This window comes from Polypterus senegalus, chromosome 8 (assembly GCF_016835505.1).
Source record: "Polypterus senegalus isolate Bchr_013 chromosome 8, ASM1683550v1, whole genome shotgun sequence".
Taxonomy (NCBI): domain Eukaryota; kingdom Metazoa; phylum Chordata; class Cladistia; order Polypteriformes; family Polypteridae; genus Polypterus; species Polypterus senegalus.
The window spans coordinates 60,644,428-60,760,553 of NC_053161.1; the positions used below are offsets into that span (position 1 = coordinate 60,644,428).

Here is a 116,126-nt window from a genome sequence, read left to right on the forward strand (position 1 = left end):
CTGGAGTATTATTTATTGCTTCACAAAGCAACAACATTATAACCACTTGCCTAATACAGTATTGTGTAGGTCCACCTCATGCTGCCAAAACAGCTCTGACCCATTAAGGCATGGACTCCACAAGACCTTCCGAGGTGTCCAGTGTTACCTGGCGCCAAAACATGGGCAGCAAATCCTTTTAGTCCTGTAAGCTAAGAAGTGGGGCCTCCATGATTTGAACATGTCTTTCCAGCACATCTCACAGATGCTCCAACAAAATGTTGAAACAAAACAAACACCTTTGAAAATGTTTTGCAGTGTGGCAGGGCGCATTATCCTGTCAAAACAGGCAACTGCCAACAGAGGATACCATAGGCATGAAGGGTTGTACGTGGTCAGCAACAATCATTAGGTAGGTGGTACATGTCAAAGTAATATCCACATGAAGACCAGTGGACAGAGACCAGCACGGGTGCTCTGACCAGTCTGTGGCTACACAGTCCAATATACAGCAAGCTACAATGCACTGTGTGTTCTGACAGTTTTCTCTCGTGACAAGCATTATGTTTTTCGGCAATTTGTGCTACAGTAGGGCTTGCCAATACTCCCCATGTGAATCAATGAGCCTTGGATGTCCCATGACCCTGTCGTCAGTACACCAGTTTTCCTCCCTTGGTCCACTTTTGGTAGGTACTAACCACTGCATACCAGGAACACTCCACAAGATGTGTTGTTTTGGAGATGCTCTGACCCAATCGTCTATCCATCACAAGTCACTGAGATCCTTACACTTGCCAATTTTCCTGCTTCAGACACATTATAAACCGGCAGGTAACAAGATAATTAATGTTATTTACTTTACCTGTTAGTGGCTTTAATGTTGTGGCTGATTGGTGTATGTTCACTGTTCATTGCAATTAGCACTACTAGATATTTCATGGAAGCAACAGGTAGATAGCCTAAAGGGAGATAAGGTACTAATTGGAAGCACTGGAGTAGAATATCACAACATAAAACAGGCATCTGTAAGTGTTTAGCTTTAGTACTTGGGTGTTGTACCATGTTAGCCATTATGAATGTAGTGAGAAGTCAAGCAAAATGACATCTTTTATTGGCTAACTAAAAAGATTACAATATGCAAGCTTTCGAGGCAACTCAGGCCCCCTTCTTCAGGCATGATGTAGCTGAAAAAAGTACATGCCAGAGATATAATTAAACGAAAAAACAGAATGTCTGCTTCTATCCACCTCCTTTCAGTAATCTTTAAAGCTACTACTTGTATAACCTAGACAGGAAATGTGAAGCATCGTGTTCAGCAATGTCCCACAGCCACCAACAAACTCAATTAGCAAATGTCCTCTACAGAATGTGGTCCGTCTGTTCTTCCAAATTCAACATTGGAAAATTATCACCGTCAATAACACAAATCAGCATTGCACAACAAGACAAAGTCTTATAACCAGATTAAGTTTTCCAGCAATGGTAATAATAATTCTCTGCAGCAAAGACATCCATCCTAAGTAGACATCATTTGAATATTTGCACATAAAATGCTGTAAAAATTGAAAGATGTTACTGAACCTAATCATACTGTGTAACTGTAGGCTCTAAATATTCCAATCTTTGTTTCTCCAATTTTTTCTCTCATTTTCAACATCTTTATGGCTCATTATCCTTAAAACAAATTCACCAGAAAAAGGCCTGAATGCGTTAATCGCACTCCATTCATGAAAATAGCTACAAACATCCCAGGATACAGACCAAAATGGTAAAGGGGGCATTTGAAATGGCACGGGCAGCCTAATGGAGATGTGGATTTTTATTGTAATTTATAAATAATGCTTAACTTAAAAACAGGAATTTGTTTAGCTAATGACTGTATGCCATAACTGAAAAAACAACTTCAAAGATACCAAGTGTAGATGCCCCAGACGATGGTTGTCCCGCCCAGATCGGAGGTGAAATCCTTACTCGGCCGGCATACCATAATGGAAGGATGGACTAAATCCGGGATAATACCTGGCCAAGATCCCTGATGCTTTCCATACTGATTAGGATGCCTGAAGAATACAAGAGCTTGCAGTAGAGGATGCAGGGAGCAATTCATCCCCCATTTTAATAGGTGGCAGTGTCCCTTATATAGAGTGCCAGTTTAGACACCTGCAGGGCTGCATAGGAGTTGGAGTCTGGAGGAGCAGTCCTCTAGGGGTCACTGGCAAACAATAGAGGATGCTGCCAGGGAAAGGCCTCTCTGGCTTTCTTATGACCCGGAAGTGCTTCCACCTGACCATGTCATGCCAATGAAAGTACTCCTGGGTCCACAATAAAAGAGACTGCCAGGCAAGTCAGAGCTAGGAGGAATGAAGGCAACCGTTGACTGGAGAAGAGCAATGCAGTGGGAAAAGAGAGGGTGTGAGTCTGATATAGAAAGAGAAGGAAACAACCTGTTTATTGTGTACAAGGTATTCTTATAATAAGGAATCCTTTACTGAACCTGGGGCTGGAACCTGGGATCAGCTTTCACAAAAGCTTTTAACATAATATTCATATTGAGTATGACACAAATAAAATGGGGATTGGAACATTAAAGTTGAGAGAAGTATTGATCTTGCAGAACACTAATTATTGGAAATAAATTGTACATGGTGCCATATGAATGATAACTTTCAATAAGTAAGGACAGAGAGACAGACAGATAGATAGATAGATAGATAGATAGATAGATAGATAGATAGATAGATAGATAGATGAAGCTTTTACAGAAATTTAATACAGAAATATTACATTTATTACAGAAAGAATGAATTGCAAAAAATGAACAAAAGTCTGATTTGGTTGATGATAAGAGCTCAGTCAGAATGAGGCATTATAAGGGTGTAATGCAATAGTGTTTATTGACACTCCAAGTTGGTGTGTCAGATAGAAGACGTGCAGTGTGTCACACACGTGAACATGGGAAAAAGCTAAAGGGATTATTAATAATAGTAATTCTACACCAGACCAGGGGGTGGCGGAGTGTGCTAACTGTCTCTCTCAGTCTCTTGCAGACCATTCTCAGGAAATCCCATTTGGTTCTGTTGATGATATCACTTACGGTTCCAGCGCTGCTGATGTCATTTTCTGTCCTATCTGTTAAAACCGCCATCTTTTCCCAGTGCAAGTCAGTTCCGTTTTGGACTTTGTTCTGTGAACTTTAGTCATTTAAAATCAACTTTTGCAGCTGGAAAAACAATATATGGGTGGCTGCCCCAAATCTTCATGATGTCTGTGACTCGTTTGTTTGACAAGAGTTTTTCATAATGGCACTCAGCTATCTTCATTCCCTATGCCACTGCTACCTCAAGGTGGTTGCGATTGCTTCCAGCCTGCCTTACTAATCCACTTGTTGATTTTGTAGGCCTTGCTTCAAGTGATGTTACAAGCCCAGTACACTATGGTATAGAAATCACTCTGGCTTTTACTGGGTCATAAAACATGTAAAGGTTTTCACATTAAAGGAGATCATGTAAGAAGTCTATGGCGAAGTGCGATTTTTAAATAAATAATCTGGTCCCAGAATGGATTTGAGTGTGCATATTACGCCACTGCTCTGGGGTTGGATGGAGTGCTTTGCTGATTCACATGTAAATGCAAGCAGATGAGTCAGGTGCCTCATTCAAACCTCCAAGTAGGTGGAGGACTGCACCTGCACCCATTCTGGTTGTATATAGGGAGCCTGCATGAAGAATCAAGAGAAAATGAGAGTATGACATCCACGAGAGAAAGAGAATGGAAGTTACAGGAAGAGAAGTGAGACAGCACGGTGTGAAGAATTTAGGCAAGTTACCAGGATTATGCCCTGGGAACACGAGTGGCAGTGCCCTGCTTGAATGTGGAGCTGGCAAAGGGGTGCACTGACTGAACAGAATGAGGAGCAGGAGCAGTCCCATTGTTCAGCGTCTCCTTTTAGATGCCGTTGAACTGGTTCAGGGAGACATGAGTGGGGTTCGGTGCAGAGTGAGTATATATCCTTATTTGCCTGGCTCATCTCGGTTAAGGACTATCGACAGTTATGGGTTTAAGCAACCAGGGAGCATGTAGCAGATCTGGACCGTCACATACCAGTCTTGATCACAAAGCGATATTCTATTTTTTTTTTTTTTCAGACATTCAAATCCCAGCTAAGGGGCGGCACGGTGGCGCAGTGGTAGCACTGCTGCCTCGCAGTAAGGAGACCTGGGTTCGTTTCCCGGGTCCTCCCTGCGTGGAGTTTGCATGTTCTCCCTGTGTCTGCGTGGGTTTCCTCCGGGCGCTCCGGTTTCCTCCCACAATCCAAAGACATGCAGGTTAGGTGGATTGGCAATTCTAAATTGGCCCTAGTGTGTGGTGGGTGTGTTTGTGTGTGTCCTGCGGTGGGTTGGCACCCTGCCCAGGATTGTTTCCTGCCTTGTGCCCTGTGTTGGCTGGGATTGGCTCCAGCAGACCCCCATGACCCTATTCGGATTCAGTGGGTTAGATTATGGATGGATGGAAATCCCAGCTAATTGTGGTGAAGTTCATCCTTCATGTTAGCCATGACTCTTTCACGGTAACAGACTGGTAAACTGAATAAATTTAAAATTGTCATTCTGTATAAAGTGCTGCCCACTTCTAGCCCAACTGTGACTAAGAAAATTGCAGATCCTTACTCCAGGCTACCAGTTAAACTACAGGGTGGTCCAGATCTAATTATACAGATCCAGATCGTCTGGATGACTTTGATTTATGCGGGGACGATTCCAGTTTGGCGCAAAGATGATTCTTCATGTTGTCAGTTCGCACAATTCTCAATGGTTTGGGATTTTTCGGGTGATTTTCTATGTACAGTAATAAACTTAATAAGTTATAGCGTAATGAAAATTATATAATTAGATCTGGACCACCCTATATAAAAGATTTTCTGTATCCTGGGCAACAGGTTTAGTTGTGTTTTTGGAGCTGGGTAACACTAATAGACTATTAATATGGTTGAGAATATGACCTACTTATACCCACCAAAAATGTGTAGTCCATGGATTGAAGTCTATATCACTGTAGTTTATTTCTCTATTGTCCTTGCACCAAGGCCAAGAGAGGAGACTTACTACACAAGATAGGCAGGAAGTATGCATTTACACAGGCAAAGTGAACATTCAATGAAGTGTTAATGCGGAACTAATTAGCTCACAACAAAGGACTGTTTCCACACTGTGACCAATTAATTCTTAAATCCTAATGAATGGGCCACTGCCAAACAGATTAATTAAAAATGATGCCTGTTCTCTCACACAAAGGAAACACTAGTTTTTTTGGATCAGTTGCACATGCTCTGACATTATATTTAGAAATGGATCTGAATCAAAGGTTGAATCAAAGGTTGAATCAAAATAATTCAAATGGATCTGAATCAAAGGTTGAATCAAAATAATTCAAAGACTTTAGCAATACCTTGCACGCTGTTGTATCACTTCATTATAACCACCATCTACAGTATTAATACCTTTTTAAATCTAATTAATGGGGTTTAAAGAAAGATAATCATGAGAAAGTTCACCAGAATTTGTTAAAGGAGTACAGGAAGAGGCACATTGAAAATGTAAGTGAGTGACAGCCTGAGCTCACAAACCCACAGGAACAGTGCCAGTCTAATCTCTAAGGAAGATGTACTGCTTGATTTTAGACAGTGTAGTCCCATTAAGCTTTTTTAGGAGGACTTCAGCCTAAAGTACCAACCCACAACATTCAAGAAGTGTCTTTTTTTTAAGATAATAGGTGAGTGCAGTGTGGGTGACTACAAAGGAAGAAGAAACCTCTCTAAATGTATCAGAAACCTAAATCCGTAGTAACCAAGAGCACTTATCCAGGTTAAATTAAATTTATTTGATAGATGATTACTTATATTTTATTGTAAAGCCAGAAACTGAACACATTTACTGAATGCAAAAATAGTGTGTGTACACCTGTATGAATAAACAAAAAAAATGAAGTCTGAATTAATTCATAATGCTAGGTTGGTGGTCTGAATTAACAGAACTGGTTGTAATTTCTTGATATCAACCTCGGGTCAATGCCATAGTCAACAGCTGGTTAGAAATCTGTAGAACTGTAAGATTCTCTTTGCAATGGTATAAAAATATTTTATGAGATTTTCATGTAAGGAAGGAAGACATTTTGAGGAAAAATAGCTATACTTACGACTAATAATGATACCAGAGAATGGCAATATGTTGCATGTTAATTTCACTTAATTCTGCACATGTGGCTGTATTTCTAGATCCTTGGACTTGATCTTACAGAATAACATGAATGCCCACCTAAGGAGTAACACTATCAAGTTTCTCAGTATTTTAGGGTAAAATTGAAGTTTGTATTGACAACAACTAAAACAGTACCTTCCTCCTTGATTTTTCCCCTTCAGGAGTCTGTGAGATTCATAAGACAGAAAGAAAGCCTTCAGATATATACACATCATAAAGCGTACCTACTGGCATCAGACTGGAATAACGTTTCAAACAGATAAGACAGAGAGCTTTAACAGCTAAGTGGGTGAAACCAAATGTCATGATTTTCCATTAAGGGGTGTGCTAAAAGCAAGAATTTTCCATTCTCATGATAAGAGGGGGGTCAATGGGTCTGTACAAACAAGTTTAGAAGTGCATAGGGTTATTTTTTGTCAAATAAAATTCTTACTTGTCTGTGCTAATCAATTTCCAACACATTGTCATGCTCCAGCTCTGGGCTTAGTGAGTAGATCTACTTTTCCATGAAGCTTCGGTTTTCCTTAATTGAAAAAAAAAAACTCAAAACATATTTTTCATTAACAGAGCAACCCAATTAAGATATATACTGTGTATTATACAGAGTATGTAAGAGTGTAGTTCTCTTTCATTTTAAGTTATTTTTGACAGTCACACCCACTTTGTAAACCAGTTATACTGTATTAGAAATCAGCGTATCCTACCATATATAAATGAATGTCTTGACTTTTTCTATGACCTGATTAGATTACACATCTATCTAAGTGTTTGGTTTATGGTCTAATTCTAGAACCAGCCAAAGATGAATGCCAGATAGCTTAAATATATAAAATTAAGGCATTTTCGTTACACAAATAAAACATTTACTTTCATCTCGGTGCACTCTTGTTCTTCTGGCCCATGCTTTGTTGTTTTAGGGAACTTCTAGCTCTACTACATTCTCTGTGTTTAGTATGACCCTTAAACCTATTGTGCTGAGAATTTCATTCTAGTTACCAGTCTGGGGCTACTTACACCCGCTGCTCTCCATTTCTAGTTTTTTTTTTTCTTTTCATTTTCTTATTCTTTAAGGGTCAGGGATGCCTGGTCTTCAGACATTGTGTCTTCTGTCAGTCTGTGAAGCACATCATTGCCTTAAGAAGATCTTCAAGGCCTCTGTTACAAGTTCACTCCTCTAGGCTACTACTTCCCGCTAGTTGGAGATTTGTATTTATTGTGTCATGTAACAATACCACTTGGGCATCTCCATTTCTTAGACTACAAACTTTCATTTCCTCCCTTTCTCCCTATTTGTTTCCTTTGCTTTCCAACATAAATCCAATTACCCAGCATTAGTCTTGGAATCCAATAGGACACGGCTATTATACTAGACTAGACAGTAATGGCGCACTAGACAATAACATGCAGTGAATACACTTGACTTGACCATACTCCATTGACCCTTGTGCTTCTTTGACCATATATGTGTACAATGATATGAAGAGGTATGGATGAGAACGACGCCTGTACGCATGTGCCGCAGGGCTGCCCTGCTGGCCGCTGCCAAGTGTTGATTCTACAATAGAATAAAATAAAAATAAAAAGAGTAATAATTTCATAACTCTTCGCTTTTAGTATAAAGCTGTAGTGCAGAGTTTCAGCGTAGTTTATGTGTACCAAATTTACAGGCTACAGGTTATTTGATTTTTGACCTTGACCTTCATGGGCTGACCTTTGACCTTGGAGGTCACTCATCACCCCGGAAGAGGATAGTAGATGTAACGTAGTATATGTGTACCAAATTTCAGGTCAATAGTTCAAACAGTTTGTGAGCTACAGGTGATTTAAAATCCTGGACAGACAAACAAACAGCCACGGAAGCGTATAATATAAGATTACAGAACATATTAATAACAAGATCAAACAAAGTTAAACCAACTTTATAAATATGGTTTAACAATTTATTTGTTGGATAGCCCAAAAATCACACAAGGGATGCTTCAATGGTCTTTAACAGACCCCATTTTTTGACAGCCCCCCAGCCTTGACTCCCCCACCTTGCAAAAAAAAAACCTTGCTAGGAAAAATAAAAATGGAAGAAATCTTAGGAAAGGCAATTCAGAGAGAGACCCCTTCCAGGTAGGTTGGGCGTGCAATGGGTGTCAAAAAATGAGGTCAATACAATACAATACAATTCACAAAACAGAACAAAAGTAATCCTCTTCACAGATCTAGATAGCCAGTCTCTCATTGCCAGCTCAATAATACAATACATTCGTAGAAATGACTTTATTCTTACACTGTGCTCCTCACCCACTGCAAAAGCTCTCAAGGCAAATGCAAGAATATAGATTATGCCACTCACTTATTACACAACTATCACATATAAGGATAAGGATTTGTTACAATACATCAAAAAAAAAGTATAAACTAATTAACATAAAAGAAAAACAACCATATCTGTACATCAGCTAATTGTAGAACCACAGCCAGATTGTAGAAAAGGATTCAGAGACAAGCCAGATGCAGTCAGAAGCCCATGAAGACCAACTACTAGTCGCATTCCCCCCTACTGGCCATCCTACTGCTGAGTCATTGCTGGGCAGGCCAATCTGATGAAAAGACCCTTCTACCCCAGTACTCCTTCATCAGAGCTGACTTTTCCATGGCAGGCAAAAAACTTGGCAGTGCTACGTGAGGATACCAAGAAGAGAAAAGCACGCCTCACCAGGGCCACCAGAAGTCCAAGGAGCCCAATCATGGTGAAGGAGAGAAAGACAACCTTTGAAGTTTCACCCCTTACAATCAGCAGCAAATGCAAATGACATTAAATTAAATTAAAATGAAATGGTGCTATTAAATGAAACAACTGAGAAGTTGTTCTGTGTGCTTTGAGAGGAGGAAATCACAATCGACCTTTAGAGACGGAATAAAACCTCCACCAAAGACACTTTCATCATAGGACATGCGACTTTTCCTTGGTATCCAGTTTAGAGATTACAGTATTATTTTATATGTTTGTGGGGTCCTCGTCAGATATTTAGAGCACAGTGACATTCTGCAGCATGTCATCACTCTGCTTCACTATGATTAATGAAATAACCTTACTTGAAACCTTATGTCTTGCTTACCTGAAAAATCCAATGCAAAGTAAACCTAACAAAACATCATAAAAAAATGAAGTCGAAAATGATAGCTCTGTGCTCAGTTTGCGAGTACCGGATTGAAATGTTCCCTTGCAAGACCTGCGTGTGTCTTTGCTGACAATTATCAGTAACATAAATCGGGGCAAACTGGGGAGATGGGCATGAGTATGACGTAGATGGGTACACATTACTTAGGGCAAAACTGAAAGGAAGGGGCAGTTGCCATTTATGTAAAACAGAATTAGAATGCAAGTTTTCTTCAATTAGATTGTGAGCCACAGCTTAGTGAGAATGTTTAGGACTGCATTGAATATTCGAGGATGAAGCTACATAAGTACACTTATGTTAGGTAACATGCCCAGTGGAGGCTGTACAGTCTTTTGGCCTTGGAATTTCTCCATTTTTTGTTTTTTTCCTTCAGCATCTTGCCAGTTGGGAGGTTTTCATATTTTCAGTCTTCTTTGGCTATCTGACCTTCGCAACATACTTATCATTATAATCACCACAGATTTCAAAACTAATCCAAATTGAAGGACTCTCCTTTATCTGCTACTTGTATATCTGTATTTTTTAAGTGTGTACTGTATTTATTTGTTCTTATTTACTGTTTTTGGTATTTCATTTATTGATCCATATATTTTAATTTTAAAATTTTAAAAGTAATAAGAAATTAAAGAGAAATCTGCAGTGAATAAACAAGGTAAAAAAGAAGCTGCAAAAGTAAAGGATGAATATGAGGCATGTAGGACTACTAACTCCAGTGATAACCATAGGGCTTATGAGAGCAACTGTTACAAAGGATATTAGGAAAGCTGAAAGGCAGTTACTAATAAATATTATGGAAAAGGTGAAAGATGACTAAAAACTGATTCTTTCAGTTTTGTACTAGTACAGAAGGAAGTGAAGTGCATTAGGAACACAAAGATCAAACTAAAGTGTACAGACAGTGAAATAGAAACTTGCATTTTTCTGAGGTAACCTCCCAGCAGTTAAAGGAACTACCAAAGGAGGTACTTTCTTAAATTAAATAGGCTGAAATAAAAAAAGGACATCACCTGGAACTCCAGGAATAGGAAGCGGTTGAGAGCATCCACCTACCCACTAGCAGGTGACAGCTCAGCATCACACTAGTTCAAATGAAATGCAACAGAGTGAAGCTTTTTACAGTGGATGGAGTGGTAGACCAACCACCAAACCCCAAGTTTTCCCTGTACAATTAGAAGACCTGCTTGCAGGGCTGGATGCAGGTTAACGCCGTACCCAGGAAGGAACAATTGCTAGTTAAGGGCCTTGCTTCAAGGACTCAGTGGAGTAGAACCACTTTTGGCATTTACAGGATTCGAAGCGGCAACCTTCCAATTGCTGGCTCAAAGCCCTAGAGAGCCACCACTCCACTTTTTATATATCTATAAAAAATGAAATATACTATTTTATGTGTTTCCCTACTGGTACGGTGGTGATTCTAAAAGGAAGAAAGAATCAGTGGACCTTTAGGAAGTATATACTGTACTTAACGTCTGTTTAATGTCAGCTTAACATTCCCAATAATATAACAGTCAAAGGAGAGCCACAGGTAAAAGTGTGAAGCACTTGGGGGTTCCTTCAGTCAACTCTTGTCCAACTTCAAGAGTGCGGGAAGGCATTTTGTCCTAGGTACGGGCAGGAATGATGTCTTCCAACCATCTGTATGTAATCTCTGAGGTTCAGTACAGTTATCAGAGCTTTTTATGCCTTCTCCATGGCTCAAGGTTCCCAAGCATGCAACTTCCAAACATGGGTACAGTCTTTTGCTGGCATAACATGGATAGAAAATAGCACACCATTACTGCTGACCATTAGAACACTGGGCACATCTACTCTCCATTAATATCATGCATGAGCTGTTCCCACTTGTCCCTTTCTATCTCTTTTTCAGGTTGCTTGTATGGCAGTATCAGGTTGGAAAACCTCTAAATAGATGACTGTAGCCCTTGGACATATATTGATCATCACCAAACTGGTCACATCAGTACTTGCCTGCCTTAGTCATCTTCCACTTGTTTCTTCTCATCTCCCTGTCAGCTGATTTTATTTCAACCTTAAATTTCAAATAATTCAAACTATCTGGCAGTAGAGATGTTCCTGTAGGAGCTCACTCCAGCAGCAATGGACACTGCGAGAAGGACTTTAAAGTCACAGTGCTTATGGGCAACTGCAAGACAGTTATGGGCAAGTTAGACTGATGCTAAAATTGAAAACATTAAAACAGACAATAGTTTTATGACCAGATATGAAGACTATTTACATCGATCTGGCTGACCCAAATGATTTAATTACAGATCCACATTGTAAGGAAAACTTATCAGACACTTGAAAAGACTTGGTTGGGCAGTTTACCTTATCAAAAGGTCTTGACTATACAGTACATTGTTCTCTTCTCATGCTAAATGAATCTTAGGATGGAGAGGTCTGTTAGCTTTTTAAATTGATGATGGCCCACTTAAGGGGTTTCTTTTTTTCCTAGTGTCTATATAAACACAGGGAACTCCAGTTTCTTTACTACAACTTTGCCTGAGGGAGGGGTCTGAGTTGCCTCGAAACCTTGCATATTGTAATCTGTTCACTTAGACAATAGAAGGTGTCATTTTGCTTCACTTTTGATTACATCTATAATGACTAACACAGTACATCGCACTACTACTATAAATAATTGAAATTAAAGGAACACGAAAAAAACTGAAATCATAAAAATTAAGCAGATGTTAGGAAGGGTGTTTTATAATTAAAAAACACTAAACGATTCCCGTGTGTTAGCATATTAAGGTGCAGCGATGGGACCAACTATGCAGACAGGAACAATCTACTGTACAAAGAGGGGCTTGGAGCAAACTTTGCATGAAGATGATGTGAAAAAAAAAATAACAAGTGAATCGTTAGTCCAGGGGGATTCACCAGGCATGCCATTTACAACCCAATTGGGCAACCTTGATAGCAGGTGTCCTACGAGCAACTGGCTGAGCTATGTTTGCTGAAAGCGTAGAAATGCTTCTGAAAGGACGAATGAACTTCCAAAGCATTCAGCTAGGGCACAATGTGATCTGGCTGAAGGGACTGAGAAAATGAACAACATCACCTTTGGCTTTATACTGTATGGAATAGTACATTTCAGAAAATTAAAGTAAATGTTGATGAATTTAGCTAAAGAAGAGATAAGGATCTGATTTTTTGTACTATTATGAATTATGTTTCCTCTTCTCAGTGTTGAAGATGGGGTAACTCAAATTGACAACCCATGGTGTTTGTCTTTATGAAGTCAGGTAGAGCTTAAATTTTATCCTGTAAGAGGGGGATGTACAGGCTCAGCTTCTTCATGATGCGTATGTTTTATGATGATCATTCATTCACATTTTACACTAGTGTCTGCCCTTAATTTGTATTAAGCTTTGCTGCCAAGCAACATAGTTGCTAGGAATTTGCCATGGTGTTACAGACAGAGATACAGCATAGCAAAGGTAAAATACATTAAACACTACAATGTGCTCTATTACATTATCACAATGGTGTATATATATATACACTATACTATAGCGTACAAAAATACAGTAAGCACACAAAACAATGTGACAAATTATACTGTATAACTCCATTCATACCCCATTCAAAACAATACTTTAAAAATTAACATAATTTAAGTTGGACAAAGGTGTTTTTGAAATCTGGGATCTCATTCTGGATTTCCCAGTGTGTGTTTACTTTAAATAACGGACACTCAGATTTCAGTTTGGCTGCTGAAGTTTCACGTTTCCTTCTTTCTGCCTGGGGCTCCCTGTTTACAGTTTGATTAATTATACTCTAATACATTTTGAAAGAAATTCATTGAAGTTTTATTTTGGGATCACATTTTATGGAACTAACATAATTCTGGGCGGTCAATCCATTTTTTGAATATTGAAATTTGTTTACAGGCTTGCCCTTTATAGATAAATGTTTTTGGAAAAAACAGTTTATTGAATTTTGAATCGTTAGAGACTTAGCCAATAAGCTTGGCAACTGTGCCACAATAAACAATCATTTACATTTTTTTGATATGGGGAAAACAAGGTTTTCCAGCTTGTCAAGTTTCTCAGTTTCCTGAAATTGTCAAGGTGTTTGAATATTTTTTTTCTTTGTAGTCATTCAAGTCATTGATCAATTAAGAAATTCTGTTAGTTCTTTAAGAGAACGTGAACTTAAGATTTTGTCACTGTCATTTCCCTTCTTTCAACTCGAAACATAACACCCAGGTGAATGCCAGCTTTAAATTTCCTGCTCTCTTTCTATTAGGACATGTATAATAGAGTCCAGCGCGCCATTCTGCTGCCCACACACCACAATTCAGCTGTGAAAGAGCAGATGTGCTTCCAGATTAGACCTTTAGAAAGACGGTGAAATTATTTCAAAATAAATATTCTTAAACATGTCACTAAGTTTTTTTGTGAAAGTACTGCCAGTATCATTCACTCTAAAGAACCGAACAGCATTCTGCAGCAGTTGCATCTCTCCTCATTTAAAACCATTTTCAGATGGACCAAATTTTGTCCAAGATGATGTGCTACAGAATATGCAGCAGGGCTTGAGTCAGCAGATCAGATCATTTGTGTGGCCCTTAAGACAAACCTGATTTTCCAGATAGAATAAAAAACTTTGAAGTGGCTAGTATTTAAAAGGTGCTATCTAACAGAAATTATATTTTATTATCTAAACAATGCTTGATTTCATGATTAAATTTTACATCAAAAAGTGGCCTCTGTAAAATACCATTGTACTCTTTCACCAATTACAGGGAGAAACTTCCTCTTTTCACAATTAAAATGGCCATACATGGAATGCTATGCACTCCCTTTACTTTAATTTCTTTGTTGGTTACTTTGGCAGATACTTGCTGACTGAAAGCTTTACAGAATTTCAGAAAAACAAACAAAGAAATATGTGGTGATGACACTTTTAACTGCTATAAAACAAGGTAGATTTAAGTTTCACAAAATTCACAGATTTTCACCAGTACATCACCTGGATAATATTTAAAGATTGCTCCTTGTCTAAAACAAAATGTGTCTGTAGATGGGACTTGAGCTAAGCAACAGACAACATGAAGGAAGAGTGTAGCTACTGATAAAGTAGGAGAAGCAAAAAGAGAAATGAGAGTGTGCAGCTGGAGCAAAGTGAAGAAAACAAGCCATAGGTAAAACAGGAGCGTCTTTATAGAGAAACTTCTAGAGGCAAATGTTTTACTTTGTTTTAGCCAATCCCTGCCTTGTGTGCAGTTTGCTAAATTAACACTAGGGGGTACTCTGGAGTGAACTTTGAATGGATACATTTTTTGAATTACTTTACAGAAAGGTACAAGAGATGCTGCTCTTGGCTACAGTGCTGGCATAGAGTCCAGTTGCAAAGTTAGTACAGTACAATGATATGACTAAAAGTGGGTTTTCTTTTCTTTTTTCCAATGTCCATACATCATGATTAACCTACATCTCAACAATGTTTCCATCTATCTGCTAACCCACACAGTGGCTCTATTGGCTTTCATATCATCCTTTCTTTATGTACAGTTTTGGCTTTGGAATTCATACCTGTTGTCCAGTGTAATCATTTGAATATTTTATCTTCGTTATCCTAAACAGTTATTTTCCACACTTTAACTCTGGTATAAATACAAACACACGTGTAACACTCAACCTTCCTTTTTGACTTTAAACACTGAAACCATTTAATCTTCCATTGGTTATCCACATCCACAGTCCAATAATAAAGAAAAATAAAAAAATGCACAGATATTGTAATAACACTAGATAATTCTGAGAAGTTGTATACTTTAATAAAAAGGCACAATTAGAAATAGAGAATCAGATACCTGTAATAGATGATTGTGTACGTAAAAAGACTCAAAAATACATAATACATTTAAAAAATAAAATACAAGGCAAATGTAACACTTTACATTTGATATTATGAAACTGCGCTGGCTCCTGGTACAGCATTCAAAACGTTTGCTACATTTGCATCTTTTGCAGAAGAGGAAACCTTGGAATCTAAATCTGTTAAATTCTGTGTCATTGATGTAATCCTGGAAAAATATTTCTTTGCCAAAATGTGCCTCTGCTTGATCTTACGTATGAACACTACACCATAAGCCTGCAAAAAATGAGAAAAAAATAAAATAACTAAAATGTGTTAATAATTAGAGAAATACTATGATTTCACTGGTGTCATATACAAGCTTTCTATAGTAAACAGATTTTGCATGAGCAGTATTGCAAAATTCATTAACCAGCTGCTCTTTATCTTGTCATTGACAATCAACAGTCTAAACTCAGGACAGAAAAAGATGAAAACTGTGTATTTTGCGCAGTATAACACCTGGCATACTAACATGGCTTAACTTTATTATTTCATTAATGGGAAAGCAGCATTATGATACAGATGACTGCCTTACAGCTGACAGTCACAGGTTTACATTCTAGCCTGGTCACTGTCTGTGTGAAGTTTATAAGGGTTTATTTTTCACTTCTACATGGGTTCTTCTCTGGATACTCCAGTTTTCTCTCTCAAGCATATTAGGTTATCTGGTTAATCTTTACTGATCTTGTACAAGTTAGCCTGGTTGTGTGAGAGTGTACCCAGAAACTAGAACTCTATCCGGGGTTGGTTCCTGTCTTGTGTACTAGTAGGATAGACTCTTCTTCCAGAAGCCTTGAAGAAAATTAAGTGGGTTTGATAAAGGCAGCTGAAAAAAGGCTGAAATGTTATGTCAATTTTTTTTATAACTTATAAAGATGCGTAAATATACTAATTCATCTATTTCAGCAGTTTATTAGATCCAGAGCCTAACAACAGCAAATGCTTTGGCATTGTTGGTCAATGGTCACACTTTTAGAATAAGTGATTAACGTGACATGTACAACTTTGACATGTTACTGAACATTAGCGTACCAGCATAACCACAAGACTGACACACAAACTCTGTACAGTGGCTGAGTTTGAAGTTGAACCCATTTCCATGCAGGCATCAGGATTCACCAGTACACCCCATTACAGTTGTTTAAAATACAACATTATGTGTGCTGCTAGGCTTAGAGTAATTAATTTTAAGGAATGCCTGTTATTGTTTTCTTTTATGTATGGAACAAGCACAACCTCAAAATCTAATTGACTTTCACAAATCAAACAAACAATAATAAATAAGAAAAGAAATTGCTTGCACTCTGTTAGCCAGCAAGTGCTGTGTATTTCAAAGGCATTTCTTTAGTGATGCATAAAATATGACTGGATTTGATCATTTAAAGTGTTTACATTGCAAAGGACTCAACTTCAATTAATATTCAATGACTGTACTTGACATAATTGAAACTCCTCACATTATAATATTTCTCCTGCATGAAGCAGGATCAAAAGAACAATTTTGTATTTCTCTTACCTCGTCAACATTATCAATCTTTAAATGTGCAGCTGCCTCCTCCTTGGTTAAAAGAACACAATTCCATGGAGACCATTCAAAATATCTGTCCCAGCGTACCATCATCAAGTCAGCAAGGTCGTCTGCAGCACTCAGTGCAGACTGGGCACCCCAGATAGTCTCAATAAGGTATTGCAAATCTTCTTCCTAGAATAAAAATGACATATTGAATCTGCTGCTTTTCGGCTGTAAAGTGTAAAAAGAATATTTTCACTATAGAATATGAAATTAGATTTTACACATATTTCAGCTGTCATTTCATTTTTAGTTTGGTTTTATGAACTTTTCACAATACATGGTTGAATTTTTACTTTTGTGACTTTCCTTGATCACTGTGTATTTTGAGAGAATTATCAGATTTTCTTTTTTTTTTTTTACAAAATTGATACTCAATGAAGATCAACATGGATCTACACAGTAAAGCATTAACAAATGTTTGCCCATAAGAATCACCTGTTTTGGCTCCAGCCATCTATACGAAAATATTTTCGGGAACATTTTGTAAAAAGTGTGTCAATCACGTATTATGCAGTATCCATCTGTTCATGAAGCAGGCTGTTTACTTTGGCAGCACTAGGCATTTTAAACTTCAGATCAAGTACTTCACAGTACCTTATAAAGGCAGTTAATTCACACAATCTGTTATATATTTAGTAAATAGCTATGCTGGTGTACTTTATCTTTTTTTGTGTTCATTTAACTGAGGTGACTAGACAGCTGCTTTTTGTGTAGACAATTTTAAACTTTGTTAACTGACATGGCCTAGTCTTGTAGGCTTATGTTTTTTCAGCATGCCATGGTGCCCAACCTCTTTGCAGTCTTCTCAATGAAAGCAGTTTAAGAGAATATGTCAGTTTACTTTTCTTTAAATGAATTCCTCAAACCAGAGCATGGTGTCCATCAATTACACACAAGGTCTTGTTACTATTAGTGTGATGCTCAAAGTATTTTCTCACAGGGCCTTCACATTTGTGGTGAATTCTTTACTGTGCATCCAGGTTCAAAAACATATTCTGCCAAAGTAGCTAACTGCAGTCATGCTCATTGGGCTACATAGCCTGGTAGTGTATAGCTATTTTGTTGAAAAGGAGAGGCAGTCAATACCAATACAGTAATCCCTCCTCGATCGCGGGGGTTGCGTTCCAGACCCCCCCGCGATAGGTGAAAATCCGCGAAGTAGAAACCATATGTTTGTATGGTTATTTTTATATATTTTAAGCCCTTATAAACTCTCCCACACTGTTAACATTATTAGAGCCCTCTAGACATGAAATAACAACCTTTAGTCAAACGTTTAAACTGTGCTCCATTACAAGACAGAGATGACAGTTCTTTCTCACAATTAAAAGAAAGCAAATATATCTTATCTTTAAAGGAGCCCCGTCAGGAGCAGAAAATGTCAGAGAGAGCGCTCGCAAAAAAAAGCAAACAATCAAAAAATAAATACATGCTTTTAAGTATACAGAAGCACCGAGATAAAGCGGCATTTTGTAGAAGAGCGTCCGTGTCCTCTGTGCAAACAGCCCCTCTGCTCACACCCCCTCCGTCAGGCAGAGAGAGTGAGAAAAATAGAGAGAAGCAAACAAGCGCCACGGGGAAGCCTATCTTATAGCATTGAGGAGTTTTAGTTAATATGTAATACATGCTCTGATTGGGCAGCTTTTAAGCCAACCGCCAATAGCATACCTTGTATGAAATCAACTGGGCAATCAAACTGAGGAAGCATGTAACCTAAATTAAAAGACCCATTGTCCGCAGAAAGCGGCGAACCAGCGAAAAATCCATGATATATATTTAGATATGCTTACATTTAAAATCCGCGATAGAGTGAAACCGTGAAAGTCAAAGCGCGATATAGCGAGGGATTACTGTATTTACTCTAAGGACAAGTTGGATTTAGGTAGCATTACCCTGTGTCTTGTACTTACTATTATGTAATATGAATATCTATTTAGATGTTGGTCAGTCATTTTCTAACCTGCTTAGCCCTGAACAGCTTTTCCTAACTAGTGTAGTGGATGGCCGGCTTCATATTCTGGCCCTCACTCCCAGGCCGCCAGAAGGTGCTCTCCCGAGAGCATGGACGGGCCCCGACTTCCAGCAGGGCCTCATGGACTATGTAGTTTTTATGCGCAGCCCTGCTGGATACCTTGGAGACCACTGGGAGTCACTGTCGAGAGACCAGTGGACTCATCTGTGCACTATGACCCGGAAGTTCGTCACAGGAAGAGCGACGGGCTTCTGGGGTGAAGAAAAGTACTTTTTACCTGACCCGAAAGTGATACAAGATCACATGGACTGGGGATTGGGAACACTTCCGGGTCAGGGAATATAAAAGGACTGAGGGAGCTCTCAGACGGTGAGCTGAACTGGGTGGTAGGAGGGCAACGCATCTGGGAGTCGGAGGATTGGTTTATTGATTATTTAGTATTGTTTATTGAGAAGAGTGGAGTGGTGGTGCTTTGTGCACTTGATTATTATAATAAATAATAATTCTTGCACTTTTACCTGGTGTTTTGGCGTGGTACCTGAGGGTTCAGGGGAGTGATAGCGCCCCCTACTGCTACACTAGCAAAGGGTGTAACACAAGAAGAAACCCTGGGTATTGCACTAATATTAAATTGTCATGTTTATTTACTGTATATTATTCAGGCACAAACTATAATTATTAATTTATTCAAAATGATGAATGGAATTACTAAATGTCGCTCAGTAGCAGAAGTTGAACTAGTCAATTAAACTGCATGCCATTTTTAATAGTGTATTACAAACAACTAAATTATTAAAAGGGATTCAAATTTGATTTTAAATTTCTACAAATCACAATTCAGCATTTGTGTCAAAGTTTAAAATCAGAAATATATTTTGGAGTTGCAAAGATAACTTCTTGCCAGAAACGCTTTTCATTCTTTTACAAATAATGTGTCCATCCATCCATTCATAAATTAATCTGCTTAATCCACCAGAGCCTAATTTGACAGTATTAGATGCAAAGCACAAAGTAAAACCAGACACATAAAAATCAGTCCTCTGAGAAGACAAAGATAAAAAATTTTGAAAAAAGAAAAAAAAAACTATACTGTACCACAGTCATAAGCTATTAGCCATGACAGACAGCAAGAAGCAAGAAAATATTTAGGAATACCATAAACAAAATCTGATGGGGGTACTGAGCACCCCACAGTCCATGTTCACCAACACATTTTGCACTATTATGTATTTATATTTTCATATTTTACAGGTGTTTTTTTACTGCTTTGCTGTCTTCAGACCAGTTACACTTCACATAGCACTGCAAATAAAAACAATATGATTTATCAGACTGTTCTGTTACAAATTCTGTCGAATTGTTGGTAGACCTAATGATCCTACCTAAACTGCCATCTCTTGGGCTCTTTTCTGATTTGATGGCTTAATCTTAGATCAGAAGTCAGGACTTTCTTCTTCAAATCTAGGTTATTTATTGAAATATTTGGTCATCAAGCTTTGCTTTACTGTTTCACAAACAGAGAATAACTTCCAAATTATGAATAAATAACATTTACGATAGGTGAGATTAAGACAAATTAACTGACCCACTTTAATACCAATTTTCAAAGGACATTTTAGTGACTAATTACTGTATCAGGTGGAGGGCCATTGTATTCTCCCACTTATGTAAACTTTCAACAGGCGTATTTTCTGATTCTCATCTTTGTGTACTCCTAGAAGATATGTGTATAAACTTAAAATGCGTACACCTCAGAAAAAAACAACATAGGCTACCAACAATTGGCTTATTTAAAAAAAATCAGAAACAAAATAATTTCATTTCCACACATTTTAAAAATGTTTCAGTTTGTCAAGTATTTGAATTTAAGTACTGTTTAATTTTTGCTTTTCACTCGGCTTTCAGTTTAGTTTTCAGTTTGTTTAACAAAAAGCTCTTTCAGTCATTTTAAATATAGTTTTTGTTAATGTTAATTTACACTGTATTCATATATTGTGTAATGAAAACATGTCATGACAATTCAAAATATTATGAAGAATATTGCTCATTTCTGATTATGCTAGTTCTAATAAAGACATCTGGGGGTAATTAGTCGTCTCAAAAAAGTATGTTTTTTTACAGTAGAAATTTCAGTTAGTTCTAACTGCTGTCCAGATTTAGTAACTGCATTGCAACCATACACTTAGCTTAAGTGAATTAAGGAAATAAATGGACATTTTAGAGTGTTATTAGCAATGATTATGTATCTCCTGCTTCTAAAAATGTAAAATGTTCTTTGACTTAAAACATTATTGTAGCTTCAAGTACTGATGAATTATATAACAAGGGTGAAATAATCAGGCAATTTGTTAGGTGTTTAAAAAGGATTACAGAATTTAATACTCAGCTAGCAGGAAGACTGTAAACAATGAGCTGTGTTTCCTTTTCCCTTTACAATTTATTACTGACATGTATTTAAATTAGAGACCATACTGTAAATATCAAGCAGTGAATCTCCAATGTGAGACACATTTCCTCATGGAGAATACTCATAAATCATCTGCAGTTGGCAGTTTTTTTTCTGTTTTGTACAACTGCACTGTGATGAACTTACTTCCCTCTCAAAATGTAATCAAAAAATATGAAAAAGGTTTTAAGATATATGTCTCAAACCCCCACAGTCAATTTCCGAGTAATTGGCCAAGGGTGTCTTTTCGCCATTCTGTCATAAAATAAGCATTGAATGCTTTTCTGTCAATTATTTCCAGCTACTGTATAGTCATATCACTTACAGCACAGACTGGACCTGAAATCCAAATAGTGTTAGCTTCATATTACTTAATATCACTTACAGTAACAGAAAGAACCATTGAGTAAATAGCACTGCCAATAATGTTTGTATTACATGAATATGATTTTCAAAACAATTTAGTTATTTTTGCAAAGTGGACAGATGATACATACTCACAAGCTTCCTCTACATTGTTTGCTGGGTGTTATTTTAAGTACTGGCACATTTCTGTTACTAATTCAATTATTGGTAAATGTTTCAGTAAATAGAACATAGAATTACCTGAACCAAGAAGGCTATCTTTCCTTTTCTGGAATATTCAGTCTCTGCTTTTCTAAGATATTTCAGCATATTTTTGTATTTTGAAAAGTCTTCCCTCCGCCGGGCTTCATTGTCCAGCTGATTGCAACGTCGGCAACGACCAATTGTATGTGATTTTGTTGTCATTGAGAATTCAGTGGAGGGCAGATAGCTTCTACATCCAAGGCAAAAGTAAATATTTTTACGCAATTTTGTAGGATCCTGAGGAACCTTCAAGAAGATAAAAAGGAAACATTTAAAATAAATACATAGATAGATCAATAATCTATTTTCTTTCAAAGAGTAATTGTCCTTTATTCACCTTTACTGCACATAATGCCTGTCATGATAAACTCAATATACACTTTCACTCCACAAATTCACATATCAGTCTGGATGTTTTTTTTTTTTTTTTTAATTCATCTCTGACCAAAATTTAATTTTTCTGTTTTTGTTAGGAGTCTGACACAGAGATGCAACAGTAGGTAATAGATTAAAATGATCAACAACAGGGAAAGAGTACCAAAAAGCATCATCTCAGAAAGCTAAACCAAGATCCAAAAACACAGCTTTGTTCTCTTTCAGACTGTATTTTAAAAACATTTTAGGCTTTTGCCAAAATGTCATTATTCCCCTTCAGATCTCAAACATTCAGTGCTTTTGTACTATACATTTCATATCATCATAAAATAGCAGAGATCTATTGTCTAATACTTAAAAAAAGCAATTCATAACAGACTGAAAATGTAAATGGCAAAATAATACACTAAATTAATATTAATGTACAACCTAAAAAAATACATCACACTCTGTTAGGTTTTGAGACATATATACTTGTAATCATGGTTTGAAGTCTTTTGTGCTGAAAAGCCATGAATTGTGTGTACTTTAAAATCACATTAGCAAGTAACACAACAACACAGTATATACAGTACTTGCTTCAGCATGGTATCCACAGCTAGAGGCATCTAGTTTCTAACAGCCACCTCTCCATATTCCAACCACACTGGCTACAAGGTAAGATCTAGACATCAAGAAGAGCATTAGCCATTGCAGGGGACAGTCTTTCACACACACACACCCACCCACACATAAACACATGCTTATTTCAGGATAATTTAGAGTCTTCCAATAACCTAAACAACACATTGGAGATGTACAAAATAAGACTATTTTAAATTGAAAGCACCTTATGACAAAATGAGAAGATGCAAGAATTATACAAATATTCAGAAGGCTGGGGATCAAGCCACAGTTTATGTACTTGCAGCAGCATTAAACAGTGCAGTAACATGACACAAGTGCTGTTATCCAGAGTATGTAAAATAAAAATATAAATAATTATCAAATTGACATCCCATGCTGTTCAATTTATGCATTAAATATGTTAATAATAATAATAATTCTTTACATTCATATAGTGCTTTTCTCACTACTCAAAGTGCCCTCCATGATGGGAGGACCTGGGAAGCGCACCCACAACCTCCTTACTGCAAAGAAGCAGTGTTAAGAAAAATCCTAGTTAACATTTTCAAAATATATACTGTATGTATACTATGTAATTCATAAAATATATGCATTCCACTTCATTCATTTTTTTTTCTAAAGCCAATTATTTTGCTACAGAGTTGGAGGAGGATAAGACCTAATTTTGCAGTACAAAGTGCAAGTATGGAACCAGTTCTTGACAGGACACAGGTATGCACACAGAGTAAACCACTCACGAATACTGTGCCATTTGAGAATTGTTAATTCTGGAAGTTTGATTAATTCAGAATACCAGAAGAAAATCCAGGCAGAAGATGAGAAGAATGGATCAAGGATACTGGGGGCACTAAACACAACACAACAGTGCTTAATGATCCTGCTATGAGGTAAAATTACATGCTCTAAACAGTACCAAAGTATACATAATATTGAACAGAAATGGGATTTGGTGTTTATTTGTCAGGCAGAAACTTTACTACCTATGAAGTAAATAATATGAAAATAAGACTACATGAGTACAATTTTATTGACCGTAAACAATTTGAAGCTACAACACAAAGTGCAACATAAGAAGTGTAGCTTAAGTTACTGAGACCTGTCTATGATAATTGTAGATGCAATCCCGCAACATCCTCTTTTCAATTCTTTAACAGATTAATCATTTTTCCTTTCATGTTTCCTTCTTCTAAAAATATTTTTTCACTTATATGTTTGTTCAGAAAGGCTCTGTATCGTTCACAGTCAGATTGATAGGGTTCCACATTTACTTTATTGTTCAAGTGTTCAATCCCCTAACAACACGCCACAACATCAACCTGTAAAGACTCTTAACCTGCCAGTATGAAAGCTGAAAAAATACAGTATGTATTTTTCTTAGGGTGAAAAACATCTTTAATGCCTCTTCATTGCAAAATATACATAAATATGCTTTGTTTCGGCAAGCTTATTAAGGAAATGATTAATGGGAAGAGACGAGTTGCCAGGTTTTGCATATATGTACCTTGAGTAATTGAGTGACTTCTGGATTGAATGTTGGTGTCTTGATATACTGAAGAAACAAAGTTGAAATTCTTTTCCTAAGCCCCTCAAGGCTGGACTCCTTTATTCCTCGCATTAACAGGTCTGCCTCTCTGTCGATCAACTCCACAATTTCTCGAGTCAGTTTACAGTCATGCTCCTTAAAGAAATTAGAAAGAAACACATTTAATCAGAATGAAAATTTAATTTGTCAGCATTGGTTTAATTATATTTATCATCAGGGTTTCTTTATATTTATTATATACAACTAGCTGATTACCCAGTGGCTTCACTCACTGAGTGCAAGGGAAAAAAATAAAATGTAGTATATAAATTATTAAACAGTAAAATATTAACATGTAAGAAGTAAAGATACTTTGAGCAGTACTGGAGTGCTTTCGGGTAAACTACACTTTAAAGGCGCTATAACACAACAGGTAAGTAGCACTAACAGCAGCTTAAATGTATTTGGATCATCTCTCGGTAGCAGATCCCTTGTGAAAGGCGCTACATGACTGCTGTGGTATAGAAATTACATTTTCTATGCAATCCTGCAAATTTCTGCCTGACAACCTTGCACTACGTGCCTGTGATTTAATAGAAAATTTATTCTGAGAAATGTGGACGTTGCCCTTCCGTGCTTAACGGGCAGAAGGTCCAAACAATTCCCAAGTCCAAAACTTAACATGAAGAGGTCGGTACATCTTCTTAGATGTAAACCCTCCATCTTCTTAAAAGAATTCATCACAAAAGCAACCTTGAATGTTGCGGGGTTTTAGTGACCTGAACTCACCTTAAGGGACAGTAAGTAGTCGTGCAGCGGAATTTACAAAGAGAGTTTTGCTTCGATGGCGCCGATCACACTCATTCGGAAAGATTTCCACTCTCCCAGGAGCGGAGGGGGACTCGAAGTGTCACAAACAGTGCGAGAAGAGAGGATGCTGCCTGAAAATGCGAAGCTCTTGACCCGGCAGAGCAGCCCGACATTCCATACCTCCCAGGGTCCACTTTGTTATCACGACCCCTTGCCGCTGAAGGCGGTGTCGTCTTCACATTGTTTACAGCTTGGCGCAGTTAAAAAGTACAAAGACACAAAGCTGTTTTCCTCATCTCTTCTACTATCAAGTACTGCCAATTAAAAAAAAGCTATAATGTGGCAGTTTCCGCGACAGTCACGTGGACGAATAAATAAAACTTCTCTGTCAGAACGCGCCTGGCTGCGGACGGGTCAGCACTGGAGTCCTGAGTGGAGGGCTTCCCACTTCTATGGGATAGATCGGCGTGTTTGTGTTTACTTCTTTTCAATATCAGTAAAATAACTCTCAGACAAATAATAACAATTTGTAAAGACGATATAAAAATGGCGTCCACAAACAAAGTGATTAGTTCCTGTATTATAATATGTTCTGTGGTCATACGTAATTTCCGTTTTGCGTGGTCATACGTAATTTCCGTTTCAAACGCGAAAAGAATTTTATAGACAGTGATCCTTTGCTATATCGTGCTTCGACTTTCGCGGCTTCACTCCATTGCGGATTTTAAATGTAAGCATATCTAAATATATATCATGGATTTTTCGCTGGTTCGCGGATTTCTGCGGACAATGGGTCTTTTAATTTATGGTACATGCTTCCTCAGTTTGTTTGCCCAGTTCATTTCATACAAGGGACGCTATTGGCAGATGGCTGAGAAGCTACCCAATCAGAGCATGTATTACATATTAAATAAAACTCCTCAAGGGTGGCACGGTGGCGCAGTGGTAGCGCTGCTGCCTCGCAGTTAGGAGACCCGGGTTCACTTCCGGGTCCTCCCTGCGTGGAGTTTGCATGTTCTTCCCGTGTCTGCATGGGTTTCCTCCGGGCACTCCGGTTTCCTCCCACAGTCCAAAGACATGCCGGTTAGGTGGATTGGCGATTCTAAATTGGCCCTAGTGTGTTTGTGTGTGTCCTGTGGTGGGTTGGCACCCTGCCCAGGATTGGTTCCTGCCCTGTGTTGGCTGGGATTGGCTCCAGCAGAACCCCATGACCCTGTGTTTGGATTCAGTGGGTTGGAAAATGGATGGATGGATAAAACTCCTCAATGATATAAGATATGCTTCGCACACTTCAAAGCTCTAACAGCCCGTATTGATTTTTGATTGTTTGCTTTTCTCTGTCTCTCTCACTCTCTCTGACATTCTCTGCTCCTGACGGGGGTGTGAGCAGAGGGGCTGTTTCCAGAGTGGCTGTTTGCTTAGATGATACGGACGCACCTCTAAAGAATGCTGAAAGACTACCTTCACATTGATCCCTTCATTGCGGTCGCTTTATCACGGTGCTTCCCATACTTAAAAGCCCAACAGCCCTATTGATTTTTGCTTGTTTACTTTTCTCTCTCTCTCTGACATTCTCTGCTCCTGACACGTGCACTCCTTTGAAGAGGAAGATATGTTTGCATTCTTTTAATTGTGAGAAAGAACTGTTATCTCTGTCTTGTCATGGAGCACAGTTTAAACTTTTGACTAAAGGGTGTTATTTCATGTCTAGAGGGCTCTAATAATGTTAAAAAATGTATTTAGAAGGTCGTAAACAGGTTTTCTATGCTCTAACTGCGAAAATATTAGATTTATAAATAAAGAATCCTACTTCGTGGAAATTCATTTATCTGTCTAGAGCGGAATAACCGCGATAAATGAGGGTTTACTGTATAACTGTGCAGAGAATATTTATAAACAGTATGGAAGAGTTTCTAAGGGCTTAAAATATATTAAAATAACCATACAAACATATGGTTTCTACTTCGCGGATTTTCACCTATCGCGGGGGGTTCTGGAACTGGAAAGATTACTGTATATACAGTAGATAGATAGATAGATAACTTCATCATGATAGTCTGCAATGAACTACAGGATGAGATTATACCTGCTGCTTAAATTAAATGGGTCAGTTTCACATCTCAAAACAGTATTGGAAAATTATGAATACAACTTATATAATTTATTAACAAAGATTGTTAGATAAATTATTTCACATATATTTAAGCGTTGTGTATGATGTAATTTCAGAATTCACCAGTCAAACTGACATTACAGATGCTTTTAACTTGGTTAAATGTCAGGCACTGACACTACCAACATTGATATGTTGCGAACATTTTATGAAACATGATGTTATTGAAAAATCTAAACAAATACCTTTACTGTATGTTTCAAAGTTAGCAGTACATCCAATCTTTCATCCTGGGTTAGATATTTCATATTTACACTAGTATAAATATCTCTTAGCTCTCTTGCTCTGATTGTGTACTGTGTGTCCATTTCAACCATTTTACCATCAAATGACTTCCATTTCTTTGATTCTGCACACTGTAAAAGAAAGAACAATTATATTTATATTGTTAACAAGTACTTTTAAAAATTTTGTATTGTTGTATGTATGTCAAACAACAATAGCATGATGTACACAGAATGTATAACTAAGCTACTAAACAAATACAGATAAAATAAAAAAATGTATACAGTATGCAAATTATGGGATACTAAACATATTTTTTGAATATATGAACTAAAACTCTGAATATACTACCTGAATATATAAAGTCAGACTTTAAACATATAAAGTTAGTTATGAAAACATAAAGTCAGTTCTGAATATATAATGTTAGTGTCTAAATCATATATAATAATTGTCTGAAAATATAAAATCAAATTCTGAACATATAAAGTGAAACCTAAAAATGTGGAACTTGAAATAAAAAGTGAAGAAGGCATTTACATTTACATAGATAGATAGATAGATAGATAGATAGATACTGCTAAAAACGATATTACAACATATTGCTTAGAAAAATACAAAAAATAGTGTTCGGCTAATGTTATGTATGTACCCATTTTTTCTGTAGACCAAAGTTATTGATTTATTTTTTACATGGGGACAATATTAGGCATGCATTTGTTAAGACAAATTCATTGTACATAAAACATGTATCATGTACATTTGAGATATTATCTTGACTATAAAATCACATTTAAAAAACAGCAGTTTGCCCTTCAGGTTTTGTTAAGCATGTTGCAGGCTTACTTTCTTTAGCAAGTATATCTCAACTGGCCCATTAAGGGAGCATTAAGATCTGTATGTGTCCATAGTTCTTACACATCCAATTTGTTAATGCCAAAAGCATGCAAAGTAACTTTACATCTCACGGTTTTAACAAGGCAGGTTGTAGTGACATTATTCACACATTTTTTTTTGTTAGGCTGCTTTATCCATTTTAAGTTGGGTCAAGGAGTGGGGTATAGTAACTTGGAAGGCACAGGAGAAACTAACCAAGGGCAGAAAGCCATCCCTGCTCTGGGCACACTCACTTAAGTCACATTGGTACAGTTTAAAGTCACTGCTCTGGGTAAATGGCATGTCTTTTAATTGCAGGAGACAAATGTAAATGGCACCCACTTGTTTTTACTGGCTACATTAAGGAGTCTAAAATGTCCTCTCATTAAAAAACCTTGTGTGGGAGGTTAATTTTAATTTCCATTTTTTTAGTTTCCTAAATACAACATAAAAAACAGTATTTGTAGCTCATGCAAAAAAGTAAAATACAATTGTATTAAAAGAAAGTTATAGGTAGCTTTAAAAAAACAACCTGAAAAGGTCATGACCATCATATTTAAAAATAAATGTCATTATGAATGGCAGAATGTTTTATAATGATATGTAGAATGATAACAAGCCTTTCTCTTGTCTTGACTCTCCACTTAAATTATCTATGTGAATACAATATTCTTCGATCCAGCTAGCTTATTAAATGTAATATTTTAATACTGCTGAATGTAGGTTAATTACTTTTGATTCTGATCTTTGCTTATACAACCTTAAAACCGGTAAAGATTAAATGTCACCCTGAACACATTTTACTTTACATTTGTTTTAAGATTCCCTGGAAACAAGTTAAAGCAAAATCAGTGTTTTCCAAAAGAGTGGCTCAGACAAATATTGATGCATATTTGAAACAAATATGAGAACCATAAGATACTTACTCCATGGTTCACATAATTCTTATGATCTCTCTAATAATGTGTAGTGGGCTATGACAGGCAAATACTTTTTCTAACCTTGTCCAAAAATGCTTGCACTGACTTCTTATTATTTTCCTCATCTGCATTCAACTTGTGCCGTCCAATTGATGCAATAAGCTGTGCCTCTTGGTCCAGCAGAGCACACAATGCAGCCTTCCTTTCTGCACCAGTAAGAGTTGCATTGATACGGTCTGTTTCTTCTTTTCTCCATTCTAAGAAAATAGTATTTTTTAGACTTATGAACCTCATTTCACACAAAAAACATTTTTCAAAAGTAACAAAATAGGTCTAGAAGAAATATATCCAAGGAATCCTTAATTCTGCTTTATTTAAGCAGATACTGTACATGTAATGCTAACAAAGCCAGGAAGCAAAACAAAATCCTGATTAGGTGGCCATGCAATGAAAGTGTAGGCACATATTGAACTATACATTTGTTCTGTCACTAAGATGTAAGTTAAATCTTTTTTTGTAGTTTTTTTTTTTAATTTTTTTTTCCATTCAAATTTTGAGTGATGAAAAACATTTAAAAGATTTATTTAGTACAGAGAACTTTGCATTTGGCAAGATGACAATGTAGTCTTATAAATTATGCTATCAAAATGACCCACTTATGTTATGCAATGTGTATTACAAAAATGTTGTTAAAGGAAGTGGGTGAGTAAAAGGCTTTCTCCCAGGTCATTATGTTCACCTGAAGGAATGATCACACTTGCCCTTCCATTTACAGTTCAAGATTTGTAAAACCCACTGTTAGAAAGTTGATTGTTATCCTTCATACAGACAACCAACCCAGACCCCAACTTGCAACTGGCAATTTATATTCTGTTTGTACTCTGCACCAAAAAATTAGACTGCCAACTTAAAGAACAAATGATTGCTTTCTCAGAGTATGTGTATGCCTTATACCAACTGCTACCAGTTCATTGACTATAGTCCATCCCTAACAAACAAAAATATATGAACAGATGTATGAATGGTTAAGCTATTGTTAAAAAAATATAAACAAAACAGGTATAGAGGAGGATACATCTAATCACATTTGACATACTGTACAGTATGTCTTAAGCCAACGTCACATCACATGACTTCTAGTCATAGGGTATGTCAGACTTAATGGTTGATCTTACTGATCTTGCTGCTAGACCATGTTAGATTATATGACTAGAAATTGCTGAGTACGTCAAATTAGATGACTCAGTGATGAATGCCCAGCATAGTTTCAGATTTCCAAACTAACACGAGTCCCTTTCTCTGACAGCCAATAACCTGCCGCCTTGTGAAGCTAGTTTCTCTGTGAAAGTCTACAGATATGACAAATTCAGTCGCAATCTCTGCTCTTTTTTTTTAGCAGCCAAATGTGGTAAATAAACATGAGACATCAGACAAATGAGTCCCTATAAAACACCTGTATTCCTTATTTCTCATAGCTGAATTATATGCATTATACTTTTAGGTAAACCCTTATTGGCTGCCAGTTCTCATGCAAACAGAGTCCATCCCTATGACTTAAGAAAAAAAATCAATCCGGTATGATTTTGTCAAAGCAAGTCGCAGACTGGTCTGACTGAGTCATTGAGGACATCAGAATATGCGATTGACAGTTACAGGAGTGTGTCGCAACTGCCCCTGAGTTATTGAGATAATATAAATGAAGTCTACAACTGAAAATCGCTGGAAAAGTCATGTAATATGACATGGCCTTTACTGACATGGAGATTTCTCATTGTAATGTAATTTTTTAAAATTAATTAAACACATAAACTCAGAAGTATCAAAAAAATCCAGGACACAAGCTTTATCTAGTATGTTTAAGACAAAAAACATGTTTCCAGACAAAAAAGTGCAAGTCTATCTCCTTAATCCATTTTGAAACAGTATCAGTGTACTGTTTAAATTTACTAATTTTCTTTACCTTGTTCAGGGGCCATTGCTAAATGTAACAACATACAAGTCAGACATCAAACTCAGTTGCAGGAGCTGTGAAGCATGAACACTAACCACTAACTACAGAGAACACTATATAAAAGCAAACAATCTGTTTTATGCAGGTGAGCAATATTATTCACAAAGTACATCACTAATAAATATTACACAAATTATATCACTGCTTGGGATAGATTGAGCTTATTTTTGGAACAAGATATTAGGCCATCCACTTTTAATAAAAGCAGTTTCCCAAATTAATTTGCAAGAGAAACAAATTATCCTAGCAGCAGCAGTTGGTGAAAGGCAAAAAAACCTGTGAAGTGAGAATTGATAATCTGCTAGCTGCATGCCTTTTGAAATTGGGAAGAAACCCGAGACCCAAAAGAAAATACATATAAATACAGTGAGAATGTAAGAGAAGATCTGTGATATGGTTTGCACATTTGTAGCTAGTAATCCACAAAGGGAGAAAATGAATTATGTATCTTAAAATAGCTTTTTTTATTCCTAAGCTTTCAACAACCTACCAGGTGTCATCATCAGAGGAAAATTATTAGACATACAGGAATCAAAGGCAATATATGGCAAATGAGGGTGTGGAGGTGCAGGGGGAATCAAAAAGGTGTTTGACATAATCTTCATGTAGATAGAATCTCATCCCAAAGTCAATTTACAATCCATGTGAAATACTAATACTATGGCTGTGCCATCTTTATATATATACAAAGCCTTAAAATAAAGAAAAAAAATTACACATTCTGGAATATAAGAATAGAGCTTGTCATTTTTAGTTGACACTTAAGAATGACTGACAGTATTTACAATTAGACAAAAAATCCCAGTCTTATAATATCCATGCATAGTGGATCCAGAAAGCTTTCATACCTCTTCACTGAATACCCGTGTCAATGTAACATTTCAGTTTTTTTATTTTCAGAAATTTGATAAATTGTCTAAAATCCTGTTTTCGTTTTCTCATTCTAGGTTGTTGTGTTCTGCGTGGTGTTGGGGAAAATGAATTTAAAATATTTAAGCATAAGTCTGCAACATAGCAAAATGTGAAGAAAGCAAAGGGGTCTGAATACTTTCTGAATCTACTATATGTTTTAAAACCTAGAGAACCTACTGCAAAACCATTTATTCATAAGTGATATATATGGTATTTCTGTTGGCACTTACTCTCCAATGCAGTGTACAGAAGTGCAAAATCTTCTTTTGTTTTTGCATTGACCCTCCTCTCATATTCCCTTTTCAGACGGTTTTCTTTCTCAAGCTTTTTTCTCACAGCTTCCTGCTCTTCCCACTCCAGCCACAACATTTTCTGTCGTCTTAGCTCCTCTACATATCTGGTAGCCAGCCATCGGCGTGTATATGTTTGTATGATAATTGCCTAAATTTTTTTTAAAATAAACATTATACAAAAAGTAGCTAATGAAGGAACACATTCCAGTATATTTGTGTAAGCGTAATTCATATCCAACAATAGATGGCATAAGGACAAAGGTAGTTTCAGATGAAAACCAAAAGTAGGAGGAACAACATTAATAATGAAAATATTTTGTTTTGAGCTAAGGAAATTAATTTATGCACACTTTTTACATAAAAACACCTACTGCATTTGTTCTTTTCGTATTGTATTCTTCGGATGTTACATATTTTCCTGGTGACACAAGTTTGTCTGTCATGTTTGATACATAGCATCCAATCTTGGTCATCTGTGTAGATGTTGTGTTGGTTGTCTGTTGATACTGAGTCTTCTCTTTAACAGTCTAAAGAATTAAAGAAAATACATTTTTACCCATCAGCCCATCAATTGTGTCCTTGCATTTCTTATATCAGGCACTATAACTAATTAAAACACTACAATATATAAACTTCAATAATTTTACCATTATAACTCTTAAATCTCATTTTACAATCCCCTTACATCAGACCAATGTTAATTACTTGTGAAAATTTGCAAAATGATAAAGCAAATCAGAAAACATAACACCACATAATTCCAGATTCTTGTTTAAAACTACAACATTAAAAACTCATGACCAGATAATTAGAAATTGAGAGCAATTTTCATTAAAAAAATAAATGAGAAACACGGACATATTGAATAACATGTTAAATGAAACATGACTATACCTGAGTATCTCTGCAAAATTTTTCAATGCCATTGTCAGGCCTTCTTTTTGGGACTGTTTGCACTGCAGCATGATGAAATTCAACTCCAGTAATTTTATGGCGATATCCACCCAAAAATGGTTTGCGATGTGTGAATCTTTCAATTTCAACAACTACATCCTGATAAGTTTCAGTAGCTAGATGAAGCAGTTAAATAGTCATTATGATAATTTCTCTATAATATACAAAAATTCACATTACAAAACAGAAAAAATTATTATACTTACACATTTGAACACGGACGGTTATTACATCAGGCATACTGTCTTGCTGCTGATTTTTAAGTGGTTTAATTGGGAAGTTTTCCGGATCAGTAGAGGACATTTGGAGCTCGATGGTACCAAGGGGTCTTACCCCAAGGTCCATTAGAGTTTCTGAGTCTTGAACTATACTTCCTGTCCATACAAAAAAGAACAAAAAACTAAGACTATATTATATATATTTTACTGTAATCTCACTGTGTGATTTGTAAAGAATATTAATTAATAGATTATAATAATCAGTTTATCCACTTCTCTCTTGAAACCATCTTTTTTAGTTCAGGATTATGGGTACAATCCAAATATCCTATTAAAATAATTAACTGCAGCAAAATCTGCCTTTGAATTAGAAAATTCAAAAGACATAATTTCAAAGTTTTGAACAAATTCAGCCAAGTAATGATTTTCACTGTAAACATTAACATCAACACAGTGAGTTTTCAGTTTACTAAAAAAGGTTTTAAATTTGAAAGGTGTATTGAATATTACTTTGACTTTGCTGATACTCAGCAATATTTCAAATCTGCAAAACCCGTCTTGATTAAGTACTAGGCATGACTGAGTTATAAATGGTAATCAGCAGTTAATTGTTAGTTCCATCTAAACTTGAAGTCAATATACCAGTAAGATGATACAAATCCAGTTACCATGGAAAGTAGATATGACTGGGCCAAAATATACCTGAGGACATCTGTAGGCAGGTATATTGAACTAAACAGTAAATGACCTGATAAAAACAATGATAAAGCTCATCTTACACTGAAATATTTGCAAGCTTCTGAGTGCTAAAGAAAAAACATAAGAATATCACAGAAAGATCTGAATTCCACTGGTTTTTTGCTTAATACAAACAAATCCCTTTCAGATTTCATTAACACAACAATCTACTGTAAAATAAAACAAGCAAACAACGTGACAGATGCCTGAAGATTTCTGGTAGGCATTCGGTGTCTCTACTTACATACCAAGGTACCAAGGTATAATCTGGAACCGTGGGATTACTTTCCAGGCACAAGAAAGCTATTTACTGTAGGAGAGAGAGATAAGATGTCTAGGGCCTGGCCTTAGTGGAGTGGAAGGCCTTGGCAGCTGGCCCTAGAACATCCTAGGATCAGGATTGTAATTGTCTTTCAGAGGTCAGGGTGATGTTTTATATTAACCGCAAGAGTTTTGGTTTGAACCCAAATTACAGATGTAATTCAAGAGCTGAAGAACATAGCTACCAAATGAAGAAGAATAAGTACATAGATAATATACAAATAATAAAAAGTAAGTAACTGTTTTCTATCTGCAGAAAAATGTGAGATTCAGAGAGGTGGGATAGCTCATGGTTTATATTGCTGTTAAGTAAAACTGAAATGGGGCATTGCCTTGCAGAAAGAACACTTTTCTAATATCAATCGTTTTACATAATGAATGTAAATTAGCAAAGCTGCTGTAAAGAAAATTACATCATTAATACATATTATATGTAACTAGTTAATGCAAACAGATGTGACAGATGACACATAAACAAGATGCAAAGCATCACATATGACACTCTTTCTTCTAATGCCCTGCAAAAGATTATTGTAGTTAAAAAAAAACTAACACCTGCAAGAAAACTGTGAACAGATGATTAAATCCAGATTTAAAAGGTGCTGGAAAAAGATGAGTCAGCTTCTGATACAAAATTAAGGTCTTACCATTGGACATGATTTGTATCACACTGGAAGGTATCTTCAGTTCAGTGGCAAAATGCTCCTTTAGACTTAGAACAGAAAGTCCAGTTGTAAAAGCCATTGTCATGACCTGCTCGTCTGGCATCAGCAGTATCTTAACTAAATGGGAGCAAAAATACATAAAGGTGCAATAAGACTTAGGTTGATGTGACTGTCTCATATGGAATATTAAGAAACAATGTGTAAGCACAGGTAACATAGTTCATCTGAGTGTGTTGCACAAAATATTAAACCTAATTAACAGCAAACTGATATGTGAAGAAAGCAGGACAGATGGTGCTCAGGCACCTGCTCCTTTATCTCAAAGTAAAAACATATCCCCATAAACTTGTTATACTGAAGGACTTAAATTAAAAGGGATGCTGCCCAGCACAACACAGCGTAGAAAATCGCACTGGCTATCACAGAGTTATAGAAGATGTGAAGGATGCCACTTCCCATATTAAAGGAACACAGTTTCCTAAGGAAAATGAGTTTGCTCTGCCCTTTCTTATACTGTATACTGTAGTTCCTCTGTGTTCCGATACCAGTCCAATCCATCATTAATATGGACCCCCAAGTACCTCTACACGCACTCCTTGAATACTGACAGGACATAGAGGCTCTTTGATGTGGCGAAAGTCAATAACTAGTTCCTTGGTTTTGCTGATGTTAAGATGTAGACAAAACTCTTTGCGTGCAGAAACATTTTTCCTCCTGACTTATATACTCTGTTTCATCCCCTTTATCAATACCCCCATAAATGCAGAATCATCCACCTCCATATCTCTACTTTAGCCATTAACAGGGATGGCTGCCAGCTTTGTCCAGGTAAGAATAAGCCTTGTGGAGCAGATACAGTACATACTTGCATGCACCACTCCAACCTATGTCTGACAGGCAAACTGCATTGGATCCAGGTGGTCTCCCATAAGAAGACTCATATACCAAAGGGCCAACCTCTCAAAGGTCTTCATGATGTGAGATGTAAGTGCCACTGGTCTGTAGTCAATCGGTGAAGAAGTGGCTGCCTACTTTGGAACAGGAACAATGCAGGATTTTTTTCCATAGCAGCAGCACTTTGTGGAGCCTAAGGTATAGACTGAACAATTCACAAAGGACACCGCAAAGTTGGTCAGCATGGGCCTTAAGAACTCAAGGACTGACTCCATATGGTTCCACAGCTTTCACGTGTATAGTATCCTCAGTTGTCTCCTTACTTAGTCTTCAGTTATAGATAGTCCACACTGATTGCCAGAGGTGGACTTGTTACAGTAATGGCAAGTGATCATGCTAACTGTTAGTGCAATTTCAGTGCACAGTTTGCTGTGAATCACACTCTGTCCACCTTATATATGCAGCTACTCCTGATTTGCCTTTTATGGACACCTAGCTTATTTATGTGAAGTTGCCCAGGTAAAGTAAATACAAATTACACATTACCTTTATTACCCTTAAGCATGTTGTGTTTAGTACATAGCCATGATTAGTGGTGGAAAATGTATTTGTATATTTATTACACTTGTTTTTTTTCTTCTTGTGCAAAGAACCAAAAAAATTCAAAAAATAACTCCAGACACAAAACAGCAAATTTGGCCATGACAAAAACAGTTTGGGAAGTGCTTGATTAAAGTCAAAGATAAAGTTGTGATAAGGAATCAGTTTTAAATATCTCAGTTTAAACACAAGCCTACTAACCATCACAGGACAGTTACACTATGTCAGGGGTGGTTTCTCTGTCGATAGATCACGCTGTAGTTTTTCATACCATTCACTGTTTTGGAAATTTAGCTCTATTCCCCAGCTATGCTTAGGTGTTATTTCCAAACTTTGCAATAAATTTAAAATGGGAAAATGATTATATTAAAATAAAATTGATGATCCCACTTTTGTTAAGAAATTTGACCATTGAATCTTGTCCAGGGCGGCACGGTGGCGCTGTGGTAGCGCTGCTGCCTCGCAGTTAGGAGACCTGGGTTCATTTCCCGGGTCCTCCCTGCGTGGAGTTTGCATGTTCTCCCCATGTCTGTGTGGGTTTCCTCCGGGCGCTCCGGTTTCCTCCCACAATCCAAAGACATGCAGGTTAGGTGGATTGGCGATTCTAAATTGGCCCTAGTGTGTGGGTGTGTTTGTGTGTGTTCTGCGGTGGGTTGGCACCCTGCCCAGGATTGGTTCCTGCCTTGTGCCCTGTGTTGGCTGGGATTGGCTCCAGCAGACCCCCGTGACCCTGTATTCGGATTCAGCGGGTTAGAAAATGGATGGATGGATCTTGTCCCTAACGTAGGGCAAGGCAAAAAGTTACATGTACATTATACAACTTCAAAAATGACAAAAACAGCACTGGACAAGTTGCAGCAGTGGTGTAATGGTGTGAGACTAGATTTTTGACTTCAAACTGCAAGAAATATCTCTAAAGAAAATAATGTCTGCAACTTTTGTGGTTTGGAGCAATAACATAACAATTAAAGGAAATGCTTGATTAAAGAAAAAGTCAAGTGTAATGTTTGAGAATCAACCCTGATATTTTGATTGCAAGGAGATTATGTTAAAAATCACATCATGAGTGGTGATGTTTTTTTGTCGATCACATTGTACAGTGTCTTGCCGTCCACTCCAACCCTGAGCCGTCCCCACTGCCTCCTGGGGGTGCAAGGCTGAAAGACATGTTAAACCCTGACTTATGGTAAGAAGTACCTGTGCACCAAACTTGTGGCCAGAAAAATATCCACAAGAAAAACATCAACTTACAATATTCCGAAGAATACCTACAACCGTTAACACCACCCGGTCTTCCACCAGCGGATTACTGTTGAAAGAAGGATATATCCAAGAAAGGTAATGTAGTACATCTCCCGCAAATAACATTACACAACAAAGGAGATCTTGATAAGCCATTCATATTAAAACATTAACAGTGTCCTGTTAAAAAAAGCTTTTGCAAAGACAATTAACAAATCACAGAGACAAACATTCGAAAAAGTCGGTTTATTTATCAGAGAAATAAACAAAATTCACTCATGGGCAGTTATATGTTGTGTTGTCATGATGAAAGTCCAAATACAGAATCAAAATTCAATGTGATATTGATGAAAATTTAACTAAAAAAATTGTTTTTACTTAAGTTTTACAGTAAATGTGTAAGTATAAAAAGCATCCATCCATCCATTTTCCAACCCGCTGAATCCTAACTACAGGGTCACAGGGGTCTGCTGGAGCCAATCCCAGGCACAAGGCAGGAACAGGCAGGGTGCCAACCCACTGCAGGACACACACACAAACACACCAAGCACACACTAGGGTCAATTTAGAATTGCCAGTCCACCTAACCTGCATGTCTTTGGACTCTGGGAGGAAACCGGAGAGCCCAACGCAGACATGGGGAGAACATGCAAACTCTACGCAGGGAGGACCCGGGAAGCGAACCCGGGTCTCCTAACTGCGAGGCAGCAGCGCTACCCACCACGCCACCGTGCCGCCCTATAAAAAGCATTTGTGTGTTAATTTCAAATCCAAACAGAATGAAACCGTATACAGTGATCCCTCGCTATATCGCGCTTCGACTTTCGTGGCTTCACTCTATCACGGATTTTAAATGTAAACATATCTAAATATATATCACAGATTTTTCGCTGGTTCGCGGATTTCTGCAGACAATGGGTCTTTTAATTTAAAGTACATGCTTCCTCAGTTTGTTTGCCCAGTTGATTTCATACAAGGGACGCTATTGGAAGATGGCTGAGAAGCTACCCAATCAGAGCATGTATTACATATTAAATAAAACTCCTCAATGATATACGATGTGCTTCCCACGCGGTGCTTGATTGTTTGCTTTTCACGTTCTCTCTCACTCTCTCTGCCTGACGGAGGGGGTGTGAGCAGAGGGGCTGTTTGCACAGAGGATATGGACGCTCCTCTACAAAATGCAGCTTTATCGCGGTACTTCGGCATACTTAAAAGCACAAAAGCACGTATTGATTTTTTGATTGTTTGCTTTACTCTCTCTCTCTCTCTCTGACATTCTCTGCTCCTGACACGTGCACTCCTTTGAAGAGGAAGATATGTTTGCATTCTTTTAATTGTAAGAAAGAACTGTCATATCTGTCTTGTCATGGAGCACAGTTTAAACTTTTGACTAAAGGGTGTTATTTCATGTCTAGAGGGCTCTAATAATGTTAACAGTGTTGGGAGAGTTTATAAGGGTATAAAATATATAAAAATAACCATACAAACATATGGTTTCTACTTTGCAGATTTTCATCTATCACGGGGGGTTCTGGAACGCAACCCCCGCGATCGAGAAGGGATTACTGTAATGCAACGAATAACTCTAATGCAACATGAAACATAATTTACTTTCAAATTATTACATTTTACTCTTTTTTAATATGATTAATTACTTGTTGTAATATAAAGTAGTTAGTTCTATTATGCATATGTAACAATTCCCATGAAAATAACAATCTGTTTAAATTGTACATCCACATCCCCATACATGAGCAGCTGAACCGCAGTGGCTAGCACGTAACGCTGGCCTGGGGGTTGGTGAGCGAAACGAGCAGGGGGCAAAGCACCCTAGTTTGATAAACGTCTGTCTAACTGATATTAGCTGTTAGGATTTTATTGTCTACGAATTGTAACTCACTTGCATTTTTGTTCTAAGCCCTTCACTTGAGATGAACAACTTTGTACCATGACCCCTGGTTTCAGAACATCAGGATCCTCTGCAGTTTGTCTATCAGACACACATAGTTGTGGAGGATGCTCCCATCTACATGCTCCACAGAGCCTACTTCCACTTGGACAAAGCAGGTACCACAGCCAGGATAATGTTCTTTGACTTCAGTGCTTTTAACACCATTTTGCCTCATCAACTGGGGAAAAAGCTGAAGGAATGGAATCTTGAAGCTTCCACAGTCTTCTGCATTAGGCTGACCACTTTTTGTAAGTTACTTTGGATAAACGCATCTGCTTAGCAAATAAATGTATTGTAAACGTAAAACAAAAAAACAAAACAAAAACTGACATTTTATTTCTGATCGCTTGCTTGTGATTAAAGGAGTGAGGTTTTGATCTACAAAAGACAAGCTTAAATGACACACCGACGCACGCAACTGCTTAGATAGAAACGGAAATGAGTTTACACGCCTATGAGGTTAATTGGCAAGTCAAAACCATTATGCGGATATGGGAATTTGAAAATGGGCGAACTGATGGAGAAATTAAAATAATGAACCTTCTTCTATTATTTACTTCGTTTTCTTCATAAAATGATCAAACAATAATATTAAACTAAATCAGAATCAAGAGGAGATTCTAATTTTACTGGCCTTAAAACTATTAATATTTAATAATATTACATGTGCGTGCAGTCGACACTAACGTAATATGTCAAACTTTATATAGAGAAATCTCCGTAATGTCGCTCGCTTTGAATAGCGGTAATAATCATTAATTGGTAAATATTGTGTGAAAGCTCGCCTGACATCCAAAAGTAATATATGCTAATGACATATTCCAATCACTTAATTGTTTTTTTAACTTATGCAAACCTGGTATGGTGTTAAACAGCCCTGACCTGTCATCAACCGGCGTCCCGTCCACCGCTACTTGGACAACTGCAGCGTGACGCAATCCTGAACGCAAGAATGGCTGTCGTATACTTCACTTTATATCAGTGAATACTCCCGCTTTTAATACATTCAGTGCACTTACATTAGAAGGTACTTTAACCTGCTTGTACTTCAGATGCACGGACAGAAATACGTGAAACTGACGCTGTACTCAATACTCATTCCTTTTAGAGGTAAGATTTAAACAGAGCTACACATTACATATTTTTGTAAACTCACGGCGTGCGCGCTTTGCTGTGCGTCCGAGCTACAAAGTCGTTTTACCTGTCACCGTGGCTTGCTGCACATCTGCCAATGCAGCGTTCCTCTCTCCGCCTTCCGAATCCTCCACCTCCGAAACACCTCGGCTGCCATGCTCGGAGACTTTAAAAACTTCGGACAGACCTTCGAGGTTTTCGTTCCCGGCAGATTTTTCCTCAAGCTGCACCGGCGAAGTGGGCGCTGTTTGTGCACGAGCAGCAGTAGTAGGAGAATCTCGAGGCTGCGCACCCTCGGGATCGCGCTCATTCGCGGGTTCGTGCTTTCTAAGTACAGGCTCTTCGCTGAGTGGCTCGAGGTGGCGGTTTTTACTCGTTGGCTCTTGGTCAGTTGTTGTGTAATCAGTATTATCAGACAATTCGGCACCTTGCTCGGATGAGGATTTATTTTCTAGTTTAGTTTCGGCTGTAGGCAGCGTTTCACCTTCTGGTAGTACTGAGGCTACATCAGTAATTTGGACTTCCCCTTCAACGTCAGCGTGGGAAGAGGTGTAGTTATTTCCAGCTGGTTCTTCACTGAGATCAGATGCTAAATTGTCTTCTGTTACTATTTCATCTGCTCCTTGTGTTTCATTTTGTTCCGGATGTGAAATAACCTGCCGTTCGAAATCAGAAACTTGGACTTCTTCGGGCTCATTGGTGTCATCCGAAGCCTTATATTCATTTGGTGCTGCACCCTTCAATGATTGCAAGTTGTGTTCTGTAGCAATTTCGGTTGTCGTTAATGTTTCATCTTCTTTGGGTACTCTAACTTCTAAATCAGGAGCCGCTTCAGAAGTCTGGGTCTCCTGATCGGACATGGTTTATACTGAAAAAAATCAAAGTATTACTATAAGTAACTGACGACAATGGAAAAAAGCAGCAGTGTTATAATACCTTGCTCTAAAGCTCTTTTTTGATTACAGCACATCGTCTCGTCTTTATATGAAACCGGACGTAACATGAATAACTAGTATTTACTGCACATGCAAAATTCCAGTAAACTATAAAACAGACTTTTAAGCAGGTAATTAATTGCAACACCACACTCCCAAAATATTAAAGAAATATGAATAAAATATTAGGTCATATGCTGTACTTTTTTCCAGACGAGTTCGCCTTCTTGGCCTGGGTTGCCTTCCTCGGCGCAGTTGTTGTCAACGGTCTCATAGCAACCGACATGTGATCGCCCTCTCAGGGGCTGGGTGCTGCTGAAATTCAAGATGATCTGCCACTAAGGTAGTGTGCTATTGAGAAATCACTGCGCACGCTGATCGAATTTAATAACGTGTTATTAACTGAACTGAAAAAGGGCACAATCAATAATAATGCATTTTATCATTCACTCAAAGTAACTGACAAAACGTGGGGTATTGCAAAACTAAATCTCAGATAAATGTTCTGCTAAAATCATTTCTCCCATTGTCAAGTTTACTTAACTTTGTTCAGTGTGTGTAAGAAGCTCGATAATTTACTTGAAACGCAGCAACGTTTATACAATGACATTGATGACCAAGTTATTAATTTATTAAAAACAACACACCGTACATGGGAATACATTGTTCACAATTCCATATTTTGTGTTCAACATTTTTATCACCATCATCATTTCTGTCTGTCCACACGAAACAACCCGATTTCATCGACATCTGGTACACTTGTTCTTCAAGAAAATATTTAGTAGAACATCTATTTTTGTTTAGATATTTGAAATAGAGCGCACGGTACATATGTTTTACGTTTCAGATACTCCCACTTAGAAGCACTGGCGAATGTTCGAGATCGTTCGTCTTAAAAACAAAGAAACACAATGTAGGTCCACAATTACCGAGCATATTACTGTTTCAAACTTACATTGAGAGAGGTTAGTTATTTCAACTTGTAAGTTTTCCTAGTTCACAAGTAAGATAGCCGCTGCCGACGGTTAAACAAATCAGAAATGAATACTCGTCAGGGAAACATGGATGCCCTTCAACGTTGATTAAGTTCACTGCTTATCTTTCAAAAAGAAGCAACATAATCTATGTAATTTGACACACTTCAGTTTGAGTTTGGAAACTATCTCAGCCACTAAAAGCACATTTTGGCTCGATTTTAAAATACATAAAAACCCACAGTATACTAATACTTATAATTACATTATCCCTGTTTTTATTTCTACTTCTCGGTGGCTCAAAGTACGGTTCCATAACATAACATGTTTTTTTTTAAACAGTAATAAAAAAAAAATGATAGCTCCTGAATGATACGACATGTATAAAATCTCTGCTTTTTTGGAGCATCCAAGAATCAGACATTTTTTTAAGCCGCGTATCCAGAGTAGTATAGCGGGGTAGGTGGGGCCAATCAGACAATAATCGGGCACCGGGAAGGATGGAATTAAGACTGGCCGAAGAAACGCCTGGGTAATGGTGTTGAAAAGTGGCCAGGTTCGATTATGGAACTGTTATACCTTACGTCCCGGTGCAGTAGTACTAAGTGCTGCGCCGCCAGGCTGCACCTAAAATGTTACTCAATTCATTAAGAAAACGAACACTCAGCATGAACTTCATACGTTATTGACGTGCTGTGCGGTAGCTGTAGTAGCTCCATTATAAATATTACTATAAAATAACCATGCATACCTGCATTGTCTCCGTAATATAGTTTATACAGTACATACAGCAACATTACATGTGTTTTTTTATTTACACCAATTCTCTTCTCTCTTGCATACTATAGTGCTGGGGCAGTTAAAAAAAAGAACATTGTTGTCGTTTTGTTAGCGTATAGAATATGTCATATAACTTCAAGTGGGCCCAAAGTGATTTTCACTTTTAAATTTGTCATTTTACAAAAACCTAATGGACAATATTGTGAATCTTTTAGGAGGAAATGTTCTTTATTACCCCGATTAACTCTAAATCTAACTTCTGCCAACTGTGTATTCAAAGGTTATTAAGATTGTAGCCTACCCAAGTTCCACATTTGTAGTGCATGCTAAGCTTACTTTTCTGAACTTGTAGCTGTAACATAACCCTTGGGTGCTCTTTTCATATACTGTACTTTGTAACAAGCATGATTATTTTTTATAAAAATTGCAGTACAGTATTGCGTAAAAGGAAAGAGAAAGTGTAAACACAAAAAAGTATGATTTCAATGCACTACAGTTATAGAAGAGAATAACATAAATCAGTAAACCACAATGCCACAAAGTGCAAAACTCTGATTCAAGACCCAGTGAATGCTTGCTGCTCCTTATGATTCAGCCCAAAGGTAACAGATGCCACTGTTCTACATTTTGGAAAGGTGCTTGGCCCATTCCTTGGGACTGACTGAACCATGCTCACTGCCAGCCATTTAAAACCCTGCTCAGCCCTGAAAACACTCCTTAGGATATTTGCTTCTAGCACCAAGATGTGTACCTGTGTGCAGCATGTCTTTGGAAACCACTTACTAGTCATGACATTTCCCTTGTGGCAATCACTACCTGACCTCCAGTGTCATCTATTTTCAAGGGTGCTTGATTCCACAGGTGTGCTCTTGCACACTTCTAAAGTCACTAATTTATTTGTCATCATCCTGTTGCCCATATCTTCCAGCACCTTCTTTGTAGTCATGCCAGTCAACACAGGATACCTCAGTTTTCTGTGTTGATGAAAACCAATTGCCCAAAGAGGACAGCAACCTTCAGACATCACTGATGTTAACCGCTAGTGAAGGATATTTATAGTCTTCCCACTAAACATGAAATGAATCACTGATAATCCAGTACACCTTAAATGAAAATTTGAAAATATTTTACTTAGGAAGTCAAGTAAGAAAATGCAGATTCAAAACAGATTAATTAGTGTCATGAGGGGAAAGTCAAATGAATTGTGATCACCCAGCAGAAGTGCTGTCAAGTTGATGAAAATACATTTTAATTACCTGGTCTGCAAAGAAAGGATTAGCACATAAAAGACTGTGCCATTTAGCTAATGAAAAGTTTACCATATCAATTACACATTAGGATTAATTCCAAACCAGTCAAATGCCAATTTTCTTATTCAGAGCAAATTCCCTTTCAGTTTGGGTAGTTGCAAATGTCATAAGCCAAGGCACACTGATAGTTGGTAATGTTATCTATTTTGTTACTGAACAATTTCTACCTCTAATAATGCCTATTGGTATTCACTCATGTTTCTGAATGTATTTCATTCATAGTCGAGATGTCAATGCTAAGGTAAAAGGTATAGTGTGTCTACACATCAGAGTGAACACGTTAAGTACTCTACACATTTTATCTTAAAACTGTCTACTTCAAAAAAAAAAGTTTACTTCAACTTCTAGCAATTCATGTAAAAGTTCCACCCTAACATACAAAGTAGATACAAAACTTGGTAAATGTTAAAAGTAAAGCAATTTCACAATAACTAAAACAAATCCTTTGCTGCACAAAAAAGAAAGAAACAAAGTAAACAACACTATCAATAGAACTTAAACTGGTGTAAAAATGACTTTTATTAGTGAAGATAAACCAAAACTTTTCAGCTGGACTGAAATATATGCACATCTTTAAAAATCAATTTAAACATATTGTTGCTCACTATAAAATATAACTATTCACATTCACCTCATATGAAAATGAGCTGGGCAACTATTAAGCTGTTCTGAATCCTGTCATTACACTGGCCAAGTACCATAATGTGCCAGTACCAGAAAATCCAGTGTTAGTCCATAAAAAGTTTTCAATGTCAGAAATACAGCATATTTGCTACGTAGGCTATCTACTGCTTTATGAAATTGAATGTTTAATCTATCTGTTGGTTACACTGCCTTGTAACTTATTATTTGTTTGGTTTTGTACCTTTTACATCCACTTGTATAAACTAAGTGCATCATTTGTTAAAATGTCATCTTTAAATGTTTTACAATTCAAGTTCTGTAACTATTATAGGTGCTAAAAAGTAGAAAGAATTACTGGACTCGCACATTAACACTGAAAAATATTCACATTTTTTTATTAATTTTGCATACTGCAGTAAGAAATTTTATTTCACATAAATATTTTTAACAGTGTTTGCAATTACACAATGAAGTACAGGTAAAGAATGATACTGTTTTTTTAAATCTAGATAGACTTCTGTTTTTAAACTGGCCACTTCCACTGGTTTGCTGGTGCTTCTTCAATTAAAGGTTCCCAAGGTTTCCATTCAGCCATCTTTCTGGATAAAGAGAGTTCATTTTCAGCCTAAGGAAAATATATGACATTGCAGAAAAAGTTATTGTGGTTATCAATGTCAAATTTACCTTTGCTATTCATTTAGCTGATTTCACTGCATTTCCCTACTTGATCAAGGTTATTGTTCCTCACTTTCTCTGAAATATTGTGTATGAAGGGGTCAGCGCTGCCATTCATATAATCAAGTTCTCCTATCAAGTTTTCTTTATCAAACCCTGACTTTTGAGTGATATTATATTAAAATTGATGAAACATTATTTATTATATAGTTACCAGTTAACACATATTGATAAGTTTTGTTTATGGGACATTAAAATACTCCAAGGAGATTATTTAAATTAATTTTTCTGCATATTCTCCTTGTATGGCTTAAAAATAAATATTCTTTTAATTTAAATTACCTGAATGGAATTAGATTTTCTTTTGGGCAATAAGTGAAAATATTCCTCTTATCATTTATGTAATAGTAGTTTCAGACTTTCATAACCTTCATAATTCTACAATATTAGTACAAATACAATTCAAACAAAAATCAAAGCTTATTTGTAATTGAATAATAAAATTATCACCTGTTGAATAACTTCTTCTATTTGACCACAGTTGATCTTTTTTTCCAAGTTCTCAATGTTAAGTTCCTGAGAATAAAATTACAGATTACTATTGCATTTAAAAGGATAGAAAATAACCTTTTCATGCCATGCTTCTTCCAAGACAAACAAAATGGAGATATGGCCCATAGATTCATAAAGCCCGGGTATTAGACAAGTTTTGCCAAAAATGTCAAGTAGCATATTATTTAAAATGTGCAGAAATATATGTAAGTAACAGTTAATTCTTGAGGATATTACATGCATATGATTGAGGGGTATGTTTGGTACTTTTGTAGTTCAAATAATTTTTTTCACAGTCAAGGAATGCAATATTTACCCTAAAAACCTATTTTTCAAGCCAAAGGTCAAAATAATGAGATATATTAAATTGCCAACTGAAACTACTATCTAAAATGAAGCATTTTTTTTTTAAATAACCTGTGTATTCTTGCAGTTTACAAAAGAGCTGTACGGTACTGGAGTTAAAACGTATCCTTAAAACGTACCTAATGCATCCACTTCAAATCGTCAAAGACTTATGCTTTTATAAGGCCTCCTTGTGATAACAGAAGGAAAGACATTCAGGGATTCATGTAAAGATACATTTCTTGCTTGTTTGTCTGTTTGCAGCGGCCATTATGAGTGCAGTTATGGCAACCCAATGCCAAACAAATTCCACTGCATTCTGTGTTGTTATTTTTACAAAGTCTATTGGAGCGAGATGCGTGCCAGCTGGGAGCTTAGTGAAAAAAGCACTTTGAAGTTTCATTGTATTTTGTACACACAACAATAAATCTGAACTGAACTTGTTACACTGAGTTGTATTTTGAATAAAAGCCTTAGATTTTTGAAAAAACAAAGTCATTTTTTCTGGGGGTTGGTTTGGGTATCACCCTTGGTGGTCATGTGGTGAGCAACCATTTACAACAGGTACTACACCACTGAAACACAAAAATGCAGGTGCGGTGTATGTTGCCCCAATTCAAGCCCTGGCTACATTCCTACTCAATATTCCCTCTCACTGAAACACATACAAGCTTTAACATTCCAGCAGCAGGAGGCAGTATCTTTCTGAAGTAAAGAAAAAAGCTTCTATGAAGTGAAAAGAATATAAACCATCATGTGACTTTTTTTTTTTAAACTTATAATTGTCTAGAATAGATGTCTGCAGAACTGAGCAATTCACACCTGGGCATCAACATTAAACGTCAATAATATCGGTTGGTGATGACATTACAAGGTGAATCCAAGCCCCTGGGGCTCAAGGGGTATTGTAAAGGAAGATGAACTTAGCAAAGTGCAGTGCATAGCTATTCTCCTTTTAAAAATGGCTGAATCCCACAACAATCATTTGTTATTTTTTTCTGCTTTTTTCCTTCTTAAATCAACAAGGATACACTGTTTTGTGATAGAAATGCATATGCAATAATATTTCTGGCTTGAAAAATCAACATATTCTGTAAGTTTTAATCATACTGGGATCCTGACACCCATTAGCTTTATTATAAAACAAAGGGTGGGCTAGATATTTTTTAAAAGCAAGCAATTTAATGTGGCAAACAAATATATGCCACGATGAACAAATAACTTTGACTGGGAAAAATACCAAACTTACCCTTTAACCCTTTAAGTGAAGCATTAATTATAAACAGGGGTTATCAAATAGATTTGACCAGGGCCCAAATTCTCACAGAGCAATACTGTTTAGACTAAGCATGGCCAGGTACCAACACACAGTTCACACTCCCTTATACATGCCTGGACACTCGCTGATTATTTAATCACTGATATTTTCTATTTATTAAACAAAAAAAAATGCTGTTTAAAATCAATACTAAATTTCAAAATAATAAAACATTATAATATCAGCACTGTATAAAGTGGCGAATACCAAGATATTTCAGGATATTTTCATTTACAAAAATTCTTTTAAGCTGCTTTTGTAACAACACATTTTTCAAATCAGGTTTGTCAGAAACTCACCTTTAATTTGTGACATTTGTTGTAAGATTTATGATTGCATCAGTTTACGGAAGAAACATTAGTTGGGTAGTAACACTTACTGAAGGGTAATATTTAATAGGGCAATTCAAGTAAAATTTTAAATATCATAAAATCTTGATGCTTTAATGTTACAAATGTCTCCCTTTTTTGATTTCACATTTGTTCTGTCTTTAAGGCTATTTATATAAGATCAATATTCTTCAGTTAAAGAATTCATGTAAAACAGCCTTGGTTGTGTTGTTTACAAGGTGCTATACATAAGTAATAAGACCTTGGTATTGCTTAGCCAGTGTATTAAACCACTGGCTTGATCATCCGTCCATCCATTATCCAACCCGCTATATCGTAATGCTTGGAGAAATTACACCTTACTGTAGATGGCATACCAGTTTCTCCTGTAATAATCAAATATGTTCATCACATTTAATTTTTACCTTAGTGAACATTACCTTGGCTTCAAAAACCCAACCCAAATTCTACGTCTGATGATTGAAGTATGCTGTTTAAACAGCGGTGGTAACTGCACATCTCAGTGAAAATGCACTTCCATTAATGCAATCAAAAGCACATCTTCACAGTGGTCTGCCTTGTGCTTCAAAGTGTTTATTAACTAAGCCACATGAATGCCTGGTCAATATGGATGCTCTGAAACACTAACTAATCAATTTTTACATGGGAATGAACATAAGGAGCAGCTCATATCATCACTTGTGTAGAATAGTCACAGGCACAGATAAACCAGTTAGAAAATGGATGGATAGCTAAACAAACAAATGTAGCCATGGCCATTATGTTCAGGTTTTTTTAACCTGGGCTATGTATAATGCTGCATTAAAAAAAAAAAAAAACGATGTTGATATCATTTGTGACTCACTTTTTCTTTTTTCTTTATTTTTATTGATTTTAATTAGAAGCAGATAACATTCCACAGAAAACTTAACACGCTTTTTCAAATTCATGACGCAAGTTAAAGCAATTACAGCTCACAGCTGACTGGTAAAAAACTGACATCATCTCTATCTTAAAGCAAGCACAAATTATGTATTTTTATTTCTGAAATAATTTAAAATTAGATAAATAAATTAAAATTTAAAATAAGGTTATATAGAATTGCTAAGCAGCACAATTTCATTTTATTAAGTTAAACCATATGGTAAGTGCAATACATGCAATCCTGTGCTGAAATTCGAGCACTCTATTATCAAAGCTGTTAGCTGTTATCAAACATGGAATGGATTTAAGTCCATTATGAATTCTTTCACATGCTTTGTGAGTTTTTTTTAACCTGAATAGACTACCTGACCGTTTCAAATTTTCTGTATGTGCCTGATTTTATAGATTCCTGACATTTAAAGATTGTACATAACTTTAATACAACTGATGAAAATGTATTAGAATAGGGCAACTGGAGGGCCAGAGAAAAACTGCATGCAGGCCAGATTTTGTTTGCAGGCTGCCAATTGATGATTCTGGATTTATAAAGCTGAAAAAAAGATGTATCTCCATCTGCATCTTAAAATCATGGCCAATGGGGCAGCAATAGTAATGTAAAACAAAACACTTAAAACTTACAGAATAGGTCCAAATCAAAGCCAGAAACATCTTGTCACACACGTGCGCATGGGAGGCAGCTAAAGGGCTCGGGTAAGGACAGTTCTGAGACATACCAGGATGTGGAAGAGTGCACTGACTCTTTTTCTTCCTTGCCTGCAGGCCATTCCCAGAGGATTCCGCCTGGCTCTCCTGACGTCACTTCCGAGACCGAGCCTATCGAAGGAGACCTTGCCGGCTCCGGTCCCTGTGATGTCACGTCTGGGCTCGAACCAATGGCTGAAGACCTCAATGAGCCTGACCCCTATGATCTCACTTTCTGTCTTCCCCTTTAAAAACCTCCTCCTTTTCCCTATGCCCTCAGTTCTGTATTGGACTCGGTTTTGTGCACAGCAGTGCTATCATTTGAAAAGACAATATGCAGCCAGGAAAACAAATTATACGGGTGGCTGCCCCAAACCTTGCTTTGTCTCATCGTGGCTTTTGTGACAATCTCTAAGTACTTACTCACATCTTGGAAGCACACATATTGGAAAAATGTGCATTCACATTGTTTTTCATCGACCTTTCCATATATTTTCTAAACCCTCTTAAACTAATTATTCATTATAAAGATATTCATGCTTGGCTTCAAATTTAATAGTGAGTTTTAAAAAAATGCACATCTAAGGCTTATTTCTCCACAACGTTTTCATCTCCTGCACCTTTCAGAAGCAAGCAGTACATTTTCCAACATTAGAACAACTACTAGTGCAAAAGCAAGTCAATTCTTTTTTAAACTGCACCACTCTGCCCATGGAAAGGTGTTAAAGAAGTATAAGGAGTCTTCTTACATGACCCATATCACAAATAAACAGAAGACTGGAAGAATGCTTGACTAGGTTCATGCAATTAAAATCACACAAAACATTGGAATTATGAAATTAAAGTTAAATATGTGTGTTGCTCTATACTAATGAATTAATTTTCATTAGAAGTATATTTGTAAATCAAGTAATGTTTAATTTTTGAAAACTTTAAAACTGACAGAATTATAAACTACAATATTTAACACTATAGAAACAACAAAACATACTTATAAGGCAAAATCAATGTTGTAAGTACATCTTACCGATTTAACCATATCAAGACGATCGTTTACTATCTGCTCTGTGTATTTTCGATAGGCTGCATCTTTAGGAATAACCTGTAGTGATGCCAAGATTTTGGTATAAAGTACCTTCAGACGCTATAGGAAAACAAACAAAAGTATGACATAAAGAGAAATAACACATGGCATATTCTTGAATACAAAACCATCAAAACAACTAAATAAATTCCTAAGAAAATCAGAATTAATAAAACCTTAATGTATCTCACTTTAGGAAATATTATAATTAAAACATATGCCATCAAAACATCCTCATATGACTAAATAAAATTAATTGCATTACATTTGATTCATGTTAAATTTCTAGTGATCTTTTTGTCACTGCTGTCACCTGCACCACATACTCAAAGTCAAAAAACGTTCATCTTTTTTTTTTTCAAGATAACTTGTTATACTGTACTGCAACATTGCAACATAAACACAATCTTAGAAGATATATTTGTATCTGCTATTTGTATAAATGGTAAAAGATTTACTTGAAAAATATTTATTCTTATGTATTATTATTATATATATGGTGACATTTAATTTTAAAACTAAACATTATAACACAATAGAAATGCAATAAACCTACCTCATGGGGATTTTGGGAAACTGCAAGACCTACCAAGCCAGTTGTCTGTATATAAAAAAAATAAAATTCAGAGTGTTTCAATTATGTTTCTTGCAAAAAGCAGCATCAAAGGGAAAACTACAATAAACCTTCCAATACGCTGATCAAATAAAAGTGTTATTACATTTCTCTTACATTTTAGGCCAATTAACATGCTGTATTCCATATTAAAGATTTACAGTTTATAGCGGTTGCTAAAGACAAGATAGTCTGCAAATTTTACAAAAATGTCTCTTTCCTTCAAAATATAAACAAGTGTCAGAAGAAAGGCCTTATTTATTGGTCATGATTCCTGTCTTAAATTCAAGAGACTGTTCTCAATGGAACACGTTTTCCTGTCACACGAGACAATTTTTCAGAAATGGCTTATTTAACAACAGTTTAACATAAAACAAATTTGTCTGGGAAAAATGTGAGCAAATGACTAGGCAACAGACATTTAAATACCTGAGGTGGGGTTTCTGTTCAGAGTTTCTGGGGTTATTCTAAATGACAGTGTAAGGAACCTGACAACAGAAGCCATTTAAGGTGGCTTGGGGAAAGAGACAGGATGACTACTGGATATTAAGCATGGTCTACTGGAAGAAGAGTGAGGAGCACACTCACAACACATTTTAGGGATTGTAATTCTTGTCCTGTGAACATCTGGATTCCCTTTAAGGAACTGGAAGAATACACTGGAAATCAGTATGCTTGGTCATCTTAACTCAACAAATTGACAAGGACTCCCTCATCAAGATGAGTAGAAAGCAAATTACTATGTTGATGATAAAACAGAACATGTACTGCAGAACCCATAGGTATAAAGACAGTTGTATACTGTATTACACAAAAGAAAAACAAGAAAAAATAAAACTACCAAGGTAGAAAAAGGTATTTATTGAATTAGGACACAAAACAAACACAAGACTTGAGGGTATTTCACACAATAAGCTTAAAAGAGTAATCCTTACTTAATGCACAACATACTTTTAACATCTACACTATACTTTATATACTGCATACTTATCTTCTACCTCAAAACTGCAACTTTATCCCTTCTAATCGTTACTATATTATGGTGCATATTGTTGTGGTGTGTACTTTAAATATTTATCCAATTTCTAAAATGTTATATAATCATAACATTATGAAAACCAATCAATCCAAATCAGGACTGTAGGGGGTAGGAGCCAATCCAGACAATATCAGGTGTAAGACAGGGTCAAACCCTGAAAACAGCACACAAACTCAAGACCCACTCAAGTACACATCCATATGCAGCACTAAACCCTGCATCACAGTGGATTTCGTCTCACATGCCATAATATGTGTCAATTATTTTTAAATGAGAGCTATAAACTGACATCAAGGTTTGTGAACTGCAATGCCCCAGCACCCTTTCCAGGGTTGCTTCCTGCCTTGCTTCCAATACTGCCAAGATAGGTTCTGGCCTCCTCGTCACGCTGAAATAAGAGGGCTTGCAAATGTACGTATTCATGCAGATACTTAAGTTGCATAACTTAAGACAGGTTTTGTCTCCTTGAATCTATCATTAACAAGAAAGAATCCAGTAGCCAGATAATACGATACACACTGGCACTATTTATAATGTGGATGAAAGACTTGGAAAATATCTTAAAATATAATGATGTGTCCATAACGACAAAGATCAGAACTGTACAGGCTTTTGAGACTACGATGTATAGCGAGGGAAAAAAACAAATGGAGCCTTGATCAAATCAAACCTGAGCTTCCACTTGAAGCCCAAATGTGCAAACTGAAGTGATCTTATTTTGGACATAATCAACCCTTCTAGTTAATTATGTCTTGTTGTTTATGTTTGGCAAAGATAAAGGGAGAAGAGGAAGAGGTCAATCATCTGCAAGATAACTTGAATCAGTCACAGCAATAATAAGTAGGCCTCAGAGTAGCCTGAAGATCCAAACAGAAGACAAGTTTTGAATAGGCTGGAGCTGTGATATAAGATTAAAAGGGGTACCTGCCAGTAGGGAATTTCAATAATCAATGTGGGATGTGATAAAAGCATAGATAAGTTTCTCAGCATTAGAAAAGAAACACGTGATATGTTAAGGAGGTGCAAGTAAGCAGCTGCATTACAATATACTGTAGATATGTTTAATAATGTATTATTACTGTATTTCAGTAATTATTAACTTATTTGAAGTATGTATCATCCTAATGTTAGATTATGTCAGGTCAAGTGTATACTTGATGCATTATCTTAGAAAAAATGACACAAAGGTACATCCCTGCAAGCTGCTGTTCATGGAATGCTGTGATGCAGATGCAGTGACTAGTATCCAAAGTCAACCCAACCAAAATTACATCTCACACAGAGGCATATCCCTGTGTGCTGCTGGCAACTGACTATGCTTTTGCCATGCGCTCCACACAGAATGCAGCGCCTTGTATCCAAAGTCAGTGCAGCGAAAATGACATCAGACACAGAGGGATGTCCCCTGGCCCCTTAACATAAGTCAACGCGTTTAATGATGAAATCACTTAAAAATGCACTGGTCAGAATCATATCCTGTCATTAAGCAAGCCCTGACCGTACAGTGTTAAGCCCAAACATCCCCCTGGAAAAAGGGGTAGGCAATGTCAGTCTCGGAGGCTGCAGGTTTTTGTTCTAACCCAGCTTCTTAACGAGAAGTCAATTATTGTTAATGAAGCAATTATTACTGAAGTGAAATTTTGATGCTTCATTTTAGTGCTCTAGCTTGTTAAGGTTTCCTTTCATAATTGGTTATTTCAGGCTTTAACAGCTGCACTCCATGTTTTAATGGCTCCTTATTAGCAATAAGAAGCAAATGACAAAGGAGCCTGCAGTTCCCCATCTAACTTGTTTCCATTTACACCTGTATGGATTCATTATGCACTATTTGGTTTAATAAAACACTTATTAGAAAAATATGACAGACTGAAAATTATACGTTTAAGACTTCTAATTGTTTGGATGATATCTTTGGAAAGGAAAAAAAATCTACAATATAAGAACCTAAAATTGCAGACTAACAATCCAAAAACTTAAATAAGGTTTGAGATTGGCAAGGACTTGTTTTTAATTAAGCAGTTGGAATGGAAAGGTAACCAGCAGCCACCACGGCCCTCCAGGACCGACACCGTTCACCTCAGCTATAGTATTCTGCTGCCATCTAGTGGATAAAATTATATGATGCTGCAAAAAACTCATCATCATTTCTACGCATTTGGCCCCTGTCGATATTCACGAGTGGTGTTAAGCCTTCAACCAAAACACACAATGGTTTGTAAATGAGAAATTCTAAAGCTATTTTTAGAACAAACTGTCACTGAACCACCAGTTGAATCAAGCAATAGTGATGACAATGTGACATTGACACAGATAGTGAAACTGATGTATATGGCAACCTTCAGTGTGGCAAAAAAGGCAAAATGATTGCAATCAAATTGAATGACAAGAAAGAGGTTAGCCCCCTAAACACTGTTCACAATGCAGCAACTTGATCAAGGGCCCAATGCAGCACAGTCACTGCTGGCATTTATGGGATGCAAACCAGTAACCTTCCGATTGCCGGTGCAGGTCCCTAGTCTCAGAGCCATCTCTTTGTCCAAAGGCTATACTTTTAATACAAAAATGTTTATTTAATCAAGATGCTCAAGGGACTGATCACTAAAAAACTATATACAAAGTACCTCAAGAAACAAATCCTAGCTGTTACAGCTGCTGCTGCTTCATTCTACAGGTTTAAGCCTGTCCATTAGGTGCTAGTGTCAAAGGAATTGTGGAAGTCATTAAGCTTTATGATATAGCAGCCTACAACAACACAAAAGACATTCTACCTTCTCATGTGTAAGCAACAGAAGAAACATAAGAAAAGTGGGCAAAGAAACACACTTCTACAGTCCCGATTGTGACATTTGGCTATGCATTAGTGACTGTTTCCAACAATATCACATGAAGGATGTGTACCAAACTTGCATTAGTAAAGCAGTGAACACCAAACATACTTTTACTACCATACTTATGTTGACATTTTGGTATTAACATGTTTCTGTTACATATAATATTTCTTGTTAGAAACAAAAATCATCGTTTTTGCCTTGACTTGTTATACAGTGGGATGCAAAAGTTTGGGCAACCTTGTTAATAGTCATTATTTTCCTGTATAAATCGTTGGTTGTTACGATAAAAAATGTCATTTAAATATATCATATAGGAGACACACACAGTGATATTTGAGAAGTGAAATGAAGTTTATTGGATTTACAGAAAGTGTGCAATAATTGTTCAAACAAAATCAGGCAGGTGCATAAATTTGGGCACCGTTGTCATTTTATTGATTCCAAAACTTTTAGAACTAATTATTGGAACTCAAATTGGCTTGGTAAGCTCAGTGACCCCTGACCTACATACACAGGTGAATCCTATAATGAGAAAGAGTATTTAAGGGGGTCAATTGTAAGTTTCCCTCCTCCTTTAATTTTCTCTGAAGAGTAGCAACATGGGGGTCACAAAACAACTCTCAAATGACCTGAAGACAAAGATTGTTCACCATCATGGTTTAGGGGAAGGATACAGAAAGCTGTCCCAGAGATTTAAGCTGTCTGTTTCCACAGTTAGGAACATATTGAGGAAATGGAAGACCACAGGCTCAGTTCAAGTTAAGGCTCGAAGTGGCAGACCAAGAAAGAATTTGGATAGACAGAAGCGGCGAATGGTGAGAACAGTCAGAGTCAACCCACAGACCAGCACCAAAGACCTACAACATCATCTTGCAGCAGATGGAGTCACTGTGCATCGTTCAACCATTCGGCGCACTTTACACAAGGAGATGCTGTATGCGAGAGTGATGCAGAGGAAGCCTTTTCTCTGCCCACAGCACAAACAGAGCCGCTTGAGGTATGCTCAAGCACATTTGGACAAGCCAGCTTCATTTTGGAATAAGGTGCTGTGGACTGATGAAACTAAAATTGAGTTATTTGGGCATAACAAGGGGCGTTATGCATGGAGGAAAAAGAACACAGCATTCCAAGAAAAACACCTGCTACCTACAGTAAAATATGGTGGTGGTTCCATCATGCTGTGGGGCTGTGTGGCCAGTGCAGGGACTGGGAATCTTGTCAAAGTTGAGGGACGCATGGATTCCACTCAGTATCAGCAGATTCTGGAGACCAATGTCCAGGAATCAGTGACAAAGCTGAAGCTGCGCCGGGGCTGGATCTTTCAACAAGACAACGACCGAAACACTGCTCAAAATCCACTAAGGCATTCATGCAGAGGAACAAGTACAACGTTCTGGAATGGCCATCTCAGTCCCCAGACCTGAATATAATTGAAAATCTGTGGTGTGAGTTAAAGAGAGCTGTCCATGCTCGGAAGCCATCAAACCTGAATGAACTAGAGATGTTTTGTAAAGAGGAATGGTCCAAAATACCTTCAACCACAATCCAGACTCTCATTGGAACCTACAGGAAGCGTTTAGAGGCTGTAATTTCTGCAAAAGGCAGATCTACTAAATATTGATTTCACTTCTTTTTTGTGGTGCCCAAATTTATGCACCTGCCTGATTTTGTTTGAACAATTATTGCACACTTTCTGTAAATCCAATAAACTTCATTTCACTTCTCAAATATCACTGGGTGTGTCTCCTACATGATATATTTAACTGACATTTTTTATCATAACAACCAACGATTTATACAGGAAAATAATGACTATTAACAAGGTTGTCCAAACTTTTGCATCCCACTGTAAGTAAACATAGATTAAGCACTGAATGAACAACAAAAGAAAAAAATGACCTGACTCTGAATCTGTTGAGAGTGTAACTGTCTCAGCCTCGCTACACTACTTGTGCTATGACACTTTAATCTAATCACAGTATTAGAGTGACACACAGGCTTGGCAGTTGAAGTTTGTTTTTCTATGTACTTTGTTAAGTGCATCTATTTAAAGGCAGGTGTTACTGACAGATCACAAAAGGTTGAAACTGACAAGCTGAGACCCATGGTTTTGATGCAATTACAGTATAAAATATAAAATCTGTCAGTTTTAATAAAACTGGACACATTTTTCACAACCAAAAATAACATAATCTGCCCAAAAGCCCATGTCGCTCATGTAAACAAGTGTTGGCCAAAGATGTTGATCTTTGAACTGTTATTTGTTTAATTTCAAGTGACCTCAAAAATGTATCTTATATAAAGTAATATAGAAGTGTAAAAAAAATTAAACCTATAGGGTTAAAATGTACATCATCAACTGTCTTGCTTTTCCATCATCTTTAAGAAAACTACTCCAAAAAGAATTGTAGACGCATTACGTTTAAAACAAAATAAACCTGTTGAACTGCTTAAATTCTGCAGATTGAACATGAAAGCACAACAGCAAATTGGTATATTTATTTATTGTAGCACTTGCTTTATTGGCAGTTTATTACAGCTAAGAAGAAATAATCCGACAAGATTTTTGCTCACGAGACTAACAACGAGCATTCAAAAAGAGTGATTTCCACATTAATCTGGAGACATCTTTTAAGATTAGCGAAGTAATTTCTTATACAGTATTAGTAAATTAAAGCACATACACACTTAGAGGACGGTGTTATAAGGATAAGGTATGCACAGATTAACGTCTATTTCTTTTTTAGTCATGCTTCGCAGTACTGTCACGCGTAGTTTAAAATGATAGTTTGCAGACACAGAAGAAACTCAAACAAGCTGCTGTCACTTTATAAAAGCATCCTATAGGTGAAATAAATCGAAAACTACTGTGTTGACATTGGTTATGAAACCTCTAAAGCTGAAATGAGTGAAATTATAAAAATATAATAACAAATTTAACATATATTATTGTTCTACTGTTTCACTGGACTCTCTGGACATTCTCTAAATACAAACAACAACGTTCCTTTAATTTCCTCGAACCGGTTGGCACAATGACCTCTCCTGGCTTACCTTCTTTAATACCCCCGCCATGTTAGTCCGCACAGAATTGTGGAACGCCAGGGAAAGCAGCAGATTGTCGAGCAGTCGAGCGCAAGACCGCAAGGCCGAGTGCCGGTACAGTAACAGACGATGACGTGATAAGCTGCCTGCCGATGAAAACCAGGAAGCAAGTCCAAAAGGTAGCAGCAGGTTGTAAGATGCTCTTGGTGAATGTTTCTGAGCAATAACTTTAAAAGTATGATATTCAGTAGGTTAACACATTAGTATCAAAGATAGTCTGACAGACTCGTGGATTTGTGCAGTCCAAAACTCTTTTTAATGGCAATAACTGCTTGAAGTAACTGATTTTGAATTTATTATTAACACATGATTGCAAAAACCCATTTTTCAGCAGTCATTCCTTCAGTGTCATAATGATAAACGCACTCATCTCATCCTTAATTAATCATGTTTAAATGGTAAGTCATCAGCAACATTGAAAAGATGAGTCCAGGATGATAATCATAATGCACTTTTCCATTACCTTACCCCCAATGACTGTTCTTTTGCCTATTTCATCCATTTTTTTTATTTGCCAGTGTCAGATGTATTTTTCATTGAAATACTGCATTTCAGGCTAGCATCCTGGACTAGTCTTTTAGCACAGTATATTATATTATAATATTATATGTATATATATATATATATATATGTAAAAGCAGTCATGTTAGAATTAAAACTGAAATGTGTGATCCAGACATTGAAATGCTGACTCAATTTGCCCACATTACCGCCTAGAGATATGTTACATCATCTTGGTTTATTAACTAAGAAATAATTCACAACCTTACTAGCACTCTACTGATGAATTATTCAGACTATAGATTTCTGATGACTTCCACCAAGAGAATATTAGAAGTAACAAACATCTATCAGCATGTTTTATTAGTAAACACAGCAGGCTGGACATGCACTACCAAAAAGTTAATGCCTTTAAACGTTAACCTGTTCCTCAACTGGGCAAATCTGACTACATCTTACTGACACCTACAAGCCTGTTATTTATAGGAGTAGCTCTCTTATTATTCAAGCCAGTTCTTTTGTGTGTTTTAGGGGTTGTGGTTTCCTGAGTGTACACTAACATATAGGACACCTTCACAAAGCAATGTTGGGCCAGGGCAAAGAAAATTATCAGTGATACCAACCATCCAAACAACAACCTCTTGTGCCTGCTGTGATAAGGAAAAGGGTACTGCTGCCTAAAGTCCAGTTTAGAGAGACTTTTTCTACAGATATTTTCTACAGTCCATCCACATCTTGAATAAGGAAAGTGCCTAAAACTACATTATGTCCTATTATTAACTCTCTTACATTAAGTTAAGTAGTTGTTATGTATTATTTATCACATATTTAAAATTCTATTAATGTTTTTGATATTTATTATTATTGTCCTTTGTCACAGATGTACGGGGACACTGCCCGGCCGGGACGCCTGGGCAGTCCCCAACTAGGACAATACTTCTCCTCAGCCACGAGAGGGCAGCCGCCCGGGTCTATTTGGGGGCCACAAAGACGGAGCTGGGATGCCCGTGAGAGATCGTGGGCACTGCCAGGGGGCGCCCGGACAGTTGGAGAGTCCTGGATGGCAGCACTTCCGCCACACCAGGAAGTGCTTCCGGAAATAATTCCAAGAAGACCCGGAGTGCTTCCAGGTGCTTTCCTGACACTTCCACCACACCAGGAAGTGACGTCAAGGAGAGCACCTGGGGCTCATCCGGGTCAGGATAAAATGGGCTGCCTCCTTCCAGACAATGAGCCAGAGTTGGGAGGAAGGAGACGAAGCTTGTGAGGAGGAGGAAGGAGGTCGAGAGAGAGAGAGGAGAAAGAGAAAGAAAGAAGAAGAAGAAAGGAAAGAGAGTTGCTGAGAGAAGGCATTGTGGTTGCAGTGGAAAAAATAAATAAACAAGAGTGTTTTGGACATCCTGGTGTCGGTCTGTCTGTGTCTGGGGGTACGGTTTCCACACCTTTTATAATCTTCTTAAAGGCACAATCATTGGAGTTGATCAACCAAGCATTTCACTACATATTATACGGTATGTAAAATTTATATGTGAGAAATAAAATTTGATTTGATATTTGATCTGTCTATCTATCTATAGATAGATATAGTGTAAAAAAACAGTGTGGGTATATTATATATATGTAGTATTTTCAAGTTAGAAACTAGATTAGGCTTAAAGGTTATTAGAGCTATCTAACCCATGTAAATGTTCTTTGTGAATTTTTTGTTTTTATTCTAATTCTTTTTAAACCTCACATTTATTTTCAATCAGTTAATTATTTAGATTATCTTCAATTGTATGACCTCCATTCAGATTTGCTTGAAACATTTGAGTAAGATATTTCTTTTTACTGTAATGAATTGTTCTCCTGTCCAGGCTAGTGTCTGGTGCTGGGGCAAACTATGACTTTCTATTAGCTGAAAAATGGGCTAAGTGAGTTCAGAAAGTGAGATTATTTTCAAAACCAGTCTTAATGTCTGTTACATAAAAATATAGGTTTGCAGGGTTTTTTAGTGGTGAACATGTACGTTTTTGTCAAAGGTACTCATATTATGTTACACCAGGCAATCCTTTTATTATCTGCTGCACTAAAAACAAAACACAATTGACAAATGTATTTTGTGTAGCGTCATAAATGCTGTATTGCATGATAGAAAAAACATTATTTTAAGTTTCAATGTTTTTTTAAAAAAGCTTATCTGAAATAAGAAAAGCAAGTTGAGAACTGTGGCAGAGAATGAACATGCCTTCCATAAACTTGCTGTGCTCTAGCTACATGAGGTCAAGTCTAAATATAACTGTTCTGAGGTTGCAAAGTAATTTTAGCTTTATGAAAACATGTTGAGCAAGTCACAATTCTCTGGGTACGGTATAACAAAATAAAAGATCGATGACAATGTCCTTGGAAGCATATTTGAATGGTGAGAACTGAATCAGATTTAGGATTCTAGTAAATTCTTCTTCTTCTTAAACGATATGTTGCATGTATATTTAACTCTGATGTCTCTATCATTTCCGATTAATATGTTTGCATAATGAGTTATACTCACTTGCTTTGTAGAATTCTAATTTTGGCTTGCAAAAACAGTACGTTTTGTTGTTGCTGTTGTTGTTGAAGCCCAATTCTGTTTATGTGTAAATCAATGACTGGCACTATGTCTTCCACTTCACACAGCTATTGCATTAAAAGTATACATTTGCCATGTGCTTGACATTGTTAACATGTATGAATATGCTATATGTGTTTTTTTGCATAAATTAATAAATCCATGAAAAATATTTAGTCACGTAATGTTGTTAAAACTCGTTGTTGCAAAACAACTCATAGTTCATTATGTTACTATGTCATTCTTAGCTGCTTCATAAGTGGATTTTATATTTTACCCATATTTTTTCTAGTGTCATAGATAGCTAAAGCCTATCATGACTGCAACTGAATACAGCAGTTGGCCTGGACAGGATGCAAGTTCAATTTAGAATCACCATTTTCTATTTAGAATTGCCAGTTCTCCTAATGTACACATTTTAGGAATTGAGCCAGTGAAAATGCTTACAACTGATTCTTATTGTATTGTATTTAAAAATTCCAATGTAAGAAGGATGTAAGTAATGTAATTGTTTTGTTTGCAAAAGTGAAGACTTTTTAATCCTGTGGTCTCCCACAGTTTTTAAATTTTGATGAAAAGGGGTTTGAAGGATTGCTCTTTTATTTTTCTATAGGTCATTTGGAAGATCTCATTCCAGGATGTGTTGGATAGTGATCCAAATCCTTATTCAGTTCTGGTGCTGAAAGTATACATTACAAAACATGGAAGGTACAAAACCTCAGTTAAAAAAAATGAACCAGGAAAACTGCTTGAAAGTCCTTGATAGACTATAAAGTGTCAGTTGGTGGCCAGTTTTGAAAACGATGCCATTACTAAATTAGTTGAACAAGTTGCATCTAATCTGTAGCCTTGGAGTGACATATTGATTGGCGGTTTTCTTTCAAACCAGTCTCTTTACTTCAGATAAACTTGTGTTCAATTTGTCTTTTAATCCTACATTTTACTCTCTGTCCACTTTGTCAGAAATTACTGAGAGTTTGGACTTAATGCCCCCATGAAATTCAGAACAAACTTTATTTGCAAATCTTTTAGTTAACAGGAAACTCATGTACAAAACCTTTCTTTATTCCATACTAAAATTCTGCTTACGCTCAAAAGGCAAAAATGGCATATGCACTCTCTCACTAACACACAAAATCAGATTTATTAAACCATAAGCACGTCATATGCCAAACAAAGTTCCTTTATAAATTTCAAATCACCATAAAGGTATGTGAACATGTATACACTTTTAGCCACTCCCTGTAACTGCTTGCCAGTTGTAGAAGAATATTTTTAGGGTAACATAGCATTCTCTTAAAGAAATAGCTTAAAGTATTAATAAATGTGAGAAACCTTTCCAGGCACATCAGGAAACCAGATAAAGGTCAAGTGAACAATAGAATGTACTGAAAGATGACTAAGAAATCAGCAGATGTCCTGTAAAACAACCAGAATGGACAGTTGTTATATTCACAGAAATGTCAAGGGTGGTGGCTCAATTAAAAGGTATAAGAAGAGCCAGAATATAATATAATATGTTTTTATCTTATATAAGTCAAACCAATGAACCAACCAGAGTAAAATTTATGCATTGATTGATACTGTACGTGAATTCAACAGTTTATAAAATGAACATCTATTCTTTGTTTATCGAACCTTTCTGTAACAGACTGCTTATGAAGAATGCTCCCTCCAAGTCATTTTACCAAGGAGTAATTAAAAGATACCTTGAACAGCTTTTCTCCTGCCTGATAACTGATTTGTCCTGTTAGGCGATGTTTCTTTCTTTAATAAGATGTTAAATTTCTACCACACAGTAACCATACATGGGTTGAAAACAACTCTTTTGAACATTCACAATTTAATCCCTATATAATTTTTTCCATGTTCCTGAGCAACCTCTTGACTGTAAACTATGAAGGAACAGAGAAAAAAGGTCAGAAAATTAAACTTAAGTGAATGTTAACTTGAGGTATTAGTGGAGAATCACAAAAACATTATTTTTTCTTGGTATCTGCGTGGGAGTCACAAATTAAAGAAAAGAAAAACAAGAGTGGGAGCAGCTGAGGAGAGAGCAATAGAAATGTGCCATCATGCAGTGCTAATGTGTGTTAGCCAGGAGTGGTCTTGATGAAGTTTTTTTCACTTATCTTCATTTAAATTGCTGTTGCATTTGCATTCACTTCCACAGGATTTGACTTGGTCAAATTTAACTTTATAAGCAAATGAGGGCCTTTCAAATCTAGGTAATGATGATGAATTAATAACTGAATTCATTTTACCTGGAGTATACTACAACTTGTATAAGATTTAGTTTAACATGCAGATCTCCTTATTCATGATCTTTCAATATGACAAGAAGACAGTAATATCAACAAACTATTTTAAAAATAACTTTTTGCAGCAAGGAATTATATAATGATTGGTCAATGGAATTACATGAGCAAGTTTTTCAGATTAGACATTTACGCTCCAGACTTCTGTCTCTGAAACACAACAGATGAGTTTCCATTTCAGATAGATGGATTTTAGTAACGTCAGTTTTTAGCAATGAAGACATGCCTCCAAGACCTTATAAAAGACCAACCCTATTCATCACAGTGCTCTACACACACTCAAAAGAAACTTGTCATTTGTGCTGTGGCAAGAAAAGAAACTAAAAATATCAGTTCAATAAAAATAAATTATTTTAATCAGCTATAATGTATAAAGCATATACATGTATACACATGCTTCAGTCATTATTTCCTGTTTGGTCACTCCTCAAGTAAACATATTTGTGCCAATCTGACAATGTGTTCACAGTCATACTGTACACCTGTATGTACTCTGATCACCAATCTGGTAAAGAGAGCTACATTGGTGCATTGATATTCTACAAGTGTTCCAGTTTCCTCCTGCATGTGAAAGACTTACAGAATATGTTGATTGATACTGAAATGGAACGACAGTCTGACTCTGGTAGTTTATGTCTTTCACTTGATAGACTTTGACACTCCACAGCCCTTTAATAGATTAATCATACTTGGAACATGAATAGATAGAGTGATGAGTTCATTATAATTCAGAAGAAATAACTAACATGTTTTATTCATATGTTTTTGTATTATTAAGCGCTGGTCGACATTGATCAAATGAATGAAGATGAGCTCACTGAGTATGCAGTTCAGCTAAGTATACAGGAGTCACTCGAGGAAAGCAAAAAACATCTTAAGGACAGGTACAATTACAGTATAATATAAAATGCATCTGCAGCATATATTTTTATTTGTGCTATAACATTTATGCTATATTGCTTGTCTTGTTAAAAACAATATTTATCTATGCTAACCCTAGAACAGGATTTTCTAAACATCTTGTGCTCATTGTTAAATATCTCTTGGCTTTACATTTTTGCAGGGTTAATTGAGTTAAGTGTCTTTGTGTATTATTCAGTAGTCTTCACTAAAAGAAAAAATAATTATCAAGTTTCCATTTCTAAGTATTGTAATTAATTTTGATTTAAAAATCAAATCAGTTTAAAATCATATATATTCCTGATGACAACAAAGTCCTTGCTATCTGACATGTAAAATGTAGTGCATTTGTTTCTTTGTGTTTTTAAATCATTTTCCTGTGGCAAACAAATACAGCCACTCCTTTTTACCTGGTCTGCTTATAATTTTGCCATCGACAGTGGAAAATGGTGACAACTAAAGGTACAGCATTTCACATATAATGTAATAAATTAACTGCTGTAAGATAGCCATTATCCAGTCTAATGGCATCAGCCAGAAGTGTATCTGTAACAATCAAGGCAGAGTACACATCACAATCTTTATTAAAGCTAGAAAGTATCACATGTATGTTGCCATTATACTTAAACATGATCATTTTGATTACTATATGCTTTGTGCTGTACAGAAAGTAATCAGACTCTTCACTTTATGAACACTTTATTGTGTTGTAAATTTAATTTTAAATGGATTAACTTACCATTTTGGTTCATTAGTCTACTCTTAATTACCCATAAAAACAAAATTAAAACATGCTTTCAGAAACTTTTGAATATAGATCATTTAACCTGATACACCAAATTGTGGTCAGGTGCATCCTGATTGCTTTAATTGTCATTGAGATGTGTCTAGAACTTGGCTGTAATCCATCTGTGCCAAACTGAATTGCTTAGAAAGACAAACACCTGTCTTTATAAAGTCCCACAATTCACACTGCATGTTCGTACAAAAACCAGGCTATGAAATCCAATCAAATCTCTGCAGATGCCTGCAATCACAGTGTGGTGAGGTATAGATCATGGCAAGGGGATAAAATCATTTCTAAAGTTTTGAGTATTCCCAGGAGAACATTAACCTCAATAATTGTGAAACAGAAGAAGTTTAGAACCACAAGGACTCTTCCTTGAGTTGGCCCATCTGGCCAAACTGAGTAACCAGGTAAGAAAGGTCTGGTAGGTCTATGTCAATGTCAATTTATTTATATAGCACATTTAAAACAACATAGTACTGCTGTGGCCAAAGTGCTTTACAATAATAGAATAAAAGAAAAAACAAAACAATTAACATAAAAACATAAGTAGAAATAAAATATATGAACACAAAATGAGACACATAATAAATAGAAATAATGTTATATAATCACAACGAGGAAACCATCAGTATTACTAAAGGTCACGGAATGCAAGTGAATAGAAGTGAGTCTTTAATCTTGTTTGGGACAGTTTAATTGTAGACGACTCCTTTATGTAATGAGGTAAAGAGTTCCACAGGCGAGGTGCAGCAGCTGCTAAGGCCTTGTCCCCCTTGGTTTTACACCTGGTATGAGGGATAACAAGAGACAACTGACCACAAGATCTAAGCACACTGGATGTCTGGTGTAAAACACACAATTCAGATAAATAGGCAGGAGCAAGCCAGTGTAAAGATTTAAAAACTAGCAGCAAGATTTTAAAACCAATTCGAAAACTGACAGGCAGCCAGTGTAAAGAAGCTAAAATAGGAGAAACAGAGTCATACTTTCTTGCCCCAACCAGAAAGCGAGCGGCAGCATTTTGAACCAGTTGTAACCTGTGTATCAGAGATTTGCTAATCCCAGAATACAGCGAGTTGCAGTAATTGAGGCGAGAAAAAATAAAAGCATGAGTAGCTTTCTCAAGATCCCTAGAAGATAAAAAGGCTTTATCTTACCTAATAGACGAAGTTGGAAAAAGCAACTCTTCACTACAGAATTTACTTGTTTCTCAAAAGAGAGGTTACTATCAAAGGTAACACCAAGATTACGGACTTGAGGTTTGGAAAAGACAAAGAAAGAGCCGAGGAATCCAAGGCCAATATGGGCTTTAGTTGATGGACCCACTATAAGCACCTCTGTTTTATTTTGACTTAGATCAAGAAAATTATTAGCCATCCAGGATCTTAGTTCAGAGAGACAGTTGTGGAGTTGATTTGTTGCAGAGTTGCAGACAGGAATATTAACCTGAGTATCTTCAGCATAGTAGTGAAAAGAAATGTTAAATTTCCTAAAAATCGCTCCAATAGGGTGAAGGTATACTGTATAGAGAATAAAATAGGACCCAAAATGGATCCCTGAGTAACACCATATTTGAGAGGAGCAGTAGATGAAAAAGAGGAATTAAAAGTCACTGAAAAGTGTCTACCAGTTAAATATGACCTGAACCAGTTAAGAGCGGCCCCTTTAAGCCCAACAAGATGTTCAAGCGGCATTAGCAATATTTCATGGTCAATGGTGTCAAAGGCAGTAGACAAGTCAAGGAGGAGAAGGACTGCCTCATCACCTGAGTCAGTAATAAGAGAGATGTCGTTGAACACTTTCAGGAGTGCCGTTTCAACACCATGATAATAGTAAAGCCAGATTGGTAGATCTCAAATAAATTATTGGAGTTAAGGTGATCGACCAATTGATCTATACTAATAAAAGGCAAAGCCCTCACTGACTGACTGACTCACTCACTCACTGACTCATCACTAATTCTCCAACTTCCCGTGTAGGTAGAAGGCTGAAATTTGTCAGGCTCATTCCTTACAGCTTACTTACAAAAGTTGGGCAGGTTTCATTTTGAAATTCTACGCATAATGGTCATAATTGGAAGCTATTTTTCTCCATTTACTGTAATGGAGTTGAGCTTGAAAGCCGTGGGGGCGGAGTTTCGTGTGACATCATCACGCCTCCCACGTAATCACGTGAACTGTCTGTCAATGCAGTACGTAGAAAACCAGGAAGAGCTCCAAAAAGCGGTGAAGAAAACATTCATTATATAATTGAGAAGGCAGCGAAACAATAAGAAGCGAGCGAGTGACATATACAACCAGATTCATGAGAGCTGCTACTGCGGAAACAAAGCACGGTATAAACCTAAAGTTTAAATTAAATTCATTGACAGGCTGCCGCTGGCGTTTGTCATGCCCACGGGTAATGCGGGATACAAGTTTAATGAGAGGACGCAGGATATAAACGAGAGATTTGATCACTTTATAACTAAGTTAAAATTGCAGGTGAGGGGCTGTGCTTATGCAAATTCCGAGAGACTGTGTTTGTGGGGGATTGACAGTTAAGGCGGGTGGGGGAGTCACGTCATCATCTCCCCTCCCATTCACCTCATTTCGCTCTGAGCTGAGCTCCACAGCTAACGCAGTGTTACGGAAGTGAGTTTGTGATGCTGCCACCAAATACTCACAGAAAAATCCACAAGTTAATACACACGCTGTCTCTACAGTTTCTCCACACTGAATCCTCCAGGCACTACTTACAAAAGGTTACATTGACAATCGTGTTACGTTATTTTTAAAATGTTTCCTTTTCTTAGCACAAGCACTGCTGAGAAGCTTCGATGCATGTGCTCCATAACGCGTTAAAAAATCATGCATTTAATCACACTTTGCATTACAAACAAAGGGGAACTTCTGTCAATGCATGATTTCCTGGTACACCGATTACATTGATCAGTGCTTCCCGATTCATTTTACCCTCGCACCCCCTTGATTTGAGAAGAAGTATGAAAAAATATGAGGTTAACACAGAAAAACAGATCACCAATTGAAGCTTTATGAATAATCGATTCACCATCAATAATTGTTTTGGTAAAGCCATACTCTGTGTAATCCTCCTTCCATTTTATAATTTTTCCGCCACTAGCCATGATTAAATGAACGGTAAAAAAGTAAGAGCGAAGCGAGGGTGACTTATTCAGGCAGGCAGGCGACAGCTCAATAGCTCGAATTTGGATATAAGTGGGTTCTATTTAGTCGCCAGAAATATCTTTGTTAGGAATGGAAGTTGAATTTAGTCTTTAAATTTCTATGGTGAAGAAAAAGTTATGCAATGATGACTAAATTTAACTATATAAAGTCAAAACTTTTATGTATAAAGTCATTCCCGAATATATAAAGTCAAAACTTGATTATATAAAGTCACTGTCGGAATAAATAAAGTCAAAACTTGAATATATAAAGTCAAATCTTGAATATATAAAGTCAAATCTTGAATATATAAAGTAAGCGCTGCAATATATAAAGTCAAAACTTGAATATATAAAGTCAGTGTCGGAATATACAAAGTCAGCACTGAAATATCCATCCATTTCCCAACCCGTTGAATCCGACCACAGGGTCACGAGGGTCTGCTGGAGCCAATCCCAGCCAACATTGGGCGCAAGGCAGGAACCAATCCTGGGCAGGGCACATGCATCATTTTCAAAACAATAACCGAACAGTGTTTTTTAAATTTATTTTTCTGAATACGTTTTTGTTAATTTAGTTCAGTTCAGATTCGTTTCAATCAATAGATTTTGACTTTCACTTTATATATTCAGGAGAGAGTTTATATACTCCGATGTTGACTTTATATAATCAGGAATGACTTTATAAATTCCGACGCTGACTTTATATATTCAGGTTTTGACTTTATATATTCATAAACAAGTTTGACTTTATATATACCGACGCTGACTTTATATATTCAACTTTTGACTTTATATATTCTAGCACTGACTTTATATATTCAAGTTTTCACTTTATATATTCCAAAAAAAGTTTTGACTTTATGTATACCGACGCGAGAGAGAGAGAGAGAGCAAAATACCCGCGCAGGCAGCAGAGAAGTAAAAAGAAAAGGAAACATTTTAATAATAACGTAACATGATTGCCAATGTAATTGTTTTGTCATTGTCATGAGTGTTGCTGGCATATATATATATATATATATATATATATATATATACTGTATATAGATATGAGAACAACACTCATATCAATGACAAAACAATTGCATTAACAATCATGTTACGTTATTTTTTTAATTTTTCCTTTTCTTTTTCATAACTTCTTTAACACACTACTCCTCCACTGCGAAGCGCGGGTATTCTGCTAGTTATAAATAATTCTTTCTAGAATTTTAGCCAGAAATGGCAGTAGGGAAATTGGACGAAAATTGGCTAAAACTCCAGGATCTCTTCTACCTTTTTTAGACGGGGACGGACTGCAGCATGTTTAAAAAATGAGGGCACAACCCCCGAACTAATAGAATCATTTATAATCGCTAGTAAGGATGGGCCCAACACATCAAAGGATTCTACTAAGAGACGTGGTGGAACAATATCGAGGGGGCTGGAAGCTGGTTTAAGGGTGTCAATAGTTCTTTTTAGCTGTGAAAGTGGGACTTGATCAAAGGATTGTAGGACAATGTCATGATTAACAGTAGGATGTTTATATTCAGTTTGAACAATGCCACGGTGGATAGTATCAATTTTGCTGACAAAGAATGATTGAAACTGCTCACAGAATGAACAGTGCTATTTAATCCCATCACAGAATGAGGGTGAATGGCCGCGTTAATTGAATTAAATAAGACCCTAGGATTCTTTGAATGTCGGGATACTAAATCAGCAAAGAAGTTTTGCTTTGTTTTCTTAACTTCAGCCTGGAAATTGAAAAGAGAAGTCCTGAAAATCTGTTTAGAGACAATCGGTCCATCTTTTTTCTCACGCTGTTCAGCAGTTCGACAGGCGTGACGCAGTGATCGCGTAGTTTCATTTAGCCAGTGAGCAGGTCTTCCCTTATTACTGCGTATCTTGGGCGGAGCAATTGCGTCTAAAACCGTTTTACAGGAAGAATTAAATTTTATGACAGAATCATCGACACCATTATTTTGGTCATGCACATAAAGACTAGAGAAAATGGTTTTAAAATCGGATATAATAGAAGAATTTAAAAAGCGCGAGCTGCATGGGGGACAGCTATTAGTCGGGACATCAACAGTAATATTCAGATCCATCATTATAGAAAAGTGATTAGTGAAAGAAACATCACATAAATCAATATTATTCACTGAAATATCACAAGTAAGAACGAGATCAAGGGTGTGACCGAGAGAGTGAGTTGGCGTATTAATATGCTGTATAAAATCAAATGAGTCCAATAGTGATAAAAAGTCATTGACCAAAGGTTTCGATTGACAACAAACGTGAATGTTGAAATCACCAACAATAAATACTTTGTCATGGGAGAGGGTGATCAGAGAATTCAGAAATGAAAGTATCATTAATTACAAGAGGTCTATAAACCACGGCAAACAGCAGAGAAAGGGAGCTACGCACTTCGAAAAGTTGCAGTTCAAAGCTGCTAAACGGACCCCTTGTAAGGCTCCGACACAAGAACATACTTTTAAAAACAGTGGTAATGCCCCCTCCCCCATCACCCACACGATGAGTCAGATGAGGAGAGTTTAAAAATGAATAACCTGATAAAACCAAGTCAGTAAAACATGAAGAGTCACCATTTAAAATCCAAGTCTCAGTGATGAAGAAGAAATCCAGATTATTTGAGGTAATAAAGTCTTGCAGAATAAAAGTTTTATTAGACACTGATCTCATGTTCAAGAGAGCAGCCTTGATAGAAGTAGAAGAGCTTGTTGCAGGATGAGCACGGGTGAGCATGCAGGGATTAGCAGTGTTTACTACTCGATTGCAGACCGAGGAAAAGTGATGCCTCCTTGAAATGGAGAAATTAAATCCAGTGTCCAGCGCCCATGAACCAGTGATGGAGTCCTGAGCAGGAGAGTCGGAATTGTTTAACAGCAATTCCAGCTCTTTTCCCACAATGGCAGCAGGTGCGTTTGTGTCTCCGAGGGGCATTCAACTCACTGATACAGGTAAACACCGGCGTCCAGGTGAAGAAGTCAGGAGATGAATAAAACAAAGGTGGATGTTCACAAAAAATCCAATCAGGAGATGAAAACTGAGACGAAAGCAAGCCAGAAAATATGTTTAGTAAAGACTCACGATCATAGGACAGTGACCGTTGGGATAAACTAAAACATAAAAACAAAGTTAAAACATAGACTAGAGAGATGAGTTTAATAAATAAATAAACGGCTGACTCAGTGTCCATGGATGTGCTTGCTCACTCAGCTACTGGTAGTTGGCGGAATAATTGGGGTGAGATGAATCTGCAAGTGAGGTTGCAGTCTGTCCCGATTGCTTCATTAGTTTCCTGCAGTGCGCAACTGAGATGCTGCACCCATGGAGGCATATAAAAAAGCACAAGAGCACAAGAATTGAGAATATAGCCATTGAGAATGAGAGGAATAATGAAAGAAAAAAGAACACAGGTTAAAGGAGATAGAGGAGACAGAGAGAGCTGATGCAGGTGGATGAGAGAGGAAAGGCAGACAGTCCCTTGAGGGTGCATTCGGCCGACACTCAGGTTCTGATTGACACCTGGAAGATGGAGTGACAGATGCACTTCTCAGATGGACTGACTCACCACCTAAGGCTGGAGAGAGGGATTGTGGCTGCAGGGGAATTAGAAGCTCAGTGAGGCATCCTGAGTGTGGTGCCATGGAATGCAGGGATTCAAGCCTGGCAGTGGGATTCAGAAGCTTGGTGTGGTGCCCTGCTGGGAGTTAGAAACAGCTACAGGGACCCAAGGCTAGGAGCAAGGGTGCAGAAGGATGGCTGAACTGTCAGGTGTCTCTTCAGCTGCAAGACCTCGCCTGGGATAAGCTAAGGAGTAAGCCATTTTTAGGTGACGGACCAGGGACTGTATTTTTTAAAGGATGTGTTTTAACCTCATTATAACTGTTTAATTATTTGATTAATTTTAACCTCCACATGGACCCTTTTTATGTATTACTAATTAATTTATGAAAGATTTACACTGCATTTTTGGAGCTTTGTTTTTGATTGTTTTACTAAAAGCAATTGGCACCATTATGCACCTACCCCTTGCTTTGTGTGTTGGCTCATCCCTCGGGTATGTTATCAGTGGTAACGGGTTCAAGAGGCTCCCCGGAAGGACCCAGTAGTGTGGGGCTGACCTGCACTGTGTCACATGCCCTCAAGTGGCTCAGCCAAAGCCCAGACTTAAACCCCACTGAACATCTGTGGTGAGACCTGAAGATAACAGTTTACAAAAGCTTTCCATCCATTCTAACAGAGCTTGAAAGCATCTGCCAGAAAGAATGGGATATAATGGCCAAATGCGGGAGTGCAAAGCTGGTAGAGACTTTAGATGCAAAGTTGTAATTGCTGCCAAAGGGGTTTCTACAAAGTACTGAATTAAACGCATTTTTTAACATTTTGACCCCCTTGCACCATTTTTCAATTTTTCTATTCAAAGTTTAAATTCTTGCATAATTCTCTGTTGACCACTGTTCTTAGATATTCTCCATTTTCCATATGGTCAGATTCTATAAGCTGTACTCTAGTTCTGGACTTAAATTGTGCTTAGAAGAGTGTCACATAAAGTACTGTAATTTTTGTATTTATTTTTAATGTATGAATACATAATTGGAGTTGCATTAGAGAATCATCTTTTGAAAATATTCCAGTGAAGCCTTCTTTTATTGTTAACACCATTTTTCTCACCTTTTTTAGTGTGGCAGCAATAAGTGAACAAAATGAAAGGATTTTTTCAGCAGTAAAGAAAGGTATAGTATAGCATTCAGGTTATTACTCCAAAAATTAGTACTTTCAAAGTGATCAAACTACAACATGTAAAGTTTGTTGTTTTTAATATTCTAGGCCATGTATTTGAGCTTCAGCAGCTGACTAAGTATAGATATGCATTTGAAGAAGCTGATGAAAGAGGATGGCTTCCACTGCATGAGGCTGCTGTACAGCCAGTACAACAAATAATGGAGATAATACTGGATGGTAATCAGTTCTTGACACTATAATCAATATGTTTAGTACATGTACAGTGAGCATAGATATAGCAAATACCATTTGATAAATACTACGTCTTTGTAGCACGTAAACTACATTTAAAAGGGTGCAGAAATGGGTTTACCAACAAAAGTGCGATAGACATATGAGCGACGACAAACTCGGTAACTGATTTTCGACAAATGCAGGCCGACAAAATCGCGAGAGAGGCCAAGAGAGTTGGACGCGTACGTGCGCATTATGTACACATTATGTGCTAGGTTATAACTGTTATAACTGCTGATGGCATGCCGCGAACAAATAACTCGTCGTGGGTTGGCATAATGCGTCATATACAAAGCGGAATTACCAGCAGTCAGGCAGCCAGCAAGTCTAAATACGCTCAACTATCAAGACGTCTTGCTGCAATTCTTCCTACATATGCAGGGCGTGATCTTAAGGACTATATGCGTGCCGTGTCTCATAATATTGACTTCTAAAATAAACATTATTATATATGCTTTAAACTAGTAATTCATATTTAATGAAACTTTCGCGATTTTGTCGGCGCGATTTTGACGCTGCGTTTAAATGGGCGCTATTTTGTCGGCACTTATATGTCTATCGCGCAAATGTCGGATCACTCAGAAAGGCTTCATTTGGCTAACATCAGTGATGCTTTTGCAGTGAAAAAAGTGAATACAGAATAGATGCATATTGTTGATGAGATGCAAATTATTTGAGAAACCTATTCATCTTCTGTACCTACCCTTTCTGTTACAGCAAAAGAGAAATCAATCCAAGATTCATTTGCAGTCCATCACAGGACACACTCAATTCACTCACAATGGACCACTTTAAGGTTATCATTTAACTGAATTTATAGTAAACTAGCCATCCCCATAGCTCTGCCCATGTAGTAGTGAAACAGGACAGAGAGGATGGCCCCTACTCCTGACGTCACACCTCCTCCTCCCCTCGGCCCACAGCCTCTGCCTCAGATTAGCGTGAAAATATCACTCCTGCAAGCGAACTATGATTCTTAGTGTGATGAAATAAGTTGCAAAATCAACCGGAATGTTCAAGCAAATTATAGAAAAAAAAACAGATCTAAATCCGTTAAGTAGTTCTCTCATTAAAAGTGGAAAGACATACATACAAACAGACAGACGTTGGATTTTATATATATACTAGGCTGACCCGTCTTTTAAGGCGACCGACTTTTAAGTTGACCACTTCTTAAGGCAATTCAATATGTAGATATATTTGATATTTTATACAAACTCATTAATTTGGTTATATTGCATTTGAGCGGTATTACTTTAATACTCGTAGTTTCTGTTATTTGTGTGATGAAATTTAAACTTTTTTTCTATATTGAGGTCGCCCTTTTGAACCCCCCTGATATTTACTACGCGGTGAGGCATTTGTACTTCATCAACATTAATTATTTCCAGAGACATCATTTTGTCTATTTTTCCAGCGCATCGCGCACAAAAGCAAGGGAATGATGGAAGCACCAGAACTCTGCTCACATCATGTCGCTTCGTACTGCAAGCTGCAAGTAGTAAGTCTGTGATAAGCGTAATACCGCTACGCTTTCCACTCACGGGACGGAAGGACAATCCCGACCGCTTTTATATAGTAAGAAAGAAGAAGAAGATATCGCACAATCTGGAGTAGAAAATCATCTTTTACCTGGAAAAACGAAACTACAAATCCCATCGTGCATTGCAAAATGGACGGGGCGTGTGTGAAACTCCGCACCTGCGTAGCACTCACGGGACGGAAGGACAATCCCGACCGCTTTTATATAGAAGGATGCCAAATTCGACAAAGCAACCACAACCAAAAGGAAAAAAAGATTTGTAGAGTCCTAACAGGGAATTTTTAGAAATAAACCAAGCCTGAAAAGCAAGAGAAATGGCTCAAAAAGATATTTGTTGAGTCTTTTGTTTTGAGAAACAACGTGTAGTTTTATTTTAGTCTTTTATAAATGTGTTCTATCAACACACAGTGTCACCAGCAAAACGATAAAAAAATAATTATAATAATAACAGAAACAATTACTTGAACCAGGACACTCTGGAATTATGCCCAGGCAGAGCAATTGTTCAAAAGTCTTTAGCTACTAGACTACTTGGGAGCCATGGAAGGTTTTTGAAAGTGCCTGATGGAACTTTTTGTTTTATCAGTGTATTGTTTTAATGTATGTTTGAAAGTTTTATTTTTTCACCATATGTCATCATATTCTTAAAACCATGGTGGTGCCAGGATAAGTATTTAACAGGACCTCTAGTTAGGGCCTTTAAAAGCTGTAGTTGTGAGTTATGTGATGAGGATTCTCAAGAAATAAAACTTCAGAAAGAAAATCAGATTTCAGAGGAGCTTAATTTATAAATTACTAGGGGGCTTTACTCCCTGCTTGCTTCACTCTCCAACGCCTAGGCCGGTGCTACGTGTTAGCCACTTTACATTTCAATCACTCACATATGGGGATGCGGATGTACAATTTAAACATATTGTTATTTTCATGGGAATTGTTACATATGCATAATAGAACTAACTATTTTACATTACAGCGAGTAATTAACCATATTAAAAAATAGTAAAATGTAATCATTTGAAAATAAATTATGTTTCATGTTGTGTTAGAGTTATTTGTTGCATTATATGATTTTGTTCTGTTTGCATTTGAAATTAACACACAAATACTTTTTAAACTTACACTTTTACTGTAAAACCACAATAAAAACAATTTTTGAAGTACATTTTCATCAATATCACATTGAATTTTGATTCTGTGTTTGAACTTACTGTACATCATGACAATGCAATGTATAACTGCCTATGAGTGAATTTTGTTTCTTTCTCTCTAATGAATAAACTGACTTTTTTCGAATGTTTGTCTCTGTGATTTGTTAATTATCTTTGCAAAAGCTATTCTAACGGGAAACCGTTAACGTTTTAATACGAATGACATATCATAATCTCCTTTGATGTCTAATGTTATCCACGGGAGATGTACTATATTATCTTTCTTGGATACATCCTTCTTTCAACAGTAATTCAGGCGGTGGAAGACCATACAGTTTTAACAGTTGTAGATATTCTTTGGGATATTGTAAGTTGATGTTTTCATTTTCTGCACGATCACCACCAACTGTTTCAGCATAGTCTATTGATACGTATTTAACTAATTTGCCATGTAACTGAGCAACAATTTTCATGTTAAATAATTTCACTTCATCGTTTCTCGGTGCTAAGATTGCCTGTGTACTCATTTTTTCTGTTGATAACCCTTCAAGATGAAATTCTTCAATAAGATTTGGACATAATAATTCTTCTTTTATTGGGAACTTAAAGTGAGAAAAACGCACAAAGTTATAAGAGCTAAGAGAGCAGGAACCGTGTCTGTCAAAAGCATTCACATTAATGAGAGGCGAGAGGGCAGTGTACGTGGATGAATAAGGTTGAGAGGCGGGCGGGACTTGAAAAAAATCTCATGGCCAAAGTCTTGTTTCGCGGGACTTGAAATTATCTCTTTGAAAAAGTCTTGTCTCAGGATTTCCTTTTATAATAGAGAGATAATATGTAAGAATACATTCTCCATGTACTGGATAGATAAGAAACACTGTTACCATATTTTGTTACTGTATATCTTCACCATTTCACTTCTTTATATTTATTAGCATTTTTATGTACTATTCCAGTTGTCTGTACTGCGATAATCAAACACATTTATAAGTAAAATAGATCTGGAGACATTGCAGAAAGTAATGTTATAAATTAGGCATTCATCTTTAAAGAGAATGAACTACAATGCAAATATGTTTTACTTTTTTCAGCTACAAGTGAAGATATTTTGGAGCAGATGACTTTCAACGGCGAGACTGCTTTAACTCTAGCAATTGAAGCTGGCCATGTTGAGAATGTAAAGCTCCTGCTAGAAAAGGGAGCTTCACCCTACACTTCTAACAAAAACAATCAGACGCCTCTTCAGCTTGGTAAATAATTATGCTTGATTTTTAGCTTATTGTGCTTAAGCTGGTATGATTTGCTCAAAGTTTCTAATTTGACCTTACCCTAACACTTTTCCAATAATGATTTCTGACCCAGAACAGTCTTAAGACTGCACATTCTTTTCAGTCTTTGGTCACAGTGTAACCCAGAGTGTTCTTGTTATCTTTCCATGTCTGTCTATATATTTGTATACAGGTACAATGTATAATAATGATAACACAACAGGTTTGTAGGAGACATTTGCCATAAAAGGTACTAAAAACAAAATTACGAAATATTTAAAAAGAAGAATGACCTCGGTGAGATGGACTTCTTTGGCTCATTCCATATTCAGCCTGTCTTTCTAGATTAGTAAAGATGGAGAGAAAAGTATGCCCGTACTCGTGGCATGGAAAAAGCATTGTCATTGATATAGGAAAGTCTCTACATAAACCTGTAGTGAAAAGTTGTAGTTAAATTATCATGAAGGTCAACCTTTAATTCAAACAGTTAGCATCCCAATGCCTGATTAAATGTGTCTTTACTTGATGTGTACTACCACAGCACAAACTTTGAAACATTCATTTTGTACTTATTTCTGAATATATGTATACATAAGCACATTTTATTTCTTTCACCTTGCTATTAGTAAAACTGTAGTGCACATTTCATTGATCTGTAGTGCCGTGTTTGCCATTTCATTTCAGGCTCAGTGTTTTCCTGTGACCGTCTTCTGCTTCCTCTGATCATTTCATCACGGCTGCCACAAATTTCTCTATTATTGCCCACAATGCCCCATAATAGCAGGCCAGTGCTTTGCACCAGTTTTTCTCTAATTTTAAAGATGATGAAAATTACTGATGACCTTCCACCAATTTACATCAACAATCAGTAGACCCAGCCACCCCATGTCTCTAACTGTACATTTGCCCATCTTGCACCACTAAATTTGTCTCATGTTGCTCTTCAAATGGCTTCCATAAATAGCTTGATCAGTGTGTCTGCTTTTTACAAAATAATAATTTTATAGTTAATAACATATATGTGCAAAATGGTTATGGTTCATGCTGTGAGGAAAATTAAATTTTCATATAAACTGCAACAGTTTTGAAGCAATTTTGTTAGGAACTATGTCTCACTTATGGTGAGAGTCATTTGTGGAAAAATGCACAAATAAAACTTATTCTAAAAACACAATCCATCACAAACCATCACAAGAAAGGCACATTTTCTTCCATTCATATACATTTTTAGAAAATCTACCATTCCCGTTCTTGTAGTTCTTTGTCATTTTCCTAATATCATACTATTCCATGTAAATTTACTCTATAGACTTTTTTTTTTATTTATTAGCACCACTGCCACAGTGCTTTCTGGGAGGTAGAGTTTGAATTCTAGCCGGGTTCTGTCTTTGTGAAGATTGCTTGCTTGTCCATTGTTTATGCGATTTTTATCTCTGATCCGAGTACTCAGATATAGTTCTATATACAAAGTACAGTATACCAAATACAGAAGACATGTCTGTGTATTCAACTGGCAACTCTCAAAGGGCCCTGTATTTGAATGAGTGCGTCCTGTGGTGGACTGACCTTGCCAGGGCTGATTCCTAATTTCCATCCAATGCTGTTGGAATAGGCCCCCTGCTGCCTCAAACCTGTAAAAGCAGGTACAGAAAATACTTTCATTGATGGAAGGTTATATTTCTTTCTATATTTTCTTTTCGAAAGTAACAATCATTCAATGACAACCTAACCTGAGAACTGAGAATTGAGAACATGCTGAGAACATTTTCAGCTGTAATATGCAGATTGTATAACCTGGCAGAGCATAAAATACCTTAATGAGAATATTTAGTCTAAATTAGTTCATCAATTCCTGCTCATTGAAAACATCTAAAAAATGTTATAACTTGATGTTATGATCTCAAGGTAATAATTTAAACCATCCCACAATATAAACAATTGAATAAATATTCAGCCCTTTGTGTGAAGAAATGCCCTTTAATATTTGTATGATTATTAACCAGCCTCTGTCTTTGTTGTCATGTCTATAAAGAGTCAATAAGTTTACAGTAAAAGTTGCTTTACTTACTGTAATTCCTTCATTATTTAAAATATTTGTGTCATGTCCTATCTCCGCTTATACTTTCCAAGTACTTTCGAAGTGACCCCACTATGACTCTTCAAAGATGCTTACTTTCATGCTGAATTTATATTAAGCACTATCCTTGAACCCTAACCTGTGGCTTACTCAGACTAGGCCAATTCTGTACTCATTTGCCAGTCTTGAAGCTCTGTTGCTCATTCTGTAGTTTATTAGGCTGTCATGAGGCTGTACTGCATCCAAAGATTTTGAAAGGCACAGTCTTCATTATAAATACTTCTCTGTTGATGCTTTAGAAACTTTATCATAAAATACAAGTTTTCCCTTTGTAAAACATTGCTGGCTGTGTTTCGGCTGCTCCCGTTAGGGGTTGCCACAGCGGATCATCTTCTTCCATATCTTTGTGTCCTCTGCATCTTGTTCTGTTACACCCATCACCTGCATGTCCTCCTCTCACCACATCCATAAACCTTCTCTTGGGCCTTTCTCTTTTCCTCTTCCCTGGCAGCTCTATCCTTAGCATCCTTCACCCAATATACCTAGCATCGCTCCTCTGCACATGTCCAACCCAACGCAATCTCGCCTCTCTGACTTTGTCTCCCAACCATCCAACTTGACCTGACCCTCTAATGTACTAATTTCTAATCCTGTCCATCCTCGTCACACCCAGTGCAAATCTTAGCATCTTTAACTCTGCTACCTCCAGCTCTGTCTCCTGCTTTCTGGTCAGTACCACCGTCTCCAACCCATATAACTGGTCTCACTGCCGTCCTATAGACCTTCCCTTTCACTCTTGCTGATACCCGTCTGTCACAAATTACTCCTGACACTCTTCTCCACCTATTCCACCCTGCAAGCACTCTCTTCTTCACCTCTCTTCTACAATCCCCATTACTCTGTACTGTTGATCCCAAGTATTTAAACTCATTCACCTTCGCCAACTCTACTCCCTGCATCCTCATCATTCCACTGACCTCCCTATCATTTACACACATGTATTCTGTCTTGTTCCTACTGACCTTCATTCCTATCCTCTCTAGAGCATATCTCCACCTCTCCAGGGTCTCCTCAACCTGCTCCCTACTATCGCTACAGATCACAATGTCATCAGCAAACATCATAGTCCATGGGGACTCCTGTCTAATCTCGTCTGTCAACCTGTCCATCACCATTGCGAATAAGAAAGGGCTCAGAGCCAATCCCTGATGTAATCCCACCTCCATTTGAATGCATCCGTCACTCCTACCGCAGACCTCACCACTGTCACACTTCCCTCGTACACATCCTATACAACTCTTACGTACTTCTCTGTCACTCCCAACTTCCTCATGCAATACCACAGCTCCTCTCGAGGCACCCTGTCATATGCTTTCTCCAGGTCCACAAAGACGCAATGCAACTTCTTCTGGCCTTTTCTAAACTTCTCCATCAACATCCTCAGAGCAAACATTGCATCTGTGGTCCTCTTTCTTGGCATGAAACCATACTGAGGCTCACTAATCATCACCTCACTTCTTAACCTAGCTTCCACTACTCTTTCCTATAACTTCATGCTGTGGCTCATCAATTTTATTCTCCTGTTGTTACTGCAGTCCTGCAAATCCCCCTTATTCTTAAATATCGGCACCAGTACATGTCTTCTCCACTCCTCAGGTATCCTCTCACTTTCCAAGATTCCATTAAACAATCTGGTTAAAAACTCCACTGCCATCTCTCCTAAGCACCTCCATGCTTCCATAGATATGCCATCTGGACCAACGGCCTTTCCATTTTTCATCATCTTCATAGCTGTCCTTACTTCCTCCTTGCTAATGCATTGCACTTCCTGATTCACTATCTCCACATCATCCAGCCTTCTCTTTCTCTCATTCTCTTCATTCATCATCCTCTCAAAGTACTCTTTCCATCTGCTCAACACACTATCCTCGCTTGTGAGTACGTTTCCATCTTTATCCTTTATCACCCTAACCTGCTGCACATCTTTCCCAGCTCGGTCCCTCTGTCTAGCCAATTGGTACAGGTCCTTTTCTCCCTCCTTAGTGTCCATCCCCTCATACAACTCATCATACACCTTTTCTTTAGTCTTCGTCACCTATCTCTTCACCTTGCACCTTATCTCCTTGTACTCTTGTCTACTTTCTGCATCTCTCTGACTATCCCACTTTCTTCTTTGCCATCCTCTTCCACTGTATACTGTCCTGTATTTCCTCATTCCACCACCAGGTTTCCTTTTCCTCCTTCCTCTTTCCAGATGTCACACCAAGCACTTGCTGTCACCCTTACTACATCTTCTGTAGTTTCCCAGCTGTCTGGTAACTCTTCGCTGCCACCCAGTGCCTGTCTTTCCTCCTCCCTGAACTCAACCTTGCAGTCTTCCTTTTTCAATTTCCACCATTTGATCCTTGACTCTCTTTCTCTTCTTGATCTCCAACGTCATCCTGCAGATCACCATCCTATGCTGCTTAACTACACTTTCCCTGCCACCACTTTTATTGAACTGAAAACAATAACTGGTAAAAGGTTTAATCATTATTGAACATTTCTGTATTAGGCTTTAGGTTCGGAGTATGCACTGATACAGCACGTTGCCGCACCCACCACACAACAAACCACCTCAAATTAGGACCATAGTGCAGCCGTGCAGTGGGTGACGCCTCAGCACCACACTAGTTTGAATGGAATGGAACACACAGTGGGTGTAGTGGCAACCCTGCCACCAACCCCTGAGTTTATTCCTGCAAGTGAATGCACGCTAGGGAGAAGTGCTCGGATCATCTACTTGTTACTGCAGCTGCTGCTGGCAAGCGGCATGTTCTGCTTGTCGTTGTTTTAAGAGCTGGGAGTACCTGAAGTTTGTCTGCCAAAAGCATTCCAACAACTGCTAGGTTAGATGTCAGTGTACTTGTTTTAAATTGTTTGTAAGTAGGGCGTGACATGCAAAAGTCACAGTCTCGCGGGCTTTGCTTCCTAAGGTTGTAATGTCTAGTCTTGCGTGTCGTCAAAGTGTCTGTCCAAGATGATCTGGTCTCGATCGCTTCGCTCAAACCCCTCCCCCCCGCATATATTTATATATATCGCTAAACCTGCCCTGATTGTGAATGTGTGCTCACCCTTTCCAGGTATTGTTCCTACCTTGTGCCCAATTATTTTTTGGATAGACTACAGCTGTTCCATGACCCTATCCTGAATAATTGGGTTAAATTTCCAGAGATTGGATACTATAGCTAAGGTCACAATGTGTAATCACAAGTAGATGTCCTAAATAAGTTCTATAAGAAGGAGGGGTTCTGAGTCAGATCTAAGTAGAACTGGAAACCAGTGAAGTGATTTAAGAACTTGGGTTACTTTCTGTCATGTTTTATATTAAATATTGATCAACAATTCAGTCTTACCATAAACCATTAAATGGTCAGCTGTACTTGAGATGAATAAATGCTTTTAACAACACTGTAGCTTAAGAAACCACCTTTATTTTCGAGTATATTTTTAAGATGAAGAAAGCAAGTTTTAGATAATGCAGATGTGTAACAAGTAAAAGTTGTCAAAGATAACACCTACATTCAGGACTGATTTGGCTAAACTTAAATTCAGTTAGTATACAGCACATCAATGAGAAAGAAAGAATAAGTAGGGAACTTAACTGTGATAAAATATCATAATATTATAGAAAAGTAATGAACCTAACTTGACTTTATAACTTTTAAAGAAAGATTTACAGTTAAAACTTTCTCTAAAACTTTACAAAGCAAATGTTAGTTTGTACAGTCATTAAGATTTACTGTAGATATTAGATTTTTAACAGAGATCCAGTTATCCCTACATTGAAGAAATCAGGCACAATACTATTTAATACTGATTTTATTAATTACATACAATATTGATTGTTTGATTACTTCAAGTTTTGTTTTTTTTTTCCAATAAACTAGTCAGAACTGGATTTTCATTTTGCAAATCAGGCATAATATCTCTGGTTGTGGTAGGTACAAGAGATGTCATGGTGTGATGCTGTGCATTTAGATTTGGAAAGTAACTTCTCAAATTGTAATCTTGGGTTAAACATTTTATCTTCTTATATAATACGCTACCGTGGCTGTTCGTTTGTCTTTCCAAGATTTTAAATCACCTGTATCTTGAAAACCGTTTCACCTATTGACTTGAAATATTGTACACATATATTACGTGGTGTCTACAATCCGCTTTCGATGTGGTGATTTTTATTACCCTTTTTATTTTATTTTAGAATCAACTCTCGGCAGCGTGTAGCAAAGCGGCCACGCAACGCATGCATATGGGCGCCGTTCTAATTCCCTACCACCTTCGTTAATCATTCTTGAGGCAGATTGAAGACTTAAGTGCCAGTTTAAGTGAAAAATGAAATAAAACGTACTAAGTAATTGCAACACAAAAACTAACGTAATCAGTTTTAACACGACAACATGCCGACGAAAGAAGCAGTGGGTCGCTAGGGTGGAGAAAAGAAGAGCCGCTCGCATCAACCTCTGAGCAAACGAATGGTAAACGTACAGAGAAAGAGGATGAAAACTAGGAATGCTCAAGTCAAGGGTATTCACTGCACGTTATTGTGCAGTACTCCGTTACTGGTTATTAAATAAATTCATAAAGTCATTTCTACAAATATTAAAGGTAATCATGTGCATTATTTTAGATTGTGATTGATATTATTATGTTCATTTATTAATCAGGAGTAATCAAAGTGTGCCTTATAAATTGTAAAGCTTTTAGTTTATTATGATTAATTCAACCTTATTCATCTCCATCTTTGTTCTAATTTATGGCTTTCAAAGTTTAACGTGGTTTGTGTTTTCGTTTAACATAGGTCAACCTTTTTTCACTTTGACCACATTTGTTTTGAAAGGTGCAGCTTTATCTCATTCCACTTTCATATACGAGTAGCTGTTTAGCAGAATGTTTATTTTATTACTTTCCAAGCTCAGATTTAAGGTTTTTATTAAGTAATGTATTTTAAAATGCTAGAATTATTTAGCTATCTCATAGTTTTGGCTCTGAACTGAATGTTTATAGGCAAGGAAAGAAGCAAATCAAAATTAATCAAATAATAAGTTGAAATTATTTTATTAGCATGAGAGATAATTACATTCTAAATTCTAAACACTGCTGATGGTAACTAAATCTAAATAAGCTTATTAGCATTTGTATGACCTTGGAAAATTAAGAGAAACCCCACAGAATCAATCAGGGGGAGAAAATGGTTACTAAGGTTATCAATTTCCTTGCCTTTGTAAATATTAAAGCCACTGAAGATTATTTTACTACAATTAGTAACTAATTTGGATCGCTAAAGTCACTTATGAATGTGAAATAAGTACCAGGGGGTGTGTAGATTAGTCATTTTACTGTGTATGCTCAGTTTAACCTCTAACGTTAGAAATTCAAACAGTGTAAAATAATTTAAACACTTTAATGATATTCAGAAGGTGATCATTACAAATCACCTCTTTGGCAATAAATGCACGAGGCATAAAGAAAAGAGTATTACTAATTTTTCTTTATTAAAATATCCAGCTGTTCATCTTAAATCTATTTTAGAAAATGACACCTACAGTATAGTAAATGGCAGAAATCGGAGTATACAATGATCCTTACCAGTACAAGTGAAGCGTAATTTAATTGGCTAGAGGTAAATGTTGGAATACCTCCATATCAATATGAAAGCATTTCAGAATAGAGAGGAATATGAACCAAGAGTACAGTAATACAGGTTACATCTGTTTCATGAAAAAGCAATACTAGTCCTACAGTTAAGCCTGTCCCCATGCGGCAATGCAGTACAATATTTTAGAAAGTAGACTATAGCACATGTTTTCATGTCCACTGTTATCTCACAAGGAGTCACACATAGTTCTCATTTAGTTCATTGTTAACACAAAGTTTCCAATCTATGATGAACATACAATTACATTAATATTTGTAATAACAACTGTGCTTCTTAAGACAATCAGTTTCCCCAGCCACTATGGAAATATTTCTAAATGAATATTACTGGATATATATACATTTACATGATCATAATAAAGAGTGGGCTTAGCTGAAGGGCACCAAGACAAAGATGTCAGAGTGTGAGTTGGTGTTGTCCATTAGCATATTAGAAATGTCACAGCATCTTATCTGTGTTAAAGACATATAAAAAAATGCATTCAAACAGAGGTCCAGCAGTTTTCTACATGCGCAGAGCATGGTGGTTTATCTTTAATAAACATCTAAACTGAAACCAGTGGACATTTGGACTGTGTGTTATTTCCTGGCTTTGGATATTATTGGTTTGGGATTTTTTTCTACAATACCACCAGTTCTTCTTACAAAGTATAATTTTCACCTAGAAGGACTTATTGTAAAAACCATCTTCCACAGATCATTGCTATTCAATTGAGAAGCATTTAGCTTAACCAAATTTTGAACAAGTCATTTGGTTGCATGAGCAAAGTTATGGGAATAAAACAAAAAAAAAAACTCTTTGACAGGACATGCTCAATAGTTGAAACCACATTATTTCCTCTTTTGTTCTCAAATATCTTATGTTGCGTGGGTCACAGTGGCCCCATATTTATTAAATTGAGTTATACTTTACTGTTCATTAATTGCTGACACTTCTGTTTTTTATGTTGTTTCAAGAATGTAACATAGTATACAAACAAGCAGGTACAATTTTCAGAACTTATACAACAAATAACTTCAAAAAAGTTAAAAAAAAAAATTCAAAAAACAAAGAAAACATAGGAAAACTAGAACCTAACAGAACCAGAATTCAACCCTCACCCAAGAGAAACAGAGAAGAGCCAAGCGCAGGGGAGAGGAAAAAACTTTTTCCCCCATGCAGTATATAAATGCTTGTTCTAAATGTTTTCAATGAAGTGTTGCCAGGTTTTAAAATAGTTTTGAACAGATACTCTAAGTGAGAATTTCATTTTTTCAAATAATATAGAACATCAGTTTCCTAGTGACTTACAAAAGGTGGATTGGGATTCTTCCAGATAAGTTTCCATGCTAGTATTGTGTTATAGGCAATTACAATCAATATGTCCTTCTCCACTTTAAGCCCATCTGGGTGTACACCAAACACGGCTGTTAATGGGCTAGGAGGGATTGTGACACTAAACCTGTCTGAAAGGCATTTAAAGATTTTTATCCAGAATGATGTTAATTTGGTGCACACCCAGAACATGTGGCCCAATGAGGCTGGAGCTAGATTGCAGCAGTCAAAAGGTGGATCTTGCCCTGGATACATTTTGGAAAACAATAATTAAGATAATATGATTGATGAAGAATTTTAAGTTGAATTATTGAATGATTTTCACATTAAGAGCTATAGTGTATTCTATGCATGGCTTCCTTCCACTCCTTTTCTGAGATATTAGTTGAAAGATCCTTTTCCCACCATACACTAGGATCTAATTTGGAAATAGTGGAAAAATTGTGTTGCTGGTAAGTTACGTTTGAAGTGAAGCATAATTATTCATAAGATGTTATCTGTATATAGTTCTCTTAGTGCTTTAATCCCTAACATTTTCCAAATATTAAATACTACTATGTTTGAGACTGGTATTATCGTGTAGAGGAGCAACAGATAAAAGCTTCTCAGCTTTAAAGTGTGCCCTGCATTGGTCCCATATTCTGAGTGATTGATGGACAAATAGATTATTAGTATATTGAGGAAAATGTGTATTTACTCGGACACAAAGCAGTACATATAAAGAATTGCTGAATTATTTTCCATTGCTGACTAGGTTGTAACAAATATTGTTCCTTTGTAACAAACTTCATAGTTACTCAAACAGTTGCAAAATTAGTTGTAATTAAGTACAAATGCAACAATCACACATTCCAGTAATGCCTGTCTTTTTTTTCCATTAGTTCTTTTATAAAGTATGCAAGATTGTCAAAATGTGTCAACAGTGAGAAATTCAAGCTTTTCTTTATGGTTGCTATATCTCTTGTTTTTACTGTTTAAGTGGCCGACTGCTAGAACATTTTTCATTGTGCCATACTGTCAATAACAAGGCCAGCCAAAACATTTACCATAATAAGGGGCAAGTCAGTGTCAGTGATAGCATAGTTACTAATGACTAATGTGTCTATGGAAGTGAAGATCAAAAGCTCTTCTAAAGATTATGCATTCTGGATGGACAATTAAATCCAAAAATCAAGTCTCTCTTTTGCAAATGAGCCTTCCTGAGTACTATATCAGAATTCCTTTTATTTTTCCATGTGTTAAGTCATTTTCTGTTGGTCTCTTTATAAATTCCCCTGGCACTCTAAAACACAAGTGTTATTATATACTTCATACTCCTGCCCTTTACATACTGGACATATCCATCTGCTTAAACACTCAGATCTTCCTTTTCAAAGCACTTTTACGTATTCCACATGATCCCACATTCTTTTACATACACACACAATTGTCTGTCCTACTGTATGTTTGATACTTTTTTATATGTAATTTGTCTTATTTCCCACAAAACATCAAAGTTTTCTGTAGTTCATTTCTTCCAGACCCCATATTTTCTACTCTCCTCCAGGCAAATGCTGAAGTTTTCCTTTATCTATATGCTAAAATGTCTGTATGTTACCATTACCATTAAACAATACTTAACCATTATATTTCCATTTGTCTTCTGACGCAGTGGGTTTTACATCCAGCAAAAGCCCCTTCTTTTAAAGCCAGAGAACCTGACTTTGAAGGGTTTTCCTTTTTTCTGAATATAATTTAGCACTCACAGAAATACAAATAAATGAATGTTTTCATTAATTACTTTGTTTCTAAGTCATATCTATAATGCACAGTAATACCATCTCTACCCCAGGTACTGTACAACAGTTAATATGATAATCGTAGCTTATTAGTGACACAGCAAATTGCATCATTCTAAGCATCAAAATATACAGAAGAAAGAAAAAAGGCAGAATAAGCGGGAGAAAAAAATGACATAAACCCACCTATACTCAAAACAAAAACATGTTCAAATACTCCATGATCCGGAAATATGGACACATTACCTTGAAGATCTCCAAGTTTTACTGAGTGTGAAGAATGAAATTGTTCATTTCTGTATAAATAGCAAAGAGACCTGATCTTAAAAAAACTTCTGCATAATTAAGAAATCAGTTTTTAAGATAATAGAAATTGTTATGAAAATGTTTATACCTGCTTCTGACTTACCATATATAATACAATTTTTTTATTTAAAGCTGTAAAATGTGGAATTTATGAAATGGTAGCCATTCTTTTGAAGAACGAGTCTCCAGTGAGTCAGCCTTGTGAAACACAATGGACTTCAATGCATGAGGCTGCCAAGATGGGTCGCACTGACATTTTGAGTCTTTTAATAAAGCATGGAGGGGATGTGAATCAAAGAGTTCGCTATGGAGTAACACCTCTAAGCACTGCAGCTGAATTTGGTCATACAGAAGCAACTGAACTTCTAATTCATAAAGGTAAGGTGTAAATAGAGCAAGAATGAGATATGTTTTAATTTAAATCACCAGCAGCAGCAGCAATATTTAAATAGATTTTGAAATAGATGGATTTTTCTCTTCATTACCATGTCACTCAATGAATGTGAGGCTCTCCAATATGATAATGTGTGTATGTGATACCAGCAGCCCACGGCATTGTTCCTTGGCTGCGGTATCTAATATTTCAAAGATTCAGGATGGACCAGTTGTAAGTAAGAAGGTGTCAAGTGCACAAAAGTGGAAAGTGTTTATTTAAACACACAAAGAATTAAAGTGTCCACCAGTGCATCAATAAAAATCAGTGTCCTTGGATGAATAGCTAATCAAATGTAGTATAGACCATTAAAACATGAAAGCCCTCTTACACATTTAGTCACTTCAAGAGAAATCATATAAAATCATTGTGCTAAAAAAATATTTAAAACTAACAATCCTCTAGTTGCCTTTGGAAGCATATTATGGTAATGATCTGGGCTACCATTGCCCCACTCCATGCACACAGCTTTCACACCACTTTTTTCCCTGTGGTCTGTTCCTTCCATTCATCAGTCTCCTTTTGCCTTCATTGCTATCTGAAATCGCTTGGTAGATCTGGACTTCTCTTTCTAGCCAGGTCATAATTCTTTCTTTATCCTCTAAGGTAACCCGCATACAGCTCACTCAAACCTGTTCTGCTCTCATTTCTCTCTTGAGCTTGTGCTTGCTGCTGTTAACTTTCTTCCTTCTGTTTCTTATCCTTTCTACTTTCAATATCAATCCCCTCACTTAGCCCCTCTCCTCTTTATCATGCACCACCAGCCCCAGCTGATGCTGTGCTCTCACCATGCTGCTTAATGGCAATTACAATGATAAGGTGAGTGCATGTTCATGCCAACACTGACTAACAATTGAAATAAGTAAAATGTTAAAAGCACTAATAAATTTAATCCTTGAAAATATCCCATAAGACATGGCCCCACCAAGGTATATTTGACTATATTCGTTGCATTTACCCTACAACTGATTCCATCTTAATGATTGCTGTTTCATGCATAGGTTCATGCGCTGCATGACCCAGAAATGGATAGACATTTTCAGAACATGAATTAACATGTAATTGCCATATATAGTCAAAACAAAAATTAAAAGACCACATTTGGCAAATAAATAAAAGGTTAAAAGCAAAAGGTTCATCCAGACATTAGCTCCTATTAATTTAGTAGGTTTTACTCTTAAGGTAAAAATAACTAGATATTAAATTTGAGAATGACAGGGTGGTCAGCACCGCCATCTCATATCCACAGTAGTATGTGTGAAGATCCTTGCTACAGGGTATAAACTGAGCAGTGTCTGTACTTGTTTAGTAGGTGTAAGAAACGACTTTGTCTTCCCATTCATTTAAAACAGGTTTATCTTTTTCACAGGGGCCAAGAGCCTGTGCTTAGGTATAACAATAGAGTAGCTGTAAGGTAGGGAGGGGCTTGAGCTAGAGGTCAAGGTTGGTCAATCACTGTTAAATGATTTACTCTATCATTCATTTTCTGAATGTACTGGAGACTTATTACAATATGTAAGGCAATGAGTAATGTTTGGTGGGATGGACACATGCATGGCAAATTTAGAATCATTAATAAACTTAAAGTTTAATTTTTTGGGAACCTTAACATTCACAAAAAACCCATGCAAAGTGAGAATGAGCAAAATACACATCAATAGAGACTAGGTTAGGGTTTGAACCCAGAACTCTGGAGCTGCGAAGAAACTGCACTAAAAGGACTGACTGTTAAAATAAATACAGCCAAAGTACTTTAATAAAATGATTAAATTATTTTCACGGTGGCTCTGTGATTTACTTATTCTAGAAGAGTGATCCTGTACTAATTAGAACAATGAAGCATAGCAATGCAGTCAGATACTAATACTACTATTATAATATGTCAGAATTAATAATATGTTTCTGACAGTTGTGTATGATGTGCTGTAACATTTTATGTTTTACAAAAGTGTTTTTATGTGTCATTTCTATAAATAATGAAAACCCAAAGTTGCTGAAAGAATTTAATTTGTCCTTACTAGGTGCAGATGTTAATTCGAGAGCTTCCGACGGAGGAAGTGTCCTGTATGATGCAGCAGGAGGTGGCAATCCAGACTGTGTAGCATTGCTATTAGAATATGGTGCAAGTGCCAATGTGCCCAGTCTTAGTGGATATTTGCCAATACACAGAGCAGCATATGAAGGACATTACCTGTAAGTATGGATCAGAAACTTCAGTTCCTTTTTCAATGGTACTGTGCAGAATAAAAAAAAGAGAGGGAAGGGGTTCAATTTCAGTATATGCTATTTGAAGTAGAAAGTGACCTTTGAAAAGGACCAGCTCATCCTAAGTAAAGTATAAACTTTATAAATTGCTTTGCAATGAGTCAATTTCAAATCAGGGAACCAATCAACTCTGATTAGATATTCTCACCCATTAATGCAAGATGTACCAGAGTGAAGTTGTCACTAATAAAAAAAGACAGTATCTATGATACACTAATAAGAAAAATGGATATTGTTTTGAGTAGGGGTGAAGAAACCTCAATGATTATGACAGTTTACAATCCTTGATGAAGTATAAAATTGATGTACAACTGTGGCTAACAACATTCTTCATTTTGTCATCTTTTTAGTTCTACACATTTGTATATGAGATGTTTTTTCAAAGACTAGATGACAAAGTTCAGTTTGAAGAGTTTAAAACTTTGCCAAAATCTACAAATCAATTTTTGTTTGTATTGAATTGAATTGATAATATTGAGTAATTTTGGACAATTAAAGTTTATATAGACACAAGCACGCACACACACACAGAACAATATTCACATAGGCGTTTTCTTAAGATATTCCCCATTAAACCTGCGAAGTTCAACTAAGCAGTAATGCCTATAAAAACAGGCAATATAAGTAAAATTATCAACATACAATAAGAGGTCAAGTATGATGTGTGCCAGTTTAATTCCTGAAATGGCCATGTCGTGTTGCCCGTGTGCCTTGGTGAACTCGGTGTTTTCCATGGTTTGCAGTGTTATTTCTGTGTCATACTGAAAGCACCATGTTTCATCACCCATAACAACCCTGTTAAACATGTGTTCATTTGCAGAAAGACCAATCGAAATTTACTGTAAAGATTTGAGGCACAAGCATGACATATCATGGCCGTTCCTGAAATTAAATTGGCACACCTCATACTTTAATAATGATACTGATTGTACTAATATTAAACACATTTAAAAATCAGCAGGATTTAGTCTTGTTTTTGAAATCAAGTGTATTTTGTATGAAATCTTGCTATAAATATTAGTATTAAGGCCTCCTGTAGTCAATATAATTGTATCTTTCCATGAGATCCGCCACATTTTCTGGACAATATATTTGCTATTTCCAGCCTAACATTCCTATTTATTTGGTGTTTGATACAATGACATTGCGTGCTGTGGACTGTCAGCCTGTGATTAGCAATGTGTTTTGTTGCTGTATAGACAAAATGGTGGCATAAAAAAATTATAAAATAATCAAAGTCCAAAAATAATGATCAGTTGTACACAAAAAATTAGAAAAATTAAACGCACAAAGACCCTAACACAACACTAGCCTCTGTTGCTCTCATCACTCAAGACTTTGTCCTTCCAGCACACAACTCCAAGTTCATGGCTTGATTTGTTGGTCCCTGCAGTCCTCAACCCAGTGGTCTATAAAATGGCCATGTAAGCTCCTGGTTGCCTGTCAATTTTATTAAGTAGCAGGGGTTCATATGCATGGTAACATACAGAGCCATTATATTGCCACCTCTTAGACTGTAAAAATACCCTTAATGGTTCTAGTGCCAGCATGATTCCATTTTAACTTATGCTGGAAGAACTGACTCATGAGTGTTTTTCCTACAACCACACTACAAGCACACTAGCTACTGATGGATGGTCAGCCAGCCCTGTACAACCTTCTAACAGAAACATATTACCCAGTAGATGGCATCCTACATAATTATGATGAATAATACTCTCTGATACATACGTATGACCATGCTGCTGAAACTGGGCTTCCATTATCAAGTTCCAGTTAACTCTCTGGCAGGTGTATATTTCAGCCTGACTCCTATCCCGAGCAATGCTAAGTTTCCTGCAGTCCTGGACCCTATCACATGATACTTACACCCCACAGTACAACTTTAAAGCTCTGCACTTAAACCACAAAAATGAATATTTGTTACTTTAATCATGTACAACATTTAAAGTGAACACACTAACAGTTTTTAAAAGAAGTCTACTTTGTTTTGCATTGTTTTCACTTCATAATTAACTCCTTTTTAGTTACTGAACTTGGGGTTGTATGCTGATCATTACAAGTCTACGTGTATTTTAAATCATTCTCACTGTGAATTAAACTTGAAATTGCATGAAAGAAGAGTCTCACACAGGATCATATACAACTTATATACAGTAACAATTAAGCTTATTTGCCTTATTTTTACTGAGAAATTCTTGTGACTTGTGTATCTTATATATATTTATACAGGGCTTTGCAAACACTTATTCCAGCAACCTATCACAGTGCCATTAGAAGAACTGGTCTAAGTCCCATGCATTCTGCAGCAGAAGGAGGCAGCTCCCAATGCATCGAACTGCTTCTTGAAAATGAATTTGACGTCAATGCTGTCCTTGACCAAACAATGTCCGAGAACTATGGGGATGCAAGAAAAACCCCCCTTTATTTTTCAGTGTCCAATGGGGATGTAACTTGTACTGAGCTGCTACTTAAATCCGGAGCCAGTCCAAATCGAGACCCTTTGAACTGCCTTCTGGTGGCAGTCAGAGAGGGCAACTATGAAATTGTAAGACTACTACTCTCATATGGAGCTGATGTTAACTGTTACTTTATGGCTGTGAATGATACACACTTCCCTAGTGCCATCCAGTACTGTCTAAAAGATGAGATGATGATGAGACTTTTGCTGAATAATGGTTATGACGTTAGCAAGTGCTTTGAGTGTATCCATGGTGATATCTTTGGGAAATCTTTCCCATGGGCAGATCTCACAGAGAAGCGATTTTCAGGATGGGCTCCATATAGCAGCAGGGATACCCTGGTGAGTACATCTATGTTACACATTTGGTTGTCCATCCACTCTCTAATTCAGTTTTAGTGATGCTTGGAGCTGGTTATCGGTTTGTGGCTAATCGTTTTAGTAGTAACATGACACTTAGACAAAGATTATTATATCCGTGAATCAAAAACAAAAAATAAACCATTGAAATGGTGAAACTTAATTAAATGTTGGGTGCAACTGTAGCTTGTCACCATCTTTGACAATGCAGTGGAATAGGAGGGCTGGAGATCATATCAACCATGTGCTGCCCCTTGAATGACATGGAGATCTGTTAGACAAAGTCAAGATAAAATGCCTTTAACTTTTGATGGTGACCCAAACTCTGCTCCAATACATTGCAATCAATATACCCTCATAACAAGCAATGTTGGGGTCTGAAGTTATCCTAATCTACATGTCTTTGGGCTGTGGGAGGAGAACACAAAAGAATAAAGGGAGAAATTGCAAACGCCACATGGACAGTTGTCATGCTTGGATTTGAATCCAACTTGCAAGAGCTGTCAAGCAGGTAAGTAGGAGTATATAATCATGACTTTGTGTGAAATCAGAACCTTTATAACATGAAGCATCTCCAAGAGAGTAACCGTCTTGGTGTTTGGGTTTATGGGGATATTATGATTGTATCCTATTGAATATAACCTCCTTACCTCAAAACATTTGCCTTCCTTACCTGAAAAATCTCAGAGTTAACATTAAAGTTAACATTAAGTTTTGATTTCCTTAATACATCAATAACTGTTCTTGCTGGGTGGGTGCAAAATACCACTAAAGACATGTATGTCTCCATATATTCACTAGACTGTATGTTGCGGCTGCAGCACAGAATTGTGTTCTGCACAATCAAAAGTGCTATAGGATGGCAATGAACATGTCATTTTGACATTTACAAATGTTTTCTACACACTTTTAACACCATTCATAAATTTTACTTGGACTGGGTGTAATTAGAGATTAAATTAATAAACAGTAAACAATCAAACCACTTGGCATACTACAGCTTATTTGAATGCTCAGCTGTCGGCTGAGCTTAAAGGAGGTACAGTAGCAGATATTTCACCATCACTGATAAAAGAACAGCACATTTCATGCAAGACGTAACTGTTTTGTGTATTTGTAAAACAAAAAATGATTATTCCATTTGCTTATTAACAAGAAAATAGGCTTTCAGTAAATAAATAAGACTCATGTGGAGGTCATTCCCTGATAAATTTTTAGCCATGGCTAAATAAGCTTTATCTAAGAGAGCTGGAGTCTACCCCAGGAATAAACCCTGGATGAGACAACAGCCCATCACAAGACATACTCTGTCACACAGAATTAGTTTAGAGTTGTCACCAAGATTTTTAAGATGTGAGAGGAAAGCAAAGGTACTTGGAAGAAAACATGCAAAAAAGCAGTTAGAATGTACAGACTGGGCTGAAGTTCAAATGCGGGTGCCAGGAACCCGATCCAGTCCTCCACAGTGTTTCCTTAAGTTCATCAAGTTGTATTTTTTAGTATGATTTGGAGAAGGCTCTGTGATGGACTGGCACCTTGTCCAGGGCAGATTCATACCTTACACGCAATGCTGCCAGGATAGGCTCCATTGCCCTCTTGACTCAGATTGGATTGTGCGAGTTTTAAAATGTTATGCTTTACAGAAATGAATGTTTAAACTTCACATGACGCCTTGGTTTATGAGAAAAGTCTTCCAGCGGCTGTTGCTACTGTTATTTGTTTTCTGCACTACAGCATTCCTTTCTTGTCATCAATACCTGCTTCACCCAAAATGGAGTATGAACATCATGTTCCCAAAGTCTCCACATGCTTGGCCCTTCGTTTTTCCTTTGCTCACATTAAGCTCTGTGAATGACTCTTACTTTTAGGAATAATTATTTTTTTTCCCCAAACATGACATTAGCATATTTGTTAAAATGCTTATTGCTTTAAAGTTTAGATTATTAGACTTTCACCTAACCAGTAGGTATTTGTTCAAGTTTTGGGTTTATTTCTCAGTGTACAGAACACTAATAATGATTAATTGATGATTTGTATTTTTTTGTGTATAAACAAATTTGTACCCCTTAGATTATTTTATTTTCTGTATATTCAAACTATGGGAAGTACACTCAAGAAGATAAAAGTGAAATTTCAGATTGTTCAATTATACGCAACAGCATAGTTATATTAAAAGACAGCTAAATAACAACACTGACCAATCTGTCGCAATTCAGGGAAGGTAAAAGCCATATGTGACACACTCAGTTTAGAAAGATGAGCTTAGCTTTTAGGCATGGTCAGATGCCTTGGTTATCCTTTTGTCATGCTGGCATTATCACTTGGTTTAAGCTCTTGTTTGCCTCCTGCGTAAAACCAGCATGCTACTCGTATCTGAAATTGGAATGACCACTATGACAATTGCACATTTGAAACACGTCCAGGGGCGGGCATTTGTTGGTATAAATAAATGTACCACAGGTGGCAGGCTTTGGATCCTGGCTAGAAGGGAAGGAACAGATGGAGTTGGGAACCAATGAGTGTTAAGTCACAAGATTAAAAATAATGTGTGTTCATGTGAAAGATCACATAATTCGCAGCAGACTGAAAAAATGATTTGGGGAAAGAAAAAAGATGAAGGAGTGAAAAGATAATTGACGTCAGAGTGTACATTACTGCAGTGCTCTAGCCCTCCGAATGTATGTATACCACAGAAATTTGAAATAAGCAAGGAAATAGTTTCACCATCAGGTGGCATCGTTAGGACACATTTTGTGAAACAGCATACGAACAATCAACTAAAATGTAGTTTGCTAAATTAATATATTAACATTATTTACAGTATTCCAAATTTGTATGCTTTATTTAAAAATAAAAGACACATTAAAATAAGTCCCAAAGCAATCAGTGCATACTGTTTTAGAGCCACGGTCTTATGGTGGATGGCACCATAAATTTGTTTACATGCACACAGAGTTACAGTTGCTACAACTCGAGGACATTGCTGCAGATCACTGTCTAGGTGAGTTTCAATTCTTTATCTCAGATTAGATTTACACGTCAGCACTGGTATTTATCAAGTATATCAGTGTAGGAAAAAAAAGTCGTAACTGGCTCAAAAATCTCAGAGTAACAGTATTTTGTCAGTTTTTCTAATTTAGGAAACTACTCCCAACTTCCCCAGATTAAGGAGAGCTCATGACCTGTCCTGATTCACTAGAAGCTACCAGAAGGTGGCATTCAAGCAGAGATCGGCATGTACATTGTGGGAAAGGTGGAATATTTTGGAAACTCTGGACAACAATGAACTTGTAAAAAGATATTAGTTTGACAGAGATGGGATAGATAGATAGATAGATAGATACTTTGTTAATCCCAAGGGGAAATTCACAAAAATATACGGAGCTGCTGGAAAGGCTGCCACTCGGATGCGGCGCCGGAAATAAAAAAAAAAAATTTTTTTTGCTCCATCTATGTGAAGAAGCCATGTGCTGTCAGCCAAAATGAATGGGGTTAACATTACGCTACATTTTTTGCAATAGTGATGATTTTGGTATATGATAACCAACCATTTCTCGAAGTTTGCACCACACTTTGAATGCCCTTACAACCCTTGAAGTTTTTTTTGCATATTTATACATTACCCCACCATTCTATGTGAAGAAATATTAAAGTAAGTTGCATTCATGCCAATTGGTTTTCCTGGAGTTTTGGTGTGATCGACTGCGCTTTAAATATTATTATTGGAATTATCTTCTTTGTGGTGAAACCTTAACATTAGTATAAGAAAATTACAAAACATCATCACGATTACAAAACGCCTTCATGAGTGCCATAAAATTGTAACGTCACTCATTGTCACATGTAAACGCCTACTGCTGGCTGGGAGTGGGAGAAGGCCACTTTGTAACAACTTCTCATGTCCTACTCTGAGGTATGACAAATTCTTATCCTAGTCAGACTTTTAGTGCACGTCATAGGAGTAATATGGGCACAGATTCCTAAAGTGTAAAAGTCAAATATAAGAGAAATTTTAAAATCAACTTGTTTTTATTAGATCTTATGTAGTCAGGCATCATTGAAATAATCAAAATATGCTATGTTTACCTGCAGTACACATAAACTTTGAAAGCAATTTGTTAATTTGTAAAACAACCATGCAGAACATCGTATAGTGTAGTTGTCCATTTCAAGAGTGTCAATTTATGCATTGCCTTATCAATACTTTTTTCTACATGAATAATTACACTAGAAAAGCTGACAAGGTTAAAAGGCTGTTTGTAGTTTTTGTTGCTTTTCCACACAATTCCAGTGGCTATGGGTGCAATGCACAATCCAACCCTGGATAACGCATCAGTCCGCTGCAGTGCCCACTTGAGCACATCTTCAGACTGAATACAGACAAGCATGCATACTCAATCCACAAAGAAGGTAGCTCAACTAGGATCTGGGATCCAAGTGCTGTAAGGAATTCTACTCACATGTCACTTGTCAACCATAAAAAAAGAAAAAAACATAACTTTTTATGGATGGAACATTTATTCCCTCATTGTTATTTCTTACGTTTTGACAGTTATTTGTAAGATGTCACTGTTGCATCAAAGGTTGACTGTCTTACTTTGTTCACTTAAGCCAGAGTGATGTTGTTTAGTTATTACAGCAAGAGTCTTAATAAAAACTGACTTTCTTTTTTTTTTTAAAGAGAAGAAAAGAAAAAAAGGTTTTCACTGATTTCATTGTTATAAGAAGGTGTGATTATACTATGCATTCATTTTAAATTAATCTTGTTTTCCACTCTCCTGCTAATCAAGACATCATTGGGTAGAATGCCCACTCCCAGACTTTTAGAAACGGTTTACAAGTGGGAAAGGTGTACTGCATCTCACCGAGTTTCACAGCTTCCTTTGAAAGAAGATCATCCCTCACTTTAAAACCGCTTTGACTGATTTATAAAGGCATGATTCAGTATAAAGTGAACTGTTTTGTACACAATTGGCATTTTCTCTGATTATAAAGGCTTTCTTGATGAAATGCTACAGTGGGGGAAATAAGTATTGAACGCGTCAACACTTATTTCAGTAAATATATTTCCAAAGAGGCTATTCACATGAAATTCTCACCAGACATTGAAATAGAAAGAATTCACAACACTAAAATACATAAATAAAGGTATGTGTAAGAATGTGGAATGACACAGGGAAAAAGCACTAAAACGCTAAATTAATAGTTACTGGAGAAGCCTTTGTTTGTAATGAGAGCTTCAAGATGCTTCCCATATGAAGAAGCTAATCACCTGCAATGCTCAAGGGGTAACTTAGATCTGTTCTTTTAAAGCGATTGTCCTCTTGTGAAAACCTCCACAAATGCTCAATTGGATTTAAGTCCGGTGATTAACTGGGCCATTTCTTCCTCTGAAAACAATTGAGAGTTTCCTTTGCTGTATGTTTTGGATTGTTGTCCTGCTGGATGGTCCACCCACATCTCATTCTTATCATCCTGGTGGATGGCAGCAGATTCATTTCAGGAATCTCTCAGTATATGGCCCTGTTCTTCACTCCTTCAATTACACAAAGTCTGTCAGTACAATGAAATGAGAAACAGCCCCACACCACGATGCTTCCACCTCCAAACTTCACTGTTAGTGTAGTGTTTTTCGGGTGATGTGCAGTGCTATTTCTCCTCCAAACATTGTGTGTAGTATAACAGCTAAAATGTTCAACTTTGGTCTTGTCTAACCAGACTACATTGTCTCAGTATTTCATAGGCTTGTTCAAATGTCATGTAGCAAACTTTAATTAAGCTCCAACATGCCTTTTCCTCCGTAATGGAGTCATGTGGGATGAGCACACATAGAGGCCATGCCGGTGGAGTGCATTGTGCTTTGTTTTCTCTGTAACAATTGTACCTGCTGTAGTCTTTCTGGAGCACTTTCTGAGTGGTCTGTAATTCTTGGGCTACTCTTCTGACTATCCTTCTGACTCCCAGGTCAGAAATCTTGCAAGGATCTCTTTGCGTGGCTGGTTGACGGTGGAGTGATGTTCCTTCCACTTGCAGATATTGGGCCCAATGGTGCTTACTGGAAGATTCAAAAATATGCCTGTAACGAGTTCCATTGAAGTAGTTTACAACAATTAGGTTGTGCAAGTCTTGGTAGAGCTCTTTGTTTTTACCCATCATGAGATGTTTCTTGTGTGACACCTTGGTAGGATAACACCTTTTTATAGCCCCTCAATATGATGCTTCCACCCAGCTGATATCAGTTTGCACAGATAGGAGGTGGAATTATTTTCTCACTACTTACAGGTTTCAGTTGGTTCCTTGCCTTGGTGTATGGCCTTTTCTTAGTGTGTTCAATGGTTTTTCCATGTGTTACTCCACTTTATTACACATACCTTTATTTATGTGAATTCTTTATATTTGTGGATTTTATTGTGTTAATACCAATGACTGGTGAGAATTTCATGTGAATAGCCTCATTGAATATAAATTTACTAGGGAAAAAAATGTTGACAAGTTCAATACTTATCCCCAAACCGCTGCATACTGTAAAAAAGGAGAACAATTTGTTTCCCAAGGCTGTGGCAGCAGACTTCTAGGTCTGGGTGCAAAAACAACTCCCTGTTAAAGTAAGTGTCAGTAAGAATTTGCTATGTGCTTGTCTCTCTGACATCTTTTTCTCTGAGGAGGGTTTGCGAGATTGGTTTCCATAGTGACATTCCTTCTTTATCATTCAGTTCACATTGGTTTAATAAATTAGAAGTGTAAAATTCAGCTGTACAATCAAATAAGAAATCATTAATCTAGTGCACGGCTAATTATTTTCTACGATAGTTCAAAATGATTATAGAAAGGCTATGGATTTGTCAGACCACCTTAATGGTTATCAAGGCCATTGATTTACCAGGGCTGATTGATCATTAAATCATATGAAAATGGGACGATGTACCGTCTGTTTCTCTCTCTCTCTCTCTCTCTAAAAATAGATTTATTCGTTGTGTGAGCCTGTTGCGCTGTGTAAATGACACCAGAGTAAGCACCCTGCCTGTCCCCTTGCCTCAGCTCCACACAGTGAGGTTGTGCTTTTTAAATAGCTGGCCACGTCTCCTATGTGTACAGCTGATGGCAGTAGGATGAAGGCCTTGGTTCAATTTCAGTTGGTGGGCAACAAGTGGATCTATAGGGGAACCAAGTCCTCACTACAGTGTTTATCAGGCTAGAAGGTAAAGCCTGTGAATGTATGTGGGAGAAAGTGTAACAGTGTTTGATGGGTTAGCCCGTTATAATAATAATCATAATAATTCTTTGCATTTATATAGCGCTTTTCTCACTACTCAAAGCGCTCAGCAATTGCAGGTTAATATGTTGCATTGACCATACTGATCCCATAGATCATGGCGACACTCGATTATGGGGTATACTGTATAGATCTTTTTCAGCTCAGGAGTTTAAGTCTCTTATGGGTCTACTCCAGGGGTGGGCAAAGTCAGTCATGGAGGGGCGCAGTGGGTGCAGGTTTTTGTTCTAACCCAGTTGCTTAATTACAAAACAATCCTTGCCGATAATTTAATGTCATTGCTTGTTAGTGCTTTAAATCTGCCATGTCAAATCATTCTCATATCCTAGATTTTTTTTTTCCTTTCTAAAGATATCAACTAAATGATCTGAAGTCTAAAATGGATGAGTAATTCTCAGTCCTTCACGTTCCTTCCAATTATTTAATTAAACGAAACAGGTGGAAATGGAAATAAGCTAAATGGAGCAATGCTGGTCTCTTTTGTCACTTGCTTCTTATTGCTAATAAGGAGCAATTAAAAACCAAAATACAGCTGTTTAAGACTAAAATAAGCAATAAGGGTTCAAATTCTTAACGAGCGAGACAACAAAAGCGAAGCAGAAGTGTAACTTTAGCAATAAGAGCTCCTTATTAAGCAATTCAGTTGGAGCAAAAACCTGCAGCCACTGCGGCCCTCCAGAAACAGCTTTGCCCAAAACTGGTCAAGTCTTTGGTGAGACTGGATATAACGTGATAAGATGTTCTGAATAAAGCAGTTTCTGTGGACTATACAAACAAATAGGAGTCTTTAATTATACGGAAAAGTCTGTGTGTGTGTGTGTGTGTGTGTGCGCACCCTGCAGTGGGCCGGTGCCCTGCCCAGGGTTTGTTTTCTGCCTTGCACCCTGTGTTGTCTGGGATTGGTTCCAGCAGACCCCCTTGACCCTATAGTTAGGATATAGTGGGTTAGATAATGGATGGATGGATGTTTAAGGATTATGTAATCCAGAACTCTTTTGAAATTCAAATAAAAAGAGAACCTTGGGTTCAGACTTGGACCCTGTTATTTGCTTGGGAAATTAAAGCCCTATAATAATTAATAATAATTCTTTACATTTATGTAGTGCTTTTCTCACTACACAAAGAGCTTTACATAGTGAATGGGGAGCCATATCAACCATCACTATAGTGAGCTGATGCTGAATTTGGTAAGAAGAAGCAGAAGATCAGCACACCAATCCACATCCTTGCATGTCGAACACACAGGTTAAACAGAATTGTGGCCTTTCAACTTTATCAGTTTCTGGTCCCTCACAGAGCTTCACCCTTTTGGAATAATGGAGTTGGCACTCAATCAGTTGCTCTTCTGATTTTCTGAAGCACAAACAATTTTTTCACTTAATGAATCAGTATGGAAGAGTGCATTGAGTGTTTATAGGGTGATTGGATGAAGCTCTTTTCTAGTATGTGCTTTATTCTAGAATGATAGCCACAGTGATATTTAACTAATATGGAAAAGGAACCTGAAGCGCTCTCTGTCTCTATCTGTATGTATGTGTGTGTGTGTGTATTATCAGATGAACTCTGGCATCATGCTCCTACTTTAAACAAACACTAGTGGAAAATTGCTCAAATATGGGTCTCGTTCCAGTGTACCAAGTGGGGGTGTCTCACCTAGTTATCTAAACAAACAGAAGCCAACCACTGTGTAGTAGTCCAACTGGGCCTAGTATTAGGAGCCTGGGACAGAGCTCAGGTTTTACTCCTAATTTCTCTTTTAATTTGAATCCCAAAAGATTTTCAGATCACATCATTCCTTAAAAAATGTCCATATGATGAAGGACTTCTACTTTTTGTACAGTTCACGGCAACTGCTTTATTCATAACATGTTATCACATTGGGCCCAGTTCCATCAAAGGCTAGACACACAAGTAACCTCGGCCGGACATCACACTTCTTGCAGCTTCGAAGTTGTCCCATCATCAGAGTGTTAGGGATGTACTCCTTCCATTTTCATTTACTTATTTGACTGACACCTTTACCCCAGACAACATTCAACATTTATGATACAATTAGTTACATTTCTTTTTTGGTTTTCTAATTGGAGCACAGGCAGATCAAGTGACTTGTTCATGGTCACATATGGCCAGTTGTGGGATCTGGACCCACAACTGCAGGGGTTTGAAATCCCAAACCTTAACCATCACATTGCTCAGGGACATGCAAGAGCTTCTGTGTAACCCAAAGTTTGAAATCATAAACTGAAGCAATTTGCCTTTCTCCCATAGCTCTCCTTCATTATTTCCAACAACTTACCTCCCACATCCAGATCCAGACTGCTTTGGCAAAGGGTAACATGGAGTAAATTGCTCAATCTTTCACTGTCAGTTGTGTAGAAAGCCAGCTTCGTAGATAGCAATTTGGTCAATGGGATACAAATATATATTTTTTGCACAGCTTTGGTTAGCTCATGATAAACCTTTAAAAGCACCTATTTATTTTATGGTGTTTAAATTCTTGGAAGACAAATTGTATCCCAAAATTTAATTCAGCATTTTTAAAGGAAACTGAATCAGCCATCATTATCTTTTTGGAATGTGCTACTGCAATGAAAAATGCTAATCTTGTTGGCTCAAGTCACTCCTCTGAGGTCACACTTGGAAAGATTCCTGCCCTGACCAAAAAAAAAAAAAGGAGGAAGAAAGGGAAGTAAAAAGCTCTTTAGATCTTATTTGACAAATAAATACTATGATGAAGAACTCCGAGTCAAAATTTAAACACATCGGGCATGATACATAGACTAACAAAAGGAGTGGGCTTAAATTCACCAGAAGCTAGTGAGTGCAGATTTAAAGGTAAGAAACCAATTATTGTTGTCAAAGGTAATTCTGCATTGAAAGAGAGACTGCTGGAGAGATTCGTGCAGATGGAAGCGGAGCACATCAGTTCTCTAAACAAGCAGAAGTGACAGAGTAATTCAGCTTTAGTCCTGACTGAATCTGCTGTGACAGTGAAGATAGATGACACCGTCTACTCTGTATGCAGGGTTGTCATTTTTAGAGGGGACTAACCACCAGATGAGAGTGTGGCCAGAGGCATCCTAATGTAGGGGAACTGACGGCAAAGGGGGTAGAGCCTTGATCCGGTCAAATCTAGTACTGCTAAGGAGATCTTGCCTGTCACTTAATATTAATAATAATAATACATTTTATTTATATAGTGCCTTTCCCATGCTCAAGGCACTTACAGAATATAAGAAAGAGCAGTAAGGTATACAGTGTATAGCATTGTACAAACCAGATAAATAAATAAAGAAGATTACGACAGTGAATTCAGAGAAAAAAGGCCTAACAGACAACAGAATTGATGGTCTAGCACACACACATACACTTCACCCATGAAGGCATATACTCACTGTAAGAGCTCACCCAGGCGCGCTGTCCTCCCCAAGGGGGATCTTTGTGTGGCATGTTATGAGACATCATCCATCCATCCATTTTCCAGCCCGCTGAATCCGAACACAGGATCACGGGGGTCTGCTGGAGCCAATCCCAGCCAACACAGGGCACAAGGAAGGAACTAATCCTGGGCAGGGTGCCAACCCACCGCAGTATGAGACATCACCAAAATACAATAAGAAAAACTGCTATCAATTTTTTGAAGGATCTGTCTCCCAAAGAGACCCTGGAATCAGATTCAATAAGGCCTAAATAAACCATGCAGGAGAAGAAGTAATCGGGCATGGTGTCACGTGTCACAAAACCCTTCCAAGAATCTTCTTATTCAGTTGAATTGCTTTGCATTATTAATGCTGTAATTGTTATCTGACAGTTCATTAAAGGACATTGTGATTTATTTCTGTCCAATTTTTGAATTGCTCCCCTTGTTTTTGTCATTGCCTTTCACAGTTATGTAATGCTATTTTAAATATTATTTGATTTGTTATTATCATAATGCCCTTTTTTCCCATCTATTTCTTTATTTTCATTGCTGTTACTATGTTGTTGATAGCAATGATAGCTTTTGTTAGCTGAATAGGCCGACAGTGACGCAACACTGATGTCAGTCAGTGCGTTTACATCCATCCATTATCCAACCCGCTATATCCTAACTACAGGGTCACAGGGGTCTGCTGGAGCCAATCCCAGCCAATGCAGGGCACAAGGCAGGAAACAAACCCCGGGCAGGGATGCGTTTACATACTCTTTAATAATCCGGTTATTCACAGGAAACTGAATTCTAAAATGCCATGTAAACTCTTATACCGGTCAGAGAAATCAGGTTATTGGCCTCGGAGAATATAGGTTAACACACACGAGTGACCTGGTTATGTGGCCATGTAATCCAGTTGAGGATTTTGTAGCCTGGTATAATGCTGCTACTAATGGTATAATCTCACAGTTATGAGTGGAAGGGTCCGCAAAGACATTACCTAAGGTAAACGTGCATGCAATCGCTTTGTTACTCAACTGGCTGAAATAATCTGTCACAGTACTTCAGAAATTGCCAAATTTATGTTGATCATACAGTGCTAGGCTCAGCAGCACAAACACTAATCCTTCATCTTAAACTTGCTCTTTTGCAAGTTAGTTTTAGAGCATTGGTTGCCCCATAAGATGAGAGAGGTTTGTTGCACTATGCATTTTTTAAAATTAAATAAATAATTTGGTGCGTGTAAGATCCAGGCACATTCCCAAGCAGATGCATGCAAGTCAATGAAGTGCTTCATTTGTGCCCCAGAGTTAGCACACGTGTCTAGCCGCAGTTTAAAAGGGAGTCTGGGTGGAGAACGGAAAGGAAACGAAGAAGAATGGAGGTTAAAGAAAGAGAGAAAGAGGCAGTATGGGGAGAGGTCATGCTGTGAGGAATAGAGGCAGGTCCCAGAGAGGCTAGCATGTAGTCAGCGCTCAACAGAGCTGAAGAGGGCACTACTATTGAGAAACGTGGGATTAGGAGTGGCCAATTGTGCCAAAGGACTGATGGTTGGGGACATATGTCTGGCTTGACGTGGTGCCCCATAGAGCAGAAAGACTGGCAATGGGGACCCAAGTCAAGTTTAATGATTGACTGCTCCTGTCCATGGGCGTCTCCTCTTGCTGTCAGGCCCTGATGGGATAAGTAGAGGAAACAACAAGTTTTTTGAAAGAAGCATTGGGTCTTGTTTCAGTAGAGATGTTTAGTGTAGAGATGTGTCTTTGGTTTTAACCTCATTTAATTGAATATTTATTTATTTGGAATTTTTATCCTTCACAAACATCTTGCTTTTATTGGATTATTTCTTTATTCACTCGAACACGGCACTTTTTGATTTTTTTTTTTTACCCAGCTCATCCTTGGTTAACTCCGGGTTCAACAGCAGCTAAATGATGTAGAGCCAATCCAGACCATCACAGCCCCAGTAACTGACCTGAATTTATTCAAAGCTTCATTTCTGGAATAGACAAAGTCTGATTCCATTCCAGAAAGCAGGAGTAGCAAATTATTCACATCTTTGGCCTCATGGATCATGTAATTCTGGTTTAATCTGTCCCAGAAAAACAGGTTTGGCTGAATCTGGGTTTTCTAGAAAGGAATTTGCCCGATTTCGGTGAATCAGGACTTGCTTTAACCAGATTTCACACTAATCTCACTTTCTAAAGCAGATCCCAGGTGAGGCCTCACTAGTGTGTTATATACTGTATATATAGATTTTTATTTTCCATACTATTAACCTTCTTGATCGCGTCTGTAAACTGTAAATGTAGATAGTTAGTTCATTGTGACTTCTTGGTCCTTCTCATAAGATGTACTTTCAAGTTTCAGGTATCTATCTCATGGTGTTTTCAAATCTAACATTTCTACTTCCTGTGTGTAAGGCCATACATCATTTACTTGCATTAAATTGTATCTGCCTCAAATCTTCTGAAGCCTACATATCTCTGTAAAGATTCAGCAGACTCTCAATTATCTGTCCTTCCTCTTACTTGGGTGTAATCTGCAAACTTAACCAGTTTATTACATTCCTATTCGGATCATTTATGTATGTTAAAAAAAGAAGCCGAAGCACCGACCCCTGAGGCACACCACTTTTAACATCATCTAATTCTAAAAAGGTCCCTCTCACCATAACCCTTTGCTCCCTGTGCCTAAGCGAGGTCCATGTTCACGTACATGCTGTGAATTACGACTTCACTCTTCCTTTAATTTGATCAGCAGCATCTCATGTGGTACCTTATCAAAAGCCTTTTGAAAATCAAAATAATATCATTTGCACCTTTCTTATTGTATGTTTATGTTCCTTCTTACAAAGAGAATTCTACCATATTTTAAAAATAGAATCTTTTTATATAAAATGCCAAGAATTGTCTGTCTGTTTGTCAAGCCCACCCCTTGAAGCTTCATCTTGGTCTTAATCAACAGTTAGTTAATGCTGTGACAAAAGCAAAGTGTCAACTGTGACGACTTACATAAACACATCTCTCCTCATTTGCTTCCAAAACTACAGGATTTCATTGACGTTAACAGTCTTATACCTGCGGATTTAAAAACATGACACAAGTTCAGGAAGAAGAAAAACAACCACCACAGACAAAGGGCATACAGGTTCAGAAAGCAAACATGTCTTCTATATTAATTTTACACAAACCCAACAATGTTTTATTGTTCCAATATCAGATGCTATTGCTGCTTTGCTCTTTACGAACAATGGGAAAACAACACCACAAACAGATTTAGTCATTTATACCAAGGAAGATAAAAAAAAAAAAAATAAATTGGTGACTATCTATTAAAAGCCCACATTTCAATCTAGTTGCTTGTCATTCCCTTTTATCTGAGAACCCGAGGGCCGCATGCTCCACTAGTTCTAACTCTTTTTTGTCTGTACGTGTTTGAATCTTACATGGAAATGAAAAAACCTAGAAGGCCATGGCGACTACTGGTGCTTCCAGCTTTTATTACAGCCATGAAGGGTGACTTGTAATAAAACCGGGAGCTACCTCCTGAGACAAAGAAGCAACTGCTGTACTAAATGCTTTCCTTTTTACTTCCAGATGTTAATTCTGTTGAACATCCCTGAATGTCAAGAAATTTTCTTTTCTCATGTAAAAGATTTGATTAAGGGTGGCACGGAGGCGCAGTGGGTAGCGCTGCTGCCTCGCAGTTAGGAGACCCGGGTTCACTTCCTGGGTCCTCCCTGCGTGGAGTTTGCATGTTATTTTATTTTTTATTTTTTCTCCAGCCGTCTGGAGTTTTTTTGTTTTTTCTGTCCCCCCTGGCCATTGAACTTTACTCTTATTCGATGTTAATTATTGTTGATTTATTTTGTTTTTCTTATTGTGTCTTATATTTTTCTATTCTTTATTATGTAAAGCACTTTGAGCTACTGCTTGTTTGAAAATGTGCTATATAAATAAATGTTGTTGGTGGTGTTGTTCTCCCCGTGTCTGCGTGGGTTTCCTCCCACAATCCAAAGACAATGCAGGTTAGGTGGATTGGCGATTCTAAATTGGCCCTAGTGTGTGCTTGGTGTGTGGGTGTGTCCTGTGGTGGGTTGGGCCCAGGATTGGTTCCTGTGTTGGCTGGGATTGGCTCCGGCAGACCCCCGTGACCCTGTTTTCGGATTCAGCGGGTTAGAAAATGGATGGAAGATTTGATTTGTTCTTTTCAACTTGTGATGCTAATTTCACTGAGCTACATGTCACTTGTTTATTGTTCACGCTGGCAGAACTCACACGTCCCATGTGTTTTTGTTGTTTTGCAGTTCTGTGACTTCATTAATGTGACCTGGTTGAGTCAAATCACAGGAAAGATCATTCGAATCCTTTTGGATTACGTGGACTTTGCTCCAATATGTGCTAAACTGAGGCCATCTCTTGAGAAGCAAAAAGAGTGGAAAGAAATCTGTAGCATTCTTGGTAAGATCTGACTTGCTAAAAGAAAAACAAATTAAGGGGAAAAATGTAGGCTTAAATTTCACTTGCTCTGTAAATGATAGCAAGAACAGAAGTTGAAGTAAAATGATGATTTTTTTTTTTTTTTGTATAATCCATTAACGTTTTTGACGGTATTGTAATTCTATTCTTTTTTCTTTTGCTACAAAGGGAATCCACGACCACTGAAGCATCTATGCCGGCTGGTAATTCGCAGGCACGTGACGCTACCTCGATTACGAAACCCTGCTTCAATGAACTTGCTTCCTTTGCCAGGGGTGTTGAAGAAATACATTTTATTCAGTGAATATGATCTTTATGGAAGAGATATGGATGAAATAAGATGAACGTCACCCAACTCATACCACAAGTAGTACATGGCAGCATCTTCTTGATGCTAGACTCCAGTTCTAGTAGAAATGCCTTATCATTTATTATATTTTTACTTTGGAATTTATATTTTTAAAATTACTAAATTTAAACATTTCAGTTCAGTTATGCCAGTATGCATAACTTTAAAAATACGTTGTTGGTACTGAGCTGTAGAAATAGGCAGTGCGATAATAAACTGTTTAGTGGCGTTTCACAATGCATGTTTTCTACTCAACGTGTAAAGTCAAGAAACATGTCCACCCTTATTTATGAAATGGTCACATCCTTAAACATGGTTATAAACTTCCAAAGTAATTTAGTTATATGTTCCAAGTGTTTAAGCTGGGCCTAAACCTACATTAATATCAAACCTCCTGAAAATCCTTCAGCTGGCTCATGTATAGCCCAGAGAAAGCAGCAGTACTTCTCAAGACATATCTGTTGGCATCAGCCATCCCTCGACCTTCAGAGCCTGCTTTTTTTTTGTTCATTCCAACTCCGTTTGAGCAAAGCCTGTCCCACCATTACTGGGTTAAAACCTGGAAACAACTTATATGAAGGTACACTCACTCAAACCAGTCCAATTTTTAGGCACAAACTGAAATAACATCCGCTATGCGGCAAAATCCAAGTACTTGGAGAAAAATGTGCCAACTCCGGACAGACCCCAGGACATGGGAAGAATACACAAGCAACATGCAGGCAGTGACTAAGTTGGGAGTGAGGTCACTGAAGCCATGAGGCGTTAGTGTTAACAGCTGTGGCACTATGCTGACCCCAAAGGTCTTCAATGCCACCTTAAACACAGCAGTGGCACCACAGCGCAACTATAAACACTGCGGCCTGAAGTGTCAACTCTGTAGATGCAGAAGGACAGTGGATTCTGCTGGGCTCAAAATGTGCCATACATGCATTTTTCACTTTGTACATATTAGATAAGAAAGCTTCCTCACTTCTTTCAAACATTTTGCGCTCCTAGTTTAATTTTTTTGACATTTCCTTAGTTATGCAGTGGGTACTTAATTTCACACCACTTTAGTTTTCGCCATAGTTACTGTTATTAAGTGTTTTGCAATTTGCTTTTTGTACATATACAGTATACTGTATGCTTTTTATTACTTAACATGTCATTAATCCAATATTGTTGCATATTTCTAATTTGTGCAGTTTATTTAGTATTATGTTGTTGCACGAAGCACAAACATTTCTGCAGCTGAGTCACAAAAAGTGCTTTTCATTTCAAATAATAAAAAGTTGATGAAAAAAGCGATCGGGGAGAAGGGCCTTAGTCAGGGAGGTGACCAAAAACCCGATGGTCACTCTGTCAGAGCTCCAGTGGTCCTCTGTGGAGAGAGGAGAACCTTCCAGAAGGACAACCATCTCTGCAGCAATCCACCAATCAGGCCTGTATGGCAGAGTGGCCAGATGGAAGCCACTCCTTAGTAAAAGGCACATGGCAGCCCGCCTGGAGTTTGCCAAAAGGCACCTGAAGGACTCTCAGACCATGAGAAACAAAATTCTCTGGTCTGATGAGACAAAGATTGAACACTTTGGTGTGAATGCCAGGCATCACGTTTGGAGGAAACCAGGCACAGTGAAGCATGGTGGTGGCAGCATCATGCTGTGGGGATGTTTTTCAGTGACAGGAACTGGGAGACTAGTCAGGATAAAGGGAAAGATGACTGCAGCAATGTACAGAGACATCCTGGATGAAAACCTGCTCCAGAGCGCTCTTGACCTCAGACTGGGGCGACGGTCCATCTTTCAGCAGGACAACAACCCTAAGCTCACAGTCAAGATATCAAAGTAGTGGCCTCAGGACAACTCTGTGAATGTCTTTGAGTGGCCCAGCCAGAGCTCAGATTTGAATCCGATTGAACATCTCTGGAGAGATCTTAAAATGGCTGTGCACCGACGCTTCCCATCCAACCTGATGGAGCTTGAGAGGTGCTGCAAAGAGAAATGGATGAAACTGGCCAAGGATGGGTGTGCCAAGCTGGTGGCATCATATTCAAAAAGACTTGAGGCTGTAATTGCTGCCAAAGGTGCATCAACAAAGTATTGAGCAAAGGCTGTGAATACTTATGTACATGTGATTTGTCAGTTTTTTTATTTTTAATAAATTTGCAAAAACCTCAAGTAACAAGTCACAAAAAATGCTTTTCATTTCAAATAATAAAAAGTTGATGAAAAAAGCCTTTACTATCTAAGAAGTGATTATTAAATGAATGACTCGGTTTGGTTTACTTTGGTTGATGTGTTTTTGCTTTGTTTGATGTCTACATAAATTAATGTCACTGGCAGTTCTATGCCCTTCATGTCCCATACTTTGCCCAGCCAGGTACACATAAGAAAGTGATGCCATATGTGGTTCAGTTAGAACATGGTTATAAATAAACTAACTAAGTCATCTCTGCAGGGTCCTTCAGCACCTGTTCTCTCTTTCCCTGAATTTGCAGAAGGTTCCCCAACTGTGGAAAGCATCCTGTGTAGTCTCAGTGCAAAAGAAAGAGCATTCCAGTGATCCCAAGGACTTAACAGTTGATCTTACTTCATACATCATGAAGACCTTTGAGAAGCTGGTCGTAAAGCAGCTACAAGCCCTGGTTTCAGAACATCTGGATCTTCTGCAGTTTGCCTGTCAGACACACACAATAGTGGAGGATGCTCTCACTCAGGATAATATTGTTTGACTTTTCCTGTGCTTTTAACACCATTCAACCTCACTGACTTGGGAAAAACGCTCAAGGCTTTGAATCTTGATGCCCCCGTAGTCTCCTGGCTCATGGACTACCTGACCAACAGACGGCAGTTTGTGAGACTGAGGGACTATGTGCCAGAAGTGGTGGTGTGTAATATTGGAGTACCTCAGGAAACTATCCCGTCTTTCCTCCCTATCCTCTACACAACAGACTTCTAGCACAATACTGGTGCTTGCCATCTACAGAAGTTTTCAGATGTCTCATCCATCGTCGGCTGCATTAATAATGGAGATGAGTCAGAGTACAGGAAGGCTGCAGAGGACTTTCTCTTGTGGTGTAGGGACAACAACCACCTGCAACTCAACATCAGTAAGACAAAAGAGCTGGTGTTGGACTTCTGGCAAGGAAAAAAGCCTCTGAGACCAGTCACCATTCAGGTGGAGGATGTGGTACTGAGCTACAAGTACCTGGGAGTTCAGATAAACAACAGACTGGAGTGGTCTGACAACACAGTGGCACTGCACAAGAAAGTTCAGAGCAGACTGTACTTACTAAGGAGACTCGGGCCTTTTGATGTGTGGAGCAAGTTGCTGGAAATGTTCTACCAAACTATAGTAGCCATTGTGGTGTTCTATGCTACAGTCTCCTTCGTGGCACACCATGGTGCAATGAGCTGAGGTGGGCTGGCACCCTGCCCTGGGTTTGTTTCCTGCCTTCCGCCCTGTGTTGGCTGGGATTGGCTCCACCAGACCCCCATGACCCTGTAGTTAGGATATAGTGGGTTGGATACTGGATGAATGGGTGGATGGTGCAATGAGTCTGTGGCTCAAAGTGCTCCAAGATAGCGCCCCCTACAGGGGAATTTTTTTGTGATGGCATCCAATTTTGGCATCATGTGGAAGAAATCTGAGCACAAAAGCAGCACAAGACCTGAACAAACTTATCAGTAAAGCCTGCTCCCTGGAAGTTGTTATGGAAAAGAGGATGATGGCAAAACTGGATGTTATCATGAAAAATCCCCTCCAGATGAAGCGGTCATGGAGCATTTTGAGCCACAGGCTCTTTCCACTATGGTGTGCTAAACAGAATCTCTGGGGGTATTTTATGCCCACAGCTATCAGGCAATTCAGTCCCTCAACCCAAAGTACTCATTAAGTTTATTTATTTACTTACTTATTGACTGATTGCCTGTAATGTCTGTGGCCATCTGAATTTCCCCATTGGATTAAGTTTATCTAATCTGTTAATTTATACAAAGCTTTTTTTTATTACAAACTGTATGAGCAAACTCATTTCTTAAACTCCATAAAACCATGCTTTGAACAGCACACTTGTTAATAAGGGCCATTTTATTTATTCAGAGGAACGAGAAATGAGACCTGGAACTGAACTGAAATCATGAAGCTGTGAGACAGCAGCGTCACTTATTGTGCCAACCCTAAGAGAGGATCTGCTATTCTTTTTAAACACAGGTACAATAACATCAGAACTCAGAAAATGTGTCAAGAGATCACAGATATCGTTCAGGTTATTAAATAAATACTCATATTTGTGATGTTTCAGAAGAAGTTGAATCTGAGTCAGACAAGAAACCCTGGTACATTCAGTCATTAGTGTCTTATGAGATGGTTGGAAACCTGCAGGCGCCCTGGTTCTACGAGACAGGGGCTTGAAATCACCTGCGATCCTTTCAGCCTCATTACTGTCCTCGAGTTCAGCGGCACACAATTTTAATTAAAAAGCTTAGCTGTACCAGAATTCATTATAGCTCCTCATTAGCCAAATTAATGATATAAATGTCCCTATGGGACAATCAAGGCGAATGATCTATTCAACAGTTTTGTTTTTTTTTAGGTCAACACTCTGATTACCCCACTTACCTCTGCTGCAAGACCCTGTTCATGTCATGCCTGCCAAGGTGACAAGACATTATTCACTAAGGTCAGTCCTTTAAATGAGCACGGGAGCAGAAGGTAATGAAAAGATAACCTATGGTTCCCAATTTACCAAACATGCATTAAAGCCTTAGACTTTCCGGCACCGAATCAGCAAGAGGGTTGATAGCTCAAGCGGTGTCCCAACTTGTGGGGACAGAGCCAGCTGCTGCCCGTTTCTTAAAGTGTGATAGGAGTGGTGGGCCTTGATAACAACTATTAACCATCGCTGGAGACTTGTAGAGCAGAAGAAAAACTTACCTGTGGTCCTCTCAGCATTTCACGTTGCACTGGGTTCATTTGAAACATTTACACAAGCATTGGCTGTGTGTTTACATTTCTATTTTCTAAGGTTTTGAAGTTATTTCAGATATCATTAATTGGCGTAGAATCAACAGGTCATGGACTCAACCAGACATTGCAGCAACATGGATAGCAGCTAATTCTGATGCTCTTCTCTCTCATGATTTCTACAGGCTGAAAGGTGCTATAAGTTATACCTTGCAGAACGGTGCACTATCCTGACA

The 116,126-nt window shown here is 37.4% G+C and overlaps 3 protein-coding genes across 6 annotated transcripts; 1 reads left to right on the plus strand and 2 right to left on the minus strand.

Moving 5' to 3' along the window:
- Window positions 1-15,169: 15,169 nt before the first annotated feature.
- Window positions 15,170-42,542, minus strand: iqub (IQ motif and ubiquitin domain containing). The gene is made up of 13 exons (XM_039761145.1): window positions 42,480-42,542; window positions 41,409-42,209; window positions 35,500-35,634; window positions 33,782-33,949; window positions 33,516-33,691; window positions 32,993-33,148; window positions 32,559-32,769; window positions 29,487-29,662; window positions 27,570-27,740; window positions 24,381-24,557; window positions 21,875-22,123; window positions 16,794-16,979; window positions 15,170-15,511 (listed from the first exon to the last, which is right to left on the minus strand). The coding sequence occupies exons 2-13, from the start codon at window positions 42,199-42,201 to the stop codon at window positions 15,326-15,328; spliced, it is 2,784 nt and encodes a 927-aa protein (XP_039617079.1). The 5' UTR covers window positions 42,202-42,209; window positions 42,480-42,542; the 3' UTR covers window positions 15,170-15,325.
- Window positions 42,543-46,334: 3,792 nt separating this feature from the next.
- ndufa5 (NADH:ubiquinone oxidoreductase subunit A5) lies at window positions 46,335-59,534 on the minus strand. Its single transcript, XM_039761147.1, has 5 exons — window positions 59,434-59,534; window positions 52,453-52,497; window positions 51,840-51,956; window positions 47,153-47,218; window positions 46,335-46,592 (listed from the first exon to the last, which is right to left on the minus strand). Exons 1-5 carry the CDS (start codon window positions 59,452-59,454, stop codon window positions 46,491-46,493), a joined length of 351 nt encoding a protein of 116 aa, XP_039617081.1. The 5' UTR covers window positions 59,455-59,534; the 3' UTR covers window positions 46,335-46,490.
- Window positions 59,535-61,358: 1,824 nt separating this feature from the next.
- Window positions 61,359-112,102, plus strand: asb15a (ankyrin repeat and SOCS box containing 15a). 4 transcript variants are annotated; one of them, XM_039761149.1, is made up of 11 exons: window positions 61,359-61,496; window positions 63,186-63,280; window positions 65,669-65,774; window positions 74,442-74,494; window positions 74,589-74,720; window positions 78,560-78,718; window positions 90,042-90,287; window positions 92,364-92,535; window positions 94,840-95,410; window positions 110,423-110,576; window positions 110,763-112,102. In XM_039761149.1, exons 2-11 carry the CDS (start codon window positions 63,274-63,276, stop codon window positions 110,936-110,938), a joined length of 1,776 nt encoding a protein of 591 aa, XP_039617083.1. In that variant the 5' UTR covers window positions 61,359-61,496; window positions 63,186-63,273; the 3' UTR covers window positions 110,939-112,102. The 4 variants fall into 4 exon arrangements, with proteins under 4 accessions (XP_039617083.1, XP_039617082.1, XP_039617084.1 ...); XM_039761148.1 differs by lacking the exon at window positions 61,359-61,496 and adding an exon at window positions 62,304-62,386; XM_039761150.1 differs by lacking the exons at window positions 61,359-61,496; window positions 74,589-74,720 and adding an exon at window positions 62,304-62,386.
- The last annotated feature ends 4,024 nt before the right edge of the window (window positions 112,103-116,126 follow it).

Bases quoted from the DNA above. Each gene is read 5' to 3' on its own strand.
- iqub (XM_039761145.1), bottom strand. From the start codon at position 42,201: ATGTCCGATCAGGAGACCCAGACTTCTGAAGCGGCTCCTGATTTAGAA. The intron at 32,770-32,992 runs GTAGGTGTTTTT...AAAAAAATTTAG, and splicing joins ATACGAAAAGAACAAATGCA to GCAATTATCATACAAACATA. The intron at 27,741-29,486 runs GTTAGAAAAAGT...TTTCTTTTACAG, and splicing joins TGCAAGCATTTTTGGACAAG to TGTGCAGAATCAAAGAAATG.
- ndufa5 (XM_039761147.1), bottom strand. From the start codon at position 59,454: ATGGCGGGGGTATTAAAGAAG. The intron at 51,957-52,452 runs GTAGGTTTATTG...GTTTTCCTATAG, and splicing joins TTTCCCAAAATCCCCATGAG to CGTCTGAAGGTACTTTATAC. The intron at 47,219-51,839 runs GTAAGATGTACT...TTTTATTCTCAG, and splicing joins GTCTTGATATGGTTAAATCG to GAACTTAACATTGAGAACTT.
- asb15a (XM_039761149.1), top strand. The intron at 65,775-74,441 runs GTACAATTACAG...CACCTTTTTTAG, and splicing joins AAAAAACATCTTAAGGACAG to TGTGGCAGCAATAAGTGAAC. The intron at 90,288-92,363 runs GTAAGGTGTAAA...TGTCCTTACTAG, and splicing joins TGAACTTCTAATTCATAAAG to GTGCAGATGTTAATTCGAGA.